The sequence below is a fragment of the Cyrtonyx montezumae genome, unplaced genomic scaffold, assembly GCF_038088225.1.
Source record: "Cyrtonyx montezumae isolate F1298 unplaced genomic scaffold, pur_monq_1.0 scaffold_3, whole genome shotgun sequence".
NCBI classification, from domain to species: domain Eukaryota; kingdom Metazoa; phylum Chordata; class Aves; order Galliformes; family Odontophoridae; genus Cyrtonyx; species Cyrtonyx montezumae.
This window is the reverse complement of record NW_027072034.1, coordinates 36,225,088-36,367,244: the sequence shown is the minus strand read 5'-3', so window position 1 is coordinate 36,367,244 and position 142,157 is coordinate 36,225,088. Positions and strand designations below refer to the sequence as shown.

Below are 142,157 nucleotides of genomic sequence, written 5' to 3'. Positions count from 1 at the left end.
TTTGTGTAACACATCTGGCCCAACAGATAAATCAACAGGGAGTAGCACCTTCGGTGCCATGTACAAGTATTATCGTCCTTTGCGGTGATCAGCTTCTCCAAGCCGTACCCCAAAAAAGACAACCTGCCCCTATTTCTGCCTTTCTTTACAACCATAAACAGAGACATTGAGGTGTCACGACAACCATCTAGATGATTTGCAGTTGTCAATTAGAGTCTTATAACCAGAAAGGCCTCGTGAAGCAAGCTTTGAGACAACAAAAGTAAAAAACAGTTTCCATCCTTCACAGGAGCCTGATATTTACTCTGCAGGGAAGTCAAATGGATCAGCTTGTTTAAATGTTCTGTCTGGGATCTAAGATGCCCTGAGTCTATTTACTTGGTTAACTTATCTTTATCCTAAGGGAGATCTGAAAAAAAAAAAAGAAGTCTCTCTTTAAATAGCCCCTGAAAAAAACAATTAATTAATATTATCTGTGTTTGTGTTAGGAAACCCGTTTTCCACCCCTATGTAACTCAAACAAGAGCTCCCTGTGACCTAGGTGCCAACCCTGTGTTTTACAGGACTTAGTCTTGCTGCCTTGACCACAGTTTCTTCTGTTCCACAAAGCATGTAACATCTTTCCTAATATAATTAGTGATGCCTCCATCTGTCTCACGATGAAAGTAACTGGCATCAACACCAAGCTACATGGCTTTGTTGTCTCTCTGTCCTTCAGCCTTTCTGTACTCATGTAACATGTCACCTGCTGCGAGAAATGTGAATTATTTTGTATTTCTGATGTGGAAAACTGTACGTAGAGGCTGAAATACAATAAAATTAAATCATGAAAAGATGTCACCAAAGCTATGCTATTTCATATAATGAAAGCTAAGTTGAAAAAAAATAACCAAAACAAAACATAATAAACAAACAAACAAAAAAAACCCATTAAAATTGAAGTCAGGTCTCATACTGTTTCTTTTAGTATTTTGATACCATCCCCAGCAAATTCAATATAAAAACCAACCAATTAATACCAAGATTACATTTCCTTATATAAAATCTAAACACAGCTTTGACTTTGATCAAGAGACCTAGGCTAGGACTGAAGAATTTTAGTGAGTAAATATAAGATGCAGCTGAACAGAAAAGCAGAACTATTTTTTTTTTGCACCAGAAACTCAGGACCAATTACAGAAATCCCTTCAGTTTTTGCTGTGAGGGGAATTCCTGTGTGCCAGTGTGTGCCCATGGCCTCCTATCCTGTCACTTAATGAGTATGCAATAGATGGCAATGAGTGAAGCAGGTGGCAGATAATTTCTGTTTTGTGCTAGTGTCCAACTGATGCGTGCAGTACAGGACAGCCCACAAAGCCTTTGGTTAATTCCAGGGAAAGAAGGATATAAGTCTTACTGCTGCCACATGAGCATGGGCTGAGGGGGGGGGGAAGGAAGGGGCTGCCTACAGCGATGGAGGGGGGCTACTCCTCTTTTGCTGCTTCTTCTGGTTGTTACTGGTAGACTACTGCAAGGCACTCTTCCTTGTTCTGTTCCTCTTTCCCCTCGCCACTAAGCTGTGGAGTTGTCAGCACTCTACAGGAAAGATAAGCCTGCTTGTATCCCACCTTTGTCTGGTGGGGAGCTACAAGTGTACCATAGCCATGGGCAAAAGAGAGATTAAGGCCAGGTTGGACAGGGCCCTGAGCAACCTGATCTAGTGCCTGATTTAGTGGCTGGCAACTCCGCCCGTGGCAGAGGGTTGTCGATCTTTTAGATCTCTTCCAACCCACGCCATTCTATGGTTCTATCATTTTGTGATCCACATCCTTCTCCCCAGATTTCCAAAGGCTCAACCCCACACAGCTCTTGGCACCAGCCCTACTAATGTGGTGTCCACATGTATGACATGCTCCTGTCCTCCTCATCACTCTTGCCTGTACCATGTCTTGGTTCAACAAACATTTGGAAGGTGCTCACAGATGTGGAAAACGTAAACTGCATATCACCCATCTTATCTGTACCTACACAGGACTGCACGGTGCCTGCAGATCTGGATAATGGGAGGTCTGCATCACCCACAGCTCAGTACCACATCATGGTCCTACAGGCAGCTGGAAGGTGCCCATAGGCACAGACAACCAGAACTGCTCCCTACCCACCAGCTTTGTACCACAGCAGACTGCAAAACACCACCTTGAACAACAGTATTTTATTTTCTCCATGATTAAAAATATGTGCATAAGCCAGCAAGTTCCCTTGTTTGTCAGCTATGTCCCTGTATTTTTGTGAGCTACTGCTAGGAAATGCAAAAGGAGCCAGTGATGTGATGGTTATTCAGGTGCTGAAGATTATGTGGTGCTATTCCAGACCTCTGAGTATGGTCTCAATGTGTGACTGGTCTCAGCCATCAGTGCCATATCAATGCATGTAATATTTCAAGTATGTAACTTCTTTCTCCAAAACACCGAGCACTCTCCACTCTGCTGCTGCTGAAGTAAAATGTATTCCCTCCAGAAAAATTAAGAGCAATTGGATTGGGCCTTCTGTTAATCTGATAGAGGCACCTAGATTTTATGTGCAGGGGTATACTCATACAGATATGAAGCCTTTTTCAAAAGCCTCAATTTAAGAAAATAAATGTAGTGAATGCCAGCTTTGTAAACATCCCAGTACAGAGCACTAACTCAAAGGATAACCTACAGTCACATTGTGGGCATTGTGTTGTTACAGGGAAGGCATTCAAGTAGGATTCAGGACATCTGGATGCCATTCCCCTTGAACTGAATCAGTGTATGGCCAAGGATAGGTTATTTTCCGTGACTGAGCCTCTCAGTGTTTGTGTTGATCTTCACCGGGAACGCTGTTGTAATAAATATAATCAGCACAGTCAGATGTACCTCTTCAGAAGAATTGAAAAGGAGATGTGTCACTGCCTCATTAAAAAGACACAACACAAACACTCAGGTCTTAGGCTAGATTGGAAATGCTGTGCTCCTCTGGCCACACCATCTGCTGAGACCTAAGGGCAGACATCAGCTGGCGCAGCATCCAGAGCTGCAGCAATCTGCGGCACAGGGGAACAGAGGTGTCCCTGCAGCAGACAGATTAAGCTTCTTTTTTTTTCTCTTTCTAATCTGTTAATCATGCACAGGGTTTAAGTACAGCTCAAGGCACACCAGGCATTGAATGATTTAATTTTGCACTATTTATTGAACTGGATTTAACTTGAAGATATGTTGTTATCCGCTGCTCAGCAGTTCCTCAGAAAAATAGAAGTCCATAATGAGATTGCTGCCATGAATCAGTGATTGTGTGTTTAAAATGGGTCACAGGGCAACAAGACTGGCCTGTATGGCTCCTGCCACTGCTGCTGATCTGCCACAGTCACACAGGGTAACCTCTGCAGAACTCACCGCGGTGTCAGGAGATGGGGAATGGCAGGGGAGTGACAGTCAGACACCTAACAACACTTTTTTTTAATAAGTAATGAGGGTCTGTAGCCCAAAGCTACTTCACCCAGCACAGAAGGAGAGAATAATAATGAATCCATGCTTGGAAGAAAGGGGATGTATGGTAAATCTGAGCTCAGCCAAGAGGATGGGAGGCAGTGGCTCTGCTGGTGGGGAGCACATATGGACTCCTGCGGAGAAGGGGTCAGGCCTCACTTTCAGCTGAAAAGAGCTGGAATGCCAAGAATGTGTGAATGCGATCTGGCACCTGTAAACCATGGAAATGCTGACAGTAGCACAGTAAATCCCAGAGGGAAAGAAATCAGTGAGCATGGCTAGGGGTGTGTTTCCAGACGAGATGGAAAACTAGCTACATAACAAGCTGTGCTCCTTCAGGGTAGTGGCAGGTATTCCAGAGGCACTGCAGCACACATGACAGTGTGTTTCACAATCACTGGTGTCCACCTCACGTCCTTGCTGACATTGTGTGCATGTTTCTGAATCCTTCTGAAACCTAAATAGAGATAAAACCTGTACTGTGAAGACGAATGTATACCTCACAGCCCAGAGAGGGACACAGCTCTTGAGTGTGGTATGTAAGTTTGATGGGGGGAGGGAGTTAGGGAACCAAATTATTTACTCTTTCTTCACTCCTGAATACTTTCCTCGTCTTTACTGATTAAATTCTTTCAGCTGAAAGTGCTGAATAGGCGAAGGGTGGCAACTGCACCCAAATCAGGGTGTTGGAACTGGATGATATTTAAGGTCCCTTCCAACTCAAGATATTCTATGATTCTGTGATTCTATGAACTCTTCTTTCATCCTTGCACCTTGCTATGTGTAAACCCTTCTTCAGCTATACGCCCTTCAGAGTTCCCAAAGCTCCCAGTCTTTTTGAGCTACAGAGTTGTGATCATCTCCCGGCTTGTTATGCAGTATTCTTTTATTCCACTGGGGTGCCTCCAGCTTTCCTTCTATCCTCTCTCACTTCCCATTACTCAGAAGCGATGCTCATGGCATCAATTACTTGGGTAAATGGATCTGTGCAGCTATGGACGTCCTTCAGTCCAGGTTACTTGCTTGAACTTAGTGCTGTTTTGGAAAGGTGTGGATGACATCCTAACGTATCTTATTTATTTATTTATTTATTTATTTTTGTGGGAATTATGGTAACCATAGCTCAAGGCACTTCTAAACCTAAAAAGTACTGAAAAACAAATTGTGTGATGATTACAAATGGAGTTTATTACCTTCTGCCGTGCAAGCAATCTGTGTGGCAGCTATGGGCTGCATGTGACAGCAGTCGCAGAGGAGCACTTTTCCTCACACCTCCATACTTCTTCACACCCTCCCAGCCCACTGTAATCTCTGACTCATAAGCAGCACAGAGATGACGATCAAGCTAATCTATTTTCAGTAATTAATGGCTTGATGAGACTTTCTGGCAAATAAGGTGGCATTTTCCATGCTAGTTGCTTCTTAGGCCATCACAGTCCTCTCAGAAATTGGCCATTTTGGTTGTAGGCCTCCATCCTTCCCTTTTCCTATGCAGCTCAGTCCCAGGCGCTTTGCATCCCTCAGAAGATCTGACATCAGTTCAGCATCTATTGCTCTGTCCACACAGAGATAATAAATGATTTCTTAGTAACTAGCTAACTTTCATCATGTAAAATCTTCTTTCTTCAGTTCAAAAGGGACGCAGTTTCATGCCTATCTATTCATCAAGGTGGCAGATTGCACATAGATCCATATCTCGGTCCCTTCAGTAAGTTTTCCTTTGCTTTCCTGACAATCTGTTAAGGAGCATATGCACTTACTATTTTGTCAAAACTTGCATTTTTTTTTACTTAGATGAGTAAATGGAACAGTAGTATCACTGACCCTTTCATGACTGTCTTGTTATCATTTAAAATGCTGCAAAAGAATGGATTTGCAGCTGGTGTGGGTATAGGCCTTGGGGGGGCTGCCTTTGGCTGCTCCAGTTTTACATATAGACAATTTTGCCTGGGCTTCACAGCATCTCAGGATAATGGAAACCATAAGAGACCTCCGGAAGTCCTCTGGAACACTTCTTCTGACGTGTTTTTATTCATCCGTGTTGGAAGCACATACAGCTGAGCTGATCACCTTATTCACCCTTTACAGTCAAAAGAGAGAAAGTGGCAATATCAAGGTGCTGTTTGTTTTATCTAGTTCGAATATCAGCTTTCAAATAGGATGACTCATGCCCAGAAACACCTGTTGTTCTCCATTTGCTACAAGAAGAACCCAAGGTGACTAACGCTGAAGCTGATGCCCGCACTGGAAACATCTAATCTGAGCACATTTAGCCATCTGTCCATTGCATTTGTCTTTTAAAAACTTCTGACATGTCTCTATGCACTCTTTGTGCACTTCCTACTTGCTGCTGAACTTTAAAATTTCATCCACAAGGATTGGTCTGAATCTGAATAGTCCTTATTATGAATGTATATTATTACAAACGGAATCAGTTCACATAAGTATTTTAAAATCCCTTCTGAGGGATGATGGCAGACTTTTTCCCATGCATCTTCACATTCAGTGTTCACTTATGAGGAGTCCTTAAAGAAATCAAAAGGTCACTGAATCATAGAACCATAGAATCACAGAATGGCTTGCATTTGAAGGGACCTTAAAGATCATCTAGTTTCACCCCCGACACAAGCAGAGGTGCCAGCTAGATCAGGTCCTGTGTACTGCCCACATACAGGTCAAGAAAGACAAGTCCAGCTGACACCAAGAGACCTCTTGGTAGGCAAAGAAGAAAGATCATATCACCTGTCCAGTATGTCATTTCCTACTTACATTCAAGTGAACCTTCAATAATTCACTTGCCTCTTCCAGCTAAGTTATTTTTTTATCTAGTGGTAAGGAACAGAGCCCAGTGTTTCTACTCCTTATTGTAGCCACCTGTCACCATTAAGAGCCACCTGTTTCAACCTGTATTTCCTTGAAAAAACCTGCATTACTAAATACACCTAGACATAGATTATGCACTTCACTATTTTCTAAGAGCCTTCTCTAAAAGTCTGCTTTCTCTTTCTCAAGTGTCTTTCTGCATATCTCCTGTACATGTGAGGAAGTTTCCCTTACTTTTGGCTCACACTGGGTTGGTGGCCACTGACTGAAAGATGCAAGATGCCCCTTTTGTCTTTCTCTGACCCTCCTGTACACAGAGGGCAGGTGTGAGATGAGAGATGGACATCTCAGCCTGTGTACTACTGAGCCGAACTCCTGCTGGTTTACATGGAGACTCACCTTAGGGAAAGAGAATCGCTCCTCAGCCTCTCCCCACTCTTTTCTTTTCCCTGTTATCCTACTATTAGCATCTCTGTGTTTGGGTATTTTGTTAAAACCTGAGGTGACCAGGTTACCCTTCTATGATAAGAACCCCAAGTTTCTAGTAACCCGAAAAAAGTCATTTCTGCCTTCAAATGTCAGATCACCTCATTTCTTGATGTTTGGCATCTTTGTCTAGGTTTCATAGTTCTTGGAAGCTGCCTCAATGCATTGCCATTTGCTTCGTCAACAGCTTCATGGCATTGTTGATTAATTTTCTAGCTCTTGGTTGCAGTGTTTCACTTTCTGTCTCTTCTCTCTCTCTTTCTGTGGTTGTTTCATGTTTTATTTAGCCAGGATTAGGATGGCTTCTGTTCTGCTTTGATTTGCTTAGAAGGCAGCTCTTCCTCTCTTTTCACAGTTCCTGCTTCACTACTTTCTTCCAGGAAAGAGAAGGACAATTGAAGCATAATTTGCCTTAATACAAATTAATGCAAAGGTGCAATTTCAGCAGGCTTTTGTTCTATTCCTCAGAAGACAGGCTACCTTGAGCTACTGCCAACAAATGCTGAAAGTATTTTCCAGACCAGACAACATTTGCCAGATGACCAGATGAAAAGTAAAATGAATTAAGAAACTAGGAAGCAGATTCAGAAAACGAACAGAAAGCAAGCAAGCAACAACATTCTTTACTGTCTGTCTGTCTCTGGTCTGATTCCCAAAGTCCTCTGTGGGTTTTGTTCAGCTGGGAGCTTATGAGACACGTTTGCAGCTTGTTGGAGCACGGAGCTGGCTCCCTAGACAAGCTGTATGCCCTGACACTATCCCCTGGTGCTAGAAACTTGTTTACAGCAAAGCTCTTCTCATGAATTTTTCTACATGCTGCCAACTGCTGAATATAAAAGCACTTCTTGAGACATCCAGTATGCTATGGCCACTTCCTTTAAATAGGGCATTAATTTATGGCTCCTCAGTTTGTGAAGCACAGACTCGGCCAGAATTAGTTTTTGATCTGCTGCGGCACTTCTAAGATGTCAGACGGGGCCACATGGCCTGAGTTCTGTTACCGACCAATTGTCAATAGGCAGTTCACTTACCTAGTGCAAACATATCCCTTTTGACAAATAGGATAATTAAAAGCTAGATTTATGAGGCTCCAAGCATATAAATTTTCTGTAGTGCAGACCTCAACAGCTATTTATTTGACAGCCATTTCAGTCTTATCAAGGAATATAGCTTCAGATGGAGACTAAATATGGTAACCTGGGGATCGTTCTGATTACTGCTTTCAGGATCCATGTTTATTGACAGATGAACAATTTGAAGGGGACTGTAGGAATTTGGGGGATAAGCAGAATGCTCTTCTTTAAAAGGGTTATATTCTCATCTCAGCATCATAAAAGAAAATGTGAGACCAGTCAGCAATGAAAATATGCAGGAGTATGATACATATGACTAGAAAGGACAGGAGTGGCTTGCCTTAATACCAGTAAATTAGTTGTATGGTTTGTGGGACCTAAAGCAGTGCAAATTAATAAGACATATTTGACCATTAGAACAAACCACAATATACTCTGGAGCCCACAACCTTTCTACAGCTTTTCTACTGTTCATGGCCACAAAAAAGGTGGCTCAGAACTGTTAAGATCCATCATGACATATGGTGGCAAAGTCCTTCCCCAAAGCCCTGCAGAACTAAACATGCGCTCCCCCAAAGCCCTTCACTTTCAGAACTTCTCCACCTATAAGTGTGATAAGACCATGTGTGGCTAAGAGAATTTTTATTATATAAAAATAATCACAGCCAGGAACTTGCACAAAAAAAAAAAAAAAAAAAAAAAAAAAAAAAAACCACACAGGAAAAATAGACAGCAACTTTGACAGAAGCTTACCCACCTCCCTCTCTGTGATTTCCAGATGGCATCCAAATAACCACTTGTTATGAAAGTCATGTTGATGGTGTCCTAAATGTGTCTGTCAACATCGTCCTGCTATCCTTGATGCTGATGTGTGCTTGTCCTAGTTATAATTCTTGGTGCTGTAAGAAGATCCTTCTCTGAGGATTTCCTGTATGTACTTTGGAATAAATCTATCAGTTTTCCATGCCCCCACATCCAAAAAGTATGATGTCTGCACTGAAAACGTATTTTTCTGGGACATTCTTAATTTATGGAGGTTATTTATTGTTTAGATACTCATTGCTTGTTGCCTACGTGGACCAATAACACTATTTTCTTTCTGTAATACTTTATATATTCAGACATTTTTGAATGTGTATAGCAATATACTGTGACATTTTACTGAAGAACAGATGTGATTTCCATCATTTCTGATGGATCAAGGCACTCAAAGTAATTAAACTTCGACATTGGGAAGGCTGTCAATGGCAGCTGCCGGTGACTCTATACCTTCCAGATATTTCTTAGAGTCTATTTAGCAGCTCTGTTCAGAGCTCAGGATATATTTTTGGTGTCATCTACCTTTGTGCTTGTAAGGTTTGTTTTGGTATTTTTCTCCTGCTTCCTGTTAAGCTGTTTTACTACTGTGCTTATACGCTCCCCATGTCGTGAGAGTTCCTCTCATGTTTTCTACAGAGCCTGGCTTTTTGCAGTTGCACTGGCTCCTCAGTTACAGCTGAAAGATTCTTTGAGTGTTTGTCTTTTACTTAGGGACCAATGGAGACGTGTATACTCACTCTCTCCATTTAAATTAGTTTCCACTTGTGTAATGACAACGCTTGCTAGCCTATACCTCATGCAAGTTTGCCTATAAATGTTAAATTTTCCAGAAGTGTGAACTTCTATCTTTTTGCAGCATATGCTGGAGAGTTTCATTGCATTTTATGTATTTATAAGTAGATTTTCATGAATCAACAGTATGTTCACAGAGCTAAATTCAACGTAAACATTCAGTGTTTTGGTTAGAATCAAAACCAGTCAGAACATGCCCAAGATTTACAACAAATGATCATTGTTATTTTGCATTAAAATCACTACCTAAGCATTAGATGTCATCCCAATGAAGGCCTCCTGTAGCAGGTTATGACAAGAATCAAGAATCTTCTCTGGTTTAACTCTTTTTAATAGACATATAATACTGTGTCATTGCTATATATATATCTAGCAGTAAACATTAGTAGTTCTTTCACCGAGTGGTTCTCCCTGACTCTGTGCCTGTTCTGCTTCCAAGAGCACCAGATCCTGGAAGTGGACTATGGAAGTGTCCTGATATGTAATTTCCTTGAACCGGGCCACCTACCCATAGTAGTTTTAAGAATGTTAAAAGCTCTCTATTTTACCTGACATTTTATCCGCGCCCCTCATTAATCTCACATTCTTAAATGAAATTTTTATTACTGGTTTGGGCTACAGGGTTTCTGGGGGCCTGGCTTTCTTCTGTGTTTTGGCAGAAGTCCTTCACATTCTTCAGATTAAACTGTTCTCTTGTTGAAGCCAGCGTGTAATTTGGCAGTAAGACTTGTTTTATGCAATGGGAAATGCATAAATGCAATGGGAAATCCTCTAAGGCACTAAGTGAGGAAGAAAATATTGGAGGCTGCCTACTGAGTTACCTGGAATTTATCAGTTATGAATAACTGGCTAAAAAGCACCACTCTTCCAAATCATCCCTCCTTCACTGTGTCTTTTTGGGAATGCTGTGAGAAGTCATCGTGGATATGGCAAATCGTATAAATAACTGAATAGACATTCTCCCCAGCATACAGTCCTCCAACACTTAACTTAATTTTTCAGTCTCTTCCATCCTATGCCTGGAAATCAGCTTCAAAGCCATCACCACAGAAGCCTCAGCTACACACCGCAGTTACATTTCTCAGCTGAATACCCTTAAAAAGGCTGATGTTTTCACAGCTTGCAATGGGAAGTATTTTTGGATTAGATCAGGCATTTCTCATTCCAGCATAAAGTGATTTCAGATTTGCTGAATACTTGCACATCCAAGGACTAGTAACAGATTCACATAAGCAATATGTCTGGCAATAACTGAAAACTGTGTAGGGCTTTCCAGGGAGGCATGAGGAGGTGCTTTCCTTGGAAAGGTAGTCTAAATTTCAGAAATCATCAAGAAATTTAAGGAGACTACTGTGTGTTACGAAAAGAAGATACCATATACTGCTTTTTTTCTTCATTTGGCTTGTTTTCCTTGTATGTCCCTTCACGCCTGTGTTTTTAAGTGAAATCTATAGACTGATGCTTAGATGAACTTGAAAGTTCAGATGTTGCATTTTTCCTGTACAAGGGAAGAAGCTGTTATCCCACCCAGTCTTGCCTTGTTTTCTTAAAAGATTTCACATTACTGCAGCAGACAATACTGAGCAACCGTACTAAGCTGGTACACTAAGTTGTAATACCAGTGAACAGAGGAACAGAGGTCTCCAGCCTGAAGTCACAGTATCAGCCTTCTCGCTCCTTCTTCACCCCCTGTGTTACATACGTTTGTGTGCTTTGGTTAATTCATGAAGAAAAGTCTATGAGTCTGATTTGGTTTCAATATCATGCCTAGCAGAAGGGAGACTGTTTGCCCACACTGTCCTGCAAGACCTTTAAGAAAAAATGACACAAAGTCAGAATTTTATCTATTATTCCACTGTGTGGCTGAATGAATGCTTTAGGTGCATCAGAACTATACAACGATCTTTGTTGAAGCTGGTGGCAATAGTGTAATTAGAAGCCTTGCAGCATGTATTCTGTTTCGATATGAATAAATTGAATAACAGATGAGTGGAAATTTAACCTGCATATGAAATACTGATTCATAAGATTAGCAAGACGTTAACACGATGTGAAATTCATCACATCACAGCCCTAATATCCAACTGTCCTTTTTCCAGTTCATAAGTTCAGCACCCTTACGCTGTCTTTATATGTATTCCTACATCTTTTTATGACTGCTAAAAATTACAAAACTGTTTTTTTCCTTTAGGACTTACTCCAAATCTTTATCAGTCTAGAATAGAAGTCTTCTGGATCTGTGGTTAATGATAATTTAACTTATGTCCTGGAATGTCTATTTAAACAGGAAATTCAAGCAATTGTAAATCACAGAGCTAAAGTCAGTTCCAGAAGTGTTTAAAATTTGTCCTACATTTTACTCAGTTGCAAAACTCCAACAGAGGAAGAATTCAGAGTAAGATGTTATGGCGTGCTTAAAAAAACTATTGCAGTAGAAAGTTATCAGATGATCTCCTTCCTGTTAAGGATAAAGATCAGGTACACCATCTTCCTGTTGCTTTTCTGAGGTATTTTTTGTGCAGCTTCTGATGCAAATCATTAGCTAAATTCCAAGAGCTTAGAGCCTTCACTGGTATTCAGTCACCCACACTGATTTTTGCAAGACCATAAAGGCAGGCCTTATTCTATAACAGTTCAGCACTCAGATTAGTCTCACTCATCTTATGCTTAGTATTAAAGGAAAGTATAGCCTCAACTTTTTGATAACAAATATCTATTTTCTCTAACTTCCTCCAACTAGTTATTAAATAATTATTTCTACAGATGCACTGACAATGAAAAAAAAAAACCTTAAAATATTAAATACTTCTCTAAACATGGCATTTTAAGCATACTCTCCTTCAGCCCTGTGGAATTCATCATACATTTTGCTGATAGCAGCCAGCAAGGTGAGGGAAGTTACTGTCCGCCTCTACTTTGCTCTTGTGAGACCCCGGTAGGAATACTGCAGGAATCCAGGGCCCCCAGCACAAGAAGGACATGTAGGGCCAAAAAGATGATTGGAGAGCCTCTCCTGTGAAGACAGAATGAGAGAGCTGGGGTTGCTCACTCTGGTGAAGAGAAGGCTCCAAGGAGACCATACAGCAGCCTTTCAGTACCTAAAGGCGGCTTACAGAAAAGCTGGAGGGGTATCTATCTATCGAGGAGGGCAGTGATAGAACAAGAAGTAATGGTTTTGAACTGAAAGAGAGCAGGTTTAGATTACACATTAGGAAGAAATTCTTTACTCAGAGGATGGTGAGGTACTGGCACAGGCTGCCCAGGGAAGCTGTGGGTGCCCCATCCTGGGAATTGTTCAAGGCCAGGCTGCATGGGGATTTGGGCAGCCCGGTCCAATGGGTGGGAGACCTGCCCACGGCAGGGGCTTGGAACTAGATGAACTGAGTCCTTCACATAGCTGATATGATGAATGATCCACTGCAGTCAGGATTTCACCTGTTATGGTTCATGTCATATAATTCTTCTGCTTATAAATCCTACTTGACAAATTAGCTTGTCAGCTGTAGTTGAGAAGCAAGAGAGAGCTCATAACAATCTCACTAAAAGAAACACTTCAACAAAACTTGTCTTGTAATTCCTCCTCCAACATGTAACTGGACACATGTTTATATGACTTTATATGGACAAACATGCCTCACAGATATGACCTAGTTCTATGACCAAGGAAGGTGCTAGTAGAAATACAGCTAGTTCATAGCAGTGTGATCTGGACAGACAGCTCTTAAGTTTCCTAGCATTAAATCCTACTAAAAAGAAAGTTGAAACCTCTTTTAGAGAGGGTCTTCGTACCCTCTCTCTGCACGATGCTTCCTCCTCAAGTTGAAAACAGAAACCAAGCCTTGCTACTATAAATTGTCAAAACTAAAACAGAAAATGAGGCTTATGGTGAGGAAAAAGAAAAAAAAACAAAGAAAAAAAGTAGCATTAAAACCTTGTATGACTGAGGGAGCACAGCTGTTATACATTCGTCCCAGCCCTTGTATGCTGTTTTGAAAGCCAGCAACAGATTTCTGATTCACCAGCTACTGAAGGTTTAGTTTTACTGCCTGGAGGCTTTAGGATATGTGGTTTTTCCCACTCTTCTTGACTCCTCCAGTGGAAGGGATTGGCAATTTGATCTGGGTTGAAACTCCTTGCAAAACAGAAACAAGATTATTTTTTAAGTGGGACCAATTCCCTGATGCAGCTCACTGTGAAGCTCCAAAAACAGCGCAATTGAGGGTGTGGTGTGAGGGAAGAGGACTTGTACAGGGCAGCTGGGAAGCAGGAAATCTCTCAGACAGTGTTGTTATTAAAGGCTGTGTTTTGTGGGACTCAGCTTGTCATGAGGCACCTAATAAGATTTGGAACCCACCCTGTGAAAATCCCTTTTATTCTGATGGTGTACTGAAATGGGTGGCTGCCAAGCGTATCATACCACAAAGGGCAGAGAAGACACATGCATGCTACAGTCACTGCAAAGCCTGGAACTTCCCTTCTCAACAGTTAAAGCGATGGCACAGATATGCTTAAGTAAATCCAAGGCAGGCAATAGGCTAAAAACCACAGCAGTGCTGTATAAAGAACAGTTGAAGATTTAACGTCTAATTAACTTTCCTTAAATGCCGCTCATGGCCGTCCAACCATTAATTGCTATGATATATATACCACCACAGTGTCTACTGATTGCATAGATCTTTAGTTAACAGCTAGCGACAAACAACGGTGGCTCAGCACACTACTTGGCTAATACTGTACAGCTAAAAATTGAAAATGCTGCTTCTAACCTAAATTAAGAAATGTAGTATCAGAGGAGAAAGCGGAACACCAACTAAGTTTTATAGATCTTCCTCTGAGTATTTTGAGCTTTACAGGAAAGGCCCTGGAGTCCCTTGGAGCTTAGGCTCGTGTCAAATTTCCTGCCTGCAGGTGCACTGACAGCATCACTTCCTTGCAAGTGTACTCCGAAACTTAACATTTCACCTGTCCACATGAAAATGCACCAGCGCTCCTTGAATATAACCGATACAAATTTCAATATTATTTTATTATTCAGTGTAATTTTAAAATTACACTGACTACTGTATTTCCACAGGAAAAGAAAAAAAGCACCAGAAAGCAATGTCCTTTTAAAAATATGTTACATGCCTTTATTAATATATATTTATGTATTATTAAATGTACAACAAATTGTAAAAGCTGTAGTGCTCTGTTGATATATTTTGTATATTTTAAAAAAGGATGCTTCTGCCCAAGGCCCCCTTTTTACTGCTGTTTTTACCACTGCTGGTCCTTTGGTTGTGCCAATATCAGTGTTGCGATGGTAATGAAGGTCAATCCTCTTAACCACAATGAGTTAGGGAGGAAGGGTTACACCCAGCATTAGCTGGTGAAATCAAGTGCAACAAAGCCTAATGGTAAAGGATATGGGGTATGACAACTACAGTAAAGGAAGGACTTGCAGTAAAAGGTCAGTAATCATTTCCCTCTGATTCAGATAATTGCTTTCCAGAAGGAAGCTCATGCTCAGGATGCTGTTGCTGCGCTACAAAGCTACACTGAAGGACAAAAATGCTTTAGGCTGCTTAGTGCCATAATTGTGAACATTTAATGCAGAATGAGGGCAAAACTGAAGCTGGTTTATCACTCTACTCCTCCCCTATAGCCATGTCCTATTACAGAATACATACAGCAGATTTCTCCACCTATGCAAAGCAGCGCTTGGTCCAGGAGGTGCAGCTGCTTTGGGACAGCTCTGACAGCTGGACCTGCTGGGGATGGGGGAAGTTATAAAAAGCCTCAAATCCAGTTTACTCCTCATGACAACAGAGTAGATGATAACAGAATAGATGACGTGATCCTGCGCACAAAACCCCAGGGAAAGCCTCTGAGATGTGAAGCAACCCTGTAGCAACAACACCGGCAGCTCCTCACACTCCTACAGCCCCCACCACCACGTGACCACACAACACCTCCACTACCGTCCTCCCTTCCCGCCCCGCGCATGCGCACGCTCCCTTCCCGCCTCGCTCCCACCTCCCCACACCGCTGGCGGGGGGGGTGTGCTCTCGTGAGAAGTCGCTGCGAAATCTCGCGAGAGGTGCGGCAAGAGGCTCTGTGGCGCCTCCCGGAGGGCTCCTCCCCGCGCCGCAGTGATGGCGGCCCCGCTGCTCGCGTCTCCGGGCCGCAGGAGCCGCTTCGAGCAGGAGCAGGACCGGGCCGTCCGAGCCCTCATCCGCAGCGTCACCGGCCTCCCCGAGGAGGAGGAGCAGGAGGAGGAGCCGGGCGGCGGCCGGTTCCAGACGGCGTTGAATTTCGCCTGGTCTAACTTCAGGTCAGCGCCGGCGGCCTGAGGGGAGCCGGCTCGTGCGTGGGGCCGCGCTGCGGGCCGGCTGCGGAGGGTGGCTGAGCCGCTGCCTTGCCTCACCGGGCAGCGTGTGCGTGGTTGAGAGGGAAATGAAGAGTAATGGCTGCGTGTGGCGAGCGGGGCAGCGAGCTGCCACGTCGAGGTTAAGCCGCTGGCCTCTGGAACGAGTGCTGCTGATGCCGAGTGTTGTCAGAGATTGTCATAAACGTGGTGCATTGGCTGCATCCCTTTCATTTTATTACACTGCTATCCAGAACGTTCCTGCTGAACTTCCCCGTGCTGCATTTTTCAGTTATCACGACTACCGTTTCACTGTTGGCACTCTTGATGTGTGACCCATTACCATTTTCCCTCACCTCCAGTTGGCTGCTTCCACTGCCATATGTGCTTGCTGAACTTAATGCTGCAAGCACTGGGTGCATGTTTTTATGCTGTTTGTATCCAGTTTTTAGGTAAGCAGTTACATTAGTGCATTGAGTATGGCAGGGAATCTGAGCTCCTCATAGTCTCAAATAAGGCTCTCAAATGTAGAAATAATAATTGTTGAGCCACACTCAGCCTAGATAGATTTTAAGGTCACTTGTGTGCTTTGAGAATGTGGGAGTATGGTGTTGAAACTGCTGCCTCTTTGTGATTTTTTTTTTTATTTACCAGAAATATTTTGTGTTATATATCACAGTGCTGCACTTTATAATGCTTATAACAGGGTCATGCTGAGTAAATAGCCCCAGGATTTCTCAAAACTTAGGATCGTTCTCACTGATTACTTCCTTCGCTGTAACAACTTTTTTCTTGGATGGGATTTTTAAGTTTTTCTTTCCAGTCTCTCTTTTTTTTTTTTAACTTTATTCCTAATTCTTGCAGTTCTTGTGCTTGCCACTCTTTACAGTCATTTCTAGTTGTTCCATCTGGCATTTATTCCAAATCTGTAGGTGCAGCTGAAATCAGGCTACTTATTAACAAAAAAGTTATTTTTCGTTTCTTAAATACAAGCATGACTTCATCCTCCAATGATGTTATTAAAAAGCCTTGCTTATTAGGCTTGCAGTTTCATTTGCTTGCTTATTTATTTGATACTGAAGTGATGTTTGACTGTTTATCCAAATCTGGTTTGTTAAACCTGGCTTTTGCATCTGATTCAGAGGGAATGTTTTTTGTTTCTGTCTGCAGTCATGTGAGTTTAGGCTAGCTTTCAGGCCTGTGTTCTTGGTATCTTGAATCTTGCTTGTGTGCTCGGTGCTGTTGCATCCAATTTCCTGTTTTTTCTCCCTCTACACGTAGGTGAAGAACCTTATTCCTGTTCGAAGGTCTTTTGCAAAGTCTGTTGTACCTTTCACAAGGTTTTGGGTTTTTTTTATCCTTATACATGCAACTTTTGGTGGTTTATCTTTTTTTCTTTATTTATTTGTTTGGATTATAGGTTCTCTTCTTTGTCATTGTCCTTTGCCATCTACAAAGGAGTTTCATTTGGGTTTGCAGGCTTTCCCATGTGGGTGTTTTGCCTGTGCTTGTGGTACAGTTCCCAGATAATCTGTGTGTTTGACACAGATGATTTAGACAGTAATTTTTTTGATCTCCTTGCTCTGCTTGGCTTAACTGATGACATACTTTAATTACTTACTTTGCTGCTACTGCAGTAATTTTCCATTCATCTGAAATTGCTGGTTAAATTTAAGCTGCATTCCATTTTTATGTCTTTAAGGTTGATTGCTGTTAATCCTTCTTGAGATAAGAGGCACAGAGATTATATTTTGTTGATGTTTAATGATGTTGCTGAATTAAGCAGGCTTTGTTAAACAGAAAATAAGATTAAAAATTTGCCATCATCTAAATTGACTTTCTTACGTAAGTTGCTGTATCAAGTGTATTCTAATGCAGATTTCTTACACAGATTTCACCGTTTTCTTGATGTGAACAGTCATAAAATAGAGAGGACTATAGAAGGGTGAGTTATACGTTTATGGATTAATAATGGATTAGTTAACTTTTTTTGAAGCATTATTTGTACTTTTTTCTTCTTCTTCTTTTTTTTTTTTTAATTAAAATAGAATACATGAAAAATTAATAGTTCATTCTGACCTGGGAAAAGCAGCAAGCTGGAAAAGATTAACAGAAAAATTTCTGAATTCACCACTCCCGAGTACTGAAGAAACAAAAGTATGTATGTTTCAGTTTACTTCTCCTTTTTGTCTTCTTGATGCAGTGGGCTTCTGTTGTAATGTCATGTTGGAAATTTCAGATGACTTAGCAGTAGAGTTTGTGGTTGCTTATTTTCAGAGTTGTATTCTGTAGTTTCCCTATTTGTTTTAGAAGTAATTTTATTGTCTTCCCAGTGCTCTGGGGTGCGTATATTTTTACTGCAGAGCAGATGTTCTGGGTCGACATTGTACAAATGCTGTAGCTGAGCCCTTGTCTAGACATTGTAAAACAATGGCTAACTGAGCAGAAATTCTCATTCTTTGCCCGAATTTTTACCCTAAGTAATGAGTCTGAACCTTTTATTATTCCCCAATGGAGTGCTGCTGGACTGTAGCTTCCTTATTGAGACCACATTTGTGGGTTGTTTTTTTTTTGTTTTTTGCCTTTGATACAGTTTGTATCAAACCAGTTTAAGATGCGGGCTGAATAGAAAAGGCAGAAGTTGTCTCACTTGGCTGTTTTCCATTGTGGTAGTTTATTATGAATTCCACCTTTGAATACTATAAGTTCCTGCTGTTAGGAGGTTTGAGCTTGCAGTTTGAGAGGTGTTGCTCCATGTAATGTCATTTTTTTAATAGAAGGGTGTGTCTATAGTTGTAGCTGATTCTCCTTCTCATTGAACTGCTGACATATACCTTTCTTTGGACTGTTTTAGCTTTCCTCAACTTTGTGAAAAAAACTCTGGAACTCTTAAAAGCTTGTACATCTTGAGTTACTGTACTCTGTAGATTATTTTTTTAATTACATATCTTTAACTTGTACTTGTTTTGAGAGTTGAATAAAAACAACTCTCTGAAGCAAGCACTTTATGCTTGGTAGCAGAATGTATGTGAAGTGGTCTGCTGAAGAGCTCTGGAAGGTCAGAATGGGGCCAAAGAAAAATCTTGCTTCAGAAAGAAAAATCTTACTTCTGACAACAGTAGTTGTCCTCTAAGCAAGGGTTAGGAATTAGAACCATAATGCCACTCTCTGCTAAATGCCACTGTTAGTATAATTTAGCTTGATTGAAGGCCTGTTTTCAAAACTGCTTTAGCACAATATCAGAGTTAAAAATGCATCCTTAACACTTTGTGTAGGTTTTCAGATGAGGGAAGATGATGTAAAAATGATACCTAAGTGTAGCAGGTTTAGTGAAATGTTTTTAGCTAACTTCATTTTGTCCTCTATTGGAAATAACAAACCATATGTGTGTGGGAAAAGTGGCTTAGATACCTGCAGGCCTGTTTCTTCTGTCTGTGTTGATAGATCTGTGTACACTAACCCTTGCCTCAGATGCTTCTTACTTTCACAGTAGCTCTGTGTTAACTGCTCAGTAAGAGGCAACAGAGAATGTTTTCAAAGTATTTGCATATTGATCAGCTAGCCAGCAGGCAAAAGAGAACAGAAAACATTTGATACTGTGTTGCAGATCTTATTTTTTTAGTTAGAACTGAGGTGAGGAGTATTCTTAAAGATAATAGACTGAATTTGTTTTTAACCAAAACCTTCTGATCTCTTTTTAATTAGCTTTTTTTCTTATGTGTTTTAAAGACAGATACACACTATTCAATACTGTCTCTTCTGTTATGTTTATCTGATTCTCCATCTAACACCACCTATGTGGAAAAACCAAGAGAAAAAGAAGCAGGTAAGTTTACAAGATGTTTGTGTTGCTAATAAAAGATGCACTCAGTTAATACAAGCTGATAAGAAGGCTGTTTTTCCTCTCCATTTTATTATCTCCATCACATCAAGGTGCATTATTGATGGTCTTTTTTATGATGTATATATTTCAAATAGTCTGCAAATAGCTTTTCCTACCTCCCGTTTATGTTACATTCCGTAATTGAGCTTTTCCAACCAGCAAAAGTACCTTGAGAGCTCCTACACACTCAAAGACAGACAACTGGTTTCTATCCTCAGTCTCTGTCTTGCACCTTAATAGGATATGTATTGAAACAGCTTTGGTAATATAAATTCCTGTGTTCCCGATGTAGTCAAGGAAAGGTAAATACCTTTGAAGGTTTCCAGAGGGAGACCCCAGTTGGCTGTGTTCTGAAGTTCACTGTTTCACTCAGTGCCTAAAATGAGGCTTGTGCTTAAGTTTGAGTGGATACCATCCCCCATTTGTTTACAGTGTTGTATCATAGACTGAAAGAAGAATATTTCAGACTAACCTAAAGAAAATCTTGCATCTTAAGATTCCTTTTTGAATGATCTCTGCACATTCCCTCGGCGGTGTTTTGAATGCACTTTCAGCCCATTCCAGGAATGTGAATATGAAGAGGTTATCTCAAACAGCACTAATTACAGTTGAGTAAGCTTCATGTTTAAGATAATATATTCTAAGTGTGATTTGTTACTTTTGAAATATGACACGTCACATCATGGATATGTGGTGTCTTTAGGAGAGAATGATGATTCTTGCTTTATTGTTGTTTATAGTCCACTATGCTTGTGCATATATAAATTACGCATCTTCACTGAGCTAATGGAGTAGTCACAGTCAGTAATAAGTTGCATTCTTGCATGTTCTTCCAGGACTGAAGCATAGGGTAGTGTAACGTAACAAATATGCTGATTAGCACACTGTGCTGCATATTTTGAGTGCATAAGTAACAAAATTGAGAATAAATAAAGAATATGCATAGTTGATATCACTATTTGTGTGTCATGTTGAAATCATATAACCTAGTTAAAAAAAAACAGTGTAACCTTAAGTGGATGGCACTGTCTTTGTTTTAGATTTAGAATAAAAAAGGTAATTTAAACTTTGGAATTTAACTCTGACTTCCTTCAAAATTAAGTGATACTAATTATATTTTATTTATATTTCTTCTAGAAAAGGAAGAAAAATTTGATTGGGGAAAGTATTTGTTGGAAGGAGAAGAAATTTACTTTGGCCCAGGCATTGATTCACCAGTAAGTAATATCTTAAAGTAAAAGGAAAACATATCAACTGTTTTTTACTCTTCTGACATCTTTCCTATTTAACATAAATGACTGCTAGCCTTAATCAAACAATGCCTGTATTATAAAGGAATATGTGAAATTTTTAGCATCAGAGTAGGATGTATATGGCAAGAGGAGGTTAGGACTACAGTGGATTTCCAAGCAAGTTTCAAAACATTGAAAGTAGTAATGTATGTGGATTTCCCAGGTCATCCTAACATAGGCTTCTGAAAGTTAGAATCTTACCAGTAAGGGTTGTGAAGGCAAAAAGACCAGTGCAGATGAGGAGGTGTTAGCAAAGCGAAGGAAAGGGAATGCTCACCCATCTTTGAAGATCTAGACTGACAGGGAAGAAACTACAAAAAGGAGGGGATCACCCACAAGAGATCCTTCCTTAGTGGTAGTCAGCCCTTAAATGAGGTCTCAGAGGGGCTGAGCCTGGCTCCACCCCTTCCGGTCACACAGGTGAATTGTCTACACCTGTGCTCCCGTGGCTGGCCGGATCTTTCATTCAGGTGCTCATTCAGTGGTTCAGGCTGTGACTCAGCAGTCCCCATACAGTGAGTAAGAAGCAGAGGAAGTTCAGGTCGTGATACATTTTGGGGGGTTGTGGTGAGGAGGGGGTGGGCCTCTTCTCCCTGATAAATAACGACAGGACGAGAGGGAATGGCCACAAGTTGCGCCGGGGAAGATTTAGATTAGACCTGAGGAAGCATTTCTTTTCTGAAAGAGTGGTCAGGCACTGGAATGGCCTGCCTAGGGAGGTGGTTGAGGCACCATCCCTAGCGCTGTTCAAGAAGCGTTTAGATGAGGTGCTAAAGGATTTAATTTAGTAGTTGGATAGAGATAGTGATAGGAGGATGGTTGGACTAGATGATCTTATAGGTCCTTTCCAACCTTATGAACTTAGGAACTTATGAGTCTCAGAAGGAGAAATCCTATTGGTAACTTTGAAAAGTGCAGTATCATCATCAGAGCCTTCTCTTTTGATTCTGAGAATATGGAGTATAGCTTGGAGAAATCAGTAGCATGTGTTTTATTCTACACTTAAAACCGATTGTGTTCAGTTTCTGTTCAAATAAATACAAATTTTTATTTCACCTTAAACTTGCAGCTTTAATGTTAACATAATTTAAATCAGTCTCTGGGAGATGTTTATGTTAGTCTTTATGTCCTGAATTAGTTCTGTAGTGAAGCAAAGAGAATTGTTGTGTTCAACTTCACATGTCAATAGGAACTGAGTATAGATCCATCCATTATGTTGTACTGAAACGTATGGGGTTTTGTTTCTCTTGTTAGGATTGGTCTGGAGAAAGCGAGGAGGAGGAAGATACTCAGCCTTTGAGCAGGGAAGATTCAGGTATTCAGGTAGACAGGACACCTTTAGAAGACCAAGATCCAAACAAGAAAACAGTACCTAACATTTCCTGGAAAGGTTAGAATAAGCTTTAATTATTCTATTCATATGTACTTGGATTTTGCAAACTAATACTGCCTCATTATTCTTTAGTGAGGATCTGCATTTTAGACCTGTAATTGTAATTCAAGATTCACTTTAGTGTTTACTTATACTTGTTTAGTTTTTCAATATGGAAAGCTTGATTTAATTTCTGCTGATGCTAGCAGAGAAGGCTTCTGTTTATTTTCATGGAAATAGGCATAAATATTCCAAGGTAGAAATGAAAACTACATGGTAAGCATTGCATGCAGCTTTATGGGTACAAGGGAAATGTTTATTGTTAAATATTATTTTCGCACTCTGATAGTTAATTGGCAATGGAAACGATTGACTCAGTTCTAAGCATAGAACATTTTTGAATAATTAGTTTTATGTCATTAAAGCACTAGCAGCTTATTCTTGAATAGTTTCACAGGATATTAAGTATAGCAGTAGATTTTCATGCAGAATGTTGGATATATGATACCTTGTTTAAGAAGTCAGTAATCATAATCTGTATAAGTGGTGTATAAGTAGATCCCAATCTACTGGGATTAGTTATATTTTTCTTGGTAATCACATTTAAGAAAAAAATATTTTTATATAATTTTGTGAATGCATAGTAAAAAGGAACAGTGACAAAGATGGTGATATTTGGTGGTTTATTTTTGAAGTCTGCTTTGTTTTATATGTATATCATACCAGAATTGCCTGAAATATCAGTTCATTCTCTGAGGAAAAGTTGAAAGCTAGGTATATCTCTGAGTCTGTTTTTTAAGACTTGCAAGTTTTAGGAGGTGAGACCTTTCTGTGCCAGTTAATTTGTGCACGATGCACAAGTCACATGAGCAAAGTGAAATGTAAGTAGTTGAAAACCGTGATTTATTTGAAAAGATCTTTGCTTCTGCAGCTGAACGGATAGGCTCATTAATAACCTTTCAGTGTTTTTATAAGCGTTTCCTGAGCAAATAAAAATACCTCACCCACAGTCATGTGTTTTTACAGTTGGTGAGCCTGATGCCCGCAGCTGGCTGGAGCAGCACGTCGTTCCTCAGTACTGGACAGGAAGAGCTCCTCGCTTTTCACATAGCTTGCACTTGCATTCCAACCTAGCTGCAGTCTGGTGAGAAAACAGTGTCACTTACATCTTCCTTGCTGGTGTGTAAAGCTGAATAACAACTTTATTGCGCATCTTTACTGTTAAAAGTATAAAGCTAGTGCAGTTACTGTTTGTGTAACTATTGCCTCTGATAAAGAATCAGATGCTACAAATATGAATAATCATTGTGTGCTTATTGTGTGATACAGCAGGGAAAAGTTCATAGTTGCCTGTGAAAGTTTCAATTTCATCATTTCATCATGCAGAGTTTTGAGATAAAGTACGAATTTGCTGCTGTGTGTTAAGGAAATTAAAATTTTACATTTTAACTTAGTTTCTTGAATGGAAAGATTAATTCCATAACTTTTCATAGCACTGAATATATCAAAAAGCAAACAAATCTCAGATTCCTTATTTATTTCCAACCTATTGTTTGCCTTGCTGTGTACAACTGGATGATATTGAATGTTTTCCATAGTATTTTACTTAACAGTGTGAAAACAAATTGCTATTCTTTGTATACTTAAAATGTCTGCATGAACATTGTATCTATTCATGCACAAGTAGAGCAGAACTGAGCCTCAAGATTATTGCTTCATCTTTGATTTCAGCCCTTAAATTGTTTTCATTTCATGTTTTACTAGGGACCACCACTTGTACACCAGTGATCCTTTATATGTGCCGGAAGAGAAAACACTAGTCACAGAAACTCAGGTTATAAGGGAAACTCTTTGGTAAGAGCAATATCGAAAAGCTTGTGTTTTAACTTTATGTTTTTGTATCCTTCATATGTTCAAGGAAATAAGAAGAGATTTATCTTTGTAGTTGTAACTGAAGAGAGAACTATTACAGAATCACAGAACTGTAGGGGTTAGAAGGGACCACTAGGGAACATTGAGTCCAGCCCCCTGCCAAAGCAGCTCCCTAGCCCAGGTTGCACAGGTAGGCGTCCAGGCGGGTCTGGAACGTCTCCAGAGAAGGAGACTCCACCACCTCTCTGTGCAGCTGTGCCACTGCTCCGTCACTGCACTGTGAATTACTGAGCTTTTTTGCTTCCAGTGTTGCTGATAACAAAGCTGCTGCAAGTGTATATTTATCCATTCAATTTTACAAAGAAAATAGTTAACTTTTTCTTGTATGTATTGATTCCTCAAATCTTAATTGTTAAGAACCAGCTTGTTCTTATCCTGCCCTGGAGTCTTAATACAGTGTTGAACTTTGCAAAGTAGGTTTTGACTTATCCCATAGCTGGAAGATATCTCATTTGGAAAGGAACTTTAGGATGTTTGCTTAGTGTTAGCGTTTTGTTCTTGTTCTAGCAACAAAACAGTATGAGTAGCATTATAGTTGATCTTCAATCTCTTTTCATTTGAAAACAAGAAATGTAGACAAGGCACAGCTGATTCTTTTATTCACTGTGTAGTTATGAGTCCATAAAAGTAGAGAAGAAGCATTACTGTTTTTCTTTCTTTTGAAGGTTACTTTCAGGAGTGAAAAAACTCTTTATATTTCAGCTGAATGATGGAAAAGTGGTTGTGCGGAATGATATTATTGTAACTCACTTAACCCATGTAAGTCATTTCTGAATCTCAGCTAAATCTGTGTCAGTAGAAAAATGTAATTTTTGGGAATAGGAAGTAACACTGCTTGTGGAAAAGTAACGTTTCCGTAATTGTCCTTCATTTAGTCAAAGCAGAATGGGCTGTTCCTACATATGGGAATGTGATGAAGCAATAGAGATGGCAGAATTTCTTTATATGTTAACTCAGATAAATGTGATTTATTTGTTAGGCTTTCATAAAACACACGTTTTTATTAGCTGAATATGAAGAACGTATTTTTTTTTTCCTAGAATTGCCTAAGGTCTGTGTTGGAGCAGATAGCAGCGTATGGTCAAGTTGTGTTTAGACTGCAGAAGTTTATTGATGAAGTGATGGGGCACAGTCCAGAAAACGTTTCTACTCCAAAGAAAACCACTGAAGCCCCATTCAGAACATACCAAGCTTTTATGTGGGCCTTATACAAATACTTCATTAGCTTCAAAGAGGAACTTACTGAAATTGAAAAATGCATAATCAACAAAGGTACAGTGCAAGGGAAATGTTAAGGGATATTTTATGAGAGGGAGGCAAAGAAGGAAATTTTTATAAGGGAAGCATGCAAAATATTACATGAATGCATTTTGAAACTGGGAAAGATGTCATGCTGCATTTTAAAACCTCATGAATAGTAATACCAAAGTTTGATTTTATGTTGCATGTTGCTGATGTTACTTTTTTTTTTTTTCCCAGACAAAACAGTCACACTTTCAATAGTAATAGATAAGCTGTCTCCCCGCCTGGCACAGCTGAAGGTACTTCACAAGGTTTTTAGCACAGGAGTAGCAGAAGTGCCACCTGACACTAGAAATGTTGTACGAGCCTCTCATCTGCTTAATACTCTTTACAAAGCTATTCTTGAATATGACAGCGTTGGAGAAGCATCTGAGCAGACGGTAGGCAAAGTCATTCTTCCTTAATGGAATGACACTTGAGTATTTGGTAATGTAGATTTCATTCTGCTGAGTACACTCCTTCAGCGACTGAGGACAAATCAGGTAGCCATAATGAATTACTGTTTTCTGACAAGAGTTCACTCAGCCTACGTAAAACAAGATTCGTGAGGAGATGAGCAGTGGTGAAAATATAATAGATGTCACTGTGTGCCTTCCCCACCCCCCCAATTTCTACATTATAAAACCAGTGTCTTACAGCTATCAGTTACTGTTTAAGGGATGTCAGAGTGAGAGTAATGAAAGTTGCTGTTTGGGTCTAATTGCAGTGACAAAAGTAATAAGGGGAAACATGCACAATGCGCATCACCATTAATACTGCCAAGCCTGTAATTTTTTTGTCCAATATAGTATCTTTAAAAATATTTAAGTATAGTTAAGTGTATCTTATAAATTTACTGTCGTACAATGAAGAGATTAGACTTTGCCGTGTTGCTTGTAATATTTACTGGAAAAAATGTTCATCTGTTTGTTTTTCTTTCTTTAAATTCAGGTGTCCCTTCTGTTCTCTCTCTGGGTTGAGACTGTGAGGCCGTACTTACAGACAGTGGATGAGTGGATTGTCCATGGCAATCTGTTTGATCCTGCAAAGGAGTTCATCATTCAGAGGTAGAGATGCTGGTGGTGGACACCCGTAGTTTGAAAGTACTTCTTGACGGTCCTGAAAGAAAGGCAAAGTATAGAGCAAAGATGAAGATAAATCTTCTTGTAAGGTAGTTTCATCTTGTAAAAAGGAAAAGATTCAACACTTTTTTTTTTTTTTTCTTCAGGAACAAAAATGTTCCAGTTAATCACAGAGATTTTTGGTATGCTACCTACACATTATACAGTGTGTCAGAAAAGACAGAGAATGAAGAGAAGATGAGTGATAATGCCAGTGCCAGTTCTGGCAGTGATCAGGCCCCTTCAAGCAGGCAGCACACTATGGTCTCTTTTCTGAAACCTGTACTCAAGCAAATCATCATGGCTGGAAAATCCATGCAGCTGTTGAAGAATCTTCAATGCAAAGATGGCTCTCCACAGCAGGCTGCATCCAGGGGTGAGCTGTCAGTTGGTGGAGTACCATGCCACCGGGTACCTAACAGCATGGGAGTGTTTTCTTAACCATGGACATGCCATCATATAACAATTTAACTGTCCTCTTTATATGTCAGTATCATGGCTTGTAACTCCATTTCCGATCGAAACCTGTTATTCTTCCAATGCACTCAAGTGACAAGAGCAAAGCAAGCAATCATCAGTGAGCTAGTATTCACTTCAGGTCTTATTGCTTCAAATTTTCATAAACTTGTTTTCATATGCTTTCAAAACATTTTATTTCTTATTGGACTAGCACAGTCGAGGTGTTCTAATGGTAAAACAGTTTTGGTTTAACTAATAGTTGTTTTTCGTTATTAAGTGATTGAACAATTTTGAGATAGCTTTTTTTGCCGAAGTTCTGTATGCTTACTAATAATTAGATTAAACTTATATTGACATTTTAATGAGTATCTATAGCCAGGTGGCTTTTATAGCTAGTGGTCAGCCCCACTGAATTAGCAGTGTTTAGTTCTAAGTACGTACTTGAGAAGCAACCTAAATTTAGTTTGTTAAAATATATCAAGAGTATGTTGGATTCTGCAGTTGTTCTTGTAGTTCAGGTGATATTTTCTCTTACCATAAAATCTCACCATGAAACATGTTGCCCAGTTTAGATGCTGAAAGAAAGAGTCTGTATACGCTGTTCCTGGAATCCGTGCAGTCTCGCCTGCGGCATGGGGAAGAGTCTGTTCCAGATATTATTACAGAGCAGCAGGCCACCAAGCAGAGCTTGATAAAGATGCAGTCCATAGCAGAAAGGCACTTGGAACTAGATGATGTCCATGACCCACTGCTGGCTATTAATTTTGCCAGGTAAGTAAATATCCACTATAATGAATGATCTTCCTGCTGTGTTGTTGAGATCAGTGTTCTGCTTAGTGACATTTCGTAAAGCAAATTGTTATGGCTGCTGCAGAAAGCAAGCAAACAGAATAAAGAGGAACACCAATAAGCAGTGGCAGCATCTAATAAATACTACCCTTGTGCTTAGTTACCAAAAAACAAATCAGTGAGGAATTGGCTGCTTACATCCGTTAGTGTTGAAAATAGGTGCAGCCTTTATCATAACCTTTTTTGCGCACACACAGGTGTTTGAGTAGTGAATGCTGTTGTAAAATCTAAATTTTAAATGTGTTTGCTTGGAATTTGTGTACAATATACACTCTAAAAATCTGTTTGTTTTTTTTTTTTCATTTCAAATAAGAAATAGCTGTTGAAGTTTTTCCTAAATGCTAGTTAGCAAATTTCATGTTTTCAGTTCAGACTTAGGAGAAGGTTGTTTTCAAGAAATCATGATTATTAGTAGATGAAGTGATGACTGCTCACATTTGTTGATACTATTTGTTAGTTAGATAGTCAGATTAATTCGATGTCTGACTCATCTGGTCTATCAAGATGATATCTGCAGTGAGCCAGGCTTCTTATAATGGATTCAACTACTGAGCAGCTTTTCAAACATTCTAATAATGATTTGACCTTTTCTGAGATGATAATAATTAAACTTAAATGTAGGCTGCCTGCGAATAATATCAGTATCTTATATTTAAGGTACCTCAAAAAAATCTATTCCCCAAATTGTGCTGTTTTTTGTTGTTGTTTGTTTGTTTGTTTGAAGTTTTTCCTCACTGGGAAATTCATCTGTCTTCTCTATGTGCATAACAGTAACATAGTTTTCAAAGTTCCAGTGATAAAGGTTTTATTAAGTTGTACAGTGTTTGAAGTTGATATTGTTTTTCAGAATTATTCCTTTAGCAACTGAATGATTAAGGTATGCTGTGCTTTTTCATAGTCTTATGCCTGGTCGCAATGCTGTGAAACTAATAACTAATAAATTAATAGTAGTAACTAATATTATATAATTCTACTATGTAAGATAGTAATATAACTTTTAATGTAACAGTTAAAATTAATAACTGCAAACAGCTTTTATTATTCAACCCCTTTTTATAGCAGAGGATCCAATTTTGATGAAAATTTTCTAAGCTATAATGTTTTTCTTCTATATATTGTGCAAATTATGTGTATTCTTCTCTAAGTATTTTTTTATTTTATTTTAAAGATTATATTTGGAACAGAGTGACTTTCACGAGAAGTTTACTGGTGGGGATGTTTGTGTGGATAGATCCTCAGAATCAGTCACCTGCCAGACATTTGAACTGACGTTGAGGTCCTGCCTTTATCCTCACATAGACAAACAGTACTTGGAATGCTGTGGTAATCTAATGCAAACTTTAAAGAAGGATTATAGGTAAGAAAGTAAATGTGCTTAACATTTCTAATTACCAATGTTATGCCATATAAGTAAAAGCAGGATTTTTCTTTAAAAAAACATGGTTTAAAAGCCTTTCTATACCAACTGAATCATCAAGAAAATGCTTACACAAAAAGGGAAGATCTAACATGGTCATGAGTGAAATTTTGGTCTATCTACTTGAAACCAACAGCAAATACATTGGTTTTCTTCACTGGATGTTCAACGGGGAAATGGTTTCATACAGTATCTTTGATAGTGTTGTCATTTGAAACTGGAAGATGAATTTTAGGAGGCCAGAATGTCTTTATTTAGTTTGAGATTTGGTTATGGTAATACAGAATTTATACTACGTGAAACAGTGCTATGCGATATGCTTATACAACATGAAGTAAAATGGCCTATTCCTTTTAGGTGGTCAAAAGTAGTTGTGCTTTTAACCTACCTAAGTGCTTCATGCATTTTTGCAGTCCTGTTTTGCAAGAGATGTAGAGGTGCCGTTCTTAGCGATTCTTCCTTTGCAATACAGTATTATCTCTTTCTGGAGCTCCATTTTGAAGTCCTTTCTTACACAGAACTCTGTTACATTCTGTTCAGAAAGGACGGGATTGCCAAACTCCTAAGCCATTTTTGAGAATTGCCTGGCCTATAAGAAGGCTAAATGCTGTGATCACATCTACTGAAGACAGCTTACAGGATAAATGAGTTGATAATTTTGTTTGCTTGTGTTTTGAAGGCTTTCTGAGTGGATTTCATTACATTTCTGTTCAGTAAATATAACAAAGAATTCTTAAAGTTTGCTTTCACTTGAGTGATAAAGTCTTTAGTAATATTCTATATATTTTTTTCCCTCTTTAGGCTTGTAGAATATTTGCAAGCTATGAGAAACTTTTTTTTACTTGAAGCTGGAGATACTATGTATGACTTCTATACATCCATTTTTGACAAAATCAGAGAAAAGGAAACTTGGCAGAACATTGCCTTCTTAAATGTTCAGCTTCAAGAAGCAGTAGGGCAGCGCTATCCCGACGACAGTTCAAGGTAAATGCACAATCCTGGAAAGAATACTTCAGTTATGGTTTCTTTCACATTTGCCTGTTTTACTACATTTCACTTACGCAGTGCAATACTAATTACTAAATATTCATTGCAAGAATCTGTTTCAGTAGAGCTTTGAGCTGTTGTCACCTTTTCAACACAGCTCCATGACATTAAATTAGACAGGTGATATTTAATAAAATAAAAAAGCAATCTCTGTTGCAGGTAGCTGCTAATTTAGAATTAGATCACCACCAATAAAATCACTTTTTTTCCTTGTGAAGGTTGTCTATATCATTTGAAAGTGTTGATACAGCAAAGAAGAAACTGCCTGTCCACACCTTAGATGGCTTGACATTAAGTTATAAGGTAGGGTATAGTAAGTTAATATTGCTGTGGGTTTTTATTCTAAAACAGATTTGAAGTGTTGTGTTAATGTGACTTAACTTTTCTATCTTATCTTTTCTGTCTTACCCTCTGCTTTTCTTAGGTTCCTTGGCCTGTGGACATAGTTATAAGCCTAGAGTGCCAAAAAATTTACAATCAAGTTTTTTTGCTCTTACTACAAATAAAGTGGGCCAAATATAGTCTAGATGTTCTAAGGTTTGACGGTAAGAAACTTTTTCAATGAGAGATGATCTAAAAACTTTTTCTGTGGTCTAAGAATATAAGTACTCTGCTGCTTTTTGAAGTGAGTAGTTTGATTACATCCGTAAAATATTAATCTCTTAGCTTCAAAATCAGATATATTAAGCAGGGCATATTTTTCACATCTCTTCAGCCTCATAGACAACACTGTTCATGCATCTGGTTCAGGTCTAGTTGGTTTCTGTGGGAGCTTGTATTTCTTTCTTCAGACTGTGCTGTCGTAGGAGGATCTGCCCACCACGCCCCTTATTCATAGCCCAAGTTTTTGTGTCTTGCAAACGAGTTTAGAAAACAAGATGGAAAAATACTGTAATTGAGGTTTGAGCAGTAAGATAGATAAGAATACTTTAAGCTACAGTTTCATAATTTAATGACTGTAGAAAGAGATCTGTTGGTGAGATCTTAATCTGTATTAATGTTTCTGCTTTTCCCAAGTGAAGTTGATGTGTAATTCGTGTCCTGGAAAAACAAATTAGAAAGTTGGTTCTTCATCTGTGTTTTGTACATCAGCTAAATAATTCTGTTCCTGAAAGTATGTGGTTTTCTGTTGTTCAAACTGTACACTTGAAACTATGTGTTTTAAATATTTCCCCCTCTGTGGAGATTGTATACGCATTCATTTCTTATTTTTTAATCAATTTACATAATTAGTTCATAAACACAATTTCCTATTCTGGTTTTTATCAAATTATATCGTGTGTGTATTTTCACAATACAATATATTGCTGCTAGATTTTAATGAAACACCTGATTTGCTAGAAAATTCTTTTATTAGTGTATTGTGAATTGTAATAATCAATGTTTTAGCTACAGTTGTCTTCATAAATGTTTTATCCTAACACTTTTATGTTTTATTTTTAGAATTAGTCTGTGCTGCAGAAAGCCCACAGGTTAAGGAGGGAGCATTATTAGAACATGGAGCACTTCCTCTATTTGGACCGCAAACAGAAAATATAAAACAACAAATACATCGCATGTTCCTCTTAAGAGTGAAACTTATGCACTTTGTTAACAGCCTGCACAACTACATCATGACTAGGGTTTGTCTCATGTCAAATCTCATTTGTGCTAAGAACTTCTAACTGTAGATGCAGTATTACTTTTTAAAACTATCCAGACCAAAGAGATACAAGTTAATAAAGCAAAATCTTTTTCTAATGTCTGTTCTGCAAAGTGATTTTGATCTAAAATTTAAGCTAAAAATGTTTCAGCTTTCACTTGTCAGGTTAAAATCAATAATTCTAGAAGTACTTTAGAAGTTTTATGTGCAGATGGATCTTGAGATATTATTTCTTTATTTTTCTTTTCAGCTGTTCGTACCAGGGCTGTGTGTGTAATTCATGATGATGGCAAAATAGGTTTCTGTAAACTGTTAATCTCTTAAGAGCTATTATGGTCATAAAAGTGTTGCTAAAGACATTTTATGTAATTAGATTCTTCTAAAAAAATCTCTACTGTGGAGATCAACAAGTATTATTTCAAAAATGAAGGTAACATCTAGTAGGTTCATATCTACTCAATTGTCATTTTTTGGCCTTTAGTGAAATACTATAGTCCAGATTGATTCTTCCAGAGCTAATGTATGTGCCTACGTGTAGTGATAATGTTCCTACTTACACAAAGTATGCATGTCACTGAGTTATGTGAAGAGCTCAGAGTTTTTACTTCATAGTAGTTGGGAGGCTGAACCTCCAAGTTGAGATTGGAAAGGGAAGAGTGAATGTGTCAAGCAATTGTTAGCTCTAAAAAAGGAAGTCTTGGAAATGAGTCACAAGCACTTTTGTGTGCAACGTAGCCTTTTAAATAACTGTGGTTCTCCCTTTAAGATTCTTCACAGTACCGGCTTGGAATTCCAGCACCAGGTAGAAGAAGCCAAGGACTTAGATCAGCTAATAAAGATTCATTACAGATACCTATCTACAATCCATGATCGCTGCTTACTGAGAGAAAAGGTGGGTAAAAGATGAAATATTTGGTGTATTGAGTTCAGCAGGACAGGAAAATGGTTTAGTACTGATGATGCTGTGCCTATTTTGCAGTTCATGCATATACTGTAATAAACAGATCCTCTTGAGTGATATTGTTTCCCTTGCAAGTCTCAGCTTTATTTCTGTGAAGGAGAGAAAATAAAATCAAATTATTTACATTGGAGTTTACATACTGTTGTTTTTAAGAGATGCTGGAATTTGATCAAACGGGCTTGGAAAGATAGTGAGTATTGTATGTGCTGGTGTAGTAGGAAATGGAGACACGTCTGTTGTTGGAGCCTTCTGTCTCATGTACTGTGTACTAATCCTCATTGAAATAATCATGAATTGAAGGAGAGGGCAAAAACAAAACACACCTTAACTGGGCACACTTGTGTTATACCTGGTGACCATTTTTACCGATGAGGTTAAATGGCGTATAATATTTTTGTGTCGTTAATAATTATGAAAATGATGATGCAATTCATTAACAACTTCTGATTGTTACTCCTTTTGTTTTGTTGCTTTAGGTGAGCTTTGTGAAAGAAGCTATAATGAAAGTTCTAAATTTAGTGCTGATGTTTGCAGATCGTTGGCAGGCGGGTTTAGGGGCTTGGAGGTAAGTATGCCTACTGGAAATTATACAGTTGTGAATTCACAGCTCAGGGTGTGCTTTTGAGATGTTTAACAGTAGATGTCAGAGGCTAATCACTGTTTCTTAGCTGAAGAGAAATTTATTTTAGACAGAACAGAGCAAGTTTCACACGTTTGTGAGTGTATGCTCAGTATTTTCTAATTGCAAGTATGGTTCATGTGTATCTTTGAAGTATTTGAAAAGATGGTGGAGCGTAGCAACGAAGAGGTTTTCTTTTCATCCGTATTTGATTGCAGTGGTAAAATGAGATTTTCACAGGTTTGGTTTATGATCTTGTTTTCTAGCTATGATTTAAATTTATAGGCAGCCAGATGCTGATATTCATTAATTGGTTCATGATAAGTGAAATTATTTAGCATGACTTTTGTTGTAGAAGGCAGTACGTTTTTGTCTTTCTTAAAGATAAATCCAGGTAAATCTAAATACCTGAATGACCTTACTTTTCTAATTTGGACAGTTCACATTATAAAACCATTGTCAAAATTTCAAGGAAAAAAATGTGGAACTGTTGAAGTCAGTGAAGGTTGACTTTGGGGTGAAGATTTTCATGTAGAGACTAGGTGATCTCCAGAGGTCCTTTCCAGCCTCTGTGTTTCTTTGTTGTCCGCTGGTTCTCTGTAACTTGCTCTATGTCCCTGTTTTGTTTGGCAATGTAAGTTTATCCCAAAGAGCACCAAAGCAATTGAGACCAGGAATGGCTGTCTTGAAGTTCCCGTGAATACCTCAGAATAGTAGTTCTCATCAGCTGAAACCACAAAGTTCCTCCTAGTAACTGCAAATACTTAACAAGGGGATGACAAAATCCAGTGCCACTGTGAGAGTGTTCAGACACTCTACTCTAAATTGGTCTCAGTTTTCTAGACTGGTATACTCAGATATATGGAATGCTGTGCAAAGAGCATGTTTGTCATTCACTGTGAAGTTTTGGTTATATTTTGAAAGTAACAGTTGCTCGACTGACTGTTCAGTGTACCTCCCTAAACTTCTTTGTAGGATGGAATCCATACAGAAAATGGAATCTGATTTTAAAAACTGCCACATGTTTCTTGTAACTGTCCTCAACAAAGCTGTCTGTCGAGGCTCTTTTCCTCACTGTAAGTACACCATGCTCTTCTTATACTTGTCACACAAAATGTATTTACATTTTAATCTATTTGTCAGCACAGATTAAAGAATCTCATTTGTGAAAATACTAAGTGAAGTTTTCAGAGAAACTGATACAGCCAAGGTGGTCTTCTAAATAAGTAATTAAAACAAAGACCTGAAGGGCATATTCAAGCATTTCTGATGTTTCTGGGTGGCAGCTGGGAAATAGCTTGAACAAATAAAATTTCAGTATTTTGATGCCTAAGCTGCAGCTGCCCTTATGCTCTTGACTTTGCTTGTTGGAGTACGGCAGAAGAGGACATTTGTGCTTCTACCTGCAGCCTAATTCTAGCTTAAATGGGTTGTCAGTGCTAGTTAGAGTTAGGACGTGACTCCTGAATGGAATTAGCTGGGATGTAGATGCACATTCATGTGTTTCTCCTTTGGGATCAGTCTTTTCCAATAGGGAAGGGGGATGGACTTCTAAAAGAGGTTATATCTTATCACCGCTTTTCAGTGAACAAGAGCAAGAAGTATCAGTGAGAATGGCTGACTGCACATAATTCCCCCCAGCTTTTATTCAGTTTTCTTTTTGCAGCCATTAGTATTTCAAACAGAGGAGCTTGTTTTTTGCCAGTTCTTACCAGTAAGAAGTGTCAGAAATTCGTAACATTTAAAATGTCTTACCATCTAAAATCCTGAAGTGTTAACATTTAAGAAGTGAAGTGGTATTTTCCATTTAAACTACAGAATTGACTATTACGGTGAATGTTTGTAGGCTGATGTATGTGCAGATACTCACTTCTTTTTATGGTTTGATTCACAGTGGAATCTTTAGCTCTGTCACTGATGGCTGGCATGGAACAGAGCTAGCACCTAAATCTGCTGAACTGCACAACAGCTGACAGCAGCATTTATGCTGAATGTCCTTTGGTAACTGTGAGCATTTTACACTCCGTTTGGGATCGTGTACAATTAAATTATACTGATGGTTTGGAGCTGTGTAAAGTATTTTCAAATGTAAATAATGTACAGGTATTCAAGTGTATTGGTGGTGGCTGTATTGTTCTCTGGATGTATATGCTTTAACATAAAAAAAATGTGCTGCGTGAATGATCTTGTTTGAAATATATGAAGTGTATTTTGTGCTGTATAAAAGAATGCTTATTTTTTATTATTACGATGAATAATTGCTGATGTACTGTTTCCATTAGTTTTGCAGCTGTGACTAGCTCACAGGGCACTGTGGAGTGGTGTGACTCAATTCTTACAGTTATTCAAAAGGTTGGTTGAGTTCATTTTGGCCTTTTTTCCTTTGGGGAAAAAAAAAAAAAAGCTGAGGACTTTATCTTATTTGCTTAATGGCTCTTAAGAACTCTTTGGGAGCAATTATGACTGTAACAATAACCCGATACTAAGCAAACAAACCAGCAACATCAACTTAATACAAGTGGATTATTGCAGGTCATAAAATGCTGATATTTTTGATGTTAAATGATGAAAGCATACTAATTTTAGTGGTAAACTTGTCAGTTTAAGCATGATGAAGATTGTGGTGTGAAGTGTATTGGTTTTACCTGTTGGATTGCTGAGATGCTTCAGAGGTTATCAGATACAGCTTGATCATTCTCCTTCAAAGTCTTTTGCACAAACTATTGGTCTAGTAGTTAATTTGTGAAGAGGTAGATCACAGCATGGAAAGGGTACATTTTTAGAGAAGTGGATGTAAGGCTTGTTCTTCAACCCTGCTACTTCTCCATGGAGTTTTCTTTCTAATTCTGACACGAATACACCTACATTTTAAAAGAGGAAAGTCACAGCCATGTACATTTTTATTTGAATAAATAAATAATGGGAATTTTTGCATTGTGCATGTGTTTGTGCTGGAATTTAATTGGTAACTTACTAAAATTGGAGAGGTGTTTCTGCTACAAAAATGGTGTATGTTGCTGCTAGCTGTGAAACAGTGGCTCACGTTCTAGAATTGTTTTTTTGCAGCTGTGAATTGCTGCATTACTTCATATAAATATCACAAGTCTTGCATAAACAGGAGATCTCTAAAGGTTCCTTCAGAGTTACAGCTTTTTATTTTTGTTTGTTTTGTTGTTTGACTGAGTGGAGGTTTGCTTTAGAGAATATTTTATATTGTTCTCTCTTACCCTGTGATACAGTTTTCCAAGAGGATGTGTTGAGTGGTAGGTGGACAGCTGTTAGCAAAGGGAATTTGTACTTCCATTTTAACGTGAGTGGTTAAAAACCACTCAGTGAAAAATCTGACTGGCAGTGTTGGCATCCTCCATACTTAGCTTTTTGTGTGGCAGTAATACTCAGCTGTCGAATACCCTTGAGTGTACCCATCTTACGACCTCCCTTTCCTCTCTAATTAGAACCATGGAAGAATAAGCCCTTTGGTTTGGGTTTGTAAGCATTGCAGTGCTACCAAGACCTTTCACAGGCCCTTTGGCAGTGGCTAAGAAAAGATTTACCTCTTCAGGAAAGAGGTTTTTGGTGAAGTTTTGGGTATTTCAGCTATTTGCTCAGATTTCAGATCAAAAAAAGGTGCATCGTTTTCTGATCTCTTCAGAGAGCGGTGCTGTTATTTGGATTCCACCTCATGTCCATTTGTTTGGGATGTTTTTGACTGTTTGCAAATTCCAGTTTCTATCAGTTAGGTCTGATTTGAATCTTAAATTCAGGATCCTTCTCTTCAGCAAGGAGAATGCAGCATTTGTATGTGCTTTACCTGCATTTTTGGGATCTTGAGCATGTGAAAACTGATCTTCTTAAGCTTCTAAAGGTTATCTTCTAGCTGATTTATAGTTGCAGCCTGATTGTTCTCATCCTAGAGAAATTAAAACTACAAAGCAGAAGTATTGTTAGATTCTACTCTCAGCCAAGTTATCCAATTTTATGCTAAGCCACAAGAAGGCCTGCTTGGGTTCCTGAAAAAATAAGTACTTAAATGATGTACGTGGAGGATTGAATGATTTTATAAAGCAGCACTAATGTGGGTGAAACAGCAAGCATGGATTTAGATACTTAAAAGGATCTGGCTAAATGGTATTAGAAAAGCTTCTAATACTCGAGGTAAGATGTTACATCTGATGCCTTAAGAATCTTTGGGAAAAAAACGCTTTATTACTGGATGCTGTCACAGTTAAATTTGGAAACAAATTGTTGATTTATTTTTTCCTCTCTAACTTCTGGGTGCACTCTGTCAGAAGTTACAGTGTGGAGGCCCTTATCTATCAGCTTCAGTACTTCTTTCTTGTGACCTTCTGTCATATCCAGGCTCTATTTTTGAACAGATTTCAGAAATTCTCTATCGCTTTCTTTGTTGTTCAGTTTAATAACCTCCTAATTAACTAGGTCCTCGAGGACCCTTGCTAGTGTCGAGCTATTGATAGCAAAAGCAGCGAGCAGTTGCTGATTGCATGGTTTCCTTGGCAGCACGGATTAAAGATACCATCTCCAAATTGCATGCTCATAAAGAAGCATACCCCCCCCCCCCCCCCCAGGTGCATTTTAATCTTATTATCTCTACAGATCTACATGTTGCCAGCTTTCCTCCTATACTCTCTTGCTCACTTAGGGGAAAACATTCCCACGTCACTACAGTTCACAGCTGTTGGATCATGCTGTGGTTTGTTGCTGGGAAGGCTGTATGGGATCACTGATCATGGCGTCCAGATAGCTAGTGAAATGTCCAGCGGTAGAGGAGGAGAGTAGATGAGAATTAGATGAGGGCCTTAGATGAGGAGAAGCTGGTCACGAAGAGCCACTGAAACCCTTCACCAAGTACAGTCATCACAGTACTTAAATTGCACAGAAATGGAAAGAGAGACTCATGGGGGCATTCCAGAATTCAGTCCTGACAAGCGTGCCTCGTGTTACGTGAGAATATAGGCATCCAGATGGTGAAATGGGATCATCCTCTAATTCCAATAAAAAAGTAGAAAAGATAGACAAAAAAGCTGCATGTCATCAGTTATCCATATTTTTAACCCAACTTTATGGCTTGGTATAAATTTGAGTATGGGAATGTCATTGAAGAGCAGATTGCTCCACTAATGGGGAAAGTAGCACTTTGGAAAGAGCACGGGAAGACCCTGGGACATCGGCCAACCCTTAGGACAAGGCGAAGCAGCCATGCCTGCTGCTAGGTGACTTTTGGCAGAGGTGGGAGCTGCGCTCGTGGGAAGTCTGAGAAGTATCACAAAATGTTGATGTGACCTCAGGGGGAGCTTTTAGCTTCGGAGCAGTTCCCTGTCCAGTGCTTGCAGACAGAGCATGTTTCGAGTCTCCCTTGCTGCACTTGTGGCTTGGGAACCAAGGTCTCAATGCTGATGTAGGCCCAAGTGCTGCACTAAGACGGGGATCTTGTCAACTTTGCACTCACTCAGGACAAGGAAATGAAACCAATCCTGCTCTATGAAGGATTGTTTTTTACTTCAGCGGCCTTGTTGCCCTAGGGTTGGTCTATGGCAAAGTGTGTGATAGCTTGCACTGAGCAGCACCAGCTAGCAACAGAAGCATCTGGCTCTGGTCAACTGCAGTTTTCACTGAGCTGAGAAGCACTGGAAAAATAACTGCAGCTATGCCAGGGGCATGGTGAAACAGTAACGTTTAGAAACAGTGCAGCATTTCTCCACAATCTGTCGGAATTCTCAGTGTTGTGGGATAATTTGGTAAAGACAGTATTTGAGGTACTGAGAACTATGAGCTTTGCAACTTAATTCCCCCTTTCCAAAGGCTGTTAGAAGAAGGCTATTTAAGGAAGCTTAGTACAACGGGAACTCACTTGGAAAAAATACATTGGAACTTCGCAAGCTGTGAGCTGCCAGTAACCCCTACGCATGAAGCACGTTTGCTCATCCAGCCTACCCTAATGCACAGTGATTGTGACAAACTTTAAGGAAGAAGCAGCTTCACGTTGTGATAATGCCTCCGCGTTCGTCTGATGGATGATGAAGAAATAGAAGGAAAGCGGAACTGCAAATCGGAGAACGCTGTGAGAAAGGTAAGCAAGTTTTAAATAGAGGAATTACTTCTGGGTTTGTTGTGTTTTATGGAAACGGGGGGGAAATAGACACCCTCGGTTTTGCTTGCTTTCAATTAGCAGCACTTCAGCTACGGAATAAGACGTACGTGAGCACCACCTAGAGGAAATGTTTCTAGACAGTTTCCCTTTGATATTCCTGAAGGTTAGTTCCTCGACCCTTACTGCCTGGCTCACTGTCCTGCCGAAGAGGGGAAGCAAAAAAAAACACAATAAACCGCGTTAGTTTTCCACACACACGAACGTCCCTGGGCCGCCGTCCCCTCACGCGTTCAGAGCGTTTTGTGCAGCAACGAAACGACACCAAGGGGCGGGAGGAGGGGCCGGCCCGGGCGGGAAGGGAAGGAAGGGAAGGGAAGGGAAGGGAAGGGGCGGCAGGCATGGGACGGGCGGCGGGAGGAGGGGCTGGGTCGCAGGAAGGGTGTTTCCCTGCGCGGCTCCCAGCGCGGTGACTCACGCAGGAAACTCCCCGCCGGGCGCGGCCCAGGAGCGAGCCGCCGGCCCAGCGCCGCTCTCCGCCGAGCCGAGCCACGGACCGGTCCCCGCCGCCGGGCAGCGCCGTTCCCGGGAGCCGGCGGCGCCGAGCGGGTGAGCAGCCGCGGCCGCGGCGCTTGTCGGGCGGCGGAGCGGCCTGGCCCGGCCCGGCGCAGCGCCGCGGCGCTCCGGGTGCGGCCTCGCCCCCTGCCCGCTCCGGAGCGCGACTCCTCCCGGTGGCCGCCCCTGGGGCTGTTGGGTTGCGGTCGTTTGGGCTGGCTGGGGGTGGGGGCCGTGAGCCCCCGCTGACTAGGTGGGAGATGCATTTCCGCGCCGTTTGGCGGAGGGTCTGGGCAGAGTTTGGGTAGGTGCGTCGTTATGTGTAGCAGGGAGACGGGCTGCGGAGCGGGCGTTGGAGAGGAGGAAAGCTGTCTGCGAGGGTTTGTCCGTAGGTCATCCAGCACGGTGCTGTAATTGTGGGGGATTCTGAAAATTTACCCGTGGGGCGTCCCTAGTTAGAGTGTTAGAGTGGAGCTTCTGGTAATACCGTGAGGTAACTTTCCGTTTTCTGCATTGTGCAGAAAAATTGCGTTTATACAAAGAGGCTTTCTTTTTAATGTTCAGACAGGGTTTGTAAGCTGTGTGGTGCTGGTCCTCACTCCAGCGCTCTTCTCCTTCTTGTCCTTATCTCACGTTTCACTGCATCTTTTCAAAAACCGTGTCCTTTTCAGCACAGAGCTCCTGGCCTAGTGCTGGATGGAGCCTGAGTTCGGTCAGGTCCTGAGGAGGGTCGCGTGGAGTGGAGTGTTGTTTGAATTGTGCCCAACAGGTTTACCTTAAAGCTTCTGACTGCAATCCCTGCTCATTGCAGGGAGTTCAAGTAGGGTGACCTTTAGAAGACCCTTCCAACTCAAATGATTCCGTGAGCTCTGAACGTAATGTTGTCGATTGAGTGAATCTGAGTTACAGAAATTATCCTTTCAAAATCCTCATCGTGGAATGAGAATGTTTCACAGGCTGGATTTGTCCTTTTTTGATTCTTCTGAGCTTGTTTTACATGGAAGAAATTGTATTTCTTTAGTGTATGATGTACTCATGATATTTCAAGTATTCATTAACAAAATTAATGGTTTTTAAGTTTGCTTTAGGAAGAAGTCTGCCCCAGGACTTGAACCTACAGGCTTTCTTGACTTGCATAGAGCTTAAGTGTAAATATGTAATTACGGGTATCAGTTCCAGCTGTATGATTTATGTTAAAAGTTAGTCTGATGTGCTCCTTGGTTTTGGTTAATACTTTGTTCTCTGTGAGAGAGACCTGCCTTGGAAGCTGACTGGCTCCTGAGAGCGGTTGTCAGAATCTTTCCATAACCTGCTTCTCAGGATCATCAGACTTTTATTTCTTGTTCTGCTTCTCAGAGGTTTGAGGTACTCAGACCGAGGTTTGTTGAAAGCGTGAGAGCTTCAGAGCAGTCGTACAGGAGCTATGAAGTTACATAAGGTGGAACAAAAAGCCCTCATAAAGCTCTTGAGACTCAAGGTTTATTCATCTGTTGGCCTGGAAGCTGCACTGTTATACAAGAGAAAATGAATTTTAGCATAATTTCCTTATATATTTTACATGTGTGTGGGGAGAGTTTCATTTTACAGTCATCTCTCTGCATTCCTGTTGCAAATTCTTCTTGTGGTTCCTTTGCTGTGCCAACAAGTAAAAGTAAACTTCAGAGTTGGGCATGGCATTGTGTCACAGCACAAGTCAGCCACAGGATTGACTTGGCTTCTCTTTCAACAGTGACTGTGGGTTTCTGAGCTGTTGTTGTTTGTATGATCCTAAATAGCTGTACTTATTTACGGCAAGCCCCAACTTAGTAAGCAATTGTTCCTGAACCAGATTCGGTGCTTTTTTGTGTGTGTGTGTGGGAGCTTGACAGAAGTGAAGTGTGAACGACCAGTGAGGTGGTTCAGCTGAATCCATCCGTGCGTGTGTGGGGGAATGTGATTCCTTTAAATGCTTCTGAGTTTTGTTATAATTTGAGAGCAGGTAGTAAATGTAACAGATTTGGAAACTCCTGGTATTTAGAATATATAACTTGTTGCAGCTGGCCTCTGATAGACTGAATAACCTCATTCCTTTTTTTTTTTTTTTTTTGTGTTGGATTTTCGTTCATTGAATCATAAGGCTGGAAAAGACCTCCAAGATCATCCATTCCAACCTGGAAATTTGGCTGTGTTGTTGCTTGACTATGTAACAAACTCACTTACATTTGGCTTGTATGTGTGCACAGCTGTGGCACAGGAACATGGAATAAGAAGGTTTCAACATTGTGAAACAGGACTGTGTATCCACAAAAACTCACTGAGAATTTAGTAATGGTATTTTAAGCTACAGACAACAGCTCAGGGCACTTCAGTGCTATACATTTGTCCCTAGAGACTTAGGTTTGTAGGGATCGGGGATACAGTTTGCTGTGTGGTACCAGTAGCTCAGAGTACTGCATGCTTGCTGTATGCTTGCACTAATTGACATCTGATGTAACGAAGGTAAGATGCATTGGTGTGACTTGTGTTTCTTCTCACAGAGAAATAAAGGTGAATGTGATGGTCCTTGGAACTGCAGAACTGCTGCCTGGCCCAAGTGGAATTGCACCATTACTTTGTGCTCAGACCAGCTAGTGGGAGTTAGATTCTTCCAGTTCAGTAGTGTCTCCCTCAGCAACCTCTCACAGGACGGCTTTCTGTAGGTCTGTCTTTCAGAGTGTTGATCAAGAAGTAATAGAATAAGCAAAAAAGTTGGTAAGCTCAAGAATTACTCATTTGGAGCACAGAATGCCTTTTCTCTTTCCATTCCTCCACCCAAAGGCATGTTAATAATTTAGAGAAAGGGTGGACTTATGCTTTTTAGGTGACTGTCTCTCAGAAATAATTACTAGGGTCGAGACTCTTTAATGCTGTTATGAATGAATGCAATATAGAGTAAAGCAGTGCTGTTGTTTTAAGAAAAAAATAGCTCGAAAGTTCAGGGACAGCAAAACATAGATTGCTGCAGTAGCATCAGGGGGGCATTAAAGGGATGAGGTAAATGAGTGTAGCAGAACAGATCTTGACACACCTCGCCTGGAATAAGACTGGAGTCAGAGCTTCAACGTCCTACCTGGAAGAGATTCCAAATATTGCAGAAGGGTTTTTAATATGTGTGTAAGTTTAAGATTCATGTATTTTTTATCTCATGTTCATGTAGAGTATTATCTCAGCTAGGTAAGAATTTAAGAGCAAATCAACACAAAGCCCCTCAGCCATCTAGCCACACCAATAGCACTTATGCATTTTTCATATAGAGAGGACTTGTATCAGGTTTGAGGCTTACGTATACAGATAAACCAAGGAAAGCCCTAGTGAATTCTTCTAGTGTGAATGCCATTGCAGATTAGTTGGGTGCTGCTGCCCAGGCTGCAGTGATTATACTCTTCCTCCTTGTTCACACGTGTAGGATTCATTTGCAGTGAGGAGTTACACAGCCAGGCTTTTGCTGTGTCATTGATACAAACTCTCAAACAAAGCAATCAGAATCAGTTTCTCATTTTTGAAGTGAGTAGGTCACACTGTACTTGAGATTTCTGTGATGGGGAACCTTGATCAGAGTGTGGGTGTTGTTTAAAGAAAAAGGGATTCAGGAGTGTAAATAGCAATGTTGTGTGGTATTTGCCTGCGGGGAACAGAAAATGTCTAGGTAGCAGCGTAGGCTTTCTTCATAAGGAGGGTTTTGCCTACTTGGAGAGTTCTGTTTCTTCCTCTGCATCCTCGGGAGTCCTGTTCTAAAGTGAACCATTTTCCTGATGCAGCCCTCCTGGGATTTGTGGTGTTGCTGGTTGGGATAATTCAGCTCCGGAATTCTTAATTTTCCCTTTTACATTTACTGGGCCTTGTTTGTTTTCAAGCTGCTTTTTGAAAGCTGAGCTATATGTCACATCTGTTGCATAAAGCGTTGTCAGCTGCCTCCTGCTTCCTTCCATCTTTTATTTTAATAAGGTGGGTCAATAAATGATGTGAAAAGCATTTTTATTTGTTCCTTCAGTTTATGCTAATCTGTTGCTTAGGAACACAGAATAGCTCCACTCCTGCAAAAAGATACCACACTGCATTAATCCCCTTCACAAAAAGGCAGATTCTGTCAACCCAGCACTGAAAAAGAGCATTCACGCAGAGCAGATCTGGCATATTGCTTATCTCTGAAGCAGTTTACTTATCAGTGTAATAGCACTGTTTCTGCATAGTCAGAATACACAGTTGATCAGCTGCTGCTTTATGAGGTTTAATTCATAGAAATGTAGAACATCCTAAGTTGGAGAGGACCTGTAAGGATTGTAAATTCAACTCCTGGCTCCACACAGGACCACTCAAAAATTGGACTGTAAATTAGCACAAAATGGAAGTGAAATTTTTAAATGTATCTTGGAAGTTTGGGGGGAAAAAAGAAAAGATAAAAAAAGCAAGAGCATCATGGGCATTGCTGTACTGCTCTTGGAAGGGGAAATGCATTCTTTTTGTTAACTCTTACCTTTGGGGGCCTTTTGTGATCAGCCTCATGGTTTATCCGGAGTAGAAACATTGAAAGGAGTACTGAATCAATTTATCTTCATAGAAAAATGATTTAATTAGTTTTCTGCAAGCCAGTAACATAGAAGAATGATGCCAGCCACACCGCTGCACATCAGCTTGTGCTCCAGACACCTCACAGCTTTATTGCCCTTCTCTGGACACGCTCCAGGGCCTCAATGTCTTCTAGTGAGGGGCCCAAAGCTGAACACAGTACTTGAGGTGTGGTCTCACCAGAGCAAAGCACAGGGAGGATGATTACTTCCCTGCTCCTGCTGGCAACTGTTTCTGGTACAAGCCAGGGATGTGCTTCTTTTCCCTTTCCTTAAATGCCATACTTACAGAGAATGTAGAATTTTCCTTGTTTTTATCATTGTGTCCTGCCCTATAAAGTAGAATAAACCTTGATCTATTTATTTTTCATTTATTTATTTAAGCTTATTTAAAAAAAAAAAACACAAAACCAAAACTCATGTAGACATGTTCAGATTCCTGAGTTGCAATGCAATTGTGATTGTCAGTACCCACGCTAGGCTTAATTTAAGGTTCTTCATTTCATTTGAAATTTAAAGCTACTTTACAGACTTGAGAAAGAAGAGAGACAGTGTCAGAGGAAGTACAGTTTAAAGAGCAGACAGACTTCCTTTTTGTCTTATTTTGAGCCTGGGAACATGCAGAAGCTCTTGGAAATGCAGTGCATCTATTTAAAAATAAAATGAGAAATGCGTCCAGTGGCCTGTAGAAATACAGAATCTCTTCCCAGCACCTGTTCTTAGTCAGATTAAACAGTGTTCTCATCTATGAAGTCATGACATATACTACAGCTTCTGTAATTCAGCAGGTTTTTATCTATAAATTGTTTAACCCATCCTTAAGGGTCTCAGAATTTGAGTAAAAATATTTTTTTCACTTACGAAGTCCAGTGCTTGAGATCTTGGTTTATGTAGAACGTGGCCTTAACAAATCCAATTCCCTAAACATCCCCAGACCCCTGTCCTTTCCTCAGTGCTCTCACACCGTCCCTGACATGTGGGTTGTGTTCATGCTGGTTTTAAGAGCTTGCATGGTTGTGGGTGCAGCTATATGTTTCCTGTGTCCCCTGACTGCATGGGTTGCCTTCAGGGCTGCTGACCATTTTCATCACCCCCTCTGATCTTAATGAGCAGGCACAGAATTTCAGTTAGATCCCTTTTGTGGAGAAGGGCTTTATTTTTCATCTGTAACTAGAGATTATCAAGGCCAGTTACGAGATTGAACTTCTTATACTGAGAGTCAAAGTCTTTTTCAAGTTCAGCTGGATAGATCCTTGAGGCCATTAGAGGTTGTTTCTGTGGAAGTCTTGGTTCTGGAAGAAGAAGTGAAAGAGGAAATGCTTGGTGATTTCTGTACTTACAAGGAGGTCTCAGGAAGCATACATTTACCTAAGTTCACTTACATCTGCAGGATTTTGTGTGCTGTTTCCTGAACATGCTTATGAACTATCTCCAAACATCTAGATTTTTTTTTCCTGTTTTAGGTAATTATAGACTGTGCATGAGCTGTCTTCTGATTTCTTCTTTGATAAATAATTTGACCTGCGTAACTCTGTCACTAGATGATATCTTAAAAACTCAGTGTTTTTTTTTTCTCTCATTAAAAAAACAAAAACAAAACCTTAATTCTCCAGAATATTGGAGATCAAAAAAAAGAAGTTAATCTTGAGAGTGGAACAGTATTGCAGCAGTCCTTTTTCATAGACTCATAGACTTGTTCAGGTTGGAAAAGACCTCTTAGAATAGTCTAGTCTTGCTGTTTCCACCATGCCCACTCCCAGCAAAGTCTCCCTGCCAGGAGAGGTACATCCTTGCCCCAACAATGCTTTCTCAGGTCCTTACTTTCAATTTTTTCTTAATGTTTTTCTGATCACTCTTGTAGGTGGATTGTTTGTTTGAAAGGCTTTTTCCCATAATTTGCCCCTGTTTATATTTATATTTTTTTCAAATAGTCTGAACTATCAAGAGGAATTCAAGAGTAAGGCTGAAAGTTGTGTGCTGAGCATTTTTTGGTGTGCTTGGAATTAATTTTTAGCAAAGACACTATTCTGTAAAGACGGAGAAGTGGAAATGGTGTATCTGTTAGAACTGACTCTCACCTTCTCTAAATATCAGAACAATGCTAAGCAGGGTGTTATGTACCATGCAGTGGCTGTTAACAGTGGTACAGAATTATAGCATTTGAAATAGATTGGCAGATCATTTGTTTGAATGTGTTTCAATACTAAGCCAGCTCTGAAGTTAGATCAAGATGTAAATAACACTACAGGAGCTTTGGGTCTGGTGCCTTTCTTCTAATTTTCATCTGGTTAAAATGTCAAGGAGATGGCACAGTAAGCTTCTCTGCAGTGCAAACTTTTCTGAGCAGGTCAGGCCCATCTGGTGCTTGTCTCTTCCATAGGTTCATAGGTTCATAAGGTTGGAAAGGACCTACAAGATCATCTAGTCCAACCATCCTCCTATCACCATCCTCACCCACTGAACTACTAAATCAATACTAAACCTTCCATAAATGAAGAGAAAGAAAAATATCTTAACTCAAGCTTGTTAGTGGTGTTACCCTGGAAAAAAACCCAACAACAACAAACCACCCCATGATTGATACCTCTGACCCTTGGATGTGGTGGGAATTTGCATGGTAAGACTGATGCTTGTCTGTGCAGAGACACGGATTTCTTGTCTGCTGGCTTTGCAAGTCCAAGAAGAGTCTGGGAATCAGCACAGACGCTTCTGGTCTCCTGCTTAGGAAAATGGGTGTGCTCATCAAACACTAAGATTTAGCTAACCAGCATGCAGATGTGTGTGAGATCCTCCTGGAGGGAGGGCGTAAGATAACAAATGGCTTTTAATTAAGTTGTGTATATCCAGGAAAGCATGTTCCTGGAATGCATTTTGGCTTCAGTGCTGTGATGATGGGCTGTGATGTGATGCAAAGACAGCAGAAAAAGAAGAAAAAAAAAAAGAGGAAAAAAAAGATTGTTTTGAAGTAATTCATATGTGTCTTCAGCTTGAGAAAATTAGTTCTGGAAAATCCCAGGTAGGTGCTCAGCTGAAGACACAGCATCACAGGAGCGTAGCAAGAAAGTAAACCTTGCTGCTTGAGTAAATTTTCTAGTGTAGCTATAATTATCAGTGTAACTATGATGTTTTAATCTCTTCTCATTTAGGTAAACTCATTATCAGATTGTAGTTTGTGATTTTTTGAAGGAGGTCTTTTATGCTCTCTGTCGAAAGGGCGTGTGTTGAAATACCAGTGTTGCAGCCTAGTAGTTTGACCTGTAAGAACTCATACAGATCAGTCTCAGAGGCAAAACTATTCAGTTTTGTGTCTTGGAGTTTTAGTTTCCTTAGAGGATTTTTCCTGATTCTTAAGGGGTGGGGTGGAACACCAACTGTGTGGATGGCAATTACCAAGGGAGTCTGTCAGCAACCTTAGAACAAGAGGGCTTTTGTAACAGCCTGCACCCATTTGCTTACGTTCTCCCAGTTCGCAGAATGCTGTTCTATCTTTGTGAAATCATGCTGAAGGACTTGTAAAAAATATGCTCTCCTGTGTTTCTTCTCAGTCTGAGGGGCAGCAGGAAGTCTTTCTTTCATAGCCCTGCGTGCCCATCCTGCTGGGGTAGTTTCTCAGACTGATGCTGTTAAATAGATGGCAGTGTAAGTGAGAAGGAGTTCGGGTTTTGCTTATCCTTTGGTTAATATTTTTTAATTACTTTTCTATTATCTGTATTCTTGGCTCTTCTTCCACAATGGGGAGCTGGGCTATGTTTGAGGAAGGGAAGGAGGATCACAGGACGGCTGAGGTTGGCAGAGCCCTTAGGGGCCACCCAGAGCAGGGTGCCCAGGCCCACATCCAGGCGGCTGCTGGAGATCCCCAAGGAGGAGACCCCACAGCCTCTGTGCAGCCTGTGCCACTGCTCCATCACCTGCACAGCACAGGAGTGCTCCTGGTGTTTAGAGGGAGCTCCTGCGTGCCAGTTTGTGCCCAGGGCCTCCCGTCCTGGCTCTGAGCACCGCTGACAGGAGGCTGGACATGTCCTCTGTGCATTCTTCCTTTAAGGTGTTTAAGGGCATTGATGAGATCTGCCTGAGCTTCCTCTTCTCCAGACTCAACTATCCCAGCTCTCTCTCCTCACAGGAGAAGTGTTCCAGTCCCTTCAGCTTTTTGATGGTTGATTGGACTCTTTCCAGTATATCTTTGTCTCTCTTGTACCGTTTCTTGGAGCCCAGAAATGTTGCTCCAGCTGTGGCCATGGTGTTCCAGGTGCAGCTTCAGTGGTGCTGGTGAGGGGAGACCTTGCCATTTCTATCCATTAAATGACAGCTCCCTTTTGCATAGATAAATGCAGTAGTTTTCAGCATGTAATAGGCAAACATTATTTCACTCTGGTTTTTGGAGGTGTGGTGGAGCAGTGTTTTTGTGGCCATTCGCCTGTCCAGTGTGACAGTGTGGGGCTGTGCATACATCTGTCCCACAGATGTGAGGCCCAGTGGAGTTGTGTGAGTGGGAGTTTGTTTTGGTCATGAACCTAAAGGGAGGAGAAGTTTCGAGTTGGAAGAAGCCCCTCAGTTAAATATCCCAGGTAAAGTGTGTCGGTTTTTATTTTAGCTGAAGCTTGATATATAGGTCCTCAGAAAAAAAAGCTAAAATAATATTTGCTTGCGGTATTCTAACTTCTTAGCAATTCTCTCTTGTTTCCTCCAGGCTGAAACTGTTGAGAGTTCAACTTCCTCACTGGACTTGTGCCCAGATAGGGAATTTTTTTTTTGCATTGGCTTATTTATCAAAGGGAATGCCTGCCTGTCATTTAAGAATAACTGCATTGGCTGTGGAGGAGCTGTGCTGAGTGTGTGCAGCTGTTGGGCAAGCGTTCCAGGGCAGCTCAGCCAGTGAGCACTCCTGTCAGTCCTGTCCTTCGTCATTTTCCAACAGAGATTGCAAGTTGCACAACATGTGCACTGCTTATTTATTTATTTTCATGAAAACTTACCTGCTCAGGCTGCTCCAAGCAAAGCTGGAGCTGTGGTTTCAAGAAGCAGAAGGGCTGCAGACCTGTCTGACAGTGGCTGTTAGAAATTGTTGGTGAACTCGCTCTGTATGTGGTTTGTTGGTTTTGCAGTGACAGCTTGGGCGTGCTGGTTGGTCTCTGAGGGCAGGTGACTTACCAGTTCTGAGTGTTTCCTTCCCTTTGCTTTGGTTTTTGCTTTTACTGTTTGTTGTATTTGGTGGTTTCTTCATTTATTTATTTTTAACTTCAGATTGATGTTGCTGGCCTCGTGGTTATGTTTGAGGGCAGTCCTTTTTTCTGTGAATTTGATGTCAATGTTTCCTCTGTTTTTGGCATGACAGGGAGGAAGAGAAGCATTTCTGAAGTCATAAAGTAAGGAGGAGCTTCTTAGTCCTAACATTCATTTTAAACTTGCACCTGAAACCAACTGGGTTTTGGTATGACTGTGCCCCCTTCCATTATGGTGTCTAGGATATGTCCTTCTCCAAGGGAAACTGCTAGTTTCCCACAGTATAAATGATTCCTTGCTCTTTGTAGTATTTGTTTTCTGTTTGTGTAGTTAGATGTATATATATAAAGAAAAAACAATCACAGGTACGTGTATGCGTGTATATATAATGTGTGTATGTACTTTTTTTAACCACAGGTGCAAAATGACTGCTCAAGTAACACTGGAGGATGCCTTGTCCAATGTGGATCTCCTGGAAGAATTACCATTGCCAGATCAGCAACCGTGTATTGAACCCCCGCCATCATCTCTGCTTTACCAGGTCTGCTGCCATTTTAGAAGAAAGATAGTGCAGTTCTTTTGTAAGGATATGTACTCTCGAAAAGCAAACAAAACAAAAGCGTTCATATTTACAATATACAGAAATTATTTTTCTTACCAAGATTTTGATTGTGTATTTTGTTTTCTCTGCAGCCGAACTTCAACACTAACTTTGAGGACAGAAATGCCTTTGTCACTGGCATTGCGAGATACATTGAGCAAGCTACAGTCCACTCTAGCATGGTAAGTCAGTGTTCAGGTGGATACTTTTCTGCTGTCTGGAATAAAAGGAGAATAATGTGTCATTTTGCATTTCATTGTAAGAATTGTGGTCACAGAAAAGAGGTTGCCTACATTTCCAGGAGGCAGTAACACGTGAAAGTGTGTGGCATTTCTTTTTTTGCATACAGTTTCTAGTAGTTTTAAAATTGCCTTTTTACTTGATTAACCAGTATTGTTCAAAAGTTTCTTGCTTTCTCTGTGCATTTTTTCCAGTATTCAGAGATGAGTTAGTTTTGTTGACAGCTTTCTGCTGTAACTTGAACGGAAAATAACCTTTTGTCCTCTCAAATTACCACTACTTCTCTATCGGTTCAATGGTGGTGAGGGAGTTTTGTTGGCTTCCTCACTGTATGATGTATACGTTGGTTGTTTAGCGGCATGCTTTTGTGTAAGATCTTTTGTGGTTTTTAAGTTACACAGTGAAAGATAAGGCTTCTTACTCATCACTCTGTCTCTGCTGGTGGTATTGCTGTTGTGGGATGCAAAGAAGCTTGCAGATTGCAAACACTGTTCCATTCTGAACTTCTGTGCGTTTTTGAAAAATGAGAAGTAATAAGTCTTGTTATTCTGGATCCATTTTACAAACTGTGGAATCCGCAGATTGCATGTGACTGAAAATTACCTCAGTTTACATCAATCTGCTTTTAAAATTACCTGGCAAGTTCTTAACCATTTTGATTGTTTTGATTACCTGCAGTCCCCTGGTGATACAGATTTTCTCAGAATTGGGTTGAATGTTATAACATGATTGAGAGTAGATAAAATATTTCAGCAGTTGCCCAAGCTGAGCTTCTGTATCTGATCAACTGTTACGTTTCTTTCATGGTACAAACAGCACTGATGCATGCAGTGTCAGCTGCTCCTATGTATTACAGTAATGTTACTTCACATACATGCAGTAAGATGCATCATTTAGCTTGCAGTACACATTTGCACCTATACTTTCTGAAAAGAAAAATAGTTTTCTTTGGAACGATGGCAGAGAAGTGAATTTAACTCCTTTGTTTTACAGTGCCTTGTTATTACTGAGTGTCTCTCTTACAGAATGAAATGTTAGAAGAGGGCCAGGATTATGCTGTCATGTTATATACATGGAGGAGCTGCTCAAGAGCCATTCCCCAGGTAAAGGGTCAAAATAAAACCCTCATGCAACACATGGACTTCTGTCTTGTTTTGTTTACAGATTTAGTAACGAGTTTTGACATTAAGTTTGTTTTAAGTGTGTGTTTTCTTTTCTGAAAGAGTGGTCAGGCACTGGAATGGCCTGCCTAGAGAGGTGGTTGAGGCACCATCCCTAGCGCTGTTCAAGAAGCGTCTAGATGAGGTGCTAAAGGACTTAATTTAGTAGTTGGGTAGAGATAGTGATAGGAGGATGGTTGGACTAGATGATCTTATAGGTCCTTTCCAACCTTATGAACTTATGAACTTATGAACTTATGTGTGAATATGTGTCTGGGAATGGTTATACAGGGACGGGATGGGAAGAATGTTAAGATGCATCTAGAAACTGAACAAAATTAAAATTATCAATTCACAACACCTTGCAAATATTTTTATGTGGAAGTGCAAAGAATACAGATAATAGAGGAAAAAATAATGTTTTTAAACTCATATGAATCGAAGAAGAATGGTATAATTTACTAAAGCCAACAATTGATGCCTTAAATTTATATTGTCAAGATGACAATGCATTTACCAGCTTGTCATTTGGGATCTTAGTTTCTGAGGGAAATTTCTTATCAGGGCAAAAGCTGTAAGTGTAATGGTCTCTCTAATTGTCTTCAGGTTAAGTGCAACGAGCAGCCTAACAGAGTAGAAATTTACGAGAAAACTGTGGAAGTTCTGGAGCCAGAAGTCACAAAACTGATGAATTTTATGTATTTCCAGGTAAAAGAAATAGAAATTAAAAATTTGTTAGCAAGTTTTTAGGCTTATTCTGTATGCTTAATATTATATGCTCAGGTATTCAACCTAATCATTATACTTCGGGAGAAGAAAAGTTGCATATAGTATTTCTGATTGTGACAGGCAGGTTCTGTGGATAAAATTGCTTGTGACACATGTAGTGCACAGAGGTGAAGCTGGAAAGGCTTTGCTCATGTGTGGTTGGCCTCACACGCCTTAAATGTTTTTCTGCTTTGGTGGTACTTTCATTAGGCCTTGTAGGTGCACCAAAGTGGACTGTTGTGACTGTAGAAGAGCTCACTTAAAGGGGAAGACAGAAAGGTATCAGACCTCCAGTTGTGTGATAAATCTTTCTTGGAAACATCACAGCTTTTTCTCTCTTGACTCTTCTCCCTTTTGTTTTCTGATAGAGAAATGCAATTGAACGGTTTTGTGGGGAGGTGAGACGCTTGTGCCACGCGGAGAGGAGAAAAGACTTTGTCTCTGAAGCATATCTGATCACACTGGGCAAATTTATCAACATGTTTGCAGTACTGGATGAGCTGAAAAATATGAAGTGCAGCGTGAAGAACGACCATTCAGCCTACAAGAGGTAAGCTCTTAAGGGCAAATCAGGACTTACGCTGTGGGGAAACAGAGCTCCCACAAGATGGCAGCAGCAGCTCCTTTTTGAGGCGGCTTTTTCTGCATTTACTGCAGCTGAACTGTCGACTACTTCAACTTTCTTTACGCTGCTCTTCCAGCAACAAAAGATTCTTCTGTCTTTTAAGGCAAAACTGGCAAGTATTACTATCCTCACGTTCACTACATGTGTTGAATATGCATGGCTCAGGACTGCTTTTATTTTCAAGTTTCAGAGAAAGCTGACTTCTTGTGCTACTTCAGATTTTTGCATCCAGTTTTGATGCTTGTAGCTCAAAGCTGTTCTTGCAGTATTTCAGCATTGCTATTAAGAGGTTGTCAAAAAAAGGGTGGGATACCAACAGCTGAGTTTTGTGCTTAAACAGCCAGGTGGTAGCAGGCAACTTTTTCTGGACACAGAGATAGATCAGCAGGGGAGGGCAGCCTTCATGCCAGCTCTAGCATCTGCAGTCTTTCATTCAGAGAAGCATTCAGACAGTGACTTGGGTCTACAGAGGCTGCATCAGTTGAGAAATACACCAAATAATTTTTAATTTGGTTTCAACTGGTCTTTTAGCTGAGGTGCAGTGGGAGATTTGGGATTGGAAAAGTTTGTTCAGGATAAATTATGCCTGTATATCTCTTACAGATACAGAACTTAGGCCTTTCTTTTCAGGTGTTTTCTTGAAAAGCCTTCTCTCTTTTCCAAAATAGGATCTAGATTTTTAGATATAGGATCTATGCTTTGTAGATTGCATAGCCTGTGTTTGGCTAACATGTTTTCATGAAGCTGTGACAAGAGAGGACTGGCCTTGCGTCAAATTCTCTTTCTGCTTGATTCAGGAGCTTGAAGATGGGCGATGCACTAAGGTCAGCAACCTTTTACAAGCAACAAGTGGTGTTGCCATTGTACTGATTGTACTGACAGTTACAGGTTTGCTGATGTCTTAGAGGTCCACAGGGTACCTCGTAGATACGGAGATGAATGTGTTTCTGTTGAGAAGAGCAGTGCCATCAAAGGGAAATACAGTTTGTTTTTTTTTATTTCATTTGCAAAGAGCTGCTCAGTTCCTACGGAAAATGGCAGATCCTCAGTCCATACAGGAGTCCCAGAATCTCTCCATGTTCCTTGCTAACCACAACAAGATAACACAAGTAAGCTTTAATTGTCATTTTCTAAAGTACTGAATGCTTAAAAACCTTTAGAAGAAAACGCTTTCTGTCTGGTGGTTGCTGCTGATCCTGTGGAACTGTAACTTATTGACTAACGTCCTTTTCTCTTTTTTTTTTTCAGTCATTACAGCAGCAGTTGGAGGTGATTGTTGGCTATGAAGAGCTGCTTGCAGACATTGTAAATTTGTGTGTAGACTACTATGAAAACAAAATGTATCTAACACCCAGTGAGAAACATATGCTTTTGAAAGTAAGTTTCTTCTCAGTACAAACTTAAAGAAAGGTTGAAGGAGTACAAAGATGCTTGAATTCCTGTTGGTTTTTTGTTTCCTTTTGCCAGGACCATGTGAACCAACTAACTCAAATATTGCTCTTTCTTTTTTATTCTCCAGTGTCCGTCTTTCTTGTATTTTAAGCACTTAAGAAAATTTCGAATCCATTTTTTTTTCTTCAGAAACTGAAATAAGTCTAACCAAACTGCAGCCTTGTTAGGAAATTAATTCTGTGGAACAGTGTTTCTATGAAGTATTTCAACAAAAAAAAAAAAAGAAATTTTTGTTCTAGATACATGGCATATTTATGTAAAAGGCTTCTGGAGGTGATACTGTTTATCAAAGTTTTGAGGAAACAAGTGGCTTAAAATTAGGATTAGTAACCAGAATCATAGAATCATGGAATTGCTCAGGTTGGAAATGACCTTCAAGATTACCAAGTCCAACCATAACCAAACGATACTACCCCAGCTTTAACAACCCACAGCTAAATCATGTCCCTGAGCACCACACCCAAATGGATTTCAAACACTATCAGCGTTGGTGACTCAGCCACCTCCCTGGGGAGCCTATTCCAGTGCTTAACAACACTTTCTGTAAAAATGTTTTTCCTGATATCCAACCTAAACCTCCCCTGGCACAACTTGAGGCCATTTCCCCTCGTCCTGTCACCAATGAGAAGAGACCAACCTCAGTCTGACTGCGGTCTACCTTTCAGATGAAGAGAACAGTAAGGTCTCCCTCTCCCCTCAGTCTCCTCTTCCCCAGACTAAACAGCCCCACATCCTTCAGTCTCTCCTCATAGGGCATATTCTCCAGGCCCTTCACAGCCTTCTTGCCATTCTTTGGTCCTGCTCCAGCACCTCAATGTCCTTTCTGTACTTAGGTGCCCAGAACTGAACACAGTACTCAAAGTGGGGTCTCACCAGTGCTGAGTACAGGGGAGGACTACTTCCCTAGCCCTGCTTACCACCCCATTCCTGATACAGACCACAATGCCATTGGCCTTCTTGGCCACCTGGGCACACTGCTGGCTCGTGTTCAGCCAACTGTCCATCAGCACACCAAGGTCCCTTTCTGTCTGGCAGCTTTCCAGCTACTCCTTCCCAAGCCTGTAGGGCTGCCTGTGGTTGTGACCAAAATGCAGGAAAAAATGATTTGGAATAAGTACATTTAATAAAAGATTGACAGGCAATGTGAAGTTGGTTGATATTACCTACTGTGTATCTTGCTGTGAAAGAAAAGGTGCAGAGTAAATACTGAATGTTTGTCTCATGACAAATATTTTCAGCATGTTTTTTCAGTCCTGAGGTCTTTTTGCTGAGAGGTTTGTTTTCTTTTTTTTTCTAGGTTATGGGCTTTGGATTGTACCTGATGGATGGAAGTGTCAGTAACATCTACAAGTTGGATGCAAAAAAGAGGATAAACTTAGCCAAGATTGACAAATTCTTTAAGGTTGGTTAAGTGGAGCATTTCCTAATATGTAATGTAGAAGGTAATTCCCCTTGCACTTTAAATATAAACCCAGATTTATATAATTAAATGAAAAGATCACTTTGGTCTATCATTGGGTAAACAGTGGTTTCCTTTCACTAAGATGCATATTTCCTTGATTTATTCCGTGTACAGCAGCTGCAGGTTGTCCCTCTCTTTGGTGATATGCAGATTGAACTTGCAAGGTACATCAAGACGAGTGCCCATTATGAGGAAAATAAATCCAGGTAAGGGGGAGAAGAATTCAGAGAGGGGAGTATATGGGCTGGGGAAGGTCAGACAGACCTGTAAAGTTTAATTTCATAATCACCTGATAATCTGTGCTAATTACTTTAATAGGATTTTTCACCGTGGTTCATTTTTTGGTGTGGGTATTTCACTATTGATGTACTTCACATAATAGATGCAATGGAAAGGACAGGTTATTTAAAAGTCTTTCTGTGCTGCTGAGCTATTTCTCTTGCATCAGTGGCATTACTTTTCACCTGGGTTGGAAGATATAAAATTTATCTCACACTAATGTAATTTTTATTTTTTCCTTTAAATATGAAACTTTCTTTAAAAGAAATGAAGGATTGTACTAAGCAAGGTGAGCAGTAGTGCATGTGTATATTGTACATGGAGCAGAAACTTAGCTCGTGTCCCTCTTGTTTTTGTTTTGTTAGGAGTACAGCAGCAAAATGGCTGGAAAATGCAGCTGTTTTTCATAAGTGGTTCCATGGTTTATGGTTATTGCTTTATTTTAGTGAATATCCCTGTGCTCCTCTGAGACCTTCCCTCCGTGCAGTTATGTGAATTTAGAATGTAGTGCTTTGCATTTTAATTCCTGCAGAAAAAAATATGTAACTTGCATGTAATTGCTAAGAGAAAATCAATAAGTAGCAAGCCTACTGAGCTACTAAAAATATGAGGCTGCTTAACACAGTATTTGGTAGCATGTATTTTGTGTCTCTCTTGATAACATGTTAATAGCCTTTAGTAATAACTGTTCTTATTCTTGGACTGTACTATAAGCTCTTGGTAGTTAAACGTGCGTAAAGAAAAACAAGCTGAAAGGAGCTGAACGTCTTATGGCCTATACTTGCCCCTCGGTCCTGTCCCTATGTGTATGCTTTAAAAGAGAGATGGCAGTTTGTATTTCACAGCAGCAGCAAAGTAAAAGAGGAAAGAAAAAGCTTCAGCTGGCTGAGAAGGAAGATATAAGGAAAATAAGAAGTCACGCGTTTTTGTTCTTCCTTTTTTAGTTCCAGCCGTACTCTTTATTGCCGCAACTGATGGAAGGTTTTTTTTTTTGTCTTCTGCGACAGATGGACGTGCACGTCTTCCAGCAGCAGTCCCCAGTACAATATATGTGAGCAGATGATCCAAATCAGAGAGGACCATATGCGTTTCATATCAGAGCTGGCTCGCTACAGCAACAGTGAGGTGTGGGGGATTAGAGCTATTTGCGCAAATTGTACATCAGCGGCTGGCACGTAGTGTAGAACATCTAAGAAGCAGGCAAACCTCAGGCTAGGTACAGGATAAAGACCTGAGTCGAAAGAAGCTGGCTGCAAGGCTAGGCTGGTACCCGTTCTCTGCACCATATTTGTGCTATTTAAGTTTTAAGTATTAACCTCTGATGTATCGTACAAACTGCAGTCTTCTGTTTATCTACGTATCCCAGGCAGTTTTGGCTTGTCTCTTTGGGAATAGGTTTTCTAACCTTTACTCTAGATGTGTGCTCATAACACTGGGAATGAAGTTGGAAAGTAAAATCAAGTGCACGTGAGAATATAATATGCAATCAGTGTCTTGAGGTTGTCTGCAGTGATGTTTTGGTGATACGGAGTCCTGGTGGTTTCTGTCTCTTGGCCAAAGTCTGTGAAATGTAACGGGATAATTCTCTAGAAGAAAAAGCTGATGTTAATGTATTGTGCCCAAGTCTTGATATCGACGCTGTTTAATGCTTAACAAGATATTTAGAAATGGGACTATAGGTGCAGTACACAAGGTATTTCAATTTTTTGTTTGTTTGCTTAAAAACATTGTAGGTGGTGACTGGTTCTGGCCGACAGGAAGCTCAAAAAACAGATGCGGAGTATAGGAAGCTCTTTGATCTTTCTCTCCAAGGCTTGCAGCTTCTCTCCCAGTGGAGTGCACACGTCATGGAAGTGGTATGTTTTCTGAGGAAGGGAAGCACATGAAAAAGAAATTGGACAGGCTTTGCTTTAACAGAACAAAAGAACGCATGTTACGTACCCTTCCCTGACTTCTCTTTTCCTTCACTCCTCCTTCTGCTTCAGACTGTTCAGGTGGAAACTGGCACCTCAGCTCTCAAAGTCAGGAGCAATCTTGCTGCTTTGAATATCCACTAGCATGTACCTTCTCATGTGCTACATTTAACTTCTTACATTTAGTGGATATGTGTTCACCTGTGAGCCATGACCAGGTGCTTTTCTGTTTCTCTTGGCACCTTTTTATAGACTAAGACTTCATTCATTTTCCCATATTTGTTGTTTAAAATAATACTGTTATAGATATGCTTACCAACATGTAAGAAGTGATAAAGCATGTTGAGTTGGCCATGGTTAGAAGTTGGCACTTAGTAAATTGAAGTATGGGGGTCTTAACTGTACGCAGAAAGATGGAAAGGCTCCCATTAGCCAGTGAGAGAAGACAAGGAAGACCTTTAGTTGTGTTTGGAAGGTAAATGTAGGGAATGTAAAATTTGAGATGAGGGAGAGGAAGTAGCCTGCAGAGTTGTTTGTATCTTAATAACTGACTGTAAAAGCACGTGCTAATTAGAAATACAGCTATTTGTGTGTTTTTTTTCCAATCAGAAACTGCTTAATGCAGAAACTGAAGAAGAGACTGTGGGAATACTTCTTATATCCCAGACTCTTACTTAAATAAAATTTGTGTCTTACCTACAGCAAAGCACAACCTAGAAGGGGTTGAAACAGGGGATATATTATATGAGAGAAGACAGATTTGATCCTGCTTTGTTGTAGCTCTGTGGAAATCTCTCATTTTTACCTCTGTGTTAATACTCCCAGTCCACAGAGGTTGTTATTGATTTTATTTATTTATTTATTACCTCTTATTTCTGCCTGTTTTGGATCCATGCTTTTCTTTGTCTTTCTGATGTGTATGGATTCCCTTAAGTGCTTGTCACATAAGTTCATCTGCCTTCCTACTGAGATTTTCTTCTGGCGTGGAGTATCTCACTTACTGATCTGTTTCCTGAATTCACTCAGTATCCTTTACCTTTTTACATACATCATGTTCAGGCAAAAAGTTTCAGCGTATGTTTGATGGCCAACTGAACCTAGTGAACTTAATATTTCCAGAGTACTTTAGGAGTTTTGCCAGTGTCCTCTTTACAACTGTTGGATTGCAGGCTGTGATACATTCACTTCAGGTAAATTTCTGCTAATAAACTAGGTGAACTTATATTGCTCTGGAATCTAGCATGCATGCAAAGAAATTAACCACAACAAAGTATTTGTTGAAGTCATAACTTTTAACTAGATGTACACTAGTGGATATTAGGTTAACCTACACTGCTTAGGGACATTCTGAGCTGTGTTGGCAGTGGTTGAAAAGGCAGTGTTTAAGAAGTGCATGCTGTGCAGATATTACTGTCACAGATGTTTCCACACCTGTAAGCCTCATAAATACTGAAAAACCTACATAGCTTTCCAGTTGTCTTTTCAATTTTTAATGTGGCCAACTTGGAAGCTCCATGTTTTGTGTGTGTGATAGATTTTAATGTTTTGTTATGCTCTTATTTCCCTCTGTTTCTCATGGTTGAAGTGGACGAGAGCCATTTTTCCTGCTCTCGCTAAAACATACTTCAAAGTGCATTCCTTGAGTGTGAATTTATTGTTGAGGTAGTACAAGATATCTCTCTTTCAAGAAGAAAGTCTGTTAGACAAATTATCGAGTTGGCATTTCTGTTTCAGAGTTGGTGCAGGTTTTGAGGATAGTACCGAATATTTTTCAGGTGTTCTTGAAAGCATCAGAGTATTTTATAAGCATATTATTTGTGTTCAGATACATTCTGTTTATCAGACCTTCTTTATTTCTGTCATTCTTCTCCCTATTCCACTTTGTGAACCGCAGTATTCATGGAAGCTGGTACACCCAACTGACAAGTACTCTAATAAAGATTGTCCTGACAATGCAGAAGAGTATGAAAGAGCAACAAGATACAATTACACTAGCGAGGAGAAGTTTGCTTTGGTTGAGGTAAGAAATTTTCCTTTTTCTTTTTAGACAGCGATTTTCCAAAGATTAATTCCTTACAAGAGAGAGAACATTCTCTGTAAGCATTTGCTATGCCTAGTGCAAAAAGATGGCATGTCTGCGTTGACTCTGAAAGTGCATGTTTTGCTCCATTCCAAATGCAGAAGGGGTACAGGAAAACTAGCCTCTTCAGAGTGACTTTCTCCTTTACCTCTTTGAGCTTGTTAATTCTCCTTCTTTTCTATATTTAAAAAAAAAAAAAGACTGTTTGTCTGAACAAATATACAAACAAAATTAAAAAAAACAACAATTTTTTTTCCAGGTGATTGCCATGATCAAAGGTCTTCAGGTGCTGATGGGAAGAATGGAAAGTGTTTTCAATCATGCCATTCGCCATACCATTTATGCAGCTCTGCAGGACTTTGCCCAGGTCACACTTAGGGAGCCATTAAGACAAGCAATTAAAAAGAAGAAAAATGTCATTCAGAGGTAATGTTCTTTTCATCTCTCCCTGTATTCTTTTCTCCGAGTCTTATTAAATTTGATGCAGGTTGCAGTTGATAATTTTGCCTCTTGAATCTGTGCTCCCTTGGTTGTCTGTATGGTATTTGGAGTTAGCTTGGCTCATTGTAAGTTGGGAGTCTGAAAACTTCAAATCTTTAGTCAAAAATGGATGGCTGCCAGTATGGATAAGGTAGGGGTCTGGGTTGTCTTGAGCTTCTCAGCACTACCTTGGGATTTCTTCTTATAGGATTGCCTGTAGTTTGTTTTCTTTTTAAGGCAAGATAAGTACCGTAATATTTAAATCAAGACTAGTATTTTTATTTTAAAGAAAAGTGTTGCTGTCCTCCTTTCCAGAACACTGTTGCAGAGATTCTGGGTGCTTGCATGCATACAAGTCTGAAGTAGTGTGAATTGTGTCCAGTGTTTTGCAGGCCATCAGAAAGACAGTCTGTGACTGGGAAGCAGGTCATGAGCCATTCAATGACCCAGCTCTAAGGGGAGAAAAAGACCCCAAAAGTGGCTTTGATATCAAAGTCCCACGGCGTGCGGTGGGACCCTCCAGTACTCAGGTATTTTCCCATCTAATGGTTGTGATGTTTGTCAATGATTATTGCATGTCATATTTTCTCTCTGGCCTAAACTACTTTAAAGTGCAGTTTTCCTTGGGAATGTTCAAAATCTACTTAGCTTAGATTTGTATTTACAAAATGATGTATGTATTAACCAGATGGTCACTCTGGGTTGCTGCCACTTTTTATTCAGAGGTGTGATTTTTCCACGTGTTCCATCTCTGTAATCGGACTCACTTCAAAGAAGTATTTTTGCCTTGGGCTCCTAATATTTTAATATAATATTTTGGAATGATTTGAATTATTTCTTAACTGTTTCCATTTTAGACTCCCTCTGATGTGGCTGGTAGATTTTTTCTTTCCATTAAATTGCACAAATTACATGATCTTAAATTACGGTTTTAAATTATCTTTAGAATTTTAATATGAAATATGGGAGACTATTTGAATCTTGACAAGACCCCTCATCTTGTTCAGTAATCGATAAAGAAACTGCTCCCTAAAATCTGTATAATATTGTGCTATTGTTTGAGGTATTTCAAGTGCTTTTTCTGTGGTAGTCATCAAAATCCCATACCCCGACATTGGCTGTGTTTTCTCCATGTGATTTCCTGTTTTATTTTATTTGTAAATGTGTTTGGAGAGTGTGTGGCATGGGTATTCACAGCCCAACTGAGAAAAAGAGACACTGAGCACTTTGGGTGAAAAACTGAATGCCACCGTAGTTTCTAAATCAGATGTTTTATATGCATCTGTGGGGAAGAGAGCACATGTGGTTAACAATCTTGGGTAATAAAAGATTGTGTACGTTTTACTGAGATGATTCTAATGAAGATTTTGTTCTGATTTCTAATTTTCGGAGGGAAAAAGAATCAACTTGAAAATATCTATATATGTATTTCCACCAGTGTGTTTCTCTGTGCTTGAGGGCTTTGTTTCAGTGGCAACTACAGGCTTGTTAGAGCACGTGGTTCTGTTGTCTTTTCTGCTCTTGGGGTGGCACGCTTGTTTGTCTTCTGCTGAGGGGAGGAGGTCAAACCTATCAACTTTAGCTACTTCTCTCTCAATCTCCTGCAGTTCTAAAATGGTTATTTATGAATTGGATGTGCTTGGAAATCTTTGTGAGATAACTCCCAGAAGCGAGTGGCTAAGGACCTGGCTCTGGGTCTGCTGAGGTGAATGGTGATATTTCCATTTGCCTCAGGGAGCATCGGGTGCCAAGGATTATTCTGAAGGAAGAAACCATTCTTTTTTAAAGTGTATTACTTCCCTTCGCACGCTTACTACGCTGCTTTTTCATTTTTAACAAACTAACACGATTTCTCTGCTTCTGTTTCCCCTTCCTTATTTACACGTGTGTTTTTATTAACGGATTCTCTCTCCCCTGCCTTGCCCCTGTCTGTTGGTTTTTAGCTCTACATGGTTCGCACTATGACAGAGTCCTTAAACTCTGCTGAGCTGTTGAAGCAGCTCAAGGCTCTGGGACTGGAAAAGCTATTGCATATGACACACAAGTTTCTGAGGCAGTCCTACATCTATCCGCCTCTGTTAAACTTTGGTGGTAAGACGTTACTTATTACTTCTACTTTTGTGGTGATGTGATCTGTTCCACTGCAAACGGTCTGCTGCTCAGTGTCAGTGCAGGCCCCTTGGCATGGGTAGGCATTGTGCTGCTGGGTAGGCTAGTGCTGTGTCCCTTCCTCTTGCCTGAAGACTTTTGCCCACACAGTGCCAGTTTTCAATTTGAAGTGGAGCAGTCGTTTACTGATAGTATTTCTCAGTGTTGCTCAACTAATGTGCCGTGTGTATTTTCCTTTTTTCCCCCCTTCCACCACAATTGTTTCCTTTAATGATACAGCTTTACATGGTGAGAACTATGTTAGAGTCCCTCATTGCTGACAAAAGTGGTTCCAAGAAAACCTTGAGAAGTAGCCTTGAGGGGCCCACCATATTGGACATAGAAAAATTCCATCGCGAGTCTTTCTTCTACACTCATTTGATAAATTTCAGTGGTAAGATATGGAGATGATCAGTGTCCAGCTTAGCATGTCCTAACACCTCTAACACAACCTGGGAAATGTTTCCGATTGCCTAAGCCAACTTACCATTATTTCATTGATCAAAAACCTTGCTCTGCCCAAACATTTTCTGAGATGTGATGTTCACTATTGTGTTAGCTTTATTTTGACTTGTTGCACATTCATTTTTAATGGGTCAAATTTCACATTGTTACCTCGTTTTTTGTTTTTGTTTTTAATGTATTCATGCAAACAAGGCACAGATAAGTCTTTGCACATTGAAATTTTATAAAATGAAGTTGTTCTTGTGTTCTGTTTGGGGTGTTCTTTTTTTTTTCTTTTATGCACAGAGGAAACAGATTCTCTGTTGTGGTAAATTTGATGTCGTTTCACCACTCTTACTATTCAGTTAATTGTAATCGGAAACATGCTGTCCTAAAGAATTCACCTACTGACATTAAATGTGCTTAGTCTTTGTCATCACCATGCTGTGTTGTCTTCCATTTTGGTTTTGTTACTGGACTCCTTTACCCTCAAAGAAGGGGGAGCCTGTTAATTTCAGGTATGCTGCTGCTGGTGAGCAGCACTTCCATCGGTGGAAGATTTTAATGTAAAAAATTCATTTTTGCTTTGGCTGTCAAGCCTTCTGCAAGTGAAGGCTTGTGCTGAGTGTTTACTGGAGAGGTGGGAAAATGTGTATCTGTGTCCCTGACAGTGACCTTTGAAACTTTTTGTTTTAATCATGTGTCTGTATGTCACTTCCTGCCCATCTGATCAACAGAGATGTGTCCTCCAGAGGGATGGGTAGTACTACTGGTCTCAGTAGCATTGTCCCCTTCACCAGCTACTTCCCAAGTTCAGTGCACAGCTGAGGAGCAGGCTCTAAACGTGAAATTAAACTGGAAACACCCCCCACATTTAACTGGTAGTCTGATCCACTTTCACAGTATTTTCTGTAATGAGGTACCTCTTTGTGGGCTGACTTGGAGTTCAGAACTGTTTCAAAATGTCATGAGCTCTGCATTTTTAATTGAGTTTACACGTTTGGCCTGTGTATGACTCAATGCCTGCTTTCACTTGTTTCACATTGCATCATCAGAATCACGGTTGTATTGTTCTTGATGTACTTCTGTAAGAAGTGTAATTCTGCCTTGTTTATCCCAAAAGAAACCCTGCAGCAATGCTGTGATCTGTCCCAGCTGTGGTTCAGGGAATTCTTCTTAGAGCTGACCATGGGAAGAAGAATCCAATTTCCCATTGAGATGTCCATGCCTTGGATTCTGACGGACCATATTTTGGAGACCAAAGAGGCATCGATGATGGAGTAAGACCTACTTGTTCTCTTCCACTGTTTGATTATTCTTAATAATTGCCACTCTGTATTATAATGTTACTGCTTTAATTAATTTTAAAAAGCAGTCACTGAGAAGGTATTCTAAACTTCCATACCATTTTTCTCTTCTCTTTGCTTACTTCCGTAAGTCACAATGTTCTTCTTTGAACTGAATGAAATATTAAAATTTCATGCAAAAGTAATTGCAGCAGATAAATACGTCATTCCCTGGATCAGTTCTCCCAGGCTTATTTTGCAGTAGACTGTTTTAATAATTCATTATATGAAGAAAAAATGTACCTGGAAAGCAAGTTTCAGACAGTGGTCTTACCTATAAAAATTATTAAACTAACAAAAGTCTTCCTTAAATGAGCAAGTGTGAATCTTTTATATAAAATGTTTACATGATGCACTTGTGGATCACAATATTCACAGGCTTAAAGTGTGCTGACTTAACCATGTATCTCTGCAGACATGTAACTTTTGTTTTTAAATACTTTTTCTTTCAGGTATGTACTGTATTCTTTGGACCTTTATAATGACAGTGCTCATTATGCGCTTACTAAATTTAAGAAGCAGTTCCTCTATGATGAGATTGAGGCAGAGGTAAAGCAACCCTTACCTACAGGAGAAAAGTAGTCTGTGTGTTAATGTGGAAACTAAGTTAAAGGATGGGACTGATTGCGAGAGATTCATAGCAGTTGGAGATAAGGAACAAGTTGAGAAGACAAAATATGGTTGACTGATTTGCTGATACGTTGCAAGGAAGTGTGTAGATCTTTATTTATTTATTTTAATCCCTTCACGTTAGTGCTGAAGGCTGAATAGTATCTACTCTTGTGCAGGGAACTATAGAAATGTTAACTCTTTTACTTCCATTTGCTAAGTGGTGGAAAGTTTTGGTTAAGTTCCTCTCTTTTAATACTAAGTAGCCATAAATGCACTTTTTTTTTTAATTTTTCCTTAGGTGAACCTGTGTTTTGACCAGTTTGTCTACAAGCTGGCAGACCAAATATTTGCATACTACAAGGCAATGGCCGGCAGGTAGATATTTCAGTAGCAAGAACTTTTATTCATGCATTTCTGCTCGGGTTTGCTGTCTGCTATACTTTAAACACTTTCTTCTTTTCTTGATAGTCTGCTTTTGGATAAACGATTGCGTTCAGAGTGTAAGAATCAGGGAGCAACCATTCAGTTGCTGCAGTCCAACCGCTATGAGACGCTGCTCAAACAAAGACACGTCCAAGTGAGTTAACTCATGCTCTTATATTTACATTGATTGCCAATTTTCCAGCGGTGTTGATTTCTGTAGATATGCAGAACTATTTCTGTGCTTTCTGTACTGCTTTGCAAGTGGAAGAAGTGACATTTGAGGAGTGGCTGAGGGAGCTGGGATTGTTCAGTCTTGAGAAGAGGAGGCACAGCGGAGACCTTACATAACTACCTGAAGGGAGGTTGTAGTGAGCTGGGGGTCAACCTCTTCTCATGTGTAACTAGTGATAGGACAAGAGGGAATGGCTTCAAGGTGCACCGGGGAGATTCAAGTTGGACAATAGGAAGTGCTACTTCTCCAAGAGAGTGGTCAGGTACTGGAATGGGCTGCCCAGGGAGGTGGCGGAGTCATTGACCCTGGAGGTATTGAAGGAATATTTAGCCATAGGGACATGTTGAGGGACATGGTTTAGTGAGAATGATTGGTGATAGGTGGATGGTTGGACTGGATGATCTTGTAGGTCTTTTCCAACCTCAGTGATTCTATGATTCTGTGATTTGAGATAAGCTTTTTTTGCCTGTAGGAGGAATAAACTAACAAAAACCTTAGAAGATCCTATTTTAATGCAAGTGTCTGTTACAGTTAAGCAAATGCAAACCAAATAGGAGAAATGTTGTGTAGTAATGTTGTCTTCCTGATAACATCTTTCATCATTTTTTTAATAATGTGTTGTTGGCACAATGTATTCGAGGCATTAAATAGTGATATATAGACAGATAGATATAAATACATATTTATGTATTTAGGTAGGTATTACTTCTTTTTGTGGGAAATTAGATGTAAAATGTAGCACCTCATTTATTCACGGGTTTATAAATGCTATCCATATACTTTTTTCCTGTGTATTTGGAATGTGAATTCACTATTTAAAAGTCTGTTAATCTGTGGAACCTCGTAGTCCTTGTACAGCTTGTGTGATTTGACATTCAGTTCAAAACTTAATGGCATTTTTTCCTTAGCTTCTTGGTAGGTCAATAGACCTGAACCGATTGATCACACAACGAATTTCAGCAGCTATGTATAGATCAATGGAGCTGGCTATTGGTCGATTTGAAAGTGAGGATTTGACTTCCATTGTGGTGAGTGTTCCACCTTTTCATCTTAGTTTTCTTTTTTTTTTCTTTTTTCCTTTTCTCAGTAAAAGTGTGTGTTCCTTTTTTAAGGGCAGAAGCAAATAAAACAGAATTCTCAAGTTTTGCTGGAAGCCCTCTAGGTGTTTGCTCAGGGATTAACTACGCAGTCACTCCTGGAGAGAGGGGAAGAGGCTGATTTATGAATGGGCAGACTTGTTTTATCCCAAACATTGGCTGAATGTATGTAAGAAGGAATGAATTGCCTTATACGTAAACTGCAGACCAAAACAAAACAGTACTGTGCCCAGTAGAAGCAAAGGGAGTTTGTTTAGTCAGCCAGCTTGTCTTCTGTAGCATGACACAATCAAGGTGAACTTTTTTTGTGTAGGAATGAGATGTGGCATGTGGAAGGAGAACATCTGAGCAATACTCAAGTGTCTTTTTGAGTTGGTTTCCTGATGAAAATGTTAATGAACAATTTTTATTGCCATACAGTGTGAATTTGACAAGTTAATATTCAGTCACAAATGCCAGCTATAAGCTATGTTTTGTTCTGCTGGAATGAAAAGAATAACAAGTTGTGTTATTTAACAAGAAAGTTTGCCATCCATCTTGTCGCAATGTGTTTGTTTTTTCACCTATGAGATTTTGACATGCAGTTAACTCACCCATTTTCACATCATTCTTTACTGAGGATAAATAAAATTCGAGGGCCATGAGATGGGCAGGAGTCAGCTTTTTCATGACTTCTCAGTGCATAATGTTATAACATATGAATTACTTAAATGTAGTTTTCTCACTGGCTAAGTGAACATACAGAAACCACTGGTGATTCTTACGTTGTAGGTTCCTACTCCTCTTCAAGGTAGAAATTGACAGGGTTAAGTTGCCATTCACTTCCCTTGCAATCTTCCTGTTTTTTCCCCCTTTCTTTGGTTTTACATAGAGTCATTTCTGCTGAAAGCTGCTTGGTTTCCTCCACAAGAAACTCACACTAATAGCTTAACTGGTAAATAATTTCTGCTGTTTTTCAAGCTAAATAAGTTAAATGAAGGCAATTAAAAGATTGAGCATTTCTGCTGTCAGATCAGACTCAGTGCTGTTGTAGCCATCATAGTGGTTCCGTTTGCAGTTAACTGTCATTCTCAAGTTTCAAAACGTTTTTAAAAGTGGAGCAATTGAATCAGATAGCACTGTATGGGAGCATGACTGCACAGCCAAAAGAAGCCCCATCTCCATTGGCTATTTCTTCATGTGTAATTATACAACTTCAAGCATTGCTATGTGGTGGTTTTTGGAATGAGAGGTTGTGTTCTCTGTTTTGATTTTATTTATTTATTTTGATTTTATTTTTTTGCATGTACTGGTTAAAGTCCATGCTGTGACTTGCCTTGCAATTGCTAGACCAGGTCTGGTCATCAATATGTGTAGTGCCCTGCTCCCTAAACACTAGTGTTTCAGTGTCTGGTGTCAAAGGTGGATTGTTTTTGTTGTATTCTGTGTAGAAGACAGCGTCAGAAACCATAGTTGGAACTTTCTTGTCAAGAGAAGAAACGTTCTGAAAGGCAGTGCCCATGTGTAGTTACAGTCCACAGCTAGTGATTGATTCTGTAGATACCTTCACTCCATTTGTAATTGTCTCATCTTTCATTGCCTCTTGGGAAGCTCTTTACCTGACTAAACCACGGGAAGGATTTATGATAAATCTGGTATTATCCCTAGCAGTACTACTACAAAAGTTCAGTCACCAGTTGCTCTACTCAGCAGAAATAACTTTGTGGTTGTTTGTAGTGTAGGAAATGCAGAAGCTGTTTCTTGACCTGTTTCTGACATTTTAAGTGTTTGAATCCATGCCCATGTCTGTGGTTGAGGCACCTGGCAGCAGCACACACAGATTATACCCTCAGTGCCTCAGAGGGTTTGGTGGGATACAGCCACAGAGCAGTCTTGGGAACACAGATTTCTTCCAGCTTTATCATTACATTAAGAGTAATGGAAAAGGAAAGGAATTGGCCGTCCATTTTTTGATCGAGGTTATATATGTACTTTGTTGAGGTTCTCTACTTTGTTAAATTAACTGCTTGCTTTCTCTTCTCTTGATTTTATTTTATTTTAATTTTTGTAGGAGCTGGATGGCTTGATAGAAATCAACAAAATGACTCACAAACTTCTGAGCAGGTACATGACCTTGGACAGCTTCGACGCCATGTTCAGGGAAGCCAATCACAACGTGTCAGCCCCTTACGGACGAATCACTCTTCATGTATTTTGGGAGCTCAATTACGATTTCCTTCCAAACTACTGCTACAACGGATCCACTAACAGGTTGGCATGGTGGCCTTTTGGCTGCAGTTCTCTCGCTCTCCTGCAACTTCTCTCACAGCAAATGCTAACAAAATCCATCTCCGCTCATTTTGTGTATTTTTCATTGCTAATGCTATTCTTGAAAAGAGGTAAAATGAGTCATTTTACTAAGTAGCGTCAAATGTATGAAAGACTGTTATTAGTCCACAGTAGAAATAGAATTTGGTTGCTGAGGTGACATTTTATGACTTAGCTGTGATATGCTGAAAACAAAGCGTGTCCAAAAATACTGCTCCATGCATGTCAGAAAGACATTTGGTAAACAGGATCCTCTGCTGTGCGGTGACGAAAGCAAAATTATAGTCCTTGTTTCCGTGTTGATAAGAAGAAAAAAGGAAGAGTTCAGTGCTCGCTGAATAAGGTTTTGTCTGCCTTGCTGTCCTCCATGCTTCTGGAACATGTGGCTGTTTCATGTCCAGTGGCTGTCTTACTGAGCCTTCATTAGCCAGGGAGTCTTGCAGTCAGTGTGTGTCTTTTTAGGTCATTCAGAGAAGCTGTGAATTGCATTTCTTGCCGTTTCCTTCTCTCAGGTGGTTAGTGCTGCATTTAAAAGTTTGTCTTCTCTGATGGTGAGCTTTTCTTGTTCTACCAGATTGAAGCACTGCGAAGAGTCAGTAAAGCAATATGAATACTGAGCTGTGAGAGGAGGAGAAGCCTGTTCTCCTCTTTCACCCTCCTTTGGAGTGCTTTCTCTGTCTGACATATTGTTGATGGTTCTGTTGTGGTTTAGAGCCAAGATTCTGTCTGGTTGTGTTGTAGTTTTAGCCAAAAAGCTTTTGTTGCGCGAATCTGCACAGCGGTGTTGAGTGTATTTCTGGGGAAGCTACTGTGCATGTTGATGTGTCTGGAGATCAGCACTGGAATGTTCAGTGTGATGTGTTAAGAGTCACATAAGAATAATATTATAAGAAAATCTTGATGAAAGGGTGATATTTCACGTGGCAGCTTTAATACAAGATGTTCAGTAGCTCTTGGAGTGTGTTACGCTCTGTTCATTTTGGCTGTAAAGACCATGGTACCAATAGGACAGATGCTTGTCTATTTAAAACTGCATAAATTGAGTTAGGCTGATCCTCAGGCTGGTTGGGTCGTTAATTCAGGATAATTAATTCAAGAGATACTTAAAGGAGGCAGATCTGTTTTCATCACAGAGTAGCTCTGGTTTCAGGGGAAAACAGGAGTACGATGAGAATGAATGTTACACACACAGTAAGGTGCCCAGTGGTGTTTTTGGTAGTAGGGGGAACAGGTAATTTCCAGCCCTTTTACAATTCTCAACCACAGCCATTATTTCTGTTACTGCCTTGCTGTTAGTATGAGCTTTGGATTGATGAATTGTCTGTGTACTGAACTTAGCACAAGTAATTATGTGCATCAGATACATGGGTACCAGCGACAAGCTCTGTGTGAGCTGGCAGTTTCAAGTCTTGATGGGTAATGAAAGTATGTGTAAGCGTACTTCCTCACATAAGCAGATTATGCCCCTTTGAACTTCTGAAGGATTTTAATGCTATCTTGATTTTGGAACGGAAATTCTGTATCAATTTCTTTTTGGGCTAAGTCCAACTATTATTTTAACCACATCAAACCGAGGACCAGTGAATTTTGAAAGAACTCTGATATTTCCTTTGTGATATTCAGGCATTTGCTGTTTGAGAAGATTAAAACATAGCATCTTTGTTCCAATCCAGTGTCTAAAGCTAAATAGCATAGCATGCTTTGCGTTTTTCGGCAGCCTGGAGAAGGGGTCAAGATTGATTAGCACTGTCACACAAATGCTTTTAAGATATGGTGTGCCATATAACTTCATGCACACGTTCTTGACATTCGTGTTCAGGAAGGGTACATTGGATCTAGTGTTCCTGAAGAGAAGAGGTGTAGGGGCTGTGCTTTGATCTGGTAGGCCGGAGGTTGACAAGATCCCTATCCATTAGACAGGAAAGTCCAGAGGAACACTTTATGAGGAGGGAAGGAGGGATTACTGTGAGTTGAAGCTCAGAAAGCTTATGAATCAGGTTGTCTGATCTGATGCCTGTGGTTGCAAGGAAGCAGACTCATTAAACACAGTGAGGGTGATGGAGCACTGGCACAGACTGCACAGAGAGGTGGTGGAGTCTCCTTCTCTGGAAGACGTTCAAGGCCTACCTGTGCAACCTGGGCTAGGGAGCTGCTTTGGCAGGGGGGTTGGACTCGATCTCTAGAGGTCCCTTCCAACCCCTACAGTTCTGTGATTCTGTTCTCCTTTTCAGATTTCTCCTTATGTTCTTAAATAGGTGATGACGGTTGGTTGTAAAGTGCTCACCATGAACTCCTTTCTGGGAGATATCACAGACACACTGACATAAGATGATTTCATCCTGAAAATGCTTGCTTTGGGGCTCATGTCATCCTTTAGCAATCACTGTTGCAAAGCTCTGTTAAGCTAGTGGGATTTTCATCCACTTAATCTACTTTGGCTGCTTATAACCTGTGTTGATTAAAATGGATAAATTACTGAGGTCATCAGCAGTGATTAAAAATGAAAGGAACTGATGATCCTGTAATGTGCCAAAACCTGCAGCCAGCAGCACTGAAGGGAAAGTAAAATCTGCCTTGCTCTTTATCATTGGTATTTAGAGTTCCTTCCTCAATCCTCGAGAGTGGTACTTGCATTTCTTGGAAGAGAAGCAGGAGGAAGGCAACTTGCAGGATGTCAAAAAGAAAACATATCTGCTCACTGAAAAAGATTGAAGGGTGCAAGTGATGCTGAACTGTAATGTTTTCTATGTGTATCTTTTAGTGTTGTGGGAAGAAATCACAGAATGGTTTGGGTTGGAAGGGGCCTCACAGCCCACCCAGCCCCAGTCCCATGCTGTGGGCAGGGCTGCCCCCACCAGCTCAGGCTGCCCAGGGCCCCATCCAGCCTGGCCTTGAGCACCTCCAGGGATGAGGCACTGCAGCTTCGCTGGGCAGTCTGTGCCAGGGCCTCGCTGCCCTCTGAGTAAAGAGTTTCCACCTAATATCTAGTTCAAGCTAGGTTTATTTGAAGTTATACGTTCTCAGAAGAATGATTCTGATTACTTGGAAATAAAATGTAGTAGAAGTAATGTTTTTAACAACATGGCACGATTTGTACTTGTTTGGGTGAAACAGATTTTGTTTAGGGTAGCTGCTCCTGTTTTCAGCAACAAAATTGTCATAAATAGAATACCTACATATTTACAAGGGGAAATTATCAATGAATCATGTATCTTGTGTTTTAATTCAATTCAGACACATTTAAAACAAAACCACATCCAGGTACAGTGTTATTTTTTAATGCTGTAGCATGCTGCAAACTGGCCTTTCTGAAACCTTTTCTCAAATGCAATTTGTTTTAGACACTCTCAGCTGGAACAGCTTGACTCCATGCAAACACTTGATGTACGATTCTTGTTTGCAGAATTGATGGCTTGCTTGCAGCTTCCCTATGCCTGCGCATCTTTGTGCCATTTACCCATAAGCACCCCCACCCCATCCCTCATTTTACTTCATTTAAATGTAGAGCGGAATTAGAGTTGTAGTAGATGTTGGCTAACTTTTTCCTCTACTAAAACTGTACTGCTGTAACATTAATTCCATGGTTTCAGCACTATCAGAGGGCTCAGCAGACGATTCCAACTTGCAGATTCTCAGGCTCTTGGAGCCCTCGGTTCAGAGTGGACTGCTTGCTTATGTCTTTTGCAGAATTCCATATCCTGGGGTATCTTTTCCCCTTCGATGATGTACAGCAGTAACAGTGTTTGTTTGGCATGGTTTGTGTTGCTACGTACGTATCAGAACATCAGTAAAGTATGATGAAGCATTCAGGCCGCTTGTTTGGCCACTGAGTTTTCGTTGTGTTTGGGTGTTGCAAGCTCTGTGCTTCCCCATCCTCAGGTCTGAAAGGCTGCCGGTCTGGCTTTGATGCTATACATAGACAACAGTAGTGTACAGGATAAGGTGCATTAGACACGCACCTGATAACCAAAGTATTAACAGTTATGTCTTTGTTTTGTTTTTGTAGATTTGTTCGGACCGTGCTACCATTTTCTCAGGAGTTCCAGAGAGATAAGCAGCCCAATGCTCAGCCCCAGTACCTCTATGGATCAAAGGTTGGAGTTTATTCCCTTTATGTTTTGGTTTGCCAGTATTTGAGGGTATTGTTTCACGTGAAAGTTACCAAAATATTCATATGTTTTATGAATATGGAAATTACTAGAAATGGATTTGGATGCATTCTGTGGCTGTGTTAAATTCTGTGTATGCTTTGTTTTTAGACTTTCCCATGAAGCTCACAGTATACTTCAGTCCAAGTGCAAGTGATTAGCCTGATTGTTTGTGTTTGCTCCTCCTCTCAACCACCTTGCACTGCAGTTTCTTGTAGTGGTTGAAGGGCTGGGGAAGGGAGGATGAGTGCAGCCACTTCCTTGTTACGCTGCTGAATGTTGTAGCAGGAGAGGAAGGAGCAGATGGGAAAAACAGCTTCAGTTATTGTCTGACATAGCAGGATGTAAGGGTGACAGAGCAGTGGCACAGCTGCACAGAGAGGTGGTAGGGTCTCCTTCTCTGGAGATGTTTAAGACCCACCTGGACGCCTACCTGTGCAACCTGGGCTAGGGAGCTGCTTTGGCAGGGGGTTGGATTCGATCTCTAGAGGTCCCTTCCAACCTCTACAATTCTGTGATTCGGTGGATCTAGACCCTGACTGTCCTAAGCTATCAGATACAAAACAGCTTAAATTATTTTAGAGAAAATGTAGCATTTCTTTGTCAACTTCACCCCAGGGATGTAGCAGTCTTTGTGATGAGCTTGGTGTTCTGGTCAGATCCTCTGTCAGCCTCATGGTGCTTTGCAGGTTTGTGCAAGGTTTCCACAGAAGCCCGAGTGATTTGTAGTTGTGTGCTCTGCACAGCCACGTGTCTTAGTCATAATGGATGTGCTGCTCTTGTTAAATGTTCATGCTTTAACATATAAAACATACAAAAGAGTTGGACAGTGATCACGTGGTCCTCTGAAAAGCATTGTTATGTAATTGTTCTCCAACTGGTAATGGTAAACTATAGGAGCACGGGATTCTCTGACGTTAGAGTTATTGTGTTCTTTGCCATTTTAGGAATTCACCAGATGCTGTGTAAAGAGCAACAAGCTCACTGAATTTAGTGCAGATTGCTAACGTAATTTATCTAAATGATGATACAGTTGGGTGGGTGAGGAGGATTTACCAGGGAACCTTTTCTATCAGTCAGGTTACGTTATTAAAATGAGTTTAGTAGTCTTTGCTCTGAGAGCCATACATTTGTAGATATCTGATTATTTTTCTCTACTGCTGTGAACTTAGATGTGTTTCTGGAGCAAATTTTGTAACTAGATGCAATAGTAATTATTAGCAAAGATTCCTTACTCAATGTAATTCTGAATTTTTACAGTGTATTTTTTAAAGTGTATTGTTTATTTTTTAATATGGTGCATTCTGGAATTGAGAATATCAGAATGGAGCTGTAAGAGGGAAATTTGTATATAGCAAGTAACAGCTGGTGCTTCAAATTGTAGTGTGGTATTGCTGTGAGGTATTTCTCTGAGTACTGTACAGTCAGTGGATGCACTCTGTGACAGGTGTGAGTCCTCTAGCTGTTACACTGTACAGTTGTTGCGTGACTGGTAATAGAGCAATAGGGAATAGCCACATGTTTGTTTTTATTGTCTTTCTGAGTTCTTGAACTACTCGGCATGTTCAGGTAAGCACTTTGTATTGATTAGATATGCAAGGAATATGTGTTTTTCTTTCTTTTTTTCTTTTTCTCCTCATTGGATTTTTTGTTTGGTTGGTTTTAAGCAATGGTTGGTGTTTATTTAGATCAGGACAGAGGCATGGTGGCTTCCTGTGCACGCAGATACTAGTACAATCCCATACATACATAAGTTAAACATTTGCTGTAAAGTATTTTTGCATAAGCACGGTGCTTGCTTAGGAATCACTAAACGTATTTTTAGTTTTGATTGAAGGGGTTCATTTATTCTCATGCATTTATTCGTGGGTCAAATTGTTCAGTCTATGTTAATGTATATTTGTGTTCGGTATAGACAATTGTGTCCACATTCTCTACTGCATCCAAAGTTTTCTGAGCAGTATCTTTGCTACCAAAACAGAGGACCATGGGTATAATGTAGTTCTGGCTGAGCTGGAAACAGAGCTGGAGACAGGAAGGAGTTATGAGCCGTGTAAGTGAGCAGTATTTAGAAAGCTCCTTGCATGTGGACATTGTAATCCCTTTGCACCATTGCAATGCATATGGGATTAGCAAAATGGCTGTCAGCACACTGAGATTTGGCAGTGTTGGCTGGATGCATGAAATGGTAATCCAGGTGTAAGAAATAAGGCTCTTCTGGGCATTCGGAACTAGCATATTACATGTGAATGAATTGTAGAATTGCAGAGCATCCCAAGGTGGAAGGGGCACACAACGATCATCGAGTCCAGGCTCTGGCTCCACATAGGGCCATCCAGAAATACAGCCTGTGTCTGAGAGCATTGTCTAAACGCTCCTTGAAGTCCAGCACTCAGGGCCGTGCCCACGCACCCTGTGGTGCAGCACTGTCCGTACCCCAGCTGCCCCTGCCCTGACAGCTCCATGCCGTTCCCTCGGGCCCTGTCGCTGTCACAGAGCAGAGCTCAGCGCTGCCCCTCCGCTCCCTGGGAGAGCTGCAGCCATCAGGCCTCAGCTCCTCTGCTCTGCGCTGGGCACACCACAGGGCTTCAGCTGCTCTGCACACATCCTGTCCTCCAAACCCTTCACCATCTTTGCAGCCCTCCTTAGGACACTCTTTAACAGTTTGATGTCCTTTCTGTGGGACTGTCGCTTCCCTTGCCTTGCTGTCAGCGCTGTGCTTGCAGTGCCCACAGGACATGGTTGACAAGAGTACCTGATTATTTATGAAGTGCCTGGTTCAGTAGAGCAGAATTTAATAGTCAGCATTCTGCCTTAAACACCACTTGCTGAACTTCTTCATGCTTGTATGTCTTCTGTGTTTTGTATGCGCTGACTTACTTATTTAGTGGAAAAAAACCTCAGCCCTTTGGGAAATACTTTTTAGTACAAAGATCATGGTTTCTGTCTGTACCAGTGAGCAAATAGACACCGGTTTGCATTGTGTTGCATCTTGTTAGCAGCTGAACTGTTAATTAAAATCTTTGCTCCCCACCTTTACCCATTTTGGAAGCAGACCTGTAGCGTTTCCCTCACGCTCTGAAGAGTTTATCAGTGCATTTCAGGATTCACCCTGACTTGAAACAACAGAGAAGTGCTGTCATCTTCACAGTTTATTTAAGATTGGTGTCAGACAAACACTTGTCAGCTGGAGGGAGTGCTGTGCAGGGATGGGGAGCACGTTGTAGCCAACTGAACGCAGCAAAGAGGTGTTTCTTAAAAGCAGTACCCTCCCTTTACTTGGCACACCTTTCTGCAATATTTTACCTGTCCTAAGAGAAAAAAGTAAACAAGTATCGCACTTAGATGCGCTCAGCTGTTTCCTGCAAGGTGAGGGTTGTGGTCTTTCACAAGCTGTGGGAGATGTGGCCAAAGCAGAGCAGCTGCTGAGCCCTGCTGCCTGCTGGGACACGTGTTGGCCTGGCAGAGCTGTGTCAGTGTGGCAGGCTGTGGGTGGATGTCCGTGCCACGCAGCTGCAGGCACGGTGGGTGCATCCTTGTTTTAGAAATGCCATGTTACACAACACTGAGAAAATTCACTACATGTTTAGGGAATGTAGGGAGATTTAAAACGGGGTGACTTACACATACAAGCAAGACAAGGTGCATCATTTTGCAAAGGTGAGCAGGTTTCTGTCTGAGGACTTCGCTTGATGCTTTGCCGTGAAGTCTGAGGCAGAGTGAGATGATGAGCAGATTTGCTTGTTACAAACAGGAAGTGCATTTTGGCATGTTTTTACTTCCTTGCCCCTTGGCCATACAAAACTTAAGGGTATGGTTGGATGGAAACTGGCAGCTGCTGGATGAGTTCTGTCATCAAAACTGAAGGACAGAGGAGGAGGAAGGACCAGGAGCTGCTTCTCCGAACCGCATTGCCTCCAGTGGAGCCAGAGAGTACCACGTAAGGTAGCCTGAGGCATCTCATGTTGTGAGGAAGCATCCTTGCAGAGGTGCCGTATCATGTGTTTGACTGAGTGGAGATTTCCAAAAGATAAAAGGATACCCTGTTTATATTTGTTTTTATGTCTCTTTGATCATTTAGATGAAAGGAAAACAGCCAAATCCCTCGCCAAAATGCAAACTTGTGGCTTGCTCCATGCTTCTTACTTTAACTTGCAAACTTCTGGGAACCAGACCTTTGCCCATGGCTGTGAAGGGCATTGGAAAGGGCCACAGAGGCAGCAGGCACAGAATGGAGTACTGCTGTGCCGTGACGTAAGGTTCCTAACTGACAGCGGGGCACTGTCCTGCTGCTGGCACTCGTTCCTGGCTGCTGGAGACCAGCTGGCCAGGCTGCCTGCAGACTGCGGGATTCTCAATGATGGTGGCCAGCTGGATGCCATCCTGCTGCCTCTCCTCGCTGCCCTGCAGCCCGTGGCTGTGCCCGCTGGGCTCCTCAAAGTCACGTGCCAGGCCTTTGGGCTGTGCCTCCCGCTGCTCCCGCCTCGTGCGACACAGCAGGTGCAGGCAGCCGTAGAGGAGGATCGCGGCGATGATGAGTAGCAGGAGGCTGCTAGCCAGCCAGATGCCCAGCGCCAGCTCCTTCTTGGTGGTGCCAGCCGATGCCAGGTCTTGTTCCAGCGTGTTGAACACCTGGCACTGGTCACTGGAGGGGTTGGCAGACTGGCAAGTGACACACAGGAGGTACGTGGTCAGCGGGGTGAGGTTTTCCACCACAAATGAGGAGCGGCTGGCAGGCACCCTCTCCTCCTTCTGGAAGCTCTTCCTGGAGTAGCTGGACAGCGCACTGTTCCAGTTGGGGTGGTACATGATGCTGTAAAAGCTGTCGGCACAGCTGGCCATCCTGGGCCAAATCACCATCGCTGTGTTTCCTGTGATGTTCTGGACAGTTATTCCCATTGTGGTGCTGCTGTGATGTATTGGCTTTCCCAGCAGTGATCCCCCTTTGGGAAGGGGGAATTATTGCTTCCCGGGGTCCCGCTGCGGCACGGCGGATGCTGCATGGGTTGTAGCACTCTGTAATTCAAAGGAGGAATTAGTGAGGGATACAGTGCTCTTAGCTTTAAACTACATAGTCCTTTGCCAGGTTAAAGGCTGCACATGGGCCTGTATTAATCCAGCCTGTCCAGGTGACCAGCTGTATCGTGTCTCCATGAGATGGTGCACCTTGCTGGGTTTGGCTTCAGGGAACCGCTTTCTCCCAAAGGGATTTTCATACTACCGTGCCCTAATAACATGGAGCCAAGGGGTGTTGGCCCTTAATATCCCCTTCAGAATTTGCCTCCTTGCTTCTGCGTGCATAAACGTGATACTGTCCCTAGAATAAAGCCTGTGGGTATTTTGGCAAGAGGACTTTGCATTCAGGTGAAAGAAAAACTCCTCAAAATGGGAAACATCCCTTACGGTTGTGGAAGGTGCAGCTGTCCAACAGGGAAAAAGGGAATGATCAAAAATTTAAACAGATGCATTAATACATCTCTTCTTTGAGACAATGCTGGAGTATTCTAGTTAGTGAATCAAGCATTGCTGTTAGGAAAAAAATCTTGGTATGTAGCCTAATCTTAGGTAAGAGACACAGTTAACGAAAAAGTGATGTTGAACCATAAACCAAACTGAACCTCCTGTCTGGATTGTGGCATTAGACTGAAGACAGCCAGATGAACCACGCAACCAATTAACTCCTTACCTGTTGCCGTTACTTCTTGCCTGGTGATGTGCTGAGAAAAGTGGGGTTTGGGTTGTGGGCTTTTTCTTGGTGTTTTGGGATGGCAGGTTGCTTTTATATTCATTGGGGTTTCTTTGGTGTTTTTTTCCTTTTAATTTGATGATTTCTTTTTGTTAAAAGAAATGCAGCATTTGTTTTGCTCTCTTGAGTATCTGGCATTTTATTCTATTTGTATGGTGGTTTCTGTCATCTCAAAGCTTGCTTCCATGAGCAGTGAATTTTCTCGCTTGGCAGATGAGGGATGGCAAGAGTGGCAATTGAGTGCTAAATTCCTCTGGCCACCCACAAGTCTTTGATTTTTGCCAGTCATGGCTAACTGAAAGCAAAGCAGCGTGTGGAGCCATCAGCTGCCAGTATTTTTGTCTCCCATCGTGTTTTACATTAACTGCACGTTCCCTGATGTTCTCCTTTCCTGCAGGTGAGTTAGCACCTCTCTGTCTGCAGCTAAGGCAGCTGCTGTGTTGGCCACACACATGTGGCATCAGTCACAGTGCTTAGCCCTGATGCCCAGCTGGGATTAGTTGATGAAATACAGCTTTTGTCATTGTGGTGCTTTTTTCTTTTCTTTTTTTAAATTTATTTAAATTGCTAATATTCTTTCCTATGCAAAGTCTGCATATTAGGAACAATTTCTTCTACAGAAGAGCAGTTGAGGCAGTGGCACAGGCTGCCCAGGGAGGGGGTGCAGTCACTGTCCCTGGAGGTGTCCAAGAACCGTGTGGATGTGGCACTGAGGGATGTGGTCAGTGGGGATGAGCTGGTGGTTGGACTAGGTGATCTGAGAAGTCTTTTCCAGCCTTAATGATTCTGTGATGGTACATAGTGCCACTATCTGTCTGCCTTGAACCCAAGCACTCGTCTAATAATCCTCCTCGTAACAGAACTAACATTAGAAAAACTGCTGGTGTTCTGAGGCTCTTGGTAATACCACATTTCATTGTTTGTGGCCTCACTGTAACAAGGAATGATTTTCCTTTCTATGATCCCTGTTAAGATGTTAGGTCTCCTGGCTATGGAACAATGGACTGTCAACATTTCTCCTGAAGAGGAAAGCTGATAAAATTTGCTCTTAACATTTGGAGGTTATTCTGTGATACTTGAATTATACTTTATGCTAGATGGGAGGCTGGCAAAAGAGTGATTATTTCATTGGGACCTCAGTAGTTGCGTTGCATTGTTAATAACAATGTCCTTGATGTATGAACATTGTTGCTCAAGGTTTTCGGATCATACTTAGTGTGCAGCAGGCATTTGTGTGTTCATGGTCATACAGAACCTCACATTTGACCGACTGGGGCAGGTGCTGCCTTCCTGACCAAGTGAAGTGCACTTTTTTTGGTACAGCACCTCGATAAAGAAACTGAGTTTGCTGTCAGATAAGCTTAACACATTTTGACACATAACCAACTTCTGAACATCATTATGAGCAGAGCTTTTCCTTGCACAGCTCTCTAGCTGGTGAATCCCAATTATTATATATGCTTCCTAATACTGTCTAGAAACATTTATTCATCAGAGCATTTTCAAAGTAGATGATTTGATACTTAACTAATTAATAATAATACTGCTTTTTTTGGTTATTGAAACACATCATTTGTCACAAGATGCATAATTAGGAGCAAGTTAAGTGTTTGGAAAACACATCTGGTGTTTTGTGAAGCCTGTACTTACCATCACGTCGTGGCAGAAATGTCAGAACAGGGTGGTCAGGTAGTGATGCCGTGGAGATGAATGAACAGGCACCGAACGCTCTGCATCACTTTCCTCAGGAGTTACTGCTTCGTGCTCTGTTGCCAGTTTGCTTTCTCTTCCCTTCAGATTCCCAGGATTGAGTTCTCACTGCTCTCTCCCGTTTTTTCCCCACGGTGCTGCTGGTGCATGGTTTCTATGTCTCTTCTACTTAAATTCAAGCAGGGCCACATCTCATCTAAAGGTGCTGTTGCCTTGGTTTTCAAAGAACTCAGAGGAGAAAAACGATGTCCCTTCCCCCCTCCCTTGCTTGCCTCACGTTGGGCAGCACACTGCCTGCACATCCCTGTTATATGCTCCTGTACCGGTGGTGCTGTGAGTGATTAATGTTAGCACTTGGATGACATCAGCAACCAGCAACTCCTTTTTTTTTTTTTTTTTTGTCATTTTGTTTTGTTCAGTTTCAGGAGGGAGAAAGGAATCACTGAATAAACGTGAGCTCTCTCTCTCTCTCCTTTCCCCTCCCTCTGTATTAGTGGCATTTTCCCCCGGTGTTTTATGGTTTATGCATCGTGAGGCAAAAGTGGTTGTGCTGTGTGATGGGGTTATCTAAATCCCTGGTCCTGCTTCACGTATTGCTGGTCCAGTGCTTACAGGTAGACCATGTCAGGTGCTTCTCTGCAAAGGTGACATAGAAAAGGATGTGTTGTTAGATTGGTGGACTTACTCATTTATATTGAAACCATGTTTTTAGGGCTTGCCTTTCTGTGACAAATTTCTGCTGCCATGAAGGAGCTCCCTTCTAAGCTGCAGCACAGAGGGCTTGTGGCAGTGGGATGCTTTCAGCCAGCGAAGGAAAACTCTTTGTGCTGTGGCTGAAATACTTCAGACGTGTTTAACACGTAGATCTACCTAAGTGAGAATATCAAGAGAAAGAGAAGAAATCCTCCCTTTTTGGGATAACTCATGTTCCATATCAGAGAATCACAGAATTGTAGGGGTTGGAAGGGACCTCTGGAGATTATGTGTGGGGACGTTTGTCTGCATGCGTAATGTTTTAGCAGTTCTCACCCTCTTTGGTGCCCCAGATCCTCTCAGTGTGAGCAGAAATCAGCACAAATAGGTTTGTTGTGCGTGAGGGACTGCAGCTCTGTGCTGTCCAGTTGGTGGGAGTTTGGCATTGAGCCTTTTCATCAGCTCTCATCCAGCCACAGGAGCACGAGGGTTGCGTGTGGAGGCTAATGATTAGCCAAGCGTCTGCTTTAAGTTGCATTCACGGAAAAGGTGGCTGAGGATTTGCAACACGAGGATTCAGTCCTTAGCACTGATTTCACAGGGTGGGAGAAGGCAGCTCGGGCATCAGGACAGCCTCTAGCAGGTTGCTCAAGGCTGTGGCCCTGGACATCTCCAAGGACATAGGGTGCACAGCTTTTCTGTTTGTCCACTCTCACAGTAATAACATGTCCAGTTGAATTTTCCTGTTCGTGCCCCCTTGTCCTGGCGCCGGGCACCCCTGAGCAGAGCCCAGCCTTTCAGTTTCTATAGGGCAGCTATGAGAAAGAGCAGACTCTTTAGGAGGGTCTGTTGTGATAGGACAAGAAGAAATGGTTTCAAACCGAAAGTGGAGACATTTAGGTTGGATGTAAGGAAGAAGTTTTTTTTATAGTAAGGGTGGTGAGGCACTGACACGGGTTGCCCAGAAAGGCGGTGGTTGTCCCATCTCTGCAGGCATTCAAGCTAAGGCTGGTTGGGGCTCTGAGCAACTTGATGCAGCTGTAGGTGTCCCTGTTTATTGCAGGGGAGTTAGACTCAGTGACCTTTAAGGGTCCCTTCTAACTTGATTCTGTGTTTCTTGATAAGCTCAAAAAGAATTTCTGTGAGGTTACATCCCAGATTTGGGGATTTGCTTTAATCTCGTGTACAGCTAGGGGGTTTGCAGAAGAGAGATCCTTATTAATTAGCTGGAGTGAACAGTAATGCAAAAGGCTGTTTTCTGTAATCAGGTCCTCAGAGGTTTACAACACTATTGTGAGCTGAAAATTGAAGTCACTTCTTTGCAGATGTATTATACATAAAATGGACTGTGTAAGAATAGAAGCTGTGCTTTAAATTCATGTAGCTTTCATCTTTTTCTACTTGTGTAAACAGAAATATACGTGAGACAATGTTTGTGACTATAAATGTCAAGTGAAAGATGTCTGGTGAACAAATATTGCTTACGGGTTGTTTTTTGCTTAGCAAGGGATTTCCTGCCTTACAAAAAGGAAGCTTTCTATTTTAACTTCCTGGATAGAGAGTGAGATACAAGGCTGTTATTTTACGTTGTTTTAAATACTCTAAAAAGTGCTGTTTAAATGAGATTATTGCAGTCAGCTGAGATTTTCATTAATCACGTCTGTTTTTCCTCCTTTCAGGCACTGAATCTGGCATATTCCAGCATTTACAGCAACTACAGGAATTTTGTTGGCCCCCCTCACTTTAAAGTCATCTGTAGGCTTCTTGGCTATCAGGGGATTGCAGTGGTGATGGAGGAGCTGCTGAAAGTCGTCAAGAGCCTGGTATGCCATTGTCCTTCATTATCGCTATTCTGAAAGGTTTCTGGTAGGAAATATCTTAAGAAAAATAAAATGGAAGTAGGATTTCTAAGGAAACTAAAATCTCAGCTTAAACTACAGTTTTACACCCACTGAAGTTCAGTGTAAGCTGTATTTGGGAATACCTGGTGTCTTGTGAAAGCTATAGAAGATATATCTTGGGAAGACACGTTAGTTTGTGGAGATCCATGCAGCTGGGTGCTGGGTAGACTCTGGAGAAGTGTAGATGTTTCAAATGAGTTGGTTGCAACTGGAAAAAAAAAAAAAGTACTGTAAATTTACACTCTGAGTGCTTTGGAGCAGCTGGAGTGTGCTTTCTGCCTTCTGTGATTTCAGGGCTTTGATTAATAATGTCACTGACAGATGACCCTTAATCACAAGGAAGGCTTAATCTCTGTGCTTGAGCTAGCAGTGGGTAGCATCAGGCCTATTTAGAGGAGTGCTCAGACCATCCTGTGTTGGAGAAGTTATTTCCTGGAATTGCAGGGGTTGGAAGGGAGCTCTAGAGATCATCTAGTCCAGACAGAGCAGCTCCCTAGACCATATCCATACAGCCTGAGTATCTAGTGCCAGAAATGGCCTTTTTTGTAACAGGATGTTGAGGGGCTGTTTGTTCATGAATATCTTTGTGTACAGTCCTAATGCGTTGCTGTTGAGTTTAAGCTACTGGAATGGCTTTTCCCTCCCTGCTCCTCTTTGTGTAAGGAGCATACTGCCAAAGTAGTCCAATTGTAACAGGTGCATCGCTGTACTATTTATCATCTCACTTCACATGGTTGACATACTGTTCATTGTCATTCCAACAGTGTTCTGAGTACATTTTTGAAATGCCAGAAAGGATAGAGCCTGTTTGAATGAGTGCTGTGGTATAATACGGCGTATTGATGTATGGTAAATAAATAATGGTGTATATATATATCCCAAAGCAGGCTCCCTACATCTGGTGGGCCCATCTGGATGCCTGCCTGTGCAACCTGATGTAGGGTGCCTGTTTTGGGGAAGGGGGGAAGTGGACTCAATGATCTCTGGAGGTCCCATCCAACCCCTGCAATTCTGTGATTCTGTGATCTTCAGGGAAAGATGGAAACATAATTATTATGCTTTGGATATGAGTGTTGGTCTTTTGTTTTGAGGGGGATTGTTTTCACTTCCTTGCAGATCACCTCAGTTAATTAAAGGCAGCCATGGAACGATTAGCCATTAATAAAGAAGTCTGAAAAGCCAGGGGGTGGGGAAGGGGTCCTGATGCCTGGTGTTGATGCTCTGATGTTGGGAGATAGGTGTCTAATGGAGGGCAGGTAAACTGACTGTGTACTGGAGCTGTGTCTTAACTGTTGTACCTGGAATAGCCAGTTTAAGCTGGTACAGACATGCCTCATGCTGAGCATTGTTCTTTTGCAGCTTTTGAAAACATTCAGATGAACTTGTTTACCAAAATCAAAAGGTTGGTTGGACTGTAGAGGCCAGTTGCGAGAAAAGATGATTTCCTGTCCTTTCTTTTCCTTCCTGGCTTTAGCTCTTGAGCCACTCCTCTTGTAGCAAAAAGCAGCTAATACCACGTGAAAGAAAGTGGAACTGTATTCATTTGAAAGAGTGACCTTTTTGAGGATGATGGCTGACACAGAGCTAAACTCAAGATCTCATTCAATCCATGCTTGAACACAATTGTTGTCTTTCTCCAATAACACTGACACGTTAACAAGTGCCTCTTTTCTCTTAAGTTACAAGGGACAATTCTTCAGTATGTCAAGACCCTGATGGAAGTGATGCCTAAGATCTGTAGGTTGCCAAGGCATGAGTATGGTTCTCCAGGTTAGTTCCCGTTTGCTGTTACTATAAACAAATTACTAATTACTGTCTTCTGGATCATATGCAACTCTGTCTGTCTGTCCTGTTACTCAGAACTTAGTCATTTTTTTTCATAGCAGTTGTTGTTAAGGGCTGAGATTTCAGAAAATACTTAATGAAGGATTATATGGCGTTTTACAACTTTAGTCCTTAGGGAAAATGAAAGGAAGGCGGTCTGTCTATAACGGCCTTATGACATGGTTAACTTGAGTTGGGTTATCCACAGTAGTTTCTCATTCTGCTCTTTCTCACAAGCACACTGAGCTTTCCCTCTGCAAGTTAGCCCTTTGCACCAGTGCTCTTTAAATGTCTCATTTAGATGATCCTGACTCTCCAGAAAAGCCTTTATTTCCTCTTGCTTTACCCTTGTGAAATGTAAGATAAAAGGAACATTACTGCTGAGGGGCAGTCTGGTTCTGCCACAGTGGTTGTGTCAGAAGGTTGTGCAGGGAGCACCTCGGCCTCTTAATGGGGAGTATAACAGCTGCAGTAGAAGAAACATCTTTGAAAAGATTTATATGCCACTATGGGGAAATAATTGGCTAATTAGTATTTATCACATTGTTCTCTGAAATTTTGGAACAGCTTCCTCCCCCCCCCCCCCCCCCTTCAAAATATTCCTCCTCCACGATACCTAATTAACACAAATTAATCTTTTAATCTTTGTGTGCCACCCACCTCCTCAGCATATCTTTATTATTTCAGAGTTGCTTAGATTTATTAAATGCCATTCCAAATGGAGTAAGGCTGTTTTATCTCCTTCCCACCGCTTGCTTGATGCTCATTACCAATGTTAAGCGAAATGGAGGGCTCAGTAAGTGTTTCCTTCCTGTTTTTCTCCCTGGAGCATAGAAATGGATGACTCATGGTACTTAGCAGCTTAAAAATAATCTCTGAGGTTTTTAGCCACTCAGACCTGACCACAGTAGTGTGTATTCTCAGATACAGATTCTGCATCACCAAGGTTTGAAGTGCTGCAAGTGCTGTTAGGAAGCCTGTGTTCTCTTGCCAGAAATCCTCAACTTAAAGAAGTATTAGAGAACCAAGGAGAAATTTTCTTCTGAGATAAAAAGGCAGTCTATCCTATAAGAAAGGCAAAACTTGACTGGTGCAGCTATTCCACAGAGATGATCTGTTCTTGCTGCAGGACCTAAACCTTTAAAAATCCTTCTTAACATTCCTGTTTTCTAGAGATCACTAATAACCTTGACCTCATAATTACTTCTTGAAAAGAAGTCCCCTGTGATTAGACACCTGCTGTCCTGAGATGTCAGAATTCTTCATGTTAACAGTAGAAGACAGCTACCTGTGCAACCTGGGCTAGGGAGCTGCTTTGGCAGTGAGGCTGGGCTCGGTGATCTCTAGAGGTCCCTTCCAACCCCTACAGTTGTGTGATTCTGTTAAGAATTGGAATGGATCTCACAGAACCACTCGATTCTGTGCCCCTCAGCATGTCTGTGGCTGGTGCACAGGCAGATTTTGTCCTGACAGGGGTATTTTTCTGTGCTGAAATATTTCCAACAAAGAGCACTTAATAACTTCTCCCAGAGTCTCTTCTAAGAAGCAGCAGAGGCAGTCTTTGTAGCACAGTCACAGCTTTTCTCTGTTCTTTCTGAAGCTACTAAACAGAAAATGTGTGTGAAAGCTCAGGGGGTTTTCATCTAACTATAGCATCATGGAATAATTGCACTGCTGCCTCTGGAGCCTTTCCATCGTGAGCTGCCTGCCCTTGGAGCATGTCTGATTGATGAGGGAAAATGTTCTCGGTGATGGTAACATGCTGTAGATTGTAGCCTCGGTCTGGCACGCTGAGAGGAACTGTCATAGTGTGAAAGGGAAAGGCTCAACCTGTGTTTGATTAAAAACACTGTCCTCTCTTCTGTGTGCTCAGTCCTCCTCTGTACAGTTTCTGCCACTCGTTCACCTTGTTCACTTGGCTCAATCTGAAAGTGCAGGCAAGTGCATCCAGCTGTTGTCTCTTGCCTTATCTGCCTCGAGCAGCCTGCAGTTCAGTAGTTGTAGTAGTAAGTTGGCATCTTACAGAGTGTAGTCATACGCTGCTTTTCATCCATAACAACTCACTTAACCACTCCTTTATACCTGCCACTGCCTACACATAAAGACCAAAGCTATGATTCCGATTCATGGATTATAGACACACAGATTCTCATCTGCCTCGATGTAACATTCATCTATCAATTTAGAATTAACTTCCCGAGTGCATTCTCCACAATTTAAGTTTGCTCAGTAAGGATCCAGCTACTTCGTGTGCTTGACTTTGATGGAGAGCTTTGTTTGAACTCCAATGATTGCAGTTCAGGGAGCTCGGTGTGATCAGCCCTCTGGACCTGTGGATTTCTGAAGAGAGATTTATTCTTGGTAAAAGGAGCAGAGTACAGACAGTGGCATTAGAATTGTTCAGGACTCTGCTCACCAATGGGTTTGTTTCCATAGAAACAATCTTACAGCAGTAGGGAACTTGCTCATCCTGTAGTCATAAAAAATATTTGTCTAAAAATACATTAAGCGTAAGGATTTTTAAAGGGACCCTTTGAAGTCACTGAAGCTCTTAAAAGGAATAACAGCTTATAAAAGTTGGAACTTGAATTTTTGTCTTGAAAGTACCATTTTCTTGCGGTGTTTTCCTAGGATTGAAATACAGCTTTCCTTCCTTTTGTAAACAAGTATTTTATGTCCTGTGACTCTGAAATGCCTTTAGTTGTGGCGAGGAAGGGAGTTGCTCAGCTCTGCTGTGAGATGAGGCTTAGAACTGCGTGATCTGCTGCAACAGCCCTACGTGGGGAAGCTTTGAAAGAAAACCCACGAGCTCAGCCAAGCACGTGGCCTAATTGCGTATTTCTTGGACTGTGCAGAGTATTTCCGTGTTTCTTCCTCAAAAATGAAAACCCCAAAGCTAGAGCCAGGCAAAGCATTGCAAGGCTGCCAGCTGTGCTGCCACCTCTCCTTTCACCAGTTATGCTGCTTCCTATGCCTTTCTGCTTCAGCACAGCAACCCGGCAGGAAGCCGTCTTCCCCTGTACTTCTGGAGTATCTGAGGAGAACTGGAGGGAGCCTTGGCTGGAAGAGAGCAGTAGTGGCAAGAGGGAAGCATAGCATGGGGCAGAGCAGAGGGACTGCGGATGCTTCCAGTTGTTCCATGTTTTTGACTGAATTTGGATCATTGGAAGAGGAGGTTGATTTTGCTGGGGGGCGGCTGTGACTTGATTTCTCTTGGAGGAGAACATGAAGGAAATTTATTCATAGATTTTTCTGGAACTTGTCCGTTGGAAAAGAATGCAGGGACATGGGGAGGTGCAAAGCGGGGGAAGTCAGGAGAGCTGTTGAGGGACTTGAAGAAAAACAAGGGAGGCCATTTTCTGAGCTCTAACATCAGATAACTGGGCAAAGCCAGACTTTCTGAAGCTTTCCATACTGTGTTTGCTTCTGTCTGATTTGGACACAGAAAGAAAGCTGAGGAATGACACTGAAATCCTTTAAGAGGCAATGGTGATGGATATGCCCTTCAGGTGCCTGTATTTAGTGAGAATGGAGGTTGTCCTAGTTCCCTGTGACTAAAACTCTGAAAGTGTAACTTGTGTTTTCATAAAACAAAATGCTAGATGATTTTGAAAGGGCAGTGAGCAACATAATGGATATGAAGACCAACAGGATATTTATTTCTAGCAAAAGAAGCATGTACGGGCTCCCTGGTCTGAATTCCTTTTTCTTTTAAAGGAGTGATGTCCCTGCTGAGATGCAAAGCTAATGATGTCTCCACTGAACCAAAGAAATAATCATAGATAGCACTTGAAGGTCTGTAGGAGAGTGAACATAAACTAAAGTTTGTTATAGCACACTGTTTCTTGGGAACAGTTTTGCTGTTGCAGATGAGCAGATTTCACCTCACAGTTGTCAAGTCAGCACTCTTCAGGAAATGAGCCATAACATGGGTAGATCCAGAGTTATTATCAAGATCAGTTTTGCTGTTGGTCGGCACCTTGGGTCTGTACTAAGTAGCCAACAGCCAATCTTGGAGGTACCAGGCTTGTTACAAGCTCTGGAACATGTTTGATTTGAGTCTCTAGCTGTGAATTGAGATTGTTTTATAGAAAACGAGACAAGATCGAGGTGAAGAAATCTGACTATGTGTTGATTTGGTCTGACTTCCTGAATTAATTAGTGTACAGGCTGCACAGCTGAAACTCGGCCTCTGCTGTTTGAGTGCTGCTGAGATGGAGCCTAATCCTTTACTAATCTCCTGTGCTTTACTACATCTGTTTGATCTCAGCAGAAGCGAGGCTGCTGATATCTGTGTAAATCAGAAACTGGGATTATATGACCAGTTATTATTGCACCTAACGTCACCCCATCTGCAGGAGTAGAGAGGTTTAGCTGAAGTTGCTTACTTGGAAAGAAGGGGCAAACCAATTCATCTTGCTTGCAAAATACATGTAGGTAACTAACTCAGTAGCTTACAGCTTGCACCCACAGAGTTAAATGAAACTTTCATAAGACACTTAGTCTTTCTCCAGGGCTTCATTATGCCACAGAGTCACACAGGAGTGCCCTTCTGTGTGCTGTACAGTACAAGTAGATGTAATCAGGAGCCATCACTTGAATATTAATGAAAACTTGATAACGTGCTGCTGCTCCAAGATCCACTGGGGAGCATTTTGTGCTTCCAGCATCGTTTTTGTTCCATCAAAAATTGCCTGTGTACCTCTGTAAACTTTCCTCTGCTTGGCCCCTAATCGAGCACTACATCTAAGGGAGGTAGTTGATGTGGCTTTTGGAACAACTGCATAATAAATATGGAGTGTCAGATTCTCAAAATAATTACCCCATTTGTCATGAGTGTCTCTGTATGGGTGTATGCATTTTTGTGTCTGCATGTGGCCATGGGAAGTTTCAGGGAAGAAAGAAAGGTCTTTGTTAAGGGCTTTGAGAGGAACTTAGTACCTTGGAGCAGTTGTAGAAGACAATATGTAATTTTCATAGAATGAATCATAGAAAGGTTTGGGTTGGAAGAGATCTTTTAAGACCATCTAGTTCCAACCTCCTGCTATAGGCAGGGACACCTCCCACTAGACCAGGTTGATCAAAGCCCCATCCAGCCTGGCCTTGAATGCTTCCAGGGAGGGGGCATTCACAGCCTTGCTGGTTCCAGTGTCTCACCAACCTCACAGTAAATAATTTTTTTCCTAATATCTAATCTAAATCTACCCTCTTCCAGTTTAAAGCCATTTCCCTTCATCCTGTTGCTACCTGCTTTTATAAAAAGTTCCTCCACAGCTTTCTTGTAGGCCCCCTTGAGGTGCTGAAAAGCTGCTATGAGGTCTTCTCAGAGCCTTCTCTTCTTCAGGCTGAGAAATCCCAGCTCTCTCAGCCTCTCCTCATTAGAGAAGTGTTCCAGCCCTCTGCTCATCTTCATGGCCCTCCCCTGGACCTGCTCCAACAGCTCCATTTTCTTCTTGTGTTACGGTCCTCAGAACTGGACTCAGTACTCCAGGTGGGGTCTCATGAGAGCAGAGTAGAGGGGCAGAATCACCTCCCTTGAGCTGCTGGTCACACTTCTCTTGATGCAACCCAGGATATGGTTGGCCTTCTGGGCTGCAAGTGCACGCTGCTGGCTCATGCTGAACCTTTCATTAAGTGACACTCCTCAGCCCTTCTCTTCAGGGCTGCTCTCAAGCCATTCTCTCCGCAGCCCTGTATCTGTGCTTGGGATTGCCCTGGCTTAGTGCAGACCTTGCACTTGGCCTTGTTGAACTTCATGATGTTGGTGTGGGCTCACCTTTCAAGCCTGTACAGGTTCCTGTGGATAGCATCCCTTCACTCTAGTGTGTTACCTGCACCACTCAGCTTGGTGTTGTCTGTTATCTTGCTGAGGGTGCCCGCTTGATCCCACTGTCTGTTCACCTGCAAAGATGTAAAACAACACCAATCCCAGCACCAGTCCCTGAGGAATGCCACTCATTTCCAGTCTCCACTTGGACACTGAGCCATTGACTGTAACTCTGACTGCAACCATCCAGCCAATCCATTATCCAGCAAGTGCTCCATCTATCAAGTCAATTCTTCTCCAACTTGGCAACCAGGGTTTTGTGCAGGATAGTGTCAAACGCTTTGCACAAATCCAGGTAGATGACATCAGTTGCTCTTCCTTATCCAGTGGTGCTGTAATTCCATCACAGAAGGCCACCAGGTTTGTCAGATGTGACTTGCCAATGTTGGTTACCTGTGAAGCCATGTTGGTTACCACCAGTCACGTTGTCTTTATTTTCCGTGTGCCTCTGTTAGGCCTTCGGGAGGATGTCCTCCATGATCTTACTAGGCACAGAGGTGAGACTGACTGGCCTGCTGTCCCTTGGTGTTCATGGTATGAACCTCCACTTCTCTGACTCCTGCTGCTTTTGGGCAGACTTACAGTCTTGTTTTAGTGTCTGTTGTATGAGTTTAGGTTACAGCTTTCCTTATTGCTGGTCATAGTTCGCAGTGTTGCTCTTGGTTTCTCTGTATGCCATCCTCCTCCTTCGTTATATTTGCTGTAGATGACATCAGTTATTCTCTGGATTTCACTGCAGAGCTGTCCACGTAACATTAATAACATTCTCTTCAGTTCTGTTTCAGTGTAGTCTTTGAATCAAAGTCAGCAAGCATTCGTAACAACTGCTGACCTCCATTAGGGTTTCCATTCTATTTTCCTATTCAGCCCTGTGCTACTGAAGCTGGCTCTGAGACCTCCCTTCACTGAATGCATGCAGAAGCCCTCCTTTACTGCATATTTTCTGTTGACAAACAGATCTTTGAGATGTAGCAAAGCCAGTTCTGGCTCCCCTTACCGTGCACTTTCCCGATGTTTTGTGTTGCTAAATTTAATGGCATGAGGCTTTCTGTTAGAAGTGCGTGGGTTAGCTGTACTGTTCCTTCCTCCACTGTAAATTCTCAAGTTCCTCTGCTGAATATGAGGGATTTCCTTGGCATAGATACACTCCAGCACGTATTTTGTGCTATGTGCTCCCCCTGGGCTGTCGCCTTGCTGGGCGAATACGGAAGGCTCGTCCCCTGTTTAGGAAGTGCTCTCCAGTCGCATCCAGGCAGCAAAGGGGAAGGTGTTGGAGGCTGTCTGTGTTTCTCATTCAGTGTAATGGAAGCTGCTCTATCTAGCATACAATCCAAAAGCTTTGCGTGATATATTTTCCTCTGTCACCACTCTTGAGGGCTTAAGTTGCTTTTTAAAAGGGCCAGACTTATGCAAACAGGTGGAAAAATCCTAACTGAAACATGTTATAAAAGCCTGGAAGCTGTCTGTCCTACTGCAGTTTTCTGCTCCTTGCCATCTTTTGTGAGATTACAGGTCATGTCTGGATGTCTGCGGTGCTATCGGCCCTATCCTGACACCACCTGTGCTCTGTTCAGTGCTCTGTTCCTTGCTGGCTCTGTCATCTGGGGGACTGGGACAGCTGGTGGAGTGGGACTAATAGCAGACAAGAGCCCTGTTCTGTCTCTCTGCTTCTGGAGATCATTCTCTGACCTCCTACTCCATTGTCTTTGTCCAGGAGAGAGAATGTAGGCACTCATTGTGCGTGACTTATCCCGATGAAACAATCAACACACTGCTGGCTTAACGCTTAACCTCTAATTGTTAATATGCTTAAATACTTCTCCTTTCAGTTTCCTCTACGTAGCACATCCACAAATTAAAAAAAAACACATCTCATGTGCTAATACGTGGAGAGCTGAACCTGTGTGATCATCACTAAATTTCTTTCTGGCTCCTGAATTGATTTTTTTCTTTTATTTTTTTGCTTCTCTGTTGGTTTCAGGTATCTTGGAGTTTTTTCACCATCAGCTGAAGGACATTGTTGAGTATGCAGAGCTGAAGACTGTCTGTTTCCAGAATTTGCGGGAAGTGGGAAATGCTGTCCTGTTTTGCCTGCTGATTGAGCAGAGCCTGGTAGGTGCTTGCTGTGCTGATTTAAGACCTCACTGTGTATTCTCAATTTTTTGTTTGGCGAGAGATGTTTCCCATTGTACAGTACCTGAGAGTCGAATATTACAGTCTTGATTGTAAATTGTGATCAAGTACAGTATTCCTGTGCTCTAGCCTCTTTGGGTCAACAGGCTGTGCATCTGCTACTGTTACCTTTCTTCCTGGCTCCTCACTCCCACTGTTGTCTGAAACATCACAAAGTTAATGTGGGCCTGCTGGATATCCATGCTGTTATGAAGGCTGCCATCATTGTCTGCTCTGATAGATGTTCACCTCTCTTAGCTTGAAGGAAGCTGTGAAAACATGCCATCAGCCTCTCAGCTGCTTCCCGTATGGCCAGCCACTACCTTCAGCCACGCAGAGCTGTCTCCTGCTCTAGGCATTGTGCTACAGTTGCTTTTTCCCCATCTGTTATTTTCTTTTCCTGCTTGTCATTCACACTGTTCACAGCCATCATGGTTTAGGCTGGACACCTCCATGCTGTGGGCAGGTATTACACGGGAGTAACAGTCTGCTGTTCAGAATGGCCAGGTGTGTAATTTCTTGATCTTGATGCTTACAGAGGGAATGGTGGGCATTGCTTATGAGCCTGAAAAGCAACAAGAGTGTTGTTTTCCCTTTCTTTACCTGTATTGCCCCTTGTAGGTGGGGAAAGACTCCCCACCTCTGCACATAGGTACTGAGGCTGGGCTGCCCATCAAGGAGAGATCATTGCTGACTTCCAGTCGACCCTACATCAGCTCTCTCAGCAAGCTGGCTGGAGACCTGCTGTGCGTGAGCTTAAATCCTCACGCAGGAGTCCTCTCAGGTGTTTAAAACTGTTAATGTTAGCTGAGATAATGAAGGCATGCTGTTCCTCAGGAGTCCTGCTCAGTGTTAGATCATTTGTCCCTAGGGACAGAGAGTGACAGGAGTGCCAGATGACTGGCAGTGAAACCATATCCTGTGATGGGGTAACTATCGCAGTGGAGAGAAACTGGATCCCTGGAGTGGGCTTTAACGGGGCACAAGGTGAGAGGCCAGGCAGGTGAAGGCCCCACTGCTGCCTGGGAGAATTGGCTGAGGGTGCACTAGACTTTGATGCCATGCAAAATTTAGGAACTTTAGTGGATCTCTGCTAGTGGCTGGGTCTTGTTAATCTTCACTGTATAACATGTCCATTTTCATGCTGTTGACATCAAGGAATTAGAGCTAGGAAGGGCACGTGGGCTATGGCTGATGAACATCATCTAATGCTAGCACCGAGGACAGCAAATGGGCAGGGCCTCTGCTCCAGAAATAGAGGCAGATGCACAGCAAAGCTGTGTGTCATCTGCTGGTCATCTCTGCACGTACAGTGACTGAGAAGCAGGAGGCATCTCTTCCTTCCCCTCATCCTGAAGAGGTACAGCAGCTCTCCGGAGGTGTCTCAGCCTGCCTTGCTGGGAGAGGTGCCCACTGTGATAATGTGTTGTGGGAACAGTGCTGGTAAAAATAGCTGAGCTGTGAGTCATCCATCACACTTCTGTTTGTCTGCTCAGTATCCGTCTGCCACTTTCACACCGAAATTACTCATCCTAAATTAGTCTTTTAAAGAAATATCCTGTCCTTTAAGAACTGCCAGCTCAGGGTGGGAGGAGAGCTGCTGATTTCTTTGTCAATCCAAGGTAACCTGGTGAAATCATATCATCTTTGGAAGTACTTCTGTGAAAAGAGCTCCAAAGCAGTGATGCGTGTGTGGCTCTGCCAGCAGAGGCTGGCTGCCCTCTGCTGTTCCTGCGTCAGCATGAGCATGCTTTTGGAAACCCAGTTTTTGAATTTGGTGTGGTTTGGGGACTCTTTTTTCCTAACTGCCTCCTTTCTTTTATGTAGTCCCTAGAAGAAGTGTGTGACCTGTTGCATGCAGCGCCATTCCAAAACATCCTGCCGAGAGTTCACGTCAAAGGTATGGAGTGAAAACAGCCAGTTTGGGCAGTGCTTTCTGCTTCTTTCCAGGCTGTTCCTTTGTCTCATCTCCTCCGTTTCTCACTGCCAGAGCAGCTGATCTGTTCTGCTCAGAGAAATCCCATCAGCTGAAAGTCTTGGGGAATATTTTCAGGCTCTTGCATCTCTGTGCATAAAATGAACCATTTTGTTAGGCCATTCTAAACAGCATTTCCTACTTGTCAGTGGCAAGGAGATGCCACGTGCTTTTTTCTTAAGCCTTTACTATACACAAACTGCCACCCTCGCTATAACCCACCTTCTACAGTCAGGCAATTTAGTTGGTTAGTACAAGTGGGAGTATTATGCTGCTGCTAAGTATGTTAGCAGCAGCATAATAGAGCCTTACTTTCTCTTGTGGATCTAGTAATGAATTACACGTATTCCACTATTAACACTTAGCATTTTTTGTTTGGTCGTACCAATCTACAATTTAAAATACATATTTTTTCTAAAAGCACACTGAAGGTTGACGTGACGATTTGAAATTGAAATGGCCTATAAAATAAAGATGTATTCAGCTTTCTACTGCACTGAGCAAAGATGAATTGTCTGCTATCAATTAAATGAATCAGATGAATCGATGCTCCTTTTATTTTTCTTTCAGAGGGTGAAAGGCTTGATGCTAAAATGAAGAGGCTGGAATCAAAATATGCTCCCTTACACTTGGTCCCTCTCATTGAAAGACTGGGAACACCACAGGTGATCTTGCTCTCGTTTCTGTCTGAGGCAGTTCAGGGCATTTCTGGGCACTCAGAAGTCTGTTCTTTGGCACAACGCAGACAGCTGGCTCAGGAACCCAGCGTGCACACCCAGCTTGTTCACATAACAGCATTGTATTAGATCCGTGGATTTGGTAGAGTTGTTATAGCCCAGAAGTTTCACATATTTGAGATGGGTGGAGGTGACAGGTACATTGCTACGTAATACACACTCAGCGTACAGGCCAGGTTGTGAGCTGCTAATGCAAATTCCACACAGTGTGATCCATTTTAATGTATGTAGTTTTATGAAAACCATTTCTTCCTCTTTCAGCCAGTACGTTAGAAAGCCACTGAAAATGAGTGGTTGCTTGAGCTGAGTTCTCCGCTCGAGCTGATGACCATGGAGGAGATTCTTTCTCCACTGCCTTTGTAGCTTCCTGCATTGTTTTTGTCACTGTGGGGGCACAGCAGCTCCCTGTACAGGTTTACAGGCTGTTGAGGTGTGAACTGTGGAAGTGTAGAGCAGAGTGCTCTGAAGCAAAGCCTTCACACTGCTTCTTGTTGTAATGCTCAGTGGTGTGCTGCAGAAGAGAGCAGTCAGTGTGATGGTGCAAGTGGGGCAAGAGCTGAGTTGGTATTGCCATTTTTTGGCTTTATCTGAGTCTGTTTCTGCCGTCTTTGAAGCTTTCTCACATCTAGCAACTGCAGCAGCTACAGCCTGTGCTAGCAGCAGGCCACTGAACACTCTTCTTGCTTTCTGCCTCCATCGATGCAGGCAAAAAACTCTTAAAGCTTCCTTGGGACAGGTTCAGAAGTAGCACTACTGCACTAGCATTGCTCACTGTGGCAGTGAACCACATTTACTAGAAAAGGCACCTACGTTTTTCATGGAAATGAACTCTGACTTCACTTCAAGGTCAGGAGAAACTTCTAGAATAGACAAGTGAAACTAAATAAATGGTTGTTTTTTTTAAAGCTCCCATTACATGTTTTCCAGTTGGCATGCTCCAAAGCAGAGTGCGGTATAGGGAAGTGCAGCGTTTGTGTGCGCAGTGCTGTGTGATTAGCTCAGGGTGGTACTTTTCTAGAAGTCAGACTGGAAGAAAGTCTATAAACGGATTGCTTTGTGTGACTGGGATTTTGCACTTTCTGTTCTCAGCAAATAGCAATCGCAAGGGAAGGGGACTTGCTGACCAAGGAACGCCTCTGCTGCGGCCTGTCCATGTTTGAGGTCATCCTGACGAGGATCCGATCCTTCCTGGACGATCCCATCTGGCGTGGGCCCCTACCCAGCAATGGGGTGATGCATGTGGACGAGTGCGTAGAATTCCACCGCCTCTGGAGTGCGATGCAGTTCGTCTACTGCATCCCCGTGGGAACGCACGAGTTCACTGTGGAGTACGTATGGGCACTGGGGGGGCCACGATGCACCAAAGAGAGGGGTTTGTTCATGGGTCTGCTTGCTGCAAAACCAAGGGAAGTGCTGTGATGGCTGGGAGGGGCTCATAACGTACGAACACAAGAGATGGTTGTATCTTTAAAGAAAATGACCCTCTATTTGAAGTATTGACAGTGCAGAACGGATGATCCCATGACAGGCAGGCCCTGGCACATGTTGTTCGGCGGTAGTCTTACCATTGCAGAAGCTGAATGTAAATAAAACAGCTGGACATGTGTGTGCACATAGTGAGCAAGTATTTTCTCATCTGACTCCTCTTTGCAAGGACACAGGCATTTGAAAGTTAACATGTTAATACGGTTCTAGGCTTGCTAACTCAGGCATATCCTTATTTTGAAAAGCTGCTGCTGTCGCGTGCTTTTCACTGTCCAGCTATGGGGGAAATGACAGGACGTTTGCTTCCCTTCCTGTCTGCTGCCCAAAGCAGAATAACAGTGCTGAATTCCCCCTTTGTTTTCTTTGAAAATGAGATGCAATGCTGCTAGAGCTGAAGGGGGGAGTACATGTCCTTGAAGTAACTAACTCTAAGTTGTAGGAAAGCATTCATTTGCATCACTTGTGGTAACCTGGAATATCAGATTGATTCACTAGATTTTATAGTATTTTTTTAGATGAACGTCTGGCATATTCTAGAGTTATGTAATATGTATTTTCGTATAATGGCTGATTGCTACACGTTTTGGGTAGCTGTGTTTGAAGGCTCTTTGCACCCTCATTTCTGTTTCAGGCAGTGCTTTGGAGATGGCCTGCACTGGGCTGGCTGCATGATCATTGTGCTCCTGGGACAGCAGCGTCGCTTTGACGTGTTGGATTTCTGCTACCACCTGCTGAAAGTTCAAAAGCATGATGGCAAAGACGAGGTCATAAAGAATGTGGTATGTCGAAAACATCTGTTCTTTATTCACTATAACAAACCAGCAAAAAAAAATAAATCAGAGCTGTTTGTATTCAGGTGCAGAGCAATGTACTGATCACTTTTTGGAATGAAATGCTGAAAAGGAGAGTACAAAAGATTAGATGCCTGAATACTGTAATTACTTAGCTGTATAGGATTTTCTGAACGCTGCTCATCTCCTTGCACTTTGATTATGATTACAAGAAGGCAGTTGTAAATTGCTCTTTCTGTACAAAAAGCTGCATCGACTGAAAGCAGAACACAGCTTGGATCTCTTCATTGCATTTGTCGCGATGGGGAAACACGTAACATTGCTGGGAGGTGACGTCGCAGCCTTTGGTGCTTTTCATCTCCAGAGCTAATTATTGCTCTTTGGTATTTCTGCAGCCTTTGAAGAAAATGGTTGAAAGAATTCGCAAGTTCCAGATTCTGAATGATGAAATAATCGCTATTCTGGACAAGTATTTGAAGTCCGGAGATGGAGAGAGCACACCCGTGGAACACGTGCGCTGCTTCCAGCCGCCCATTCATCAGTCCCTTGCCAGCAACTAGATCTCCTACTAGGATATTTTTTGCACCTATTTAGGCTAAAAGTGTGAGAAAGGAGAACAAAACACCGACAGCTTGAAGAAATCCTTTTCTCTGCCTTTTTCAGTGGCACTGGGTGGTGCGCTGTCTTCTTCGGTCTCCAAAGCGCAGTAACTGTATACAATCCATACTTATTTTTCTAGACTAAAATTTTATATACTTGGATTAAAAGCCTGCAGCTGTAGAGGGTTTGTTCTTGAAATCTGCATTCCTTTACTGAGGTGGCCATCTTAGACCAGACTGCAATAAACTTTTCCCCTAAGCTATCAATATAACAGCTGTGGAGAGTAAGAAACTGGGTTCTGTAGAAAGATTTAGAAACTGATTCCTAATTAATTGTATTAGAGCATTAATTGCTTAATTAGCCTTTATTAAAAAAAACCCACAATGACGAACTCTATAGTGCTTTGTGACTAATTAAATTTTTAGTTGCTTGTTCTTTCTCTGCACAGAAAGACTCTCTGTGATCAGTAACTATGGCAGTGAAGGCTAACTTGGGGGGCTGCTCTACAGGTACTGAACATGGAGGTGACTGCTTGATAGTATTCCTGATATTTTGAAGTGGCAGCACTTTAACTGATTAGAGCAGGATCTCTTATGTTTTCCTAGTAAGCACTTCTTCCCCAGCTCGTATTGTGGTTGGAGATACAAACCCATGTACCCAACTACATGTTTCTCCTTAAGGAAGGAGGAAGAAAATGAGCTACAATTCCTCAACACAACAGAGGGTAGAGATTTGCCAGGCGCACTGCAAATAACTTTACTCTGATGCAGGTTTTCCCAGACTGTCTGTGATTGAGAGCCACTGTTCTGGCACGCAGGCACACATGGCTGCTGTGGCACGTGGGAGATGCTCGTGCTTTGTTACACTAGCTTGATTCAAGCATTTCTATTAGAATAAGAAATGTTTCTTAAGGAAAACTGCTATTTCTTCACAGCAGAGGACCAAGACAACTTCTAGTCAATCACACATTCCCCTCTGCTTCAGGCTTCATTAAAGAACTGAAGAAACTGCTTAATTTGCTGAGATCGTTACTGGTTCAGAGCTAAGTCTCACATACCTGGGGCTTCAGCTTGACACTGTGCTGCATAAACATTTAAGTAATACAGCCTGGTTTTTAGTTTTAAGAACTCTGTGAAAATAACTAATTGTAGTGCAGTTAAAGTAAATTATAATGAATGCTCACTAGTTAACTAGCTGCATTAGCTGACCTGATCTCTGACATATTAGAAGCACTAGCATTAGTACACATTTCAGGAGAACATCTTCCCTTTGAGGAGTATGCTTAAGAGAATTTCAGAGGTTGGACCTATGTTAGTTTCTTGTTTTCAACGTCCTCCGAGTCTAACAAAGCTTTAGGTAAGCAGTACTTTCAAAGGATTACTGCTGCTTGGTTGTAGCTTTTCTCTGCCCCAGGCTGGGAATATACATATATGTAATTTGTTATTCAGAAGTCATTCGGGGTGTAAGTACAAAGGAGTCAGGCCCACTGCAATCTGTTTACCACCAATGCAGAAACAAAGCCATTTATTTTGGATAAAATTGTCATTAGTGCAATACATCTTGAAACAGAAGAGTGAAATGAAAGTATTTACGTAACTTGAGCAACAACACCAACTACGGTCTGAGGTCATTTTAGTATTTTTGTAAAGTAAAAATAAGGCAAATGAAAACCCCCTTCGGTGTCTGTGATCCAAACTAATCGAACTTAAAGATTGTCTACCCACACTGTTAAGAAGTACATGAGGTTCCAGACAAGCTCAGACATTTTCACAGCAGGAAAAAAAGTCATCCAGAGTTATGGAATTGTTCTTCTCTTATTTAAGAAATAATAGATGTTTTCAGAAGGTTGACAGACTTCCATTTCTCCTGCCTGAGAGACTCTCCGTGGATTGTATTTCACTCACACAGGTAGAGCTTTCTTCGTTGTGATCAAAGCAGTCATACGTGCTCAGCAAAGACCCGTTTGCTGCTCTCTCATCTTTCCGCAAGGAAACGGGCAAATTTGCTAGGGTGAAGTTAACATCTTTGAAGGCATGCAATAAAAAGATCCCCACGATGATAGTAAGGAAGCCACTGAAGGTGCCAATGATATCATCAGCCGCCATGTGCTGCCATTCCTTGAACAGGATAGCAGAGCAAGTTAAAACAGATGTCGTAAAGATTACGTAGTAGATTGGAGTCACTATCGAAGTGTTGAATATGTCCAGGGCCCTGTTCAAATAGTTGATCTGCGTGCTCACACAGACAATAAGGCTCAGCAGCAGAATCCAAGACAAGGGACGTTTCAGCACTGGTTTTCCTGCAAAAAGTTCCTTTATAGCAATGCCCAGGCCTTTTACACAGGAGACGGATAATGCTCCGATCACAGAGCAGATCGTTATGTACACAAGAATGTTGGTCTGCCCGTGGCGAGGTCCCACCACAACTATTAGAATTAAAGACACAATGACAACAAGTGTTGCAAAGACCACAAAACCTGGGTTTGGGGAAAAAAGAAAGACATCTTGTTATTTGTGTATACCATCCAACATCTTAGGGGTACCAAGAAAACACACATTAACAAGGCGATAGGCTCAGCTTAAACAGGAAAGATCAGCAAGGTTCTCATTACTCCACAAAACACTGAAGTTAAAATCATTCCAGAGTGACCTTGCTAAAATAACAAAACTTTCTGCTTAGAGTAAGCACACCTCTTTCTGTATTAACTACTCAGAGATCAAGCCAGCATTTTTCTTACCTGGATCACGTAGTTTGTTGGACATTTCATCTGAAGTTTCTACTTCTTCCTCTTGTGGAGCATGAATTACCATCACGGTTGATCCAAGTATACTTAGCAAACACCCTATTTTTCCGTGTAGATTAAGTTTTTCATTTAAAAAGAAGGATGACAAAATGGCACTAAGGAAAAGAATAAAGAAACATGCAATTAGTAATATTTATTTGCTCATCCACTTATATGTACAGTCAAAACAGCTTTAAGTTACATACATAATGTGCACTCTTTGGTGAGCAGGAACACTATTCATGTCCATAGATTACTTGTGTCAATCCCACCGATTGATTAGGCTTTTATTTAACATAGTGCCATAGCTGACTTTCAATCAGGATACTTGCTGCAGGCAGAACTAGCTTCTAGGATTTGGCAGCTTCTTCAGAAGCATAAAAAGTGCTGCCTCCTCTGAACTCTGTACGTAGGCACTTGTAAAACTCATGTTTAAAAGAGCAAAATCTCAAATTAGGAATGTGTAGAGCACAGTAGTATTTTCAACATGCTTTTAGAATGGAGAGGGCAATAGTTTTTCTCAGTCTGAGGTGCAGACTGCCAGAACATTTTACAACAGTCCCTTCAAATTTGGAGAAACTTGAAGTTACTTCTGACATTTACATTCACTCTTAATTTACAGTTAAGAACAAACCACATTTATTACAGCATATCTCAGGCACTTACAGATAATTAGCTTCACTCTCTGAAATCACATTGCTTTCTGTTAGCATTTCTTACCTTACGAGAACACTGAGAGCTCCTAGAGGAGTCACTAATGTAGCTGGTGCAAAAGCATAGGCAGCAAAGTTAGCTACTTCGCCCGCTCCCACTGCAGAGTAGTAATGACAATAAAAAAAGTTAGGGTGTCTTATGCAACAAATGTATGAATCCATGCAAATCTTCCTGCAGACGTGAACGTGCAGTAGGGGGAACAAAGGAAAAATGTAATGGTGCCGCTGGGCTAACAGTTCCAGCAGAACACAAAACCTCCATTACTACTGTTAACACAAAACAGGCTGGGGGACGACAACAGGCACTAAAATTAATTCTGCCAAATTAGAAGAGGTGCTTTACTTTGGTGGCCACGTTGCATCTCCGCAGCCTGCTAACTGGAGTCGACACCTATCTGCAGTGCCAGGCTACAAGGCAAAACACAGGCTATAGCATACATTAAGCTGTAGTTGCTGTGATTACACACAGGAAGTTCAGAGTCTAAGCACTGAGAAGTAAAGAAGACAGACACCATCCCCAAGTTTACTTACTTGAAAGAAGTCCAGCCCACCACAGCCACTCCTTGAGGTACGCATGACCACCTTGACCTGAAAGAACGTTTGTTACTCCATTAATAACACACAGAAACAAACAGCCCTGTCACTAATAATGCTGCCAAAACATTTTTGTATGCTCTTAAAAACATGGGCATCCTTTTGATATCTTTTTAACATGGTCTCCTGAGCTAGAGGGATAGAAATCATTGTCAAGCTCTGACGTGCAGATGCTTCCTGCAGCCCACTTTGAACACTGGCTATTTTATTTCCTTTTTATTAGAAATGGCAGTAATGACCATATTGGCTTTACAAGAAAAACAGTTCTTTCTCCTCACTGTAACAACACAAAAAGCCAAGTTACACGTCTCAGAAAACACTGTGGAAATCAGGCATGGCTTAGGCAATCACATGCACCTATGTGAAATGTAGTCACACTTCCCCATTCCGAACCAGGGTCAAAATCAACCATCTTTCAGAAGCAGAGAGGTCAGGTAATGAATTCAAAATATTCAGATTCAACTTTGTGAACAATCTAAGGATTCTGTAACCACCCGCATGCTCATTGCATGCTGCTCTCAAACCAATATTCTATCACAGCTCTGACGTAGTGTAACCATCCCTCATATTCTTTCAGCTATTGAGGTGGGGGGAAGCAGCTTCTAAAATCTTTAAGACCTTAAGTTGGATCCCTCCCTGCTACAGGCAGAACTCAGATTTGGTTGCTACTAGATATTGCAAACATGAGCCTCATTTACCAAACACAGAGTCAGCCATGAGGCCAAGGAAGAATCTAGGTAATGCTGGTCAGAATGTTGATTGTTCCAATCAATATATTGACAGAACGATGAAAAAAATCAATTCCCAAAATGGGAACAGCTCTACTGAAAGTGATTTAATATTGTTAAATTCAGTTCAACAAAATAAAGCTGAAAAATGTATACAAGTGTCCATCAGAATGGCTTTCTGTGTTGCTAATATATTAATCCATAATTAGAACTGAGCACTCTTTAGAACGTTCCTGGCTTTAAAAAGGCAACGACGACAGAAAACCACTTTCAGCAGCTCCAGATAACAGACACCACCACAGCATACTATTACACGTGACTGAGTTTTCTAAAACAACCATCTGACAAATGTGGTTAACGTTCTAAATTCACCCTCTTAGAGCACAGATGTAGTTAAGAGTGATGGTTCCAAGTTCAATTTGCAAAATGAATCCAAACCTTAACTGTGCTAAGGAATAGTTTAAGAAGTGTCCCTGCAGGGCACTGTATGCAAATCAACCAGCATGTGTCACATGCTGAGTTAGGTGCATTTGACACCAGAGGGGAAAAAGCATGACAACACTCTGGATGTTTTAGGGTTCGTACACCTGAAAGTGCACAAATCAGTAATCTATTAAGCAGTAAAACTGGATTGTCATCGGGTTTCTTAAACATGCATTTACCTGCTCTCATGGAGCCCTTCCTTGCTAATCGGAGAAGACCTTTCTTTTTCAGGATGAAACTCCCTCCAATGAAAATGCTGGAGCTTATAGCCAACACCAGCCCAATGCAGAAGTCATATCTCCCACGAGCTTGGCTCATCTCGTAAACTGCTGGGGACTGTCACATTGATCAACGGACAGCAGAGCTTCTGTTACTCAACACAAGATGATGCAATACTGAAACCTGAGCAGAACAAACGCATCATTAAAATGGTAGAAACGTGTAACACACAGAGAATTCCTCAGCAGCTCGTGTGGCTGGTTCTTCCTGAGCATGGCCTACGGGAAAAAAAGCAGCACGCGTAAGCTTGACTCACGGATGAGTGACTAATGACTGCACAAGGGCATCTGACCCAGAATATAAAAACTGAAACCACAAAACAGAAAAGCTTCCCAGGAAAGAAAGCAAAGGAAAACTTTTACATTACGAGATTTATTTGCCTTAAGTACACACAGCTACGACCTGCACACCACTTAACTGGCAACACCAAATAATTACTTACATTAAAATTAGTTTGTCAGAGAGCTTGAGAACAGCTGCAGCATCTCTTCCATGTAAACTCACTAGAAAAGTGAAAGAAGAGCAGAACACGCGTTAAATCGTACAGCAATCTGCCCTACACAAATGGATGTAAGCGCAAGCACTTAGAAACATGGAACAAGAAAGGGCCTCAGCGTTTGCTGATGCACTGTACAAAGAACTTCCCACACCTGTATGAAGCATTTTTCAGCTCAGGCACAGTAACTGTGAGCTCACTGAAACAGTTGGGAACAGTTGCTGAAAAGCACCCACCCAACCTAAGGCTTAGTTATGTAAGATCTTCAGTAACAGCTCAGCAGAAAGTACCAACTAGGCTAGACACAGAGGTTTTACACAGCCATCCTCCAGCTAAATAAGAAAATCCATTTCAGAACACCCTTTCTCCTGTTACATACTGCAACGAGGATATCCTGGATTTCATCTAATATGTAAGATTTAAATTTAAGATATCTGTATAAATCCTTTCCAAATGAAAATAAAGCCAAACAAAGAACAAAACCCAACCTAAAGTCCTTTAGAGAAGATTAACATCTCCGTATTATGAAGGGAAATGGAAACTATTTTTAGGCTTTTATTTTAGGGCCGCTGGTTATTACGAACGTTCGTTCTCAGAACTGGCCAAAAGGAAGAAAGCACCTATAGATAAAAGTAGCTTTGATTCCTGGGAACACCAATCACAAAATTTGCATTTATTTCCCTAAGCAATCATCATCCAGATTATCACAAGCACTGCACGTTCTGCACACTGCATTAACAAGCTTTTGTCTTAAGAGGGAAAGGGGACAAAGAACAGGAGAGAATCAAATGTTTCAATTTAGGTGCTCACTAAAGTCTTGGAATTCAGATTCTACCTCTGAGAGACAGCAGCAGCGTCCCCTTGCAGGAGCACAATGCCAGCATCAGGGCAGTGCAATGCCAAGCACCCAGGCTCTTGCAGAGATGGACGTACCAACACAAGCCTTAGACTTGATAAAAGAACACCTCAGCCTGCCAGGCAAGCTCACAGCTCTGATTCCTGCAGTTGTTTCTTCAGAATTAATGTTTTCTTCCAATACCACCTTTCCCTTTATGCTCTTGCTGCCAACTTTCATCAATTCACTACACTCTTAAGAAAGCCCAGCAGAGAACTACAGGTAGGTTAACATTAGAAGTGAACACAGCTCCTCCTGTTTATATCCTGATAGGCTGTGAAAAAGCAAAGGAGAACAATCTCATTTAATAAACACTCAACACAGCACTATACAAAATGCTACAAGATCAGTAGTTCAAAAATCTCAAGCCCTCCTTCATTACCCTTGCAGAAATTTTAGTATCTTATTTTGTAGGAAAAAAAACACACACCCAAACTGTGAAGATCTGCTTTAATAAACAAGAAAAAAAAAACAACAAAAAGCCTTAAGTGCATTTGTGCATGATTCAGAGACCTACTTAATAAAACTCCAACAAAAGTCATGAGTGAGAGAGCCAGACCAGAAGAAGACACCTCACTAACAGCACCAAACATTCCCCTGGCTCTGAATTCAGAAGGCCTGCCGAACCCTAAAGAATACAGGCATTTTTTAATGCAATTGAAGACGTTTGGAGACTCTCATGACAGTTTTCTCTGCTGTCTTTTCTGGCAGCCATAAACCACACAAGTTAAGGAATCAAGCTAAGAGCGTTCTGATCCAGCAGGTGTAAAATGCAGTGCTGGTACAGTATTGTCACGGTGTTATTCATGACAGTGACCCAAGGGAAACCGAGAAGGGAGAGAGGAGAGAAAAAGAAACTGCGTCAGTGGCCGCATGGCCGCCCGAGCAGAGCTGCGCTCCGGGGGGGAGGGGGAAACAGCAGGAAGAGATGGGTCTACAAGGAAACAACGGCACGATCTGAGAAGGAACGGTAACTTTACTAAATATAATAAAATTGAACAATTGAGAGAGAGATAAAATTTCCAAACCAAAAGCCGTGAGCTTATGTCAAGGAGGAATTGCAGGGGAAGCACACGTGCTGAACCTCCACGGCAGCCCAGAGCAACGCGCCCCGGCAGAGCCCTGCCTGGCATCCGGTGCGGAGCTCCGCCCCTCTGCTGCTCCCCCAGCATTAACTCCTTCACTGCTGCGTGGTGCTCTGATGTGGAATACCGGCATCAAAACCACAAAACCACAACATTCCACCCCTTATTCCACGTCATCACATCATGCTTGACACACATCTATACATAACCAAAACAGTACTAACATAAGTTACATAGAAACATATATATACACATATACATGTAATTACAGACTGCATTCCCCCAATATCAAATTCCCTTGTGGGACACACTGGACGTCCCCATTTTTATCCATTACCCACCAGGTGCACCCAGGTCCCTGCGCTAAAACAGTTCCACGGAGGGGTTTGCCATTTCCAAAGGCTGGAAGGACCCACACCGCTTTTCCCAACATGCTCCTCACATGTACCACAGGGACCTTATCTCCCTCTACGGTCTGTAGGGAGCTGGACTGTGTAGGACCCTCTCGGTTGACTGATCCCCTACTGTTGACCAACCAGGTGGCTTCTGCCAGATGCTTCTCCCAGTGCTTAAATGTCCCGCCACCCATTGCTCTCAACGTGGTTTTTAACAACCCGTTGTAGCGCTCGATCTTACCAGCAGCTGGTGCATGATAGGGGAAATGGTAGAACCATTCAATGCCGTGTTCTTTGGCCCAGATATTCACAAGAGAATTTTTGAAATGAGTCCCATTATCGGACTCAATTCTCTCTGGAGTGCCATGTCGCCATAGGACTTGTCTCTCGAGCCCTAAGATGGTGTTTTGGGCGGTAGCATGGGGTACCGCGTATGTTTCAAGCCACCCAGTGGTCGCCTCCATCATGGTGAGCACATAACGCTTACCACTATGAGATCATGGCAAGGTGATATAATCAACCTGCCACGCCTCCCCATATTTATACTTTTCCCATCACCCTTCCTGCCAGAGGGGTTTCATCCTCTTGGCCTGTTTAATTATGGCACGTGTCACAGTCATGGATAACCTGTGCAACGGCATCCATAGTTAAGTCCACCCCTCGGTCTCTAGCCCACTTATAGGTCGCATCCCTTCCTTGATGGCCTGAGGTCTCATGGGCCCACCGAGCTAAAAATAGCTCTCCTTTGTTCTGCCAGTCCAAGTCGATCTGAGACACCTCAATTTTGGCAGCTCGATCTACCTGATGGTTATTTTTCTGCTCTTCAGTAGCTCGATTCTTGGGCACATGAGCATCTACATGGCGCACCTTGACACCCAACCTTTTTGTTCGGGCAGCAATGTCTTTCCACAGTTCAGCAGCCCAAATAGGTTTACCCTTCCGTTGCCAGTTGTCCTGTTCCCACTGCTGCAACCACCCCCATAAAGCATTTGCTACCATCCAAGAGTCAGTATAAAGATATAGCATGGGCCACCTCTCCCGTTCAGCCACATCTAAGGCCAGCTGGACAGCCTTTACCTCTGCAAATTGGCTTGACTCTCCTTCTCCTTCGGTGGCCTCTGCAACTCATCGTGTGGGGCTCCACACAGCAGCCTTCCATCTGCGATGCTTCCCAACGATACGACACGATCCATCAGTGAAAAGGGCATACGTCTTTTCATTCTCTGGTAGTTCGTTATATGGTGGGGCCTCTTTAGCACATGGTATCTCTTCTGATGGGGATGTTCCAAATTTCTTCCCCATCCGAGCTCGCTGTGTAATCAGTGCAATCCACTTACTCCAGGTGGCATCGGTAGCATGATGGGTGGGGGGAACCTTTCCTTTGAACATCCAATTCAGCACTGGCAGTCGAGGTGCCAGGAGGAGCTGTGTCTCAGCACCAATTACTTCAGAGGCAGCCCGAGCCCCCTCGTATGCTGCCAAAATCTCCTTCTCAGTTGGAGTGTAGTACTCCTCTGAACCCCTGTACGCTCTGCTCCAAAATCCAAGGGGTCGGCCTTGGGTCTCCCCAGAGGCTCTTTGCCACAGACTCCAAGTGGGACCTTTCTCTCCAACAGCAGTATAGAGGATGTTTTTCACATCCTGTCCCAACCGTACTGGCCCCAGGGCCACAGGACCGGCTATCTCCTGCTTAATTTGCTCAAAGGCCTGCCGCTGTTCAGGACCCCATGCAAAATTATTCTTTTTCCGAGTCACTTGATAGGGGGGGCTTACTATGAGGCTGTAGTTTGGGATGTGCATCCTCCAAAAACCTACTACACCCAGAAAAGACTGTGTCTCTTTCTTGCTAGTGGGTGGTGACATACTGGTGATTTTGTCAATCACATCTCCTGGAATGTGACGACGTCCATCTTGCCATTTTACTCCCAGGAACTGAATTTCTTGGGCAGGTCCCTTCACTTTGTTCCGTTTAATAGCAAAACCAGCACCCAGAAGAATTTGGATTATTCGCTCTCCTTTTTCAAAAACTTCCTCTGCTGTATCACCCCACACAACAATGTCATCAATGTACTGGAGGTGCTCAGGTGCCCCACCCTGTTCCAGTGTGGTTTGAATCAGCCCATGGCAGATGGTTGGGCTGTGTTTCCACCCCTGGGGCAAACGGTTCCAGGTGTACTGAACGCCCCTCCAGGTGAAAGCAAACTGTGGTCTGCACTCTGTGGCCAAAGGAATAGAAAAGAATGCATTGGCAATGTCAATAATGGCATACCACTTGGCTGCTTTTGACTCCAGTTCATATCGCAGCTCCAACATATCTGGCACAGCAGCACTCAGTGGGGGTGTGACTTCATTCAGGCCACAGTAATCTACTGTCAGCCTCCATTCTCCACTGGCTTTACGCACCGGCCATATGGGGCTGTTAAAAGGTGAGTGAGTTTTGCTGATCACTCCCTGGCTCTCTAGCTGACGGATCAAGTTATGAATGGGGAGCAAGGAATCCCTGTTGGTGCGGTACTGCCGTCTGTGGACTGTTTTTGTAGCAATTGGTACCTGCTGCTCTTTCAGTACCCCCACAACAGATGGATCTTCTGACAGGCCAGGTAAAATAGACAGCTGCTGAATGTTGTCTGCATCTACAGCAGCTATTCCAAAAGCTCATCGGTATCCCTTGGGATCCTTCTGAGATAGTCAATACCGAGTATGCATGGAGCCCCCTGTCCAGTCACTATAGGATGCTTCTGCCAGGTTTTACCGGTGAGGCTTATTTCTGCCTCCAACACAGACAGTTCCTGAGAACCCCCAGTCACTCCAGAAATATGAATCAATTCTGTCCCTTTATAACTCGAGGGCATTAAGAGTGCACTGTGCACCAGTGTCCACCAGTGCCTTATATCTTTGTGGCTCTAATGTGCCAGGCCATCTAATCCACACAGTCCAATACACTCTATTATCCCTTTCCCTCCCCTGGCTGAGGGCAGGGCCCCTCTATTGGTTACCTGCATGACGGGAGCAATTTCATTGGTGGCTGATCTCTGCTGTAGTTCTCTCACCCGTGCTCGCAGTGCAGGAATGGGTTTTTTATGCCACTTCCTCACGTCCTCTCCGTTTTCTCGTAAGAAGCTCCACATGGCCACGCGTGACATGATGTTACTGCTGTCATTTGCTCGTGCAGAGAGGCGGTTGCCTTTGGTGACCGAGACTTTCAACAGTTTGATCAATTGCTTCATCAGATTCTTTGGGTCATGCTCGTCTTCATCAGGTGTTTCCAATACTGACACAGGTTCATCCCTATTCATCAGTAATGACAGTTCGCCCAGTATAGTTTTCTTTATCTCACCTACTTCTTCTGCTACTACAGCTGCAATGGAAGCATGTGATGGTGGAAACTGTTGTTCAAAGTTTTGGAGTGTAATAGTCAATTCATAAACTGGGAGTCTTCTGTCTTGACCCTTGAATCTATGGAACATTGCTACCAGTGTACTTGCGTACCGCTCTGGTGCTGTTTTCGAGAGCTTACGATATACATCAGGTGTACACCTTACTCTATCAGGATCACGGTCCTGGTGTGGATTGTTAGGGACGAAATTGGGATCATACAGCATCTCTACTACGGCTGTTTCTCTCAAAAATTGGATGCCTTTCTCCACGGTGTTCCATCTTTCCACCTTAGGCTCCAGATCATCTTTGTAAGGATATCTATCCTTTACAGCCACTAGTACTCGTTCCCAGAGGGTAGCGACTCCATTCAGACATCTGCCAATTCCTCTGTCGATAGCTGGGTCTCGAGCAATGCTTCCCAGTTGGCGGGCTTCGCTGCCGTCTAGGGACACGCTGCTGGCACCGTTGTCCCAACACCGCAGCAACCAGGTGACAATAGATTCACCCGAGCGCCGTACAAACTCCTTTCTTGAACCTTGTATTTCAGTCATCTTTAGGGGCCGACGAGTAGTGGTAACAGTGACTCCATCATCATCGCTGTCTTCTCCATGTCTCCCACTTTTCTTAGTGGCCTTTCTAGGTGGTGGTGGTGGTGGTGCTGAGGAGGGCCCCTCGCCTGGATCTTCCTCTTTTTTCTCTGCTTCTTCTTTCCATTCTAGGCGCAAGGACGGCCGTGTCCATTTCTGGCCTTCCACAGGGGTAACCGACACTGATGCTGGTGCTTCCTGTGATTGGTCAGGTCTAACTTCGAGGTTTTCATTTTTGCTTTGGACCTTGGTTTGGAAACCATTTCTCTCCAGAATATCAATTATAGCTCGATAAGCACAAGCCAGACCCCAAACAATACATTCCTTCTCAGATCGTCCTGAGTCACATGACTCCTTACCTAAACACTCACTGAATTTCTCAGGATCCCACAGGTGCTCAAGATCAAAACTGCATAACACCGGGGGTCCCCACGCTTCTAATTTCTTTCCTAATTTTTTCCACCTTCCCTGCCATTCAACACTCTCTGGTTTTGAGGAATGCTTCCTCCACATGATGTAAATTACTGTTGCAGAGAGTGAATGCAGGAAAACAGATAACACAGTTGCCAGGCTGACATCCTGAATATAGGTAAAGACCTGAAAAGAGTAACTGGAAACCAATCCAAATGCTGCATAATCTGTCACGTTAGCCAGGGTGTTTAGGCAGGAGGTATGTAACCCCCTCAGCACACTAAAGTAGCTGTATGCATACATTACTCCAGTGCTGAACATGAGGAGCTTAAAAAGACTCCAGCATGCTATAAGGTACATGAAAAACCTTAGTCCACTTAGCACCAGATTTACAATGGAGTACAAATACTGCACTGCCCACATTCTCCACCAATAATTGTCACGGTGTTATCCGTGACAGTGACGCAAGGGAAACCGAGAAGGGAGAGAGGAGAGAAAAAGAAACCGCGTCAGTGGCCGCGTGGCCGCCCGAGCAGAGCCGCGCTCCGGGAGGGGGAGGGGGAAACGGCGGGAAGAGATGGGTCGACAAGAAAACAACGGCACGATCTGAGAAGGAACGGTAACTTTACTAAATATAATAAAATTGAACAATTAAGAGAGAGATACAATTTCCAAACCAAAAGCCGTGAGCTTACGTAAAGGAGAAAACTGCAGGGGAAGCACTCGTGCTGAACCTCCACGGCAGCCCAGAGCAACGCGCCCCGGCAGAGCCCTGCCTGGCATCCGGTGCGGAGCTCCGCCCCTCCCCTCTGCTGCTCCCACAGCATTAACTCCTTCACTGCTGCGTGGTGCTCTGATGTGGAATACCGGCATCAAAAGCACAAAACCACAACAAGAATCACTCAGGATGCTCATGCTGAGCTTTCCTATGCTACCATAGCACTTCCAACAAATGCCACTCTAGTTATATTACCAATGAGAGCACTTGGCCAGTGTAGCTTTCTATTAAAACAGAACTCAAACTGACAAAATCACCTTTTTTTCCTCCACCCCTCTCAGCTTGCACAGCTTTATCTACACAAAAATAGTTCTGCCATAAGCAAAGAGCATGTCAGTTCCATCCTGGCATCTTCTACCCACTGCATTTCAGAGGCAAGGGATGAAGCACACGCTGGTTTCCTCTGGTGGAAGAACATGACTGCAAGAGAAAGAGAAAGCCTGTGAGATAACAGGTAACTTTCTCAACTCAGAATTAAAAATGCCCTAGTTTTGCAGCGCAGCATCCTTAGTATCCCTACTTTTCTTCAAGTCTGTAAGATATGAAAAGCATTTTGGTTCCCTGTCAGCTGCTTTATTCGCCTTGATTCTAATTTCAATTACTTCTTCACATAAATTACTGCTGTTTTTTTCCTAAGCTTCGCCACCCTCACAGACGTGGCCAGTCCAATTCCAGCTTGGATTAGTGCTATATTTCCACAGGCAGTTCCTATCGACACCCACCTTTGCTGGCCGTTTCTGCAACAGGGTTGTGGTGAACCCAGCTCCTTGCTGAAGAGACGTGTCTCACCAGGAGGGAAGCAAGGCTGGTGGTGGTTTCAGTTGGACTTAGCAGAGTTCTGCAAAGATTCTTTAATTGAATTCACAACTGATTTTAACACTGAGAATATCTTGTTCATTACCAACTGTTTCATGGAAAAATAATAGTTTGTTTCTCCAGTTCTGGAGATTTCAAGTTTTGAGGAGACTGCCTTATCAACACATCCCAGCAGCTCTTTTGTGAGAGGCTGACGTGGCGTAGGCGTTGCCAGGGCAATGGCGGGGGATTTAAAACGGTCAGAACCCGGAAGTAACACTCTCCTCGTGATCAACTGCTTTGAAATCGGCACAGCCGGAGCTGCAGCGGCTGATTGAGGTACAGGGCGGGTTTTCGGGAGGTTCCAGTCTCTCGGGAACAGAGTGAGAGCGGCCAGTCCCGTAGGCTGTTCTTGTGAGATGTTAACGAGGCGTTAACAAGAAGTAGGCGTTGCCAGGGTTTCAGCACCCTCGCCCACACCCCTCAGCTGAATAGGGCTCAGGGAGGGCAGCGAAGTGTCATTACCCACTGTTTGTTTGTGTTTATTTTATATATTTTTTCAAATTATTATTATTTATTTATTTTTAAGTTATTACAATTCATATCTATATATATCATTATTCTAAACTATTTTTTATTTATTTACTTTCAATTTCATTTATTTGTTTTTATTCTTTTTTGTGCCACGGTCTCTACTAGACAGAGGGCTTGCCTTAAGAAGGCTGTGGCAACCCAGACAGAAGGTCTGCCTAGAAGTGTGGCTACACAGGTCTCTGGTTGCAAGGAGTGCCAGAGCCTGCTACTACTAGATGAGGGTGCTAAGCAGTTCTCCTGTGCAAGGTGTGAGCAGGTGGAAGATCTTCTTAGCATGGTGGTTGAACTGAAGGAGGAGGTTGAGAGACTGAGAGCCATCAGGGACTGTGAGCGGGAGATTGACTGTTGGAGTAGCTCCCTAGAGCGCCAGAGAGAAAGGCAGCGGGGAGATCCCCCGCAGTTGGTGGTGGACTCCCTGACCTGTCCCCGTAGGGCAGAAGGGGGATATCTGAGGGATAGGGAGGGCTGGCAGAGAGTCCCTGCTCGGTACCGTGGGCAATATCCCCCTCTGCCTCCCCAGTGCCCCCAGATACCCCTAAGCAGTAGATTTGCAGCATTGGATGTTGAAGAAGTGATAAGGGGTGAAGTGCAGGAAGATTCCCACAGGAGGTCACCAATGGCAAGGCAGTCACCTCCGTGCATTGAGACTGCTGCTACTAAGAAAGAAAGGAAGGTGATCGTAGTGGGTGGCTCCCTTCTAAAGGGAACTGAGGGCCCCATTTGCAGACCAGACCCAAACCGCAGGGAAGTGTGCTGTCTCCCTGGGGCCCGGATCAGGGACATTGCTAGAAGACTCCCGGATTTGATACGCCCCACCGACTACTACCTGTTACTCGTAGTTCAGGCAGACTGCAATGAAATATCTCAGAGAAGTCTGCTAACTATGAAAAGAGATTTCAGGGGATTAGGGCGATTAGTTCAAGGGGTGGGAGCACAAGTGGTGTTTGCTTCCATACCTTCTGGGGTGGTGAATGACACAGAATGGGCTGGGAAAACACAGGTGATGAATAATTGGCTGAGGGGTCTGGATAACTGGTGAGGGGTCTGGAGCACAAGTCTTATGAGGAGCGGCTGAGGGAGCTGGGATTGTTTAGTCTGGAGAAGAGGAGGCTCAGAGGAGACCTTATGGCACTCTACCACTTCCTGAAGGGGGGTTGTGGTGAGGAGGGGGTGGGCCTCTTCTCCCTGATAAATAATGACAGGACGAGAGGGAATGGCCACAAGTTGCGCCGGGGAAGATTTAGATTAGACCTGAGGAAACATTTTTTTTCTGAAAGAGTGGTCAGGCACTGGAATGGCCTGCCTAGGGAGGTGGTTGAGGCACCGTCCCTAGCGCTGTTCAAGAAGCATTTAGATGAGGTGCTAAGGGATTTGATTTAGTAGTTGGGTAGGGATGGTGATAGGAGGATGGTTGGACTAGATGATCTTGTAGGTCCTTTCCAACCTTATGAACCTATGAACACGCTGCAACACATGAAATGTCAGGGAGAACCACCTATTTACAACCTGCCCGTGGCTCATCTGAGTCATAACTCCCATCGCACAACAGCATAATGACAGACAGCACGAGGAATGTACTGAGGCTGGGGGCCAGCAGGCAGGGAGAGACAGAATGATCTTTCTGAATCGCTTGCTGACCAAGGCAGGCTCGGCTCAGCCACCAAGTCTGTTTGCTTCTTTTTAAGGTGTGACTGGGAAATATCATAAGTGGCAAACAAAGCTGCTGACAAGAAACAGATTCCCTAGCCTAAAATACAGGAAAACATTTCTTTTTCCTCTTTGCTCAAAAGTCCTTCCCTCTCCACAGCCAGCACATGCTACAGAGCTTAGAAGATGTTAAATATTTATTGTAACAAATGAGCTAAATGTTCAGAAACATTACAAGTGATTTTGTGAGAAGAAATAATATTTTACATTTAAAAGCAGATAAGCTTTAAAGTGTGTATGTAAGTACGAGGGAGTTACCAGCCAAAGAAAATTAATTATCACCTCTAATAGCTGTACTTCATACAAAAGCAATAATTACAGTCAGTAAAAGTTAACACGGTGGATTGTTCTAACTGTGCCTACTTGGCCACCAGCCCTCAAGAGCTAAGTAGACTGTCTATTCTCTGAGAAACAGCCTAAATACACACTAAAATCTTCAAATGCTAAAATCCTGGATTTCCTCTCTAAAAGCAGACTCAAACTGTGAATGGGATAATATCACTAAGCTAAGGCAAACCTTAACAGGCCATTTACTTCATCCATCTGCTCAAGTACAGCATATCACTTAACACTGCTCCTTACTACAGGCAATTCAAACACTCTTCTCCAAGGAACGTATTTGTGAATGGAATTCAGGAACACCACAGGCATGCTTCAATGCTCTGATGCTGTTAGGAACTCTCTCATTATCTAATGATCTTCATCTAGATCTTTCCTTTGACTGACAAAACCCATTACGAATGTCCACTCGTTGGAACAAAGTACAATTCCCTCTGTCTCTGCAAGTCAGGTGCTTGCTGCCGCCTTCTGAGGTCTTTCTCAGCAGGCCATGCTTTTTTTCTCAAGTGCAACTCCTGAAGCTGTGCACCATATTTCAGCTGAGATATTACCACTACCACAACACAGTGGAAGTCTCTTTCCACTCAACCCAAAATGAGTGGTTTTCTTCACACTTCCTGCGCTGTTGGCTTCAACTTCTCCAACAGCAGAACCTCCAAACTCTTTTCTTCAGAACTACTGTTCTCTGAACTGCATTTGTTTAGCCAGTTCCACTGGCTGGGTGCAATAGCTTTCACTCATTCTAGAAAAGCATTTCCTTTTCCAGAAATGTTTCCTGAAAATATTTATCAGCACTTATACACTGGGAACCCTTCCCTGCTCAATGCCATTAATTACCACTCCGTCATTTTGGCCACATCACCAATGCTACATGACTCACCAGAAGGATTTTAATACAACAGGCCTGTTTTGATACAACATTACTAAGAGTTACTCCAGGTACAGCTGCTCACAACCTTCTGAATTTTTCTGCCATATTTTCAATTCTGCTTATCTGTAAGAGCTCCACGAGAAGTTCTGTGCTTTTAACCTTAAAATAAGGCACCTGCTTAATGCTGTCCCATTCCCAAAACTCTCTGTGGAAGAAGAGTGGGTTCAAGCAATCAAAGCATATAACAAGTATACACTGACTACTACATGCTCCCTTCTTCCCTTCCAGAAGCATGAATTCACAGGAACCAGAAACATCCCCTAATAGCACAAGTATTCAGTAATGTGCCCTTTAAAGGCTTGTCACATACATACCAATTTGTTCCAAAATCCAGAGGCATTCGCTTCTTAAAGAATTCAGCTACAAAACCCCCATGTCCATAACTTAATGCTAATCTCACTTCCACGCATGACACACAAAAGCACACACTGTCTCACCCATACTTCACAACGGGAGCTCACCGTTTTAATAACACCTGAATAACAAAGTAGTGTGGTTTTTCAGTTTGATATCCATATATATCTCATATCCCATATGATATCCCATATATATCCATATATATCTCATGTGAATCCTTACAGTCCTTTCACTTCAGCAATTGAAGAAATTCATTTGCTATCTAAGCCATTCCTTATGAGGGAACATGCTAAAAGTTCAACTGAAATACTACTTTCATCCCTCCGATCTGTTCACTAACTTAAGTTCAAAGGCACTTTTACTGCAAGAAAAACCAATATAAAGTTTTAAGTATTGGCTTCTGTACAGTGAGCTGTTAGAGGATGTTCATACACTTTCTGAGGGGTCCCCCAACTCTTAGGTTGGGGAAAAAAGTATGAACGCAGATATCCTCAGTAAGATTCCTTAAGTCTACAACATACAGCTAGAGACAGAGAACATAGAAAGGGCAGACGTAACACACCGTTAAGACTTTGAGTCTCCTTCTCCGGAGACATTCAAGACCCGCCTGGACACCTACCTGTGCAACCTGGGCTAGGGAGCTGCTTTGGCAGGGGGTTGGACTCCATGATCTCTAGAGGCCCCTTCCAACCCCTACAGTTCTGTGAATGTCTCTAGAGAAGGAGACTCCACAACCTCTACGTGCTTTACCTTAACATATTTCACAAAGATGTCATACATGTGTGCGTACGTAGCACGCTAAAGGCACAAGCGCTCAAAGCAAAAGACTCATCAGCAGTATCAAAAAGGCCATTTAAAACGATTTATTTTTGAATAGTGAGGAAACATACTCCTTTGACATGATATTAATAGAGAAAAAAAACAAAAGAGCATTCAATTTCAAGATACGTGGGGAGAAAAGAAGAAATCCATTCTTTTTCTACGCCCTATTCTTCCTGTTATTTATACTTACCCTCTTCTATATAAAGAACAACCTTCAACTGCAGGACCTTTGCTACAAGAGAGTAGTATTCATCAACTAAAAGATGACAGAGTGTGCTCTGTAGCTGCTACCCCACTGCCTGCTCTTCCCAGAGGTCTATCGACGTGAACCCAGCGTGAGGAGTCAATGACACAACCTCCCTCACCCCTGCTGCAACTATTTCGTTACCTCATCCTCAGCCGGCTGAGCAAAGTTCACTCAAGTTCCACCTTGAGCGCTTAAGACAAAATTTCAGCCAACCTCAAGAAACGGCGGGACTGAGATTCCACGCACACAAGCTACACCTTCACTGGACAGGAAAAAAAATCCCACAGCCTCGCTCCGACCTACAAAACGCAGCCCCAAACCTTCCTTCCCACCTCAGAGCGAAGCCCGGGCCGGGAAGCTGTGCAGGAGCACACCTAGCAGCCGGCCTTGCACCAAGCCACGGACGAACCGGTTCGGCTCCACGACGAACGCGGCCCTGCGAATACCCCGCCAGCCTCGCTCGCTCACGCACGCACATACCCACGCACGTAGCCACGGCTAAGCGCGTCCCGCCCGGGCCTGCCGGCTCCTCACGTCGGCACCGGGGCCCGCGGCTCGACCCCAGGCGGCCCCGCCCCTCAGACCGCCGCCCCTCCCCCCATTACCTGCGGTCGCCGCCGCTCACGCCCCCGTCGGGAGGGGCCCCGCGGCTGCTGCGCGAGGGGGAGGCCGGAGCGGGCGGGGGCCCGCGCTCCGCACCGCCATGAGGGGAGGGGACGGGAGGATGAGGACCGACGGCGGGGCAAGGCGGGCGTCTTCCCCGCTCTCGGCTGTCCCCGCCCCGCTGGTCCCGGCAGCGCCCGCCGGAAAGGGCGCGGCCCGCCGCCCCGGTCACGTGGTCCCATCCCCTGTCCTTCCCCCGGGGGCGCGCGGTGTGACGTCACAGTGGCGGCAGCTGAGGGGCGCGGAGTTCCCTGTCAGCCCGCGGGCAAAGCCTCCGCCCGGGTTGCGAGCGATCCGCCCCGGGCCGACTTCTTCGGTCAACTTTCTTTTTTTTTAATTTTAAATAAAGAGCCTCTTCATGCGTTACAGACTGTTTCACAAGAAACGTGTTTCCTCACAGCCACACATCGTTCCTTCCAGAATCCCCGTTCCCCCCCTCCCTTGCACTTTTTTTTTTTTTTTTTAAGCCCTTACTGGAAAACTTAAAACCCACATGCAGTAAAGGGGAAATAAAACAAAACGCCGTTTTCAAGGCTTGCTTGATCGTTAGGATTTATTAACCCCTTTAAGCCAGATCCCACACTCTTCGTGCACACTTTCCGACCCAAACGACTTGGATCTCATGTGGTTAGATGTGATTCTCCTCAGTTTGTAGCTCTGAAATGCAGCTATACTGAGGCTCAGAGTGCCCTTCAAGTTCTTCCAGAACTGACACCTTCCAAAGCTGCTGACACGCCCAAAACGTCCACGATTGCTCCACCTGAGAGCTGTGACTTTTCAATTCACACTGACCCATTGGTCACGTCTCTTAGTGACAACACCTTCTTTTGCCAGAATTTCTTGGGACATTACCACAGCCCGCACAGGCTGCTGCCTCATTTTTGTAAAACCTGGAAACAAAAACACAGAAGCAATCTAGGCTTACCCTCGCATGATCCCTCTTCTTACACATCATCTATACCACAAATGCCCCTCACTCAGTCGCTTTAATCCATGCAATTTCCAGGACACTCAAAGCGATAATTTTTAGGACTATTTTATGTCCTAGGGCAACATTCTATCCTCAGGCTTGAAATTAGACTATTAGTTGCGACATTAACTTTGCCCACATCAAGTAGCTTTTATGTATGTACGTGTACAAACATCTCTATAATATTGCATATTGCAGCTATTCTCTAAGCACTATGCAGTAGGAGGCTGGCTTTTCTGTGTTTTACAAGATACCAGAACTGTGGAGTCTTTGAAGTTCAACATCAATTTAAACTCTTCTTGATATTTTTTTCAGTTGTTACTCCTTCACACAGAACACGACGTTTTTGAGTGCTCTCAGCTCATCACAAATCATCCCAGCCTTATTTCGCTGCCAGGGGTTGTGCTTAACAGGAAATAATCAAAGTGTCTCTGGATAATTTACAACAGCAAGAGACACCAGACGTGTTTTCAGAGTATCTGGAAACAACCCTGAAACAAAGAACAATGGTCAGCTTCCTACCCTCTTCATCCATTGTTTCAGTCCCACTCCACATTCTTCCTACTTGGTGAATCTCACATCAGAGGTCTGATAGTGTAAATTATTTTGCAAGGCTATGAGCAGAACTTTTCAGGGCTTAATATCTACTGTGTATATAAACATCCCTCAAGGTTTAAGGACAAAGAGCAAGGCTTCAACCCACACAACCCTGGGAAACATTAACAGGTTGGTAGGTTTGTATTGCATATGAGCTAGCTGACTCTTGTGCAATAATTTCCAACTCCATACAAACAGTGAAAGGATTGCGATAAAAAGCTACCTACCCAGAGCTGCTGTATGGCAGCCCTTGGCAGAATATCACCTGCTGGCGGGGTTTTAAAGCATCCCACTAGGGTGCTAAATTCAGCGCTGTCTGTAGATGGCAGAAAACTGATGAGGAAATCAGGCAGCTGTAACGGCCTCTGGTGGCCGCGTCCCTGCTGTATTTAACCAAGACAGCTGAGCAGAACAAAGGATCTATGTCCGTGAGTCTGCTCCTACCAGGGCTGCACTCCCCGATGCGACTTAATAAGCTCTGCTTAAGATCTCAGAAATAAGAACAAAACAAAACAAAACAAAAAAAACACGTCAGAAAAAAAACCCAGCATTTTTTCCCTCCCCTCCACCACCTCTTGGTAAATAAAAAGAAAATGGCACTATCAGATTTTCGTCTTTTTAACACCCTCTTCATGTGAGATGTAGGGGTGAGAGACATACACTCATGGCTGGTTCTGTCACAGACTTCAGTGCAGTGGTATACTCATTTACTTAAAAAATAAAAAAAATGGGACGGGGGGTGGGCAATAAAAAGTGGAAAATAAGAGATGCTGCATACAGAAAGGAAACCTCTAGTTTCCTGGTCTTCTCATCTTGGTACATTGCATTAATATCAGCAATGTCTTCAAAAATAAGATTCCAACCACATACCTTACACAGAATCCTTGCCAATCTCTTCCACTGCATGCATATTTTATACTTGAGAGGAGCCACTTTGCTTGTTTTAAAATATCTTTTAACTCTGATCAGCAATATTACTGGTGTATTCCCTAAGACACAAGCTTAAAGTCTGAAACAGCAGCTCATCAAAATTCCACCCTTTGAAAAACGTCATGACTGAAGTCGTGAAAGCCAGCACCTAGTACAAGCTGCTATTAGCTTGCTGGGCAGCATCACCTTCTGAAATGATTCCTTTTGTAAAGCTCTTGTGACAAGAAATTAAACTTAACCTATGTACGGGAGAATATGATAACCCTTAAGCCAGTTTGAACTGACTCAAGCTCCACCAAACATTTCTGCCAGAGAAGTGTTTCTTTTATGTGTGGGCGTACCTCAAGTACAATTAAAACATCAAGGCTACAGTCTTCAGAAGATGCCACCATATGATGACTGAGCCTTTCCTGTGGTAATTGATCTGTACAAGTGACAGAACCTTCTATCACAACTAAAGGCAAGGCTACAGAAGTAAGGAAAACAGTTTGGGCTCATGAACTGTCTGCATGGCAACTAGATGGGTGGGGAAATATTTCTTTTTCTCCTGTGTGATAAAGAGGAGGAGTCACAAAACAAGCATTGAGCTAGAAATAAAATCATTTATTTTAAAACATTACAGATTAATAAATAGATTAGTTATCAGAAAACTTAATAAATAGCCTCTTATAATTTACACAAGGCAAATACAACATGCCTATAACTATTTTTTAAAAAGCAAAGAGTAAGCTTGACTGGTAAGCCATTAACAAATATATATATACATTATTTGAAAGCTAATAAAATAAACCATTTTTATGTAATCCATAGTGACTATATTGCAATAGCATTGAAGCAACCCAACCTGACGTCGTGTATTTGATGCCATCCACTTTTCCCCCTGTGTCTCATCAGAACCATTTTTTACATTCCAGGAAAACAAAAGTTAGAAAAAAAGAAAGTTCCACAGTTCAAAAAAAGAATTTAGTTAAAAATACCCCACATTTGTGTAACATTTTCTACTCTCTAGAGTAGCTGCTTGGAGGAATAGAAAAGAAAAATAAAATAACCAAACACAAGAAAACCCATCAAAAACACTTATTTTCAGCTTTTAAGAAAGATTTCTTAATCTCTAACTTTGTGATCATTTCAACATTGTTGTCTGAAACACTTGGGCACTAACAGTAATAACTTTCCACATCATTGGTGCCTCATGTGGTACACTAAAATTCTGCATCACTTAAGCCTGTATTTGGTGGCACCGAAAAAATATTTCAAACGTTGGTCTCTGTAAAGAAAAGACATCAGGTAATTGATAAATATTTGTTAGTAACTGATTTAACAGTAAAGCTTCAGCTAGACAACTGAGGAACATCTACTGAATGCTTTAAATTTCTAAAGAAAGAAAAGAAGGGTACAACATGTGAAGTCCAGTTCTAAGCACTCCATACTTATTAACCCCAGATCTGTCTTCGAATACAAGCCCTCTATTTTCTTAAATTAAAAGCAAAGCTAAACCTCACAGATTCTAGTATTTCAACAAACTCCAGTGTTTTCATTTTTCAGTGCTAGTTGCTTCAGAAAAACACATATGTTCAATACAAACCGAGATCGTTAATAGGAAGCCTCACTTGTCAAACTGCAATGTGACAGGTTCTCGTTAACGTTAGTTTCAGCTCACTAATAAATAGGCTCTATTTACACATATAATGTCTTGGAAAGTCAGTACAGCAGATAACCTTAGGTATTTTTCATTTTTACATAAGTACTTAAGGTAACAAATTCTTTTTTTGGTTGTTGTATCAAAAATGTTTCTATTTTCCTACTGAACATTTGAGGGATTTTTGTGTTTGACACCTAATAGAGACTGGGAGCGACACATGTAAATCCTCCATACACTGAAGGGATAATCATCAAAGCGCTATCGTCAAGTGAGTAACAAGTAAGTATGTTTGATAAGTACAACAGAAGCCAGACATACAGAGTGAAACACCTTTCGTATGGGTCTGAATTTAACTCAAATGCATCCCACCACTGTAATCAGCCCATTTTACACGTGTAGGCTCCATCACTTCCATGAGAGAAGGAAAGCTCAGGAAACAGCTATGCACATTTGCTCCCTGAGATGACAGGACTCAGACATCTTTTTCAAGTGCTTACTTGACAGAGGTGGGGAAAAAAAAGATGGAACAGCTAAAATTCAACTTCAACAGTGCCTCCTTTTAAATCAGAAAAGCAACTGGAAAAGGCTAAAAAAGGGAGGCCATGGGATGGAGGGAGGAAGAATCATACCAACAGTGACAACAAAATGCTAATGCACTTCTAAAGTTAGAACTGAACCAGATCCAGGTACAGCAGTACTCAAAAGAACGCTGTCATGTACTGAACAAAGTAGCAAAAATAAAGGCTTCCATTATTTAGCATTCATGATGTAAAAGGCTGCAGATATAAACGATGTGCAAGGCCACAAGAATTTCTTTCATCTTTTGTGCTGGCTTTTGACATCTGTTTTAAACAACAAGGTTAACCAGATATTTCTAGAAAGCTCATCACGGATGAGGAGCAGCTGGGGAGAAGACACCTATACATACATTTATCAACTGTAAGGATGGCCGAAGGACCACAGAACATGGCTGCTACTTAAATCTTACTCTGCGTAGAGTGCTCATCAAGTAAACTTGTTTGTGTGTTGCAGAAAATGGCAAGAGTTAGACAGGGCAGTCAAGTTAGTGTGGATACAATATTTGCTAATAATTTGCATATGCACCTAATGTACTAGGATAGGCACTTTCTAAATAAATAGGAATGTTTTAAAACAAAACACACAAATATGGCCAAAGAAGGTCTGAGATAAGACAGCAGACTTTTTCCACTTTAACTAAAGAAAGTTCTTCATGGAAACGTTTGGAGATTAAAGGCTAGTACAAAACCAACACGCAACTTGTGAACGTGGATTTAGAAAGGACAATTCGAGTGCTTGAAGAAAACAACCAACATCGCTTTAAAAAGTAGGTCACTGCAGGTCTCACAACTTAGGTACAATTCAGGTTTTAGTTAAAAAAAAAGGAACTAGCGTGACAAAACATACTTGTCTGCTGACAACAAACGTACCACATTCAATCAACATGGACAGAGTTTAGTTGTTAACTGTCTTTCGCAGTCCAATTTGCCCCATCTACAATTCTGAAACGTTCTAGAAATCATATGAAGTACCTGCAAATCCAGGATGGCCCCTTTTCTGCTAGTGCTGTTTTGTTCCACCAACACACCCTATTTCTGTGCCAGTCTATAACAGTGCATGTTTCTGCCAGTTCAGACCACTGAGTCCCTCACAGTTCAGAGCTGTCAAACTGGCTTCCAAACAATAGGTGAGTTTTAAGATAGCGTTAATTCACACCAAAGAAAAAAAGAAACACTTCAGAGTGGACACTATCACTCTCAGTCAACATCTGTATTACCCTCTGCCAGTCACAAAGAGCCATGATTTCTTCAAAGTGTCATGAACTTTTTCAAACACTATCTCGTAATCATACTGGGATTTTGTTTTCTTCAGGAAACATCCTGACCCAGAGACACTGAGTCCCACTGTACAATTGCTGTTTTTGTACTCAAAATGGAAACCTTTAGTACTTTTCAAGCTTTTCTTACGAATTTTTGACTTGTGATTTTTTAACTACCAAATAAAAACACATGAAAATTAACTATTTCTGACATACAAATGTTCTCTAAAAGGTTTAATCTAAACAGTTCAGAATCATTCCACTCCCAGCTTAAGCTATTGTGTACTGCCTGTCAAAATATTATTGCTGAACTATCCACAAAGGTCTGTAAGTTAGTGGATCTGAATGTATGTTCCAGTTGGTTTCCTGAAACTCAGCTCTCTGAATGCCTACGCTCTGTCAGTCTTCAGTCTCTTTCCTGTATTACAATGAGAAATTTTGTGCACTTTTGTCTCTTAAACGTTTATTTTGTTTTTGCTGCTCATTAACTACTTTGCAACACCGCTTCCTGCATTCAGTCACTTAATTAGAATCAAGCTACGTTGGTTGGCTTTGAATAGTCCTCTCATAGGTTACCTCTTCCTATTGCAACTATGCCAAAGCTGTCAAAGCATCTAAGAGTTTCAATTCAGGCTAGTAAATTCTTCCAAAATATGTGTCTCCTGGATGCTTTACATGTTTAGAATTTGAATACAGTCTAGTATTATAGACAGTGAGACTGAATTATTAAACCAATATAGGCCATCTGAAACAAATACATTCACATTTATGCAGTATTTTTGGATTACAAAGGCACTGAAATAGTTCTGAGCTGCTTACAAATAAGCCACCATATAGGCAATGAGTCTGTGCATCATTTCCATATCTTTTACAGTCTTTGTCTGCTCTCAGGTGAATACGGTATGTCTTAATGCACACGTTACAAAGGAAAATGCATACCCTGGACACTACCATCAGCTGATAAGTAAATAGTGAAGGATTTTAAGGGTTCACTGCTCCGTGTAAATAATTAAATGTAAGACTCCCCAGTGTCTTCACCTCATGGCAGACCAAACTGCCAAGGCAGTCACTAAAAAGGACCAATCTGCAGTCCATAATTCAGCCAACAGTAGTCTCAGAATTCACAGCCTTGACGGTGAACACATTGCAGTACTAACAAACTGCTCAACTCACTTTTTTCCCCTTCTTAGTTTTAAGGTACACATCACTAATGGATAGGAGTCAGATTGAGTGCATTAGAAACTGATGTTTTCTACCCACAAAAACAATATCTCAGGGGCAGCTTTAATACAAGGATTCACACAAAGGTCTGACAGAATATCCTCAAATCTCTTCTGACTGATTATCCTTTATAGTAAGGAAATACATCAGTCTCTATGCTGACTCAATCCACGGTTCCAGTTAAAGTAATTTAGTGTATTGACTGGGGTACAGTGGACAACTGCTCCTTTGACACTGGATGGAGGCCTCAAATTCATTTTATGTAGGCACACCAAATCATCAAGAGACTGACTACCAACTCGCATCACATTAGAATCAGTGACCTAGAAATGAAAGGCTCTTTATCTTTCCCTGAGCCATCCAGTTTCTCCTCAAAAAAAAAAAAAAAAAAAAAAAATTAATTAATCTGTCTTCATGTTAGGTTTATTTAAATCTCCGATATTGAAGTTGAACTCCTTGAAGACTTGTATAAGAACAATTCCAATAGACACTGTAGTGAATCCACATGCCATTCCCAAGAAATCAACCACTCCTACATTACTCCATTCCCTGAAAAGGATGGCTGAAGCCAGCAGGACTAGAGTTGTAAACACAACATAGTAGATAGCTCCAAACACAGAGGAGTCAAAACATTCCAGTGCCTTATTGATGTACCTGAACTGAATGATAATGCTACATCCTAATACTGCCAAAAGTACCAGACAGAGGTACAAAGCCCTTTGACTTGATGGATTGTTGTGAAAGATATCTTGAGCAGCCAGCCCAATGCCTTTTGTACTGGGAACAGTGAAACTGCCCAAGAGAGAGCAAATACTGATGTACACCATGATATTAGTAGGTCCATGAGCTGGAGCTATCCAGAAGATAAGCAGGAGAAGCATTAGCAGTACTACGCAGAGATAACCCACGAAAACTGGAAAACAAAACAAGAAAATAGCAAGGTAAGAACTTCTGGCATTCTAAAGATTTTATCAGGCAAATCATGTCCTATCAATAAACCTGAAGTACACATCACAATTACCATTTGCTGTTGAATACAGAGCCAAAATTTTGTGCTTTCTGTGATGCTGTGGCACCTCTAACTAATGACGTCCTCATGTTCTTTGTGTAAAGCAAATCATCAAGTAGTAAAATACACCGTTGCACACTGGAACTGAACTTAAAATGTTTTTTGTTTTTCTTTTTAACTCTCTTCCATCAGGCTTAAAGTCCTTTATGACAGACAGCTGTGATAATACCTCATTCATCACTCATTCACTAAAGCACAGCAGGTGGATCCAGCAAAGAGCTGAAGCATAAAGATAGACTCCATTAACTGACAGAGGTGAGAGGGAACAGATGGAAGAACTGGGAGGCCACATCATTTACATTACAGTGTTAGTGTACCAACTGGACCAGTGAAAAATACTGCATGCTTTAAAACTTTAAAGTCACACATTTCCAATTCATTTTGTTCAGATAAACTAAACTTAGACCAGAGTATTTGTTTTCTTTGGTTTTTTTTTTCTTTATTTTCATTTTTTTCCTTTCATCTGTAACTGTGGAGAGAGCTGTTGCTGTTAAGTTTGAGTTTCTCCCACCTAAAGCAATTAAAGAAAGTAACAATAATTGGAAGTTTAGCTGTTATGATGAAAAATATTAGTGGATCTGGCACATGTGTCAGCACCAGTATGTGTCACCCTGGAACTTCTGAGCTGTTATGAAAAAGAACAGGTATTTCAGCATGCATCTCAACAGCCTATTTATACACACCTTTATATGTAAAATAAATCCAATTGGAACATGATTAACATTTACTGCAAACTTATAATAAAAAAGTAGAATTACAGAACAAAAGACAATGAGTATTTTTTGGTTCGGTATAAAACAATGCGAATCGAGACCCTAGACTTACAGCTTTCATCTCTAAGGAAGTGATACACTCTTTCAAAATTTTAGAAAGCTACAAGTTCAAACAGTCACTGTGCTAAGTTTCCTGCAAAGAAGAACTTTTTGAAAAGCATCTGTGTTTTCCCTTCTGCATAGATATACCAAGAAATCTGAGGTATCCTATCTACATCAAGTCAGTTTTCCTACACAAAAGCTGTATCGGTCTGCCTCTGTCAAGTCACATTTTCTTCACGAGTCAGTTTTCCTATGTCACACCAGTGGCTAGTTTCCTCCTCATGTTTTTTCTCAATCAGTCTCATGAAACCATTCTGAGTTGGAGAAAGAACGAAGTACCTGGATTTGTAAGTTTCTCTTCGAGCTCAGCCTGAGTTGTTACACTCTCAGACTTTGGGGAATGAATGATGAGAACAACAGACCCAGCGCAGCTCAGCAAGCATCCCAGCTTGCCAAGAATGTTCAGTTTTTCTTTCAGCAAATAAGAAGCTAAAATGGACCTTTCACAAAGAAAAAGAAGAAAATTAAGTTTGAATACATCCTGTGTTTAATGCAGTAACGTTGAATATGTATTTGCTTCTTAAATAAATATTATCAAACATTAGTGAATCTTCAAATAGCCCTGAAACACACTTCTTACTTATCAAAAAAAAGTCTCAGCTTTAGTCAGTCCTTGATGTTTCACCTCAGGAAAAGTAGGCCAAAAAAAAAACCACCAAGAAACAAAACTCATTGGCAGATAACTACCTGTTAATGATTTGGTGGAATATCATTAAATATTTTATATGCTACACAACCATGACATAGAAATGATCTTTGATTGCAAAGATCCAAGGACTCAGCTCAAACATATAGCTGACCAAAAAATAAAAAGTGATGTGGCGTGTGCATCACATCACACAGAACTTCAGAAAGGCACATGGCCCACACAGCGCAATGGACATTCTCAAGCAGATAACCACCATGGTCAGATACATAAATTCAGCAGACAACAGTAGGCAAGTGCAAAAATTCTCAGGGCAATATGCAGCATTGTTTTCAAATAATTGTACCTTTTCTCTGCAGTAGTTTCATAAATAGCGCCCAGCCATCCACAAAATATTTAGCTGTGTATTAAACTCCATTCAGGAACCATCACTGCCTTATTTCTTTTCCCTTCCCCTTATGTTAACATAACATTGAAGAAGCTGTGAGTATCCACTTGCAGGGGAGTCTCTCCCTTCAGGAAACTGGGCCAAATCCAATTGAATTAAAATCAGCATCAATAAACACGTGTGGATTGTGGATAGCAGGACAGAGAACAAATGTGAAACAAAGGGAAGAATCTACGTAGTGAGGGAACTGTGAATTAGAGAATGAGCAGAAGAGTCCAGAATAATCAAAACGAAGGGAAAAAAACAAACAACAACAACAACAAAATCCCCAACAATTGTTTAATGATTACTACAGTCCAGAACAGATAAAACAGAAGGTATTCAGGAACTCTTTACTCATCATTCTCCTATCACCACCACTCTGGACATATACTTCACTGGGCAAAGCGGGAACAGGCAACATTATAATTCATCATTACACTCACAAACTTGGCATCTCCTTTGCAGACATCTAACTATCAGAGTCTATCTGACACAAAGTAGTAACAACATGCAAATGAAAAAAAAGTAAACCCTTACCCAAATGGAACGCCAAGGGCACCCAAGGGAGTCACTAACACAGTTGGGACTGCAGTGTAAGCCAAGAAATTCCCTATCTGACCAAGAGCCACTGTCAAGAGAAACAGAAATAGTGCTTTAAACCCCTTTGTAAAAAGAAGGAATGAAAACTTACCCAATACTGTTTGAGAAAGATTGATTTAACTGGAAAACAGATGTTGCAGATCCACTCAGCTCTGTTAATTTTGCACTTAACCCAAATGGCTGGAATTTTTATACATTAATATGGCATCTGAATCTGCCACAGAAGAAGATCCAAGAGTAAATAATTTTATTCACAACTTTTCTTGGTGAACTACAAATAGGACCACCAGTTAGAAACACTCATTGATCACACTCAAATATCTTCATATAGGGAGTGTCAAAAGTACATAAAACCTATACTTTCAGGTTCAGAAAACACATACATTTTTAACAGCAGTGTTACCTTCTGAGTGAAAAATAAGGACAATACTCAGCAAACAAATCTAATAATGAAACATCAAGCACATGCAGAAAAGCTCTTCGGTATAGAATAGAGTGCTTCAACTTTTCACAGCATCATACAACATCAGAAGAAATTTCTGATCATTGTAAAAAGAACAAATCTATACCAAGTCACATTATTAGCCTCACAACCTTATTTTCTCCACTCTGTCCCACAAAAAGCAGTTCTGAAATTTACCACATTATTGCACACCACAGCTGTGATAAACAGATAATGTGTTCAAGTTTTCAGTTAAAAAAAAAAAAAGAAGAAAAAGGCTGGATGGTTTTGCAAGTGCTGGCAAGTTTATAGTACGTTTATAATAGGTCAACACGATGCTTACACACTCACAGTTTGGTAACTGGCAAAAACTGTGAGACTCAACACAAATCACATACAGCTCAAATTTCAAGTTGATTTTAAGAGCCATTATGAACATTTGAAAACATTTCAAGAATCCACACTGTCTCTCTGCTCAGGCTGACACTGCCCTTGACTATCAAATGTTGTTATCATCAAATTGCTCTTCAGACCCGCAAAGCACACTGAAAACATTAATTAACTTGCTGAATTAGCTCACATTACCTGTAAAGATGAAGACCTGTGTAACCTACAAGAAGCACGGAGATGCACAAACTTACAGAACTGCAATACATGGCAAGATTATACTAATTGAAGTCACTGAAGCTTTCTCTATATGCAAGAGTGAGCTAGAAAAGCTAATGAGCAGCATTGCTAGAGCACAAACTGATCCCTCAGTCAGTGTTGATCTTTTGAAGGCTTTCAGCCCTGAGAGCAAAGTAATTCAGCTACCAACCTCAGTTCTGTATTTTGGCAGGCACATGGGGCAGCTGCCCTCAAGGCATCCAATGGCTGGTATGGAGGGCAGGACCCACCTGGCATGCTATGGATCTGCAGATTTCACACATTTCCAAGTTATTCTGTCAAAAGTTTGCTTCTTTTTTTTTTGTGTAGGTCAGGCGACCTGTCTTTCTCTTGTCAGAACACTAATATACGGCACCAACTCAGATACATAAATAAGGTCTCTGAAGCGTCGGTCACATTGCCTGTGTAATGAGCCAAGTGAACTTAGCAAAACTTTTCAGCATTACCATAGAACAGTAGCAATCTCCCCACTGTGAATGACAGACTAGGATTTACTAAGACCATTAAAAAAAATTGAATCTCAGTAACAGTTACCATCTGCCTGCTGTTGAAGACCTTTGCTGCCAACATATCCAGTCATCAGTGGTTACAAACTCATCTACAGACACACCAGTGCTATAAACCAAGTCACTACTTAAGTTCCTGAAGGCACACCAGGCTTCCAGCTTGCAAAAGAAGCACTGATATCCCAGAAATTATTGCAACACAAAGCTTGATGCACACTGACATGTCTACATCTGTGAGACCAGTAAAAGCAAATCTGAACAGTGAAAGCTGTGTGCTCCATGCACTCCAGAGGCTTTATTGCAAACAAACTTTAGCCTCTTCCCACAGGCTGAGTGTTCACAGCTGATGTGCATTAGGAATGTTCCTAGAGTATATCTACCAGACTCGTATTATAGCAAAATGTTCAGCTTGCACTGAAACTAATCAATTAACTAATGAACATAAAGCCAACTGAGATACCTGCAATCACTCTCTGGACTAGTGTTAAAAAAAATAAGAAAGTCAAAACAGAAGTTCCTCAGTAGAATCTGTAAGCCTTTCTTTGAAGTCTTCCCATGGATCCCAAGGCCACATAACAGTTGTCTGAACAGACGCTGCAAAAACAAGTTGATACAGCTGATGCTGGCTTTGCTAGTCGTCCTAACTCCCAATTCTGTCCTTGAAAAAAATACGTAATTGAAAAAAAAAAAATGTCACCCCACCTAGTCCCAAAGAATTAGGTTTGCCTAGATTCCACACTTGCCTGCCTGACAGGCCCTTGCTACTGCAGTTTCTAACAGCGTTGCAGTAATGAACCTATAAAGTCCTTAATTGGGTTCTCTGTAAAATAAGTGAGGGTGTGTTTTGAAATATCCGCACCTAGCTGATAGACAAAAGCCAACTTAAACCACTCCCTTCAGCTGTTTCACCTTCAGCCAGTTCAGGCAACTCTTTTGAGAGTGAAGTCTTCTAACTCCTGCACTAAAAACTCTCCAATGTAAACCGTCTGTTCTGAACTTCAATACAAAAGCTTCACAGGCAACAAACAGTAGTGACCAAAGCATAAATTTATTGCTGTTTAGGCAGCAGCGATCATGGAATCAGAAGCCCACAAAGCACTAATTAAACTCTGCTTGAATTAGCTACAGACTTGCTTCAGAAGCTCTGCTGGCTCCTACGCTTGCTGTGAACCCCATCCTTTGAGGGATCTATCAGTTTCCATTTCTCTTGTACAGCTTGAGGACAATAAAGTACCTTGTTGCATCAAAGCAAGGGAACGTAACTGGACTCATGATTCTCAGAAACAGCATCAGAACATTTCCAAATAATCCACAGAAGGCTGGACTAGTGTCTATAAACCAGTTTTGCCTTTGAACTTCTGTGGGTAAGACCAGAACTGAACTACAAAAGGAAAAAGCTAGTTACTCTGCATGGATTAAAACTGGAGGGTGAACTTAACTTGAGGATAACTCACAAAGACACTAAAACTTGTACAGATCTCATAATCACATAAGGCTTCATATTAACCTGCAAATTAATAACACCAAAAGCAGAGCTATCAAACTAGAAATAAAAAAAGATACTGTTTTTTAAATTGAGGCTAAGTGCTTTCAGATCTAAAACAAAACGCGTGCTCAATGAGCCCCTTTGTGCAGAGCTACAATTTCTTATTCAGCTTTGAGTTTTATTAAAAACTGGGTGTACCATTGCAATCCAGAGACAGAAAGCATGCAAGAATCCAGTCAGAGCAGTGTGTGGGTGCCAAGAGCTGCAAGTATCAGATGGTTCAGAGAACCCAGGAATAAAAAATAAAAAATGTGATCTGGGTTTATCCCAGACCTTTGCCTTTTCTAACACTATCAGGCAGAACAACCAGAGAGGCTGTTTAGTAAGAGAGGGATATTTCTGAGGGAAAGCAATTTCACTACAAGTGAGTGCCAGATCTAAGATCAGAAACCAGATTTTCTGATGTCTCATTTCACCAACTAACCACAACTTCCTCCTTCAAAAAATAATAAATAAATTAAAAAAAAAAAATCAAACCATTAAGCTACTTACTTGCAATAGTGCCAGACCACCATACTATATCTGTCAAGTATGAAGTACCTGAGAGAGGAAGTATAGGAAGATATATTAGAAAAAACATCAAACTGCATAATGGGAACAACAAAATGCAACGGTTTCAGTACTCACGACTATTAAGGACTTCTATCCTAACCTTTTTCCTCAAGGCAGCTGAGTAGGCGGAAAACAAAAGAGAAGATGGAAGGTGCCCAGACCTGGCCTGCAGGGCAAATGAAACTGCCCAAGTCAGAGCTTCTCAAGTGAACATACTAGCTAGAGGCTCTGCTTTCCAGACTGGAACTCCTATGCAACACTAACTCTGTATGACTTTGAAGGGTGCCCAAAATGCCAGCAACTGCCACTCTGAAGGAAGTTTAATTTACACACAGAAGCCACTACTAGGAGAATGGGAAAGATACGGAAACAAAGCATTATTTGGATAAATTAATTTCTTAACATAGCTCCAATGGGGTTGTATTTTGATCAAGAATGTGTCTTGCAGATTTGGCAATAAGGTAGTGTGGACATATCCTCCTGCATTTGAATACCTGGAAAATGCTGTGACCGGAACCTCTGAATTACTGACATATCACTACATTTCCAAGAGGCATAAAAACTTAGAATGGTCCCCTTGTGCCTTCCCAGCTCAACGCTGACTATTTTCATGGCTAGATGGTTGAAGTTTGACCTGGAGTGCCACAGCTCTGTTTTTGTACAGCATCGCTGCTAATTACTACTTACTAAACCAAATGCTAGCCCCCACCAAAGATTACTTGAGCAGAATGTGAGAATAACGTGATGCCAGCTTTTCCAGCAATCCTACTCTGCCTTAGCTTGGGAGCTTGGGAAAACACCCTCTTTGAAGATCTGCTGGACCATTAGGCAGTACTGTAGCGAGCACATTTCTCCTATGAAGAAAGGTTGAGGGACTTGGGCTTGTTTAGAAGGGTCTGGGGAGACCTCACTGTGGTCTTCTAGTACTTGAAAGGAGCTTATAAGCAGGAGGAAGACAGACTTTTTATACTGTCTAATAGTGGCAGGATAAGGGGGAATGGCTTTAAACTAGAAGAGGGGAGATATAGATTAGAAATGAAAAGGAAATTCTTCACTCAGAGGGCAGTGAGATGCTGGCACAGGCTGCCCAGAGAAGCTGTAAATGTCCCATCCCCGGAGATAATCAAGGCCAGGTTGGATAGGGTCCTGAACACCCACTGCAGGGAGTTGGAACTAGATGGTCTTTAAGGTCCCTTCCAACCTAAGACATTCTACAGTGCGCGCTCTGAAATCCCAGACGAAAGAAAGATATAATCATCTGCAACTCTGGAGACTTATGAAATATTAAGCGCTTGGAAATCACACTATATAATCGAAGTGAGATGGAAAATGACTAATGAAAATGGCCAGCTTTAGAGTGGGAGTAATCATTTTTTAGACTTTTGTTATTGCATATAAAATAAAAACACTTGGGGGCACAAATTACAGAAAATATTGACTCAAGTAAGATAATTTTGCAAAATATTTGCCACCCGCTGCTGTTTCTAACTGAGGATTACTAATTGCAATGACATGATATTATTGACTCAGGAGAGATCATAGAAAAGACTTGAAGTTTCTCCTTGCTAATTATACAGCACCCACTGAAGCCAGTGGAAAAAAGACATCATCTGACACCGAACATCTCAGGCTCTTAGTTCTGACTGCAAGGTTCAAGGAAGAGCCACATGGCTTCACAATATTAAGTAGAGAGAAACTGAAGGTATTTTGGCTGGACGTCTCATAGAATCATTTGGGTTGGAAGGGAGTTTTAAAGGTCATCTAGTCCAACCTGCAATGCACAGAGATGGGAAACACTTGGAAAGACTCACAAGTAAAACTCAGTCATACCTTCAGAGCAGATGTTTCACAGCTGTGACACTCAGCACCCACTCGAATGCACCCCCATCAGCCACCCAATTCAGGACAATACTGAGGTAATAAGGCCCAACCGTAATGCAAAACAGAAAGTGCCTTTAGCAGGGCTGGGCTGGAAAGTCTTCCCTATCTCTTTAATTTCCCTTACGAAAAGATTTGCAGTTATGATGCAGTGCAATTTCTCTGTAGTCAATAAAAATAGATTACAGCCATCTCGAAGGGAGAGTGTGCCTGCAAAACAGTGGACTCCCCAATACCTTTAATGTGAGGTCATTGTAGAAAGTTTAACAACTTGCTAGATCAGGCTGTCAGCCGGCAGTAGAGGAGCTGGAAGTTTTGTTTTGCTCCTCTGCATCCACACACGCACACACTGGAGTTTTCCTACACCCCAAGCATCGAGATGCAGCCAGCAAAGTGCTGTTCTCAGGCTGCGTGCTTCGGGGACCTCCATTTGGAGCACAAAACACAGAAGACGTCCACACCCCGTGAACTCCCATCTCTGCTCCGGCTAAGCCGCTCAGACAGCACCACAAACTCCCGAGTAGGTTTACATCACAAAACAATAACGAGGGATGGGATTTTACCTGCGCTAGGGAGCTGCTTCGGCAGGGAGATGGACTAGATGATCTCTAGAGGTCCCTTCCCACCCCTACAGTTCTGTGATTGTCAACGTGACAAGACCGGCAGTGACTTCGCGCTGTGGGCGCGCCTTCCTCCGCCACGCGGCTGCTGGAGCTCGGTGCATCCCGGGGAAGGGCCCCAGCGGACAACTAACCCCAACTGCCTGAGCCAGCGGGGAACGACCGGCGGTGCCGCGCGGAAGCGAAGGCGCAACGCGCGCCGGCAGAAGCGCGGTGTCCAGCGCGGCAGCGGGACAGCGGACACGCGGGCTGGGCAGCGGTGCCGGTGCCTTTGCTGAACAAGCCCCCACCCCACCCCCGCGCGCAAGGTGCCCCCGGCCCGCCGTGCCCGCGGCGGGCGGGGCCCGGCTCGATGCCGCCGTGCCGCAGGGGGCCGGCATCCCCGCCGCGGCGCTCCCCCCCGCACTGCAGCGCCCGGGGCGGCGGGGTTCCTACCTCGCCCGCGGGCCCGCACGATCCCTTTCTTCTGCAGGACGAAGGTGGAGCCGTTCACCAGGCTGGACACCACGGCCACGCTTAAGCCCAGCGACACGGCGGCGGGGCCGGGGCTCTGCGCCGCCCCGTCCCCCGCTGCCGCACCGACCGCCATCCGCATCGCCCCGCCGACGGCTTCACGCACGGCGGCTGCCCGGGCCCAGCGCTGCCGGCAGCGGCTCTGCGCCGGGACCGCCCCGCGCTGCGCGCTCCGCCCGCCGGAGGCGGCTCCGTGCCGGGCCCGCCGCGGGGACGGCAGCACGATGACGTCATGCCACCGCGTCCCCCCACCCCGCGCACACATGTGCTCTGACGTCACGGCACGGCGCTGTGTGGAGCGCGGACCCTGTGAGGGGCGTGCGAGGGGTCCCAGCTCTTCCCTCGGGGTCTGCGCAGCTTCTGGCCGTGACGCGCGTTGGGAAGGCAGCGGGAACGTAGCGCCAAGAGCCTGGCTGCGCTGAACTGAGAGCAGCCTTCGTGCTCACACAGGTGTGGCACGCATCTCACAGCACCGTAGGGCTTGGAAACGGCCTCTGAAGATGGTCGAGTCCAGCCTCCCTGCTAAAGCAGGTTCCCCGCTGTAGGTCGCTGTATATTTAACACTCTGGAAGAGAGGGTTTGTCCTTGTGAGGCTCGCAAGATCTGCAGAATAACGCATGAGGTGGAAAAACAGTTCTCTATAGCAGCCTTTAGAATTTTGCAGAGCACAAAACAAGAAGAGTGGGGAAGACAAACACAAGGTACTTATAAATCCCAGCTTCTGACCTATATACAGCCTACTAACACGTACAATGAAAGTTATTACAGGAAATAGCTTGTGCTTGACCAGTGGAAGGATGAGATATGTTTAAGAGCTTTAACAACCAGTTACCAAGCAAGTTTCTGAACAAAGTTCAAACATGAGCGATTTTTATAGTTGAAATCTCTCTGTGGTTTGGTCAAGAAAAGAGTAAAAAAAAAAATCCCAAGAAACACATACCCCCTAAAAAACCCAACAGGTATCAGAGATTGTAAGAAAATGTTTACTCTCTCTATCCACGTTATTTTAGTCTTTAAATTGTAAAGCTTAGATACGTTTTTCTGAAGTACCTGCTTGGATAGGTAATTCCACATATACCTAGTCCCTCATTCAGCTGGTTACTATTACTCTTGCCAAAAAAACTTCTCTAGGACTAGTCACAGACTAAAATAAGAAACATTGTGTTGATAAATAATAACTTTGCAAGTATCTTGAAAACCAGAGCCTGACTCGGCCAGCATCTTACCAGATCACTTCATTGAATGAACATCTGCATTATCGGTTTTACAAACCTTTTGAACCAAGGCATAAGTATACCTCAAAAACATCTCATATCATCCACAGAATGGCTTAGGTTGGAGGGGACCTTAATGATCACCTAGTTCCACCTGCCAGCTCAGGTGGCCCATGGCCCCATCAAACCTGGTAGACATGCCTTGGGATCCTCCCCAGAGGAAGGGATGAATGATGGAGGTAGGTCTCTTGGAAAGGGACGAGCAAAGCTGGTAAAGGTTCTACTGTTGTTTGTTTTGTTTTTCTAGTGTATTATTTTTTTCTAAAAAATATATAGGGCAGGGTGCAGAGTGGACATTTTTGGGGTACGATGGGTTTTTCCCTGAGCTGAAGGGAAAAGAAAAATGCTTGAGATCTACCTGATCCAAAGGAATGCATTGCTTCCTCTGTAATGGCTTTGATTCTTCTGTTCTGATTGTTTTAGGTACATAAAATAAAAATGATTACAAAGTAAATTAATGCAACTGTTGAAGTGTTTTTTTCTTTGTTAGAGGAAAATCAGATCATTCTGTATCTGGCACAGACTGAGAACCATAGTGGCTATGCCCAGAAGGTGATCTGAAACTCCTGATAAAGTAGCTGGGAGAGCCGGGTGGAAACCTACCAGCAGCTGTATCCAACCCTGAGGCAAGAGCAGTAATTCTGCTTGGCAAAGCACTGAAGAGATCAACTTTGCCAGCAAGTGAAGCAGTAAGAACTGATACTGTAGAGAAAACAGTGAAACAGTGAAAATCCTTTCCCTGTTTTCTGGCCTTTGGAGAACCAAAGCCCACAATAAGTAGAGTTACGTGAAGACAGTTGTGTCCACTGAGCCTTGGCCTGAAGATTACCTTAAAATCCTTCCTAAGAACACTGGAGGAGTTGCTGGGAGCATGGAAATGGATTTGGTACAAGTGGGCCACCACTGGTATGAGTAGATCTGTTTTGGAAAGGAAGTGCCTTAATTCTTGTTTTGCTGTGGGCATTCATACCTGCAGATGGGAGAATGAAAGGAAGCCTTGGTGTCCTGAAATATGTAGTGCTGCATCTTGGGTCCTGATGGCTCTTTGACTGTCCTCCCTACTACATTAATAAGGACCAGAGAAGACTGTAGAATCTTTGGGCACAGGTTTGAACTTTTAAACATATTATGGTCTTTGTGAAATGAAACCATAACACTGAGCTCTACTGCGTTGTAGACAGTGGCCACAGGACTCCTGGAGCATCCTGTGGGGCTGGCATTGAAGAGAATCAGGCTCAGTTATGATGCCTAAAATTGGACATCTGAAACTGCAACACTATGCTGCCTTATACCTCATCTGTAACTTGGGAGGTCACATCTCCTTCTCATTGGTCGCCACTAGAAAGGCAGCCCTCAGGTATACTGGCTGTCTTCCAGAGCAGAACAGCATTCTGCAAATCAGCACAATCCAATGTAGTCTGAAACTGAGTGAGGACAGGGAAGGTTTCCTCTGCTGCTTTGCCACTGTTTGTGCAGTGGAGCTGCTCTAAGTGTGGAATTCTTAAAGTCTGGAGTGAATGAACAACAGAGTTTAGCTAAAGATACTGATCACTTACAATGCTGGAGAACTTCATCTTTCTTCTCAGAGAGACAGCGCAAGGCTGATGCTGGGTTATTGACACAGGTAGCACAGCGGGCATATTGCAGACAGATGGGGCCATTTTGGCTCTCTTTCAGGTCCTTGGAAGGAACCTGTCCATTGTGCAGTAGACAGAAGGTAGGCAGCTAGTTCTGATGTATTAACATGCTGCAGAGAACCCAATTTAATCAATACCATGCCTACTCACACATGCTGAGCAGAAATCACTTCTAGATCCCCAGCGACTAGGGAAGACAGGAAAAATCAACAATTTTCCAGATAATTTTGCAGCAGATGGTATAGTCCACCCACATTAATCACATAATTGTAGGAGTTGGAAGGGACCTCCAGAGATCATCTAGTCCAGCCCCCTGCCAAAGCAGCTCCCTAGCCCAGGTTGCACAGGTAGGCATCCAGGCAGGTCTTGAACATCTCTAGAGAAGGAGACTCCACCACCTCTCTGCGCAGCCTGTGCCAGTGCTAAATTAGTTGCAAAGTAATGTAATACATATAGTATCTATGTACCCAGCTCTTTGTCTTCATATTTTGGATGGATGATGAAAGCCTGGTACGCACTAGCATTTTAGCATGAACTTTTAGAACAAGTCTTCCAGTGAAGGCATGATAGTCACTGTAATTTTAAAAAGCTGACTATTACACTCTTGGGCGCAAAAAAAATTGCCTGCCTTTCCCAAATCTTCATTGTTAATTAGACACATTCATCTTCTGCTTGAGTTTAAGGGAGTTCAGACTTAGAGGTGTTGTTGTTAGGTCTGACATGGTGATTTATACCACTGCTTTGGTATGCAGTTTGATATACAGATGCATACCAAACTACCATGTCGTAGTCAGAGAATCCCCTTTGGGCTGATCTTTTCCTTTCAAATTGGTCAGCTGCTGAATTGAGTATGTTTCAGGGTATACCTTGGAGACTTGGGCAATTCAAATTCTCCCAAGTGAAGAAGTCAGAGGCACTCCTCCCACTGATCAAGTAAGCTCTGTCATGAGATTTGCTGAGTAGTTCCAACAATACGTATCTGGATTTTCTATTACACTGCTGCTCAGGAAATAATCTTTTATAGCAGACACCTCAGGGAATATAGCAGTCAGCTGCCTGCTCAAAGATCAGTTTTTGTAAGGTAGAGTGCATCCTTTGTTATAACACTGCACTCCAAAGCCTGAACTTCACTGTAAGGTTTATTTTTATATAGGTGTTTTCGAATGGAGTTTCAAGGCAATATCGTTGCAAGATTACATACTCACTGCCATGTATCTGAACTGGATTTTTTTTTTTTTTGTCATCCAATAGGGTACCAATTTCAACATGAGAATGGCTTATTTTCCTTATTTACTTTCCACTTGAGGCCTCACTTTGAACCAACCATGCCTTTGCAAACTGTAAGCCACTGAGCTTGCAGTAGCTATCTTATATTCAGTTCTATGTGTTTGCAGTATGCCTCCTTTCTAGTAAGATGTTTTACCTACTGAATACCTGCCTTCTCAGCAGGAAAGCTATATCTCCAGCTTCACTCACCGTTGCCTCCCAGGTGAGCTCTGCATACTTCCCAAGGGCACAGTGAAGTTGTCTTTCTTCACTGGGAGAATCATACTGAAAATGTTCATGCCCAGCTATGGGGCTTAATCAGAATCCTGAGAAAAGGTGAAGGGCTGATGGGAGTTCTTTCTACAGAGGATCTACCAAAAAGTGAACAATGCCAGAAGACTCTCCGCCACGTTACTCTGCTCCAAATTAGAGTGGCTGCAGAGCTAACTACTTTCATTTTTAACACTGAGTTTAATGTAACAGTGCTGGTTTGAGAGCTATAATGGAAAGTGGCTGTGGTAGTTATTTATCTAAGCTGGAAGGAAACCAACTGGCACGCAGTTAGTCTTACTGTGTTCAGCATTACCACCACATTATCACACCTGTGGGTTTACACCTTTTAATTAGGTGAGGCTGCACTTGTACTAAGCACAACTTTAAGATCTTAGGCAATGTCAGAAACTAAGTCGTTACCTTCTAAGTAAATTCATTCAAATCCTGGCAATGTCTACACTGAAAAGTCAGTTTGCTTTGTAGTCTGGGTGTCTATTGCATGATAAATCAGTATTAACGCTGTGTAGTATGTCATGACTCCTAACATAAAGTGATATTTAGTAATGATTAAAATGGTTGGGTTAAATTTGGTCTGAGTTCACACAAAGCAGCAGGTAGGAGTGCTAGCTCACTAAGGTTAAATTGGAAGTCTTGTTTCATATTG

General features: G+C 42.0%; 5 protein-coding genes across 8 annotated transcripts; 2 read left to right on the top strand and 3 right to left on the bottom strand.

Moving 5' to 3' along the window:
- Positions 1-15,615: 15,615 nt before the first annotated feature.
- Positions 15,616-35,842, top strand: TUBGCP5 (tubulin gamma complex component 5). 2 transcript variants are annotated; one of them, XM_065741231.1, is made up of 23 exons: positions 15,616-15,794; positions 17,719-17,772; positions 17,876-17,984; positions 19,557-19,653; positions 20,848-20,927; positions 22,257-22,392; positions 23,401-23,518; positions 24,139-24,228; positions 24,972-25,065; positions 25,347-25,578; positions 25,786-25,988; positions 26,539-26,654; positions 26,816-27,084; positions 27,740-27,938; positions 29,185-29,373; positions 30,235-30,417; positions 30,699-30,783; positions 30,905-31,025; positions 31,924-32,102; positions 32,889-33,014; positions 33,560-33,648; positions 34,678-34,778; positions 35,597-35,842. In XM_065741231.1, exons 1-23 carry the CDS (start codon positions 15,616-15,618, stop codon positions 35,641-35,643), a joined length of 3,096 nt encoding a protein of 1,031 aa, XP_065597303.1. In that variant the 3' UTR covers positions 35,644-35,842. The 2 variants fall into 2 exon arrangements, with proteins under 2 accessions (XP_065597303.1, XP_065597304.1); XM_065741232.1 differs by lacking the exon at positions 15,616-15,794 and adding an exon at positions 16,225-16,279.
- A 4,461-nt stretch (positions 35,843-40,303) lies between these two features.
- CYFIP1 (cytoplasmic FMR1 interacting protein 1) lies at positions 40,304-99,831 on the top strand. Of its 2 annotated transcripts, none has more exons than XM_065741229.1 (31): positions 40,304-40,417; positions 50,584-50,707; positions 50,860-50,949; positions 52,033-52,110; positions 52,774-52,875; positions 53,304-53,485; positions 54,573-54,669; positions 54,809-54,937; positions 56,310-56,414; positions 56,592-56,680; positions 57,761-57,878; positions 58,487-58,609; positions 60,561-60,686; positions 61,006-61,172; positions 61,609-61,756; positions 63,615-63,768; positions 64,942-65,098; positions 65,617-65,713; positions 66,075-66,151; positions 66,245-66,353; positions 67,340-67,459; positions 69,579-69,778; positions 73,842-73,929; positions 83,812-83,955; positions 85,713-85,803; positions 93,666-93,796; positions 95,684-95,756; positions 96,402-96,496; positions 97,658-97,896; positions 98,685-98,832; positions 99,240-99,831. In XM_065741229.1, the coding sequence occupies exons 2-31, from the start codon at positions 50,591-50,593 to the stop codon at positions 99,402-99,404; spliced, it is 3,759 nt and encodes a 1,252-aa protein (XP_065597301.1). In that variant the 5' UTR covers positions 40,304-40,417; positions 50,584-50,590; the 3' UTR covers positions 99,405-99,831. The 2 variants fall into 2 exon arrangements, with proteins under 2 accessions (XP_065597301.1, XP_065597300.1); XM_065741228.1 differs by having other exon boundaries at positions 40,305-40,417; positions 56,589-56,680.
- LOC136053182 (fibronectin type III domain-containing protein 9-like) lies at positions 78,192-81,845 on the bottom strand. Its single transcript, XM_065743880.1, has 2 exons — positions 81,380-81,845; positions 78,192-78,999 (listed from the first exon to the last, which is right to left on the bottom strand). The coding sequence occupies exon 2, from the start codon at positions 78,880-78,882 to the stop codon at positions 78,247-78,249; it is 636 nt and encodes a 211-aa protein (XP_065599952.1). The 5' UTR covers positions 78,883-78,999; positions 81,380-81,845; the 3' UTR covers positions 78,192-78,246.
- Positions 99,832-100,951: 1,120 nt separating the features above from the next.
- On the bottom strand, positions 100,952-119,622 carry NIPA2 (NIPA magnesium transporter 2). 2 transcript variants are annotated; one of them, XM_065741236.1, is made up of 7 exons: positions 119,446-119,622; positions 105,466-105,526; positions 104,924-105,146; positions 103,471-103,527; positions 102,947-103,037; positions 102,182-102,342; positions 100,952-101,920 (listed from the first exon to the last, which is right to left on the bottom strand). In XM_065741236.1, exons 3-7 carry the CDS (start codon positions 105,060-105,062, stop codon positions 101,283-101,285), a joined length of 1,086 nt encoding a protein of 361 aa, XP_065597308.1. In that variant the 5' UTR covers positions 105,063-105,146; positions 105,466-105,526; positions 119,446-119,622; the 3' UTR covers positions 100,952-101,282. The 2 variants fall into 2 exon arrangements, with proteins under 2 accessions (XP_065597308.1, XP_065597306.1); XM_065741234.1 differs by lacking the exon at positions 119,446-119,622 and adding an exon at positions 117,729-117,773.
- A 2,976-nt stretch (positions 119,623-122,598) lies between these two features.
- Positions 122,599-137,140, bottom strand: NIPA1 (NIPA magnesium transporter 1). Its single transcript, XM_065741238.1, has 5 exons — positions 136,966-137,140; positions 133,973-134,020; positions 130,258-130,348; positions 128,924-129,084; positions 122,599-127,613 (listed from the first exon to the last, which is right to left on the bottom strand). Exons 1-5 carry the CDS (start codon positions 137,123-137,125, stop codon positions 127,102-127,104), a joined length of 972 nt encoding a protein of 323 aa, XP_065597310.1. The 5' UTR covers positions 137,126-137,140; the 3' UTR covers positions 122,599-127,101.
- Between the last annotated feature and the right edge of the window lie 5,017 nt (positions 137,141-142,157).

Excerpts from the sequence above, each read along its gene's own strand:
- CYFIP1 (XM_065741228.1), top strand. The coding sequence starts at position 50,591 with ATGACTGCTCAAGTAACACTGGAGGATGCCTTGTCCAATGTGGATCTC. Across the intron at positions 85,804-93,665 it reads GCATGAGTATGGTTCTCCAG|GTATCTTGGAGTTTTTTCAC; the intron begins GTTAGTTCCCGT and ends TGTTGGTTTCAG. Across the intron at positions 97,897-98,684 it reads ACGCACGAGTTCACTGTGGA|GCAGTGCTTTGGAGATGGCC; the intron begins GTACGTATGGGC and ends TTTCTGTTTCAG.
- NIPA1 (XM_065741238.1), bottom strand. The coding sequence starts at position 137,125 with ATGCGGATGGCGGTCGGTGCGGCAGCGGGGGACGGGGCGGCGCAGAGC. Across the intron at positions 129,085-130,257 it reads GCCCTTGGCGTTCCATTTGG|GTCCATTTTAGCTTCTTATT; the intron begins GTAAGGGTTTAC and ends TCTTTGTGAAAG. Across the intron at positions 127,614-128,923 it reads AGAGAAACTTACAAATCCAG|TTTTCGTGGGTTATCTCTGC; the intron begins GTACTTCGTTCT and ends TTTGTTTTCCAG.
- LOC136053182 (XM_065743880.1), bottom strand. The coding sequence starts at position 78,882 with ATGGGAATAACTGTCCAGAACATCACAGGAAACACAGCGATGGTGATT.
- TUBGCP5 (XM_065741231.1), top strand. The coding sequence starts at position 15,616 with ATGGCGGCCCCGCTGCTCGCGTCTCCGGGCCGCAGGAGCCGCTTCGAG. Across the intron at positions 32,103-32,888 it reads ACAACTACATCATGACTAGG|ATTCTTCACAGTACCGGCTT; the intron begins GTTTGTCTCATG and ends TCTCCCTTTAAG. Across the intron at positions 33,649-34,677 it reads GCGGGTTTAGGGGCTTGGAG|GATGGAATCCATACAGAAAA; the intron begins GTAAGTATGCCT and ends ACTTCTTTGTAG.
- NIPA2 (XM_065741236.1), bottom strand. The coding sequence starts at position 105,062 with ATGAGCCAAGCTCGTGGGAGATATGACTTCTGCATTGGGCTGGTGTTG. Across the intron at positions 103,528-104,923 it reads GAAGGGCTCCATGAGAGCAG|GTCAAGGTGGTCATGCGTAC; the intron begins GTAAATGCATGT and ends ACGTTCTTTCAG. Across the intron at positions 101,921-102,181 it reads CAACAAACTACGTGATCCAG|GTTTTGTGGTCTTTGCAACA; the intron begins GTAAGAAAAATG and ends CCCCAAACCCAG.